Raw genomic sequence first — 140,330 nt, forward strand, 5'->3', positions numbered from 1 at the left:
GCATAAAACACTACTGGCTTTTGTGTGTTTCTTTTGTAACCTGCCAACTCACAGAATTCTAAATTGTGTTATTCAATTGCCTTTTCAAGTTCAACTTCTTAGGTTTTGCAAGGGAATCATTTTACCTATAAAGAACGATAGCTTTGTCTTTCTTTGTTGTTTTTACCTCTTCTGTTTTCTTTCCCCCTTTTTGTTTTTGTTTTGGAATTTTCTAGAAATTCCAAATTAATATGAAATGCCATGCTTGGTGGAGCTCCTTGTATGGTCGGAACAGGAATGGGACCAATCCTGGTGTCTTCTCGTGGAGAGTCATGCTGGTCAAGGGCCTGGCATGGGGGTTCCTGCACTGCCGCCCTCCCCTCACTGGCCCTGGTGGTCACCATTAGCCAGCAGCCACCCTTCATTCCCCGAGGCAGCTGGAGGCAGACTTGACCTGGGAGGCATGGGACGGAGATGCTGAGGGCTGTTCCCACACTCAGCTCTTTCTCAAGCCTTCTCTTCCCTCTGGTTGGTGCCTGCCAGAGGACACCCTGGCAGCCCACCTTTCCCTTTAAAATGCCCAAACCTAGTTGGTTCAACCACACCCTCATGCAACAGGCTGTCTGCCCACCCCATCCCTCAGCACATGGCTGCTCCAGAAATCTGTAGAAGTTGGAGCCACGAAGAAACCCTTGGCCATTTAATCTCAGCCTGGATGCACGTCCCCATGTGGGCTGAGGTTGCATCACCTAACCTGAGAGGTCCTTGGCGAATGCCCCTGGGTGCCTCAGAACCCTCTGCCTGTCCTGGTAGGAATGGGCAGGACCTCGCCCTGGAGGACCTAAGTGGCTTCTGATCATTGCTATCCGTTTGCAATTGAGAACGACGTAAAATATCTAGTTACTTCTTTAAAATGTCCAAACCAGAAAAATGGTGCATGGTTCATGCCAGCTCTCAATATGCTGGGTAGAGGGAGACGAGGGGGTGAGGGGCTGTGAATACAATATAACACAGCCTGCCCCTGAGGAGCAGCTCAGGGGTGCCAGGAAAGTTCGCAAAGGGGCACCAGACAGCCGTGAGGTGGGGAGGGCGCAGATGCAGGGATGAGCTGGCCCTCAGTCCTGCCTTCCCTTTTTCTCCCATTCATTAAGTTCTGTTTTTGTCTTCACTGCTTCTCCTCTTTCAATCTTTCTTTCTACCATCTTGGTCTGAACGCTCAGTTTAAAAAACATTCTATTATGTCTCAGCAAGTGAAAACACTGAAGATTACGGATTTTCTTCTGAAAATAGCTTTGGCCTCCTCTCTCAGGCTGATTTTCTCGGAGTATTCTCTCAAAATCATCATTTCCCACATAATCTGTTATTATAGTTTTACTCTCTCCCCTGAAATCCTTTTTCCAGCCTCCACTTTTTAAACTGTATATGCACGCGTCATTTGCTTGGTGACAGCTGTTAACTGCAGTCTCGTGTGTGAACAGGAGGAGTCACTGTCTCTCTGTGGAGTTCCACGGGCTCTGGCAAATTCGAGCAACAGAACACAGAGCACCATCACCACCCTGTTCCCCACCCCTGGAAGCAGTGGTCAGTTTCTCTCCTGACCTTCTTTGCAGCATGTCCCCTAAGTGACATCCATCGTACAACATCTAGCCTTCTGAGTCTCAGCCTGGGAAAAGTTAAAGCCCACGAGAAAAGTGCCCGCCCTGGTGATATAAACGTCCTAGGAAGGCACTCACACAAAGTCTAACTTTCAGGGGTGACACTGGCCAGGCCTCCAGGCTGCAGTGATGGCAAAGTTCAGGCTCTTCAGATGAACCCCAAAAGTCACAGTCTCAGAGTCATTTAGACTATAGAAGAGGGCCAACAGAGGACACGTGTGAGTTTGTGTACATGTGTGTGCATGCATTGGGGCGGAGGCTCTGGGTGTCCATGGGGGTCAGCCCGCAATCAGCACACCTATGAATGGGTACGAGCAGGCAAGAACGGGCAGCCTCTGTGTTATGTGACCAGATGTGTACAGGAGCCCCTGTTGTCCCGGATGCTGACCTGACCACCCAGCACTCACTCCAGGGGCTTGAGTGCTCCCTGGGCTTATCCCATTTGACTATGCTGAGCCATCTACAGGGTTAAGACCAAAGAGGGGCCCTGTGTGCTGAAGTCCATGTGGCCCAGAGGACCCTCTACCTGCCCAAAGCCGCCCCCTTCCTCAGTAAGTGCCCCAAGACATACCAGGAGGGGAACTGGGATACATGTTAGTAGAACACACAGCCGGCTGTTGAGTCTGAGTGGACAGTTGGATGGTAGGGAGACTTTAGAGCACTCTGTGTCTCAGTAGATAATGCTGTGCCCTGGGAGCAAGGACACTAACACTAGAGCCTGGAGCCCTCACGTCAGAACCATTTTTAATAAAGATTTTGTATATCTATTTTTAGAGAGAGGTGAAAGGAAGAAGAAAGAGGGGAGAGAAACATCAGTGTGTGGCTACCTCTCATGCACCCCCTACTGGAGATCTGGCCTACCACCCGTCGTGTGCCCCGACTGGGAATCCTAACCCTTTGGTTCGCAGTAACCCTTTGGTTCGCAGGCCAGCATTCCATCCACTGAGCTATATCAGCCAAGGCTGGAGCCATTTTTGATGACTCCCCAGGCAGGACAATCTGCATGCCTGTGTGTACATACTCACACACACACACACACACACAAGTCTGGGGTGGGGTGAAGCCTTGCACCAGCTCTCTGAACCTAACCCCTGGCCCCACAGGCAGCTTGAGGACAGATGGGGTTACAGGTGTGGTCCAGGGTCTGAGCCACATAGGCCGACCTAGCCCAGGCCTGGCAGCTTCAACCCTAGTCAGGTTGGGCTGTATGTTGCATGCCATGGGCCCATGGGCCCCATGGGGGATGGTGAGGAGGCCCATTCGCTGGGGGTCCATGCCATGGACCTCTGACCTAATGCCCGTCCTGCCTGTGGCTCAGCCCTGCTAGTCTTCCCCATCTACCCCCTCCACCTGTGTTACTGTGAACACAACCCCAGCCATCAGAGGGTTTCGCCTGTACATTTTCAGGTTCCCTCTTCTTTAATAAAACCCATCCACCCCTTCACCCACGAACAACAAACCCTTGACCTTCCCCCGACCTTGGGGGGGGGGGCTCAGATCCCACTTGGGTTTCACATGTCACCTCTGTGAGAAATTCAAGGTCCTGTTGTGAGAGCCAAGAGGCCACACCTCATTCACACCTCATTCTAGTGGAGGACCAGGGCAGTTCTAGAGCGGTCTCAGACTGGAGTCCCTTCAAAATGAAAGTCCCCTCACCCTGACTAGTGTGCCTCAGTGGGCTGGGCATCGTCTCATAGACTAAAAGGTTGCCAGTTCAATTCCCAGTCAGGCCAGGTCTGCAGTTGGGAACACATGAGAGGCAACCAACTGATTGATGTTTTTCTCCCTCCCTTTCTCCCTGGATTCCCCTCTCTCTAAAAATAAATAAATAAAATCTTTAAGAAAAAAAGTCCTCTCTGTTCTTAACTGTATTTTTAATGCTGCCAGTGGCTGTATCCTGGGGACAGTGACAATGGTGCTGAACGTGGGGTCCTGGCTGGGGTGTCACTCCCTCTGAGCCAGGGAGCTCTCATACCCTTCGCAGTTTCATTTAGGAAGGAGACAGGCTTGGAGGGGTGATGCCCACCTTGTCTGCAAAAGCTGCTTCACCTGGCCTCTCACTGCTCCATGACCTGGCGGAATACCTGCCCTCCCACCCCCCAGAAGGACAGGCTCAGGGTTGTGTGTATCAAGGTAATATGCTTTCCTTAGGAAGAGGGGGGGCCTCTCCTGGCTCTGGACACAAAGGCCCTGCTGAGGGACTTGGTGCCCCTAACCCAGGGCAGGGGTATCTGATAATCCGTCCCCTCCCACCTCAGCACTTTCCTTTCCTCAACCAGTGGCGTGGGGGGACCTGCAGCAAATCTTAGAGGCCACCTCATCCCCAGCCCTGGGGTTCTGGATGCTCTCCTGGGCCCTGGAGAACAGGGGTTGTTTTCTAGCCAAGCTGGCCTGCTCAGCCCTCTGTTGCTGGCCATCAGGAGTCCAGGGGGAGGGCTGGGGATAGGGATGTGATGGAAGGTGCTAGAAATGTGCTGTGCTATTGGACATTGTGCAGGTGAGACAGAATAGTGAGAAACTTGGAAAATTCCTTGGCAAGTGGAATAGGGAGATAGACAGCTGAACACAATGACCAAGCAGTTTACAGCCAGGTACCGATGGTCACCAGGGTGGAAAGCCCTGGCAGGGCACAACTGGGAAAACAAGGACCTCCCCTCATGGTAACCTGTTCCCCCCTGCCTCTCCTCCCTGGAGATAACATCTAGGCCTCAGTTGTGTTTCAGTTCCAGGCCCAGAAAACCAGGTGTGGATGGCCAGAGCTGATTGCAGTAACTAAAGACCCGCTGTCCTGTCCACTCAGTGGGGACTACGACCCTAAAAGAGCACACATGGAGAACTGATGACTATTCTGCCGAAACCTTCCCCTGAGACCTCCCCCTAAGATTCTCACCTGCAAGAGAGAGACAAATGCCTCAAGACAAAGAACACTCTCCCTCTGGGGAGCAGGCCAGTGCTGGTCCCTTTCCCTGCTTCTCCTTCCACTTCTTCCCCCGCAGGCAGGTGTGGGTCTGCTAAACTCTAAGGCAATGGGCAGCTGGTCCTGGCTAACCCTCTGAACCTGTTCCCAAAGATCCCCTTTCTCTGACTTCCCAGTGAGCTAAGGCAGCCCAGCCTAGGCTCTCCTGTTTCTTCTATGCTAAGCCTTCTTTGTTTCATTGTCCCAGCTTTAATAAATATACCCTCACAGTCACCTGGCCTTGTACTGTGAAGTCCCTCCTACAGGAAGACAGGAAGCCAAGAGCCCAGACGCTACAGCTGGCCCTAGGCAGACAAGCGCTGGGCCAGGCCCCTGTGTGTGACACGGGGTGAGATTCACACTGAAGACTGACAGTGATTGCCCTCGTTCACACGTTGTTGGGTCATCTGGGAGTGCCAGGGCTTCCCGGGGAGGGCCAGGAGTGCTCAGAAACCCCTGCTGCCTCTGAAAGATTCTTCTAGGATGGAGGGTCCTCACTGTGTCCACGAAGGGGCTCCCAGCCTTTCTGGGGATGAATGGTAGATGAGAGAATGCTGGGTGGGTGGTGGGTGGGTGGGGGATGGGCAGTGGCGAGGTGATGAATAAATGAATAATGGGTGGCTGGATAAATGCTTGGCACTCCTTAGAGTGTGGTTGGTGCTCAGGAAATGGTAATTCTTCTTTTCTTCTAGAAAATGTTCCACCAGCTACTGTTTTCCCTGGACCCTGAAGGGAACCAAAGTTTTGTCACCCAATTGGCCTTTTTAGGGTATTGATTTTAAGCTTTTTACTTAGAAACCAAAAACTCAGAAAGCACATTTGGCCTTCCCCCCCTTCCCTGCCCAAGTGATTTAGGCAGAGAAACCTGCCTTGGGAAGGCATCTCAGCTTGTCTGTCACCTTAGTCCAATTTGAATTCAGCCCGGTCAACTGAGGGCCTCACACAGGTTCTGCTGCATAGACACAACCGTGGTCCCACCGTTTGAGTTGCTGAGCAAGAACTTTCCTGCTGTGTAGGTTGCTCTTCCTCAACCTGCTGCAAATGTCCCATTCTCCCTTCTGAAATACATTGGGTTGGCCAAAATTGGGGGTATTTTTTCCCTGTAAAATGGTCCTAGTAGCACTTAGTTGTCTTTCATTTCATTCAAAATTATTTTATTAGATTGTATTGCCATAGCTGTCCTAGCAACATGCACTTAGAAACACTTAACGAAATTGGTGAATTTTTGTGCAGCCATTATAATATTGAAGATGGAAGAAAATAAGCAACATTTTTGGCATATTTTGCTTTATTATTTCAAAAGGTAAAAAGGCAACCAAAATGCAAAAAAAGATTTGTGCAGTGTACGGAGAAGGTGCTGTGACCAACTGAACGTGTTGAGAGTGGTTTGTGAAGTTTTGTGCTGGAGATTTCTCACTGGATGGCTCCACAGGCGGGTAGACATTAATTGAGCACAATCAATATTAGCCGACATACTCAAAATACCCAAATCAATAAAGTTATTGGGGAAAATGAAAAATGTCTCTTGTTCTACTGAAAAACCTAAACGGGCTTTTTGGATCTCCTTTGTCCAAAATGTGTTATTTACCCAGGGCTGCTTCATCTTTGGACTTTTCGTGCTCACGTGAATCCCCCCACACACACATATTAAAACTTTGATTTCCCCTTGTTCATCTGTCTCTGTTAACCTGATTATTAGCCCAGCCAGAAGAACTTAGAAGGTGGGAGGAAAAGTATTAACATTTTTAAAAGCCCCCTCATGGCTGTCAGCCTTCAGTTCTGCATGTCTACCTTCAGTTGTGATCTGAGGTAAAATAGAGTAACTACCCTAGGGAGTTCAGTCTAGAGCCGGATGGCGGGGGGGGGGGGGGGGGGGGCCAGGAGCCAGCACAGGGGAGGGTGGAATGTGACAGGCTTGTTGGGGAAGGTGCCACTGGCCCCAGTGGTGGGCTGACTGGGATCTCGGGGGCTGGATGGAAACCAAAGCAAGGGGCTAGGGGTGACCACAAGGAGCACAAGGAGGCAGGGTGTGGCCTGGTGGAGGGTGGCCCCTTAGCCTTTATCTCCATGGCCATCCCCTCCTGTCATTCTGTTCTGCTGGTGGAGCATGGGTTTGTCCACATGCCCACCACCCTCAGCAAGGACTCCAGCAGGTGTGGACACTTGACACTCATCTCTGTAGCCCCTCCCCTTTCTTTTGCTGGGTTCAGGTGTGGGCAGGGGATAAGGGCCTGGCCAAGGAGCTGTGGGGGTAGGTGTGTGGGAAGAGGGCTGGGGGAAGGGCAAGCATTACTGAGAATAATTTCTGCGGAGCCAGGTGAGGAGGTTCCAGTCACAGAGGCAGTTGTTTCCTCGGACCTGTGGCAGAGGTGTAGGGACCCCTGTGCCTGGGTGTGGGGTCCCTGTGGCCAGTGCAGTGGGAGGTGGCCCTGGTCCTTATCTGAGCTGGTGTCTGGTGCTGTGGGGGTCTAGTTAGCCTCAGACAAGACTGTCCTGGTTCTGAGGTCAGTCTCAGGGGATCACAGGGTCAGGATGCTCAGAACCCTCCGCAGCAGACTCATCTGGCCTCCCCTGACTGGAAGCCTCCATCCCAATCCTACAAGGTTGCTTCCATGTCACTGGGTCAGCCCTTGGCCGTGGACCCCTCCCTGCGGCGAGACCTGCTCCACTTTGAACGTGTAAACACGGAAACTTGGGCCACCCGACCCGCTGCTTCACTCATCACAGTGACACGATCCCTTGGGTTCCTCAGGCCCCTTGCTCCCCTGGGAGGTCGGGTTTCCAGGGCTGGGCATCTCAGCCTGCTCTAGTAAGGGGTGCCTGAGGTGATCCTGGCCCTGAGCCTCCTCAAGATGCCTCCCATGGCTTGGGGAGCACATAGTGTATCAAATCCTATGTCCCTCAAGCCTCTGGGAGCTGCAAACCCCAGCAGCTCTGCCTCTGGTACTGGGTGGCTTAGGCACTGCCCACAGGTGCACAGTCTGAATGTCAAAGACTTCTCACATAGCGGTCAGTCTGCTCTTCGAGAAGGCCTAAGATGGAATACCTTCAGCACATGTAATCTGCTTCCCATCACTCATCCATCCACCCATCCACCACCATCTCCACCCATCTGTCATCCATCCATCCATCTGTCCACACATCACCCATCACCACCCATTCACCATCCATCTGGCATCTCTACAACATCCATCCCCCAATCCATCCATCCATCTGTCTATCCATCTGTCCATCATCTCTTCATGGTATAGTGACACGCAGAAGATGAGATGCTGCACACGGGTGGGGCTGCAAAAGGGGAGCACTCTGAGGTGGCTCTCCTGAGGTGCCTGTTACCAGGTGGGAGGAGCCCAGAGAAGGGCAAAGTCATGTGGTGGGCAGTACAGGGGCGACAGGGAGGGAGCATAGGGCCCACAGGGGGGCCCACCCTGCTACCAGGCCAAATATGAGCATTCAGAGCAGTCAAGAAGAAGAGGCAGGAGTGTTGGTGCAGAGAGGCGCAGGCTGCAGGCGGCGGCGGGGGATAAACGACACGGCGCGTGCAGCCACAGTCAGCCCTGCTTCCGTCCTCCCAGCCACACCCTGCCCGTCAGGCTCCTAAGCCAAAGAGCCTCTTTGTCAACAGAGAATATTTTTTCATTGCTTTCAGAAAGAGAAAGAAAGAAACATCAATCGGTTACCTTCTTGTATGTGCCCCGACCATAGGTGGAACCCCCAACCTGGGTATGTGCCCTGACCGGTAATTGAACCTGTGACCTTTCTGGAGTGTCTATGGGATGACACTCCAACAAACTGAGCCACAAATATGCTGTTAAGACATTTTTAACTTGTGTATCTGTCACTTACAGTCCAGATGCTGATGGTGAAAATAACTGAAATGATTTCTTTAATGTAGGTGCCTCTTGTGTTTTCCACCAAGGCTGCCTTCCACCTAAAATCTTCGGTAGCTCCCTATTACCAACTCAACCTGTGTGGCTTTAAGGGCTCCTGCTCACTTGGCACATGCACCCTCAGTCTCATCCTCCCTCACTGAATACCTTGTTGGAGCTTCCCGGTCTTGCCCCCAAGGTGGCCTCTTTCATTCCATGAGCCAATAATCCCTCAGGGTTGGAATTCCCAGCCCCATGTCCCACCTCCTCCCCTCCTCTGGGCCATTTCCTGTTGCTCCCACAGCCCTGCACTGTCTCTGGGTTCTCCTGTCCCACTGGGCATCTCTCCACCTGTTTCTCCAACCAACCTTCTGTCCCTACTGCCTACTCTAACTCTGATATGCCAGGAGATTTCTTCACTTGTACACGCCCTGCTCAGAGCCAAACAAATGCTCCCAGCTGAGGGCAGACACCTGGACACTCTGAGGAAGGGCAGGTATAGCCAGGATGTAATTTAAAACAAGAACAGAGCTTTCTGTGAGAAATATCTGCCCTTGCCCCCACTGCTGTGGCTCAGTGGGTTGGACGTTGTCCTGCAAACAACAATTCCATTCCCGGTCAGGGCACATGCCTGGGTTTCCAGCCAGGTCCCCAGAGAGGGAGATGTTTCTCTCCCTCTCTCCCTCCCTTCCCCTGTCTCTAAAAATAAATAAATAAAATCTGTTTTATCTTTTTAAAGAAATGTCTGTCCTGCTTGGCTTCCCAAGCAAACCCCAGCAACACAAGTTGTATTTGCCTTCCCCCAGGGGGGATGCTCTCCAAGTGGGTGCTGGGAGAGGCCACAGCCAGGCTCAGAAGCTGGAGGTCTAGGAGGCCTTGAACTCTTTTTTACATAGACTTTACATGGGATAAAGTACACAGATCTTAACTGTTCAGTTCAGAGTTTGGAGAACTGTATGTACCTGTGCGACCACCACCCAGACAAGACCCAGGCGAGCCAAGTGCCCACAAAGTTCTCTCCTGGACCTGCCTGTTGGCCTCTCCCCACAGGAAGCCACTGCCTGCTCTATCGAGCCTGTTCTGGAAAGCAGAGTAGATAAGATCTCACAGTCTGTGCTCTTGGCTATCACTTGTCGGTTCGTTCCTTTCCGTGGCTGAGCGATGTTGCTTTACAGACAAACTACACCTGGCTAGTCCCTCTCTCCTGCTGACAGACACTGGTTGTTTCTGGTGGGGTCGCTAGGAATAAAGCCGCTGTGGAAACTTGTGTACAAGTGTCCATGTGGACATGTGTTCACTTCTCTTGAGTACCTAGGGGCAGACCAGCCCAAGGGGTAGAATTGTATTTAATATATTTTCTAGGAAGGGCCAACAATTTCACAAAGCGGCGGCACCATTTCACACGGCGGGCAGGGCTGGGCTGCTGGGGGGCGGTGGCGCTGAAACAACGTGGGGAGAGGGCTCTCAGCAGTGCTGCTGGTGGCTCCACCTGTAGCCCCCTGAGTGGGGCAGGTAAGCTCACTTCCTTTATTATTGTTTTCTTCATTCATTTTTTATTATTTTTATTTTTTAAACATTTCATTTATTTATTTTTAAAGAGAGGAGAAAGGAGAGAGAAGAGGAGAGAAACATCAATGTATGGGTGCCTTTCACGTGGCCCCCGCAGGGGACCTGGCCTACAACTTAGGCATGTGCCCTGACTGGGAATTGAACCAGTGACCCTTTGGTTTGCAGGTGGGCACTCAATCCACTGAGCTACACCAGCCAGAGCTTCACCTCCTTTAATAGGTCATTTGATGCCCATCTCTTGGATGTGTCCCCATCCCAGGCAGGAGGAGACTTGGCGAACACCCTGCTGCAGCCCCGATGCCAGACCCTGCCCTGTTCCGTGGCAGGTGTCTTGGCCAACCTTACCCATCCTAGCCCCCTGCCCACAGGTGGGCTTCTCACTCAGCCTGCACACCCCCATCTTCTTACCTTTGAAGAAGGGTCTCCCACCGCTCCCCCTCTGTGCGTTTCTGACTTCGTCTCTCTCTCGATCTCTGCTCCTCTGTCTGTCTCTGTCTTCTGTTGATTGAAGAATGAACCTTATGCTCAGGTGCTAACTGAACACACACAGGCTTCTGTCTGTGGGGATGGTGGGGTCATCCCCACTATGTTCCTGCAAGAAAACCCCAACCCCTCCACACCCTACCTGGTGACAGCTCATCCTGTTTCTGGAGATAGGCAGCCAGGAGCCTCCTGCAGGCCACAGTGAGTCTCTCAGAGCTGGGAGTGGGGCTGCAGAGGGAGTTCTGCCACCCCAAACCCCACAATGACCACCCCCACCTTCACCACGAGGGGATCAGGGATACCAGGACTCAGAGTCCCAGAACCCTGAGGGAAAAGGCACCCGTTGTCCCCTGATGCGGGCAGATGGAGTGCAGCTCAGGACCCTCCGCCCCCTGCTGACCACCTCGCCAGGGTGTCCTCACTCTTCCAGGAGTGTGGAAGGGAGGACATGGGCCTTGGTGCAGGAGGCCCACCTGGTGAGATCCCACGGGTTCTGGGTCAGAGGGACCTGTGCAGTTGCTGGCTGGCGACCCCGGTAGTGAATGGTCAACACTCACAGCCCTCCCCTCAGCATTGTTCACACCTTGTGTACACCCCTCCTCTGCTCTGGGGTCCCCAGGTACAGCGGGTGCAAGTCCTTTTTGGGCTCAGTGTTCTGCTCATCCCTAAAAACCTGGGCTCCTGGAGCAGCTGCACCCCAACTCGCAGCTACGCATCCTGCCCATCTTGCTGACATCCCTGAGCCAGGGCCTGGTTCACGCTCAGCTGTCCCCATGAGGAAACTGAGGCACAGATAGAGGGAGGGACCTGCCCGGGGTTCTCTGGAGAGGGTTAACTGCCCCAGGATGAAGCCAGATGAACGAGCAGAGGTGCGCCAGGATGCTGAGCGGCCCTGCTTCCGCACTGTCTTTGGGAAGCGCTGCTGGCCAGTGCGGGAGATGACCTCGGCGACAGGAAGCCAGGGGCCAGAGCAGTCCTTAGCAGCGCCTGAGCGTACTCCTGGTCCGAGGGCGCCCCCTGCTGACCGCCTCTCACACAGCCAGACTAGGCCGGGACCGTGGAAAAAGCGGGGAGGAATGATGGACTCTCGCTGGTCCCCTGCAAGGAGAGGAGCGTAGGTCTCCACCGCCACTTCAGCACCCAGCGAGGTCCTCCTGTGCTATGGCACCATCCCCCACAGCGGTGGTGGCAGGTTGGCGTCAGGGTGCACTCCTGCTGCATTGCACAGGCACCGAGGTGTGCACCTACTCAGGTAAGTTGCACATCTGTAGGTCCTGACACCCCCCCACACACCTCCATCCATGGGGAGTGGGGGGTAGGGACTATGTTTGGCAGTATTTTTTCCCCACTGCATATGAAACGGGCGTGGGCCTGCGGTCCATGCGATCTTTGGCGCATGGATGGAGCGGGCAGGCCTGAGTGAGTACTGTGATTATCCCCTTTAATCAAGAGAACCTGTTGAGGAGGAACACAGGGTCTGCAGGCTCTCCCACTGTCCTAACCACTCCCGGGAATGGGCAAGGAGGACTGTGGGAGGTTGACCTTCCAGACCCAGACCCCAGGTCGGAAAAGGAGCCTCTGGTCTGCTTTCAGGGCAGGCTTGATCCAGCACTTGAGTCCTTGGATCCTGCCTTGAGTCCCTTCTACCCTAGTGTCCACACAGCATGGATGAGTTAATGCTCTGGGTCTTGACCATTAGGGGAAGGGACCACCCCTGTACTGACAGAGAGGGCTGCTATCTGTGCACAATGCCCCCTCTACTCACCCACCCTCATCCCTACCTCGCAGAGGGGAAAGCTGAACCCCAGGGCTGGAGAGACAAGATAAGTACACAAGGATGTGGCTACCTTCCTCCTCCCCCCCCCCGCCCCCAAGGGCAGTCCAGCTCCTGCGTCCCTGCCTGAGAGGGTCAGTGCCTGGTGAGTGGAGGTCAGGAGCGTCTGTCCCAGATACAGTGTGGAAGAGGTGGCGACAGCAGAGCCCCAGGCAGGGAGCCCCAGCTCAGAACCTTGCTTGCCTGGCTGTTGGCTGCAGCAGGGGCAGTGGGTTCTTGCACCACAAGTATCAGGAGCCTTAAAAAAAGCCCACGCTGGCCATCCACCAGAGGAACGTGAACTATGAGTACTCACAGTTCTATTTATAGAACAAAAACTGGCACCAACCATGTGTCCATGGGAGAGGAAGGATCAGGTAAGTGAAGGAACATCGGACACCGGGTGCACGTGACCTTGAAACCCCAGATACGTGAGGAGTGTTCACTAGCATGGGAAAGTGTTCCTTATAGGAGGTCAAGTGGGGGGGAAGCAGGATGTTAAGATCGTGTCCAGCGCAAAACAAAGCACTTCACCTGGCACAGGGCAGGTGACAGAAACGCAGGCTGCCACCTGGCTGTCCCGGGTCCCAGGACTGAGCCGGCCCACCCTCCCCACAGGTCCTGCAGGGCATGGGGAAGCAGGGGAGGCAGAGCACGTGCTGATGGCCTAAAGGAGACCCTCTGCCAAAACTGTAGGGTTGAAGCAATGGCCCCCAGCTGGGGTCCTAAGATGCCAACTGCAGTCAGAAGCTCACAGGAACCAGACTGATTCAACCCACCATGACCCACTCACACTGGCATGTGCAGCCTCTGTCTGTCCACGCTGCCGAGGCCTGCTTAGGTCCTGTGTGCCTGCCAGGTGAACCGCAAGGTGATTTCCCCATGTGACTTGCATGTGATCCCCTTCCCTCCCACGTGAGGACTCAGAACAGCCCTGTTATTCGGGGGATGGTGCTCAGGATTAAAGGGAAACCAGCTGTGTATTATCAGCTGTTCAAAAGCAGGTGGCCCTTGGCACTTGGCAGAGGCTGCCCAGAGCATGTGTTCGCTGGTGACGTTGGCTTACGGAAATGCACCGCTGGGAAGCAAACTTCTCGGTCTTTGTCTGGGAACTGACCCCTCTTTTGGGGCTCCCTTCTTTTCTCTAGTCACACGTCCAAAGCACCCCCCTGTTCTTGTCCTCCCAACTCTCAGCCAGGTGACTAGCTAAGGAAGAGGGAAAGGGGGATGCTCGTGGCCACGCTGAGGCAGCAACATTCTCCTGGGATCTCCAGCTGGCAGAGGCCCTGCCCTTCTTGGGGTCTGCATTGGGGGGCTTCCTCCCCCAGCATCTCCTCTGTGTCTCCCTCCAACCCAGCCCCCTGAGTGACCCCCTCCACTCTACCCCCACTGTGGAGGTGGCAGCCCCTCTCTGTCCCTCTGCTCTGTAGCTGCCTCTTGGTGGGTGCTGCCCAGGAGCCAGTGGCAGATTCTCTAAAAATGAGGTCCCTGAATCCCTGAGTAAAGGGGCTGGAAGAGGGAAAGTGCTAGCTGACCAACCTACATGCTCCATCACTTGGACCTCTGTGAACTGTGAACTCCCTCCCAAAATTTAACCATCAGAGCCGATGCTTCAGGAACGTGGTACACCCCGTCCCCACACATCATGCAAACAAGAATGCCCTCCTATTCCCAAGTGGGTGTCGAAAGTCCTGTCAGCTGTTGATCACCTCCGGATGACGTCTCCTCACCTGTTCCAGGCACCCGCCTAGGATTAAAGACTCTGCTATAAGCTTAGCAACACCAACACACTTATGTGCAATAGGAAGGAAATGGAGATGGGAGGAAGTGATTATTGAACAGAGAGATCCCCAGCATGGCAACTTGGAAATCTGCCCTTCGGCGGGCATCCTGCCTGGTGTTTGTTTAGTCTGTCCTTCCTCCACCCTGGTCGCTGCACATGGTGCTGACCTGGCAGGTGACTCTTACCTCATGTCTGAATGGTCATAGTGATTTGGGGCCCTGCCTGCGTTGGCTGCTGAAACTCTCTCCTATGGAAGCACTACACCTCGGAGAATGCCTGCGTTGTAGACATACTCCTTGCTGGACCATGTCTCCCTAAATTCATGTTGAGGCCCTGACCCAAGGGTGGCTATATTTGGAGATAGGGTCTGTAAGGTGGTAATTGTGGTTAAATGAGGTCACAAGAAGAGGGAGGGCGCTGATCTGATAGCTTTGGTCTCCTTTTAGGAAGAGACATCAGAAAGCTGCCTGTCTCTGCCCTATGGGGACAGGAGGCAATGTCTGCAGGCCAGGAAGAGACTTCCCCAGGAGCCCATCGAATGCACCCTGACCTGGGACCTTTCAGTCTCCAGAACTGTGAGAACAAATGTTGGTTAAGTCGCCCATGTGCGTGGTATTTCGCTATGGCAGCTGAGCAGCCTGACAGTCCCCTCACCACTTATGTCCTTGGGAGGATGGCTTCAGCCAGCTGCTTTGTGGTTCGGTGGCAGAGCAGCCGAGTGCCAGGGACCCGCTGGTGCCTCTGCAGGGAGCCCTCTCTCCCAGGGCTGCGGGGATGGGGACGTTTGCAGTGGGGCGCTAGGACCAGGGGTCAGAGCCTTGGCTCTCCTTGCTCCCTGGTGTCACTGGGATGGAGATGCATCCCCACGCCTTCACTGGACCTTCCTTTCCATCACCGGACTCATCATTTTATTCCAGAGCTCCTTTTCCGTCCACGTCCAGCTGCCTCTTTTGAAGACTTCTTAGGACCCCATGGGGCTCAGAGCAGAGTCTCCTTTGAGAACCCTCCTTTCCCAGGAGGGAATTTCTTGGCCTTCTTACCCTCCTGCCTCAACTGATCTCTTTGCCGGAACAAACCTTAGGGCTCCTCGTCTGGGCACACACTCCTTGCTGACTCCGGGACCGTCTTTGCAAAGGGAGCTGGTATCTTCTCAGCACTCACAGGAGTGCGGGTAGGGACAGGGGAACTACTGGAGGCCCCTTCCTGGCCCGTCTAATCTGCTCTTTGGGTGGCAGGGGCCCAGGGTCCCCTGCCTCGGGGTTTGCACTTTGCAGAGCTGCACACAGTGGCGGAGAGCCAGGCTCTGAGTTATGGTGGCGTCTGGGTGAGGTCAGGCCACATCCTGGGGCCAAATGTGGGCGAAAAATTGGGATTTTATGGAAAATAACCTCACAGGGTGATTTGGTCATAAGTCTGTAACTGGGCAGGTCACAGTGAGTAGTCATATAACATATAACATTTCAATAAAAGGTTTATCTTTGCCTTAAGCCAGTTCTGTGCATCTAGGTGAACACACCCCTGAAATAGACCATAACCACCCCAAGAAAACACGTGGTCTTGTTAACTGTCCTGTAACCCAATCCCTGCCTTGCTTTCTCCCACCTCCACAAAATCTTCCTTAAGTCACCTCCCTAATTTCAAGTGCATAAAAGAAGCCGCAAGATTGTTATTCTCTGGTGCGTTGGAGATCTTGTTCCCACGCCTATGTCATCAATTTAGCTCAAATAAACTCATAAAAATTCTGTAGAGGTGTGGATATTTCTTACGTTGACTCAAGTGAACTGGAAGGGATGTGGTTTTACAGGCCGACCCCAGGCAGAGCGACAGGCCCAAGGGGACCAGACTGCGCCTGTTCCTGGATCATGGAGGGGAGGGGGGTGTGGATGACAAGGGGGCTCTATGGAAAGTAACCTCACGGGACGATGTGATCATAAATTCCTAACTGAGCAGGTCATGGCAGCTAGTCACCTCCCAGGCATTTAGTGGGGATGCCTTAAGCCATCCCTGTTTATGGCTGTGAATCTAGGTTAGCACACCTTTAAAACACCGACAATAATACTCTGCCAAGGGGGCATTAACCCTCAAGAGAGCACAGGCTCGTTAACTATCAACTATCGTATAACCCAGAGGTGTCTAACCTTCTGGCGTCTCTGGGCCACACTGGAAGAAGAGAGGCGTCTTGGGCCACACAGTAAATACACAAACACCAATGAAAACTGATGAGCACACAAAAGGTTTTATGTAAATTTACGATTTTGCGGGCTGTGTGTGGGTTGGACACGCCTGCTGGGTCTAATTCAATCTCTGCCTTGCTTTCTTCAGTTCCCTCCTTACTTTCAAATGCATAAAAGAAGTTGCAAAACTGTCGTTCTCTGGAGCAACGGAGTTCTTGCTCCCTGCACGTGTCCTCAGTCTGGGTCTATTATACTCTTATAAAGATTCTCTACAAGTTTAGATGTTCCTTACATTGACGTGGGGGATACTGGAGGGGAAGTGAGGCGGGGAGGGGGGAGAAGGGAAGGGAGGGGAGGCGAGGGAGGGGAGGGGAGGGGAGGGGGAGGGGAGGAGGACCGCAGGGCTCTGGCTTTTCTTCTCCTGTGTGGAGTCCCCGCGGAGCCCCACTTCACTGTACAGGGGGAGCAGGGACAGGCTCTGGACCAGGAGAAAGGTGGGGCCCGTACCACTTGCTCAGAGCCTCAGCTGAGGCCTGGAGGGTGGGCTCCCCATGCTGTTCCTCTCCAGCTCCTTCCCCCAGGACTTTGGGCTGGGGGTTCTGCTCTGCTCCCCCAGCAGACCGCTGACGTGCCTTTCCCAAATCACAGCCCTGCTGCCCCTCCTCCTTTCTCTGACCTCAGACCTCTGACCAGGGTCCCTCCTCTGAAGACTCTGGTCAGGTATCCGCCCTGCTTCTCCCTTGTTCCTAGAGCTGACTCTGTCCTCCTGACAGTGATCTTGCCCTCTGAGCCTTGCCCCCATCTAAGACCACCCCCATGCCTGGCACTCTCCAGGCCCACCCTTTGCCCAGCATTCAGTCTGACCCCCAGCCCCAAGTCTGACTGCCCAGAATCCGGGGATGCACTGCAGCCAGGCCTGATCAGGGCCCTCGGCCCCTCTCCTCCAGCCTGGTCTGCTTGCTCTGGGGACGAGGTCAGCCTCCCTGACAGCCTCCCTGGTGGTCTCCCACCACAGGGCCCTCCACCTGCACTGGGCTCACCATGACCCTTGACCTTGACGTACTGCCCGAAGCATTCCTAAAGCTCTAGAACCTTCTGAGCTTCACCTTTAGACAGGGGAGGGAATAGGGCAGGGGCCTTTATATCCCCTTCCTCCAAACTTCCTCCCCAGGCCAGCCCCACACCTTCTCCAACCCCTTTGTTATCTGACCCAGAGTCCCTCACAAGGGTCCCCAGGAGCTTGGTGGTCCTGCTTTTCTTCTTTTCCCTCCCTTATCTCAGCCTTTCAATGGGGTCCACACTCCAGACCTTTAACCTCACTGATCCTGACTGCCTGTAGGGGGTCTAGATCCTCAAGCTTCTCTCTGGGTGTGCCCTTCCCCTCCAGGCACTCCTCTCCAAGGCCATCCCCTCCATAGCCCCTCCCCTTTCTCTTCATCAGCTCTTCTCCCCTCCCCCATCCCTACCTCCAACTGAAGAGTCCCTACCTCTGGTGGGAGAGCTGACCCTATACCAGTACCGGCGGGCTTGTGGCACCTTCTTCCCTGTCCGAGGAACTCTTTAGAAGGAATCAACTTTGTTTACATGAGTTCTTGGGAAATGTGTGTGGTTTAATTTAGGAAGTAATGTTCTGCTCAGAACTTCTCTTTCTTATGCTTTTCACTCAATTATCTTTGTAAGACCCACTCTTGGCTTCTGACCTCAGGCATCCCAGAGGTCTCTCATCTCCCCACCCAGGTGCCTTCAGCCCTGGGTCCCCCAGCAGCTGCAGAGGACACACAACAGGATACCCCACACCTGTGCAGGGCAACTGTATCTTAGGTGGGGCTGGTAAGGGGGACTCCTAGTGGCCCACTGTCCTGGTTCCCTGGGCATCAATTTCAGTCTTCTCAGCACACTTACCTGTGGCCATCCTGGTGCGCCCCGCACAGGAGGGGCCCCAGTGCCCTCCCTAGGCCACAGCTTCTCTGTCCCTTCTGCCCTTTCCATTCACATTCCTGCCACAGCCAGCACCTCCATCCACAGACTGAGGGGACCCCAACCTGCCACCCCAGTGCTTGGAATAACTCACCTCTGGTTGGTGAGGCTCTCCTCCCCGCTGGTCTAACTATGGCCGGCTCCTCTCCAGCTCTCCAACCCAGACTCCCACAGCCATCTTTGAACATGGGGCTGAGGCTCCTCCCCACCCCTGCCCATAGTAGGTGCTCAGGAAATGCTTTGTCAGCACCTGATGGGTCAGGGGCTATGGTGTGGAAGGCTGCAAGGGACCACTCTACAAGGCGTCAGACCAGTCTATGAGCACGTTGGTACAAATGCAAGTCCCCCGGGGTTTGTTATACCCGTTTATTAAAGAAGGGCAGAGAAACTTAGACCATGGGAATCCTGGCATAATCTGCAGCCATTCCAAGACCATGCTGGAGAGCTCAGTACCTGGGCTGCTTGCCACGGTCACCATGGCTTCCAGTGGAGTCTGTCGTACGACCCCTCTAGCACAGGGAGCTTGTGGGCGTGAAGAAATGCTTCAAAAATGGTGGTCGTGAATGAATGGTGAATTTTGCTCTTGCAATAAAAGGGTCCCCCCAAACATATTCCCTTTAAGTACCTCTATCAAGGTGCAACAGTGTAGTCATCCCACTTTCCCTGTCAGAGTCCCACTCGGAGCCTGGAACCAAATGCCTTTAAAAAAAAAAAGTTTATTTTTAGAGAGAAGGGAAGGGAGGGGAAAAAGAGAAGAGAAACGTCGATGTGAGAAACATTGATTAGTTGCCTCTGGTATGTCCAGACTGGGGACCAAATCCTCAGTCATGCTTGTGCCCTGACCAGGAATCAAACTGGCAACCTTCAGCTTTGTGGAATAATATCCAACCAACTGAGCCACACTGGTCAGGGGAAGCCAAATACCCTTTTAGGACAGTTTCCGCTCACCTGCAGCTGCATGTCTACATGAGAATGTCCAAACCGTTAGAGAATTTTTATACATTTGAGCCAAACTGACCTTATATGCTGGAGAACAACACCACCCCAAGTTCTCCCGAAAATAACAGTTTTGCAGCTTCTTTCCTGCGTTTGGATTTCAGGAGGGAACTAAGGAAGATTGCAGGAGGGTGGAAGGAACAAAGACAGGGATCAGATTACAGGAGAGGTTGCAGTTTCTGTTACCTTATTTAGTTTTTTCAATAACAGACATTTATTGTCTCACAGTTCTGGAGGCTGGAAATCCAAGACCGAGGGGTCGGCAGGTGTGGTTTTTCCGAGGCCCCTCCCCTTGGTGTGTACACACACCGACTCATGACGGCAGGTGTGCAGATGGCTGCGTCCTCTGAGTCCACACGTGGTCTTTCCTCTGCGCATGCATACGTGCCTCTGCCTCAGTGGTGGCTTCTTTTAAAGGTGTGTTAACCTAGATGCACAGAAACAATGCACAGGACTTGAGATAAACCTTTTACTAAAAAGTTATATGCCTGGGGTGTACCCACTGTGAACTGCCCAGTCAGGGTTTATAATTTATTACAGCACCCCTTTTTCATCCACACACAGCTTCTGCCTCGGGGCTCTGCTCCCAAGAGGGCACAGCTGGGGCCTCCTGGCCAGGTCTGCTCAGTACATATGCCGGGGACTAGGCCCTCCCTGATGGGTGAGCTCCCTCTGACCTACTCTGTGTAATCTGTGTGCACCTGAGATCTCCTCTGAAACTTAGCCTGCATGCTGTTCACTGGGGAGACCCACCCCCATGGGGTGACCCAGGGCCCCCAGGAAGAAGTGAATGTGGGGGAGGGCAGCCCCTGAGCTAGACGCAATGAGCTCATTCTGTTCAGCCTGAGGAAAGATTTTGAGTATCAAGGAGGAGCTGGGATGCAGGAAGGCACTGACCTTCAGGGCTGGGAGGATCCTGGCACTGGTCTGGGCTGAGCCTGGCAGGGAACCAGGAGGTTTGGGGAGGAGGGGTTTGGATTGGTAGGAGCCGGGTTCTGTGTGGGGAGCTGCCTGGTACTCCCTGAAGGGCAGCAGGTACAAAGACTGGGTTCCTCTTGGTGGTGGGGTTGGACCTTGGTCCTTGCATTCTAGATAAGAAAGTTCAGAGTCAGACTCAAACTGTAAGAGAATGTTCATTTAGAAAGTCACAGAGGTGAAAGAAGGGCCCTTGGAGCTTAGAAGAGAGCAAGGTAAAGATCATGTGCCTGGGGGGAAGGAGTGGGGAGGGGAAAGGCACAGGGTGCACCTGGGTTGGGGGTGGAAAGTGAGTACTGGATCCTTTCTCTCCAGGGCTTTAAAGACTCAGGGTTTAGGGGAGGTCTTAGGGGAGGATCTCAATAGAATATTCGTCATCTTTTTGCTGGTGCACCTGTGTGAAATGTATTCCCCTGACTTCATCCTTCCTTGGGCGTGGTTGGCTCACAGCACTGATTGGCTTTCTGCTATTTATCTCCCTGAGCTGGGTGATCTGCGCTATTGCCCTCACGTTGGGGAGGGGAAGTGTAAACCATTTACTCTTTAAGTGTCCTTGTTTTGGGGGGATTTACTAGATGATCGTAAACTGTGTGACAATTTACCTACCTGTCTCCGTTTTCCAATTTCCTTCATCCTGGTTACTGGTCCGTCTCACCCTGTCTGCCCAGCCCTCCTTCCCTCCTGAGAGGCACTGGACCGGGTGGGGCTCCCAGTTTCCTGGAAAAGTACTGCCTGGAGTCTGCTGAGGAGTCACTTCCTTAGGTTGATGGTTAATCGAGTTTAGTCAGTTTGAAAACAATTTGGCTCCCCTGGAAATTCTCTGAGCAGGGAGGAGCCAGAGACAGGGTAGCAGGGGTTGGTGGCCTGGGGACTGCCCTCTGTAAACTGCTGCTCTCTGGGAGGGTGGGCCTGGGCTTCTCTACGCCCTCAGGCCGGGGTGTAGTGGGCCCGTGTGAGCACCCACATGACCACATGTGCCAGGGACCCCAGCCCTGGGCTTGCCCTGTCTCTGGGTTTGGGGGACACGGGGTGGGCTCAGAGACCCCCTCTGCCTCTGAGGTTCTTTCACTGACCATCCCCTCTGTGGCCAGGTCCTCAGGGGCCCTGGAGCCCCCAAGTAGAAGGTGGCACAGCCCTGGGGCAAAGCCAATGATGTCCTTGTGCCTGTTGGAGGACAGAAAGTGGGGAGCCACCAGAGGGCCCCTTCCTGCTGGAGTCTGCTGAGGAAGCACGGGAAGGTCCAGCTCAGTCCCCAGTCCCCACCCCCCCATCAGAGAATCCCTGTGTGGGGCCATGAGTGCTGGGCTGGGGGCCCTACTGCCTCCCCTCCCTGACCTCTCACACATTTTAGACTGAGCTTCCTCTCCAAGCTTTACTCATAAAAAAAAAAAAGAGTTTCAGAAACTGATTTAACACAAGGTTGGAACCCCAGAGATACTGGGGAAGTCTTCCTTGATACTTGGGTCAGTGGTCTGTGCCCTCTCTGTCCTCTGCAGGGTTGGGTCACGGGCAGGGAAAACATCGAAGGGGACACTGCCTTATTGGGTGTGCTGGGTGTCTTGAGTCCAGTTTCATTCTTTCAATTTAATAAGCCACTTTAAGAAAAATCTATCCCAGAACTTCAAAGATGGGGAAAAAGATTTTTGAGCAAAGATGTTTATTGCCACACCATTTATGAGGGGAGACCCCCAAAACTTCAGAATTACCTTCTGGAAGGTGGGAGTACAGGCTTCCCCCACTAGGTGAGTGTTCTAGGAACCCATCTGTACCAGTGTACCAGCTGGTGTTATTGTAAGAGGCTGCGTTTGGCTTCGGTGAAAAAAAATTTTTTTTGTAAGACTCAACACGTTTGACCATTCCATGATGGGTGATTTATGAGCACACCTGCCCACATGGTGCTGAGTGTTCAGCAGTGTTTGACCAAAGATGGCATGACCCCCATGCCCCACCCTCCCTATTCACCCAACCTCACCCTGACTTTTATTCTTTTCTGGATGGAAAAAGTCCTCAAAAGCAAAACTTTTGCAGATGTGGAAGAAGTGAAATAAGAAACGGCACTAAAAGACATCAAAATCAACGAGTTCAAAAACTGTGTTGAGCAGTGGGAAAACGTCTCGATGGATGTATTGCATCCAGTGGAGAGCACCTTGAAGGTGACCCAAGTTTAAACACGTGAGAAGAAACACACAATTTTTATAAATAAGTTCCGCTTGTTTTTGTGCACCCCCCCTTCCCACACAATAACTGGAAGCTAGAATGACACAGCTGCCCAACAACAGAAAATGAGCGAAAGCTGGACGGCTCCCTGCATGGAGGCGAGTGCGCAGTGCGAGACTTATGGCGTGGGAGAGCACGACGTGTTATGTGGGAAAGTGCAAATGGTCCCATCGTGAACATATCTCAGAATGTACATGTGATATGCAAATGTGTGTGCACAGGTACACGTATGAGAAGAAGCTGCTAAGCTGTTTACACCATCTGTGAGTGCTGAAATTATAAATGCTTTTTACTCATCTCTTTGTTCTGAATTTTCAACTATACTACAAAAATGTATTACTTTCATAATTGCAAAAGTTATAAAAATGTAAATGTTCACATATTACTATTTATCTGACAAAACCACCTTAGGCCCTTAACCCAGTGCTCTGTCTGCTTTCTCCAACCTTGTAAAACAGAGAGAGCGCTCTGTGTGCCACCCGGGCTCCCAGATGGACGCTCCATCCGCCCCCCCCCACACCCTGGGGACCTAGGCAACCCCTGTGCTCCACCCACTGCCACCAGCTGGACTCCAAGGACAGCTGGCATCATAACACAGGCAGAATCACATTGCAACCTGTCCCAGCTTATACCTGGGTCATTTCCTCAAAGTTCCAGGTTGTTAACAATAGGTAAACAAACAGGTAGGAATGAGACTCAGGTGACTTCCCCCCGCCCCCCAGGCCAGGGTGAGTGAGGACAGTCTTGTCTGAGGCTAACTAGACCCCCACAGCACCAGACACCAGCTCAGATAAGGACCAGGGCCACCTCCCACTGCACTGGCCACAGGGACCCCACACCCAGGCACAGGGGTCCCTACACCTCTGCCACAGGTCCGAGGAAACAACTGCCTCTGTGACTGGAACCTCCTCACCTGGCTCCGCAGAAATTATTCTCAGTAATGCTTGCCCTTCCCCCAGCCCTCTTCCCACACACCTACCCCCACAGCTCCTTGGCCAGGCCCTTATCCCCTGCCCACACCTGAACCCAGCAAAAGAAAGGGGAGGGGCTACAGAGATGAGTGTCAAGTGTCCACACCTGCTGGAGTCCTTGCTCTCTCCCCCTTTCTTCCTCTCTCTCTCTCTGATTCCTGCCCCAGCGCAGTCAGCACTCTGCTCCCTCTTGCTGTGAAAGGCAGAGGGCGAGGGAATACTAACTGCAGGCCAAGCGGACTGTCCTATGGGGTGACGGTGGCCTCCACTCCCGCCTGCAGTCAGTGAATGCAGACTCAGGATTTGGGGTAGAAAAGCATCGACATCCCGTGACTTCTGAGGCTTCTGCTCAGTAACTTGGGCCTTATAAACACTACTCCTTCATGAAAACAAACCACCGTCTTGGAGACAAAGGTTAATGACTGGAAGTTACCAGAGCCCGTGGCCCTCCCTCACCTGCCCTGGCGCTGCACTGCAGACTTGTGTTGGTGGGGGTGTGGCCTAGCTGACAGCAGTCACTAATGATCAACTCTGGTCCTGTGCCTTGCTGTCTGTCCTATGGCTTAGGATGTCTTCCTGTTCTTTAAGACTTTTTAAAATTCATTCTGTAGAGAGAAAGGAAGAAAGAGAGAGAAAAACATCGATTTGTTGTTATACTTACACATTCATTAGTTGCTTCTTATATGTGCCCTGACCAGGGATTGAACCCACAACCTTAGTGCATCAGGATGATGCTCTAACCAACTGGCCTATGCAGCCAGGGTATGTTGTCCTGTCCTTTAGCAGGTCCTGCCCAGGGGATGTTCCCCAGAGCAGGGCCCTCTCACTTGGCTTCAGAGTGTGCAAGAGTGTGAAGCTGCACGTGGGCCCATTGAAATAAAATGTGAGACAAACACAAAGTGGATTAAGGACCACATCCTCTTCCCAAGGGCTTTGACGAGCTCTCCAGTTCAAGCTACATGTTTTAGAACTTATGAGATGGCCAGGATTTTAAAATAATAGTAATATCCCTTGTTTCAGGAAGTGCAGGGAATGGACTATCCTTGCTTTCTGTTGGTGGGGGTGTAACTCAGCGCTCCCAGAGAGCAGTGTGTGGCCGCGCAGCCCCTCAGAGCGAACCACCTGTGCCGGTCCTGGGGCATGTGGGCTGGCTCTTGGGGTCCGGGAACACAGGCCTGAAAACTCTGACTGCCGGTGGCAAACTGAACCCAACACTGCATAAAGTATGCATCGTGGCCAATTTGGGATTATTCCAGGAACGTAAGGTTGTTTCATACTAAAAAATCTAGCTTTTTAGGTATAAAAAGTGTAAGCACCACATTGAGAGAATAAAGGAGTACATGCTATTAATAATCATTTCAAAAATGTAGAAAACCATTTCATGACATTCGTCGCCCATTCATAACAAAAGAAGACCCTCCGGGTTGGGGTAGGTGGTGGCTGAAGGGTGCAGGTGTCTCCTGTAGGTGACAAGACACTGTAGGGTAGATTGTAGTGACGTCATACACTGCTGTGAACACACTGGAAAGGGAGCAATTTGTATATTATGATAATTCGACCTCAACAAATCCGCAACAAAAAAATAAGGGAATCTCTTAGTACGAGGAGACTAGAAGGGGCTTTTTTTATTCTGATGAGAGTCATACTGAAACCACCACCGTGTCAATAGTTCCATGGGGAAACAGCCGAGGCTCCTGACAAGGTGGAAAGGGGCCCAGAACCCTTCCCGGGGACCGTTTTGTCCACTGTTGTTCTGGGCACAATGTAATGAGGTAAAAAAAAACCCCAAACAAACAGAAAAAGAAGTCAAAGGATGGGGGTGAATGAAATAAAACTGTCATTTTTCAGTTGGCATAATTTTGTATTGAACATTATTTAAAAGTCAATGTTTTAAAAAGTTTAAAAAGATTTTTAATGTAAAGTCTATATACAAAAAATTACATTTTTATCAATACCAGCAATACACAATTAGAAAATAGATACTTTTTAAAAAATACCATTCATGATCACATAAAAAATAACCAAATACCTAACAATAAATCTAATGGAAGATCTTCAAGACCTCCATGCAAAAAATCTACAGCCCACCATTGAGGAAAGAAGGTGTATGTTAATGGAGGAACACATTAGTTTGTGGTTTGAAGAACAATATTGTTAAGATTCCATTTCAATTAATCTCTAAACCTATAGATTTATTGCACTTCAATCAAAATCCCAGCAAATTTCTGTCAAACTTACAAGCTTGTTCTGAGCTGTTTACATTCTTTTTATTTAAGAAAGATTGTATTTATTTATTTTTAGAGAGGAGGGAAAGGAAGGAGAAAGAGAGAGAGAGAGAGAAACATCAATGTGTGGTTGCCTCTCATGTGCCCCCCACTGGGGACCTGGCCCACAACCCAGGCATGTGCCCCGATTGGGCATTGAACCAGCAACCCTTTGGTTTGTAGGCCTGCGCTCAATACACTGAGCCACACCAGCCAGGGCTGAAACCTTCACATTATTGAAGAAGAACATGGTTGGAAGAACATCAGCTGTAAAGATGTGGCCTAAAGCTGCAGGGAGGAGGACCCGTGTACCGGAGACAGCAGGTGGGCACCAAGACCGACGGAGCAGAGTGAAAAGGGAAGAAACAGGCCTCACAGACTTGAACAACAGATCCACAACCAGAGTGGTTTTGCCGAAAGAGAGGGAGAGAGGGTGAGGCTGTGAGCAAACAGTGCTGGACCATTTGGATATTGGAAAAGAAAAAAGGAATCTTGACTGCTCCCTCACAAGGCACACACAAACAAATCCCAAAGAATTCCCAGTGGACTGTTGACTGAAATATCTAAGGCCAGCCTGTAAAACTTCTAGAATAAAATCTGCGAGGATATCTTCATGTCTTTGAGGTAGGAAGATTTTTTTAAAGGGGTCAATGATTGGACAACAGTATAATGAGAGCTTGTGTTCATTCAAGACACTGTTGAAGGGTTGGGAAGGCTGGTGGCCGAGTGAGGGAAAGGGTTTCTGAAGCACCGTATCCCAGAATGTTAGTAAAGTGTCCTCAAAAATAATAGAAAGGGTCAGCATCCCAACAGAAAAGGACATGTAAACAGGAGGATCACGATGACTGGTCAGTTCATGGGTGAAGTTCCACAGCACAGGCCATTGGGGAAATGCAAGTTAAAAACACAAGATGGCCCTGGCTGGTGTGGCTCAGGAGACTGAGCACCAGGCAGCCTGCAAAATGAAAGGTCGCTTGCTGGTTTGATTTCTGGTCAGGGTACATGCCTGGCTTGTGGGCCAAGTCCCCAGTTGGGGGCGCGCGAGAGGCAACTGATTGATGTATATCTCTCACACATCGATGTTTCTCTCCCTGTTTTTCTTCCTCTCTTCCTCTTTTTCTAAAAGTAATAAATAAAATCTTAAAAACAATAACAACAGAGCCCTGGCTGGTGTAGCTCAGTGGATTGAGCGTGGGTCTGCAAACCACACGATCACGGTTCGATTCCTAGTCAGGGCACATGCCTGGGTTGCAGGCCAGTTCCCGGCAGGGGACTCATGAGAGGCAACCATACATTGATATTTCTCTCCTTCTCTCCTTCCCTTCCCCTCTAAAGATAAATAAATAAAATTTATAAAAAAAAACAATAACAACAACAAACCCCCCTCGAGGTGGTTATTTAGCAGTGGCACAATGGCCACAATGTAAATCAGGCAAGGACACTGAGCTGGCGAAGGTACAGGCCCCCCCCAGGGATGCTGGGTAACTGGCTCACCCCCTCTTGCAGGCCATGGCAGCATCCTTTCAAGTTGGGCATGTGCACACAGAGGGCAAAATAGTGCCACTGGGGATACGGACAGGAGTGTGCCCGAGACAAGAACAGGCTTCACAGTGGTTTTCAGGATAATGGCACACACTGGATGCTGTCCCAAAGCAATGCAAAAAGTGAGCTGTGACAGGTCACCCTGGGGCCCTGCACACACATGCATACATATTTATAAAACTGCAGAACAACAGGACAGCTGTGTTTACCCACAGGTGGTAGTTGAAAGACTCTTCTTTATCAAGCATGTTTTTCTTTTGCAGCAACATGTCGTGGCAGACATGGCTGAAGAGACAGGGTATGAGGGTGCAGGTGAGAGGAGATGGCCTCAGGCTTGTGGGACGAGGAGGAGGTGAATGTCCTTAGAAGAATGCGCCCTTCTGAGAAGATCCTCAGCATCAGACCTCCTCTCTGTCTTTATCGTGGATAAACATAACTTTTCACAATTTGCCCTACTTACCTCTTCAGCTTGGCAACTAACGCGGAGCGTATTAAGGGGAACTTACACAGAAGGCATATCAGGTGGGCATCCTCTACGCCACTTAGCACGAGCCACAGAATTGTAAAGAACAGGGCAGGGTGGACAGGATAGGGGTATGTGATATCCCAGATACAGGACGACTCCTCGCATGCATGACAGAATCAGGACCAAGCCTGTGCGGAACAGCATCTGGAGTGTTTCAGTGCAGAAGGAGAGCCTCGATTGCTATCGGTTTCTGATGGGGTTTTGGGAAGCAGTCTCTACTGCGGCCCACATCTGGCTGGTGGGCGGGCCCGGTCACATCATGGCCCCGTCTCTCCTCTTCAGGACAGAGGGGTCTGTTCCCTGCTGGCCTGGACTGGTCATCCAGGGAGGTCACAGCCAGGCTCCGCCTGCAGGAACCGTCACTGAATCCATATCAACTGGGTTTTTCTGAGGCATCCATCAGATGCTGTCTGAGGGGCGTCGCCAGTGAACAAACGGGAGGCGGAGACTCCCCTGTGGCTCTTACATCTCAGTGAGAAAGAGAAACCATAAGCAATCAGCCAGGCAACTGAGTCACCTGCAGGCTGTTGGGAGGGCAGGCAGAGATCAGTGGTGTCTCTGGCATGACTGCAAAGTACGAGGAGGGCTGGTGGACACTGTGGGAAGATGGCTCCAGGCAGGGGGAACAGGTGTGGGCCTGGGGCGCAAGGAGGGGCCTCCAAAGGGGGCTATTGATCCTAGCAGGCCAGCTGGAACACCGTGGGCCCTCGGGCCTTTCCCCTTTGGAGAAGCAGGTTGGAGAACTCTGAGCAGGAGCAACCCAGGGTGCCTCGCCCTCACCAGTCTGTGAGAACCCCCTGCTCTGCCTCCTGCTCACCATCGCCCTCTCCCCACACCCCTCACTTGTGCCCCGCACCCGGAATCTGGACCTGCATCTCAGAATGCTCAGACCACAGAGGCCGCTGGCAGCCCCATGAGCCCCTGACACCATCCTGGAGTCGTCCGCCTCTTTAGCACTCTACCCAGACCCCGATCCAGGGCTGTGTGAAAGGACCCAAGTGACTCTGGACCTTGACCGAGTTGGATCCTTGGCGGCAGCCCCCTTCATCCTTGTCACAAAGATTCTGAGGCCCTGCCAGCCCAGGGCACCTGGCCTTCATTCTGCTAAGCACCATATCTGAATTTTCCCCAGGAAATCCACCACAGAGTTGGATGTACAACATGTTTTACAGCCCAGGAAGGGGCCTCGGGGTTCTAAGGGCTATGAGGCTGGGGCTCAGGGAGGCCAGAGCTCTAGGAATGTGGGTCCCAGTCGGGTACCTGCCACTCCAGGCTTCCTCTGGGAGGAAGTGAGGCTTCCAGAGGGAGTGTCCAGAAGAGCCCCCTGGGAGTCGGGCTGTCTGAGCACATTGGGTGCAGGGGCGGCTCATCTGTGCCCCTAACTTCTGTGTTTGCACAGGGGGAGGGGCTGGCTGGTGCCAGCTGAGAGCCTCAAAGGGTCGGCCAGCACCTCCGGCCTCTGAAGATAAGGCATTAACAGTCCTGTGGACTCGCCCTTCAGATCTGCTGACGCTTCCTTTCGGTCTAGGTGCTTGAGTTGCCGTGCCAAAGGTTCCCTATAAAGTACTGGGGCTCTGGCTTTGTCCAACCGCCCTCCAGCTTCTGTACTGTTCTGCCCAGAGGGAGCTGCCTGTGACCACCATGGTGAGGCTTGTGCTGCCCAACCCGGGCCTGGAGGACCGAATCCCCTCCCTGGGGCAGCTGGAGGTCATGGAGAAGGAGGAGGCCAGCTCTCGGCCCAAGTGGGACAACAAGGCCCAGTACATGCTCACCTGCGTGGGCTTCTGCGTGGGCCTGGGCAACGTGTGGCGCTTCCCGTACTTGTGCCAGAGCCACGGCGGAGGTAGGCTGGGCAGGAGGGCGGGCTGGGGGTCCAGGGCAAACAATGGTGATATCCCCCAGGACCCCAACCGCCCATTCACAGAGGGGAGAAGTTTGGAGGGCAAGGGGCTGTGAACAGGTCTAATCTGGGAGTGGGGACAGACAGGGGCCAGCTGCTCCTGTGGATGGAGCCCCTTGTCTGAGCAGGGAAGGTGCTGGCCCGAGGGGCAGCAAGGCCAGCCCTCCTTTCTAACACCGTATGGGCAGTGGGCTAAGTTCTAAACCCACGGGTGGGCTCCACATTCCCTGAGGGACAGATGAGGGAGGTGGGCCTGCAGTGGGTGACCCACAGAGGGACAGGCAGGCGGGCTCTTGGCAAGAGGTGGAAGATCTGTATTCCCCATGTAACGCTGGCCTCAGCCTGTCCTGCGGCCTCCAGAGGCCTCCAGGGATCTTGCCTGTAGCCCAGGGGGTCTCCTTCCCCCGGGTTGAAGCCACTCCCTCTCCCCCAGCTGCAGATACTCCCCTGGGGTTGCTGGGTCTCAGTCCCCATGGTCTCGTCCTTCCACCTACTCTCCTGGTGCCTGCAGGCTGCAGGGATGGAGGTCATACTCGTAGTCCCATCTGCCTCTATGCGTCTGTGGCTTCTGTCTCCCCTGGGCACCCAGCCCTGGCAGGGACAGCAGCCAGGAGCTGCGCCTCGGGAAGGGGCATAGAGCCGTGCTGTCACCTGGGAGGAGGTCTGGGTAGGTGCTGCACTCACTGAAATGACAGGCTGTGCAGAGCAGCTGGGTGCTCAGGATGCTTCTGGTTCTGTGGGCGTCGGAACGCCTCCTCTGAAAGTGCAAGGGCTCTCAGTGATGTGTGTCTCTTCATGCTCTGAAGAAACTGCAGGCTCTCACCAGGCTTTGTGGCAGAAAAGAAATCAGATGGGTTTGTTTCCAGGTTACCCGTGTGACCTGCCCCCCACTTCCGTGGCCAAGGACTGAAGCTTCTGAGTGTCTGGAGGGTCTGTTTTTTTGCCTCAGGTCAGGTCATTATCTGTGCTTTCCAGATAATCCTGTCCCGGTCACCGCTGTGCCAGTGGAGGGGTGAAGGGACCCCCTTGGGAGCCTGTGAGGTCACCCAGCAGGAGGGTCACTGACTCTCTCTGGAAGGTCCTGGTCACCTCCTGGACTCCTACCAGGGCTGCCCTAGGGCCAAGGTTCTGGCAACACCGGCAGCGTTTACTAAGTTCCAAAGGGAAGGGACTAAAGCCAGGTGGGGGCAGGGGTTTCTGGGGTTGAGAAGGGTTCACCCCCAGGAAATGGGGGTTTGGGGGGGTGAACCACACTCCCTGTGAGTCCAAGGGTCAGTGTGGGGACATTGCCTCCAGGCACAGCAGGTGAATGGAAGATGTCCCCGTCACCCGTGGGTCCTAAAAAGTGGACAGCGGAGCCAGGGGTCCCAGGTCTGTCAGCTCAGAGAAGTGAGGAAGGAGGTTCAATGGCAGGTCTCCCACCTCCTGGAAGCTACCTTCTGGTGGCTCACCTGCTGCCCACTCCAGGCCACACCCTGCCCCTGCTGTGTGTTCCGCCCACCTGGAGGGCCTCTCACTGCTCCCCGGCTCTGGTCTGGAGCCGAGTGCCTGGTCCTCCAAACCCAGGAGACATTCACTGACAACAGTGATAATCCGCAAGCCCAGGAAACAATTGTTGAGGACAGTGATAAGGGTCCCACCCCAGGAGAAAATTGCTGAGGACAATGACAAGGCGTGGCAGGTGACTCCTTCAGGCTGGCATTTCCCATCGCTGTGGCCCCAGCTCTAGGGGAGGGCGTGGTTTTGTAACTGGGAGAGACAATGACAGATCTGAGGACTCTGGTGAGCGGTCCTGGTTTGGTGAAAACTTAGCTTGCCTTCAGTTATTTCCAGGAGTTTTGGGTAAATGGAAAAGTAAAACAAACCATCATTTACTTTGTATTTAACTTTATATTATAAAAAAAATAGAATGCAGAAAAGTAGAGAAAACTACGGAGGAGACCCCTTCCCCACAACGTAGATCGGCATCCAAAACTCTTTGCCGTGTTTGGTGGGATGGTGGCGTGGTGGGAGTGCACAGCACATACAACGGCCCCTTGTGCTGCGTGATGTGGAAGCACGTTTCCATGAGGAGGCCTGCTTTCTAGATCTCTGATGGGGGCACGTCTGTGACCAGAGTGGCGGGTGACTGGAGCACCAGGTGGGCTGCGTCCTCTGCCTGCAGCACCTCAGCTGCCGCTCCCCCACCCCCGCCTTTGTTAGGTCCCTTTTCTTGGTCTTGTGGGTCTGCCACAGGCAAGCAGCAAGATGTAGTCGCCTCTGCCAGCGTCTGTCTTGCCACCCTACTGAGACACACGGCCAGCCTGGACCGTGTCTGGACTACGGGTGGCAGGGGTGGGTCCGGGCGAGGGCCAGCAGCTCTCTTCATTCAGTCTTTGGGGAGCCGCAAGAGGGGTTTGGGGACCCACGACCCCTGTGTGGACGCTGGGGCAGGGGGCTTGTGGGCCCTTTTCCTGAAGAGAGGTATTTCAAAAGTTTGGAGAGTTTCAAAATCCTCCCCGAGTTCAGTTGACAGCAGAGTCTGTGTCCTGGCCCCACCTTACTCTCCCTCACACCTTCTGGGCCTTCAGTTCCCGCCTGTGACAAGGACAGTAACAGGGAGTCTGATCCCTGGGCCACACCACAAAGCTGGCTGTTTGTCCAGCTTTGAAAACTGAGAAGTGGGGGCATGCGGGAGGAGGCCAAGAGTTGTGGTTGGAGTTAGGACTCGCCCACTCCCTGGGCCGTGATGAACGGCTGCGTTCCATTGTCCACGGGAGTGCACCACCCACTCTGTCCGCAGTGCTACCACCTCGACTCACCCCACACCCTTTCTTAGCGACAGCACTCATAGGAAAGATGGGGGGCCCTGCCTTCCTCCACTGGTCCTGGCCCGGCACCCATCGAGTCAGCAAATACTCCTCTAGTTTCTACCCTGTGCCACACACGTTGCCTGCAGGAGAGAGACATGTGGGGAAGTCTCAGGCCTTGCCCTTGAACACAGCAGCCGCTCCTCCCCATCCCACGCCTCCCCACCCCTCCCCTACATCTTTCTTGTGCAAAACCTTTACACCTGGCCAGGTCCCACTGCATCTCTGCCTCGTATGTGTGTCCATCGGTGTGCAAGGGTACCTGACCCCGGGCACCTACAGACAGGACGCCTGCCAGGTGCCACGTTACACCTGGGGGAGCTTGCAGGAGGGAGGGCTGCCAGGAGCACAGGCGGCAGAGACTTCCTGGGGGAGTGGCTACCAAGTGGGGTTTTGGGGGTGAATAGGAGTTCCCTGGTGGAGACAGAGGGGCAGCAAGACCTGCGGGTAAAAGCGATGTCCTGAGGTTGGGATGGGGTCAAAGGACATTTGGGGACCACAGACTTGTTTTTTTCCTGCTAGTTTTGCCCAGAAGATTTTCACATCACGCTCCTGAGACAACATGAGAGAGGCGACTCTTTTCGTATTTTAACTTTGTCCTCACCAGCAGCGTGACCCAGTGAGTCATCCCTGACCATGAGCGTGCAGCCCCAGCGGTGCCCCAGACCTGAGGTAGCCCCCCACTCCCTTCCCATGGGAGATCCAGTTAGGGGTCGTCACTGCCATCTGCTTTTTGTCTCATTGTCACATTGAACTGACTGTCACCTTTGAGTGAAGTTTCTGTGTGCCGTCTGTGCCTACCTGGTTGGATTTTGAGCCCCAGACGGGCCTCATCTTGGTCCGTGGCCTCCCTGTGTTCTATCCGGCATGCGGACACCTTCGTCAATTCCCCAGGAGCTGCCGTGAGCTCACCCTCTTGGACAAGCACAGTCCTGGGGGAGCAGCAGGCAAGTTGGCCGCTCTTGTGAGGTGGCATGAAGTGTCCCCCATAAAGCAGTCCCAATGGCCATCCCGAGTGGTGTGTTGTTGATGATGGTGTCCTAAGTTTGTATTTGTGAGCAAGTTCCGCAGGAACTTTCTACCAGAGCCTGTGTCTCCAGAGGGGGCCTTTTGCAGTCTGGCGTGCACTACCTGACACACTGCTGCCTGTTTCTGACCAGGAGCATTCATGATCCCGTTCCTCATCTTGCTGATTGTGGAGGGCATCCCTTTGCTGTACCTGGAGTTCGCCATTGGGCAGCGACTGCGCAAGGGCAACGTGGGCATCTGGAGCTCCATCCACCCAGCCCTGAAAGGTGTAGGTGCGTGTCGGCGCCGTGTCTGTGGCACCCCTGCTTGAGTCCTGTGTGGGCAGCAAGCACGCTCCTTCCTTCTCTCGTTTTGACTCTGTTTTCGGAGGGCTCGCTGCCCCCAGCCTTCTGCAAGCCCTCTCTTGGCATCTCACAGAAGTCAGTGGCAAGGTCCAGGCTGGGGCCACTCCTGGTCGACAGAGACCGGCAGGGTAGCAGAGGCCATTCTGAGTCCCTGGGTGCCCAGGGCCTGGGAGTGCGTAGATGCAGAGGCAGCTGAGTCCCCCATTGCCTTCCACAGCAGAGCTCAACAAGTGCCTCAGGGACCGCCCTCCTGTTCTCCGGAACGCTGAGTCTACTCACACTCAGTCCTCTAGGGGGCTCCCCCAGCACTGCCCCCTCCTGCTCACAGTGTCCCATTCTCCCCGGGGTGCCCCCCAGCAGTGTCAATTGCTCCCCAGGGATTGCGGCCATGCTCGTGTCCTTCATGGTGGGCCTCTACTACAACACCATCATCGCCTGGGTCATGTGGTACTTCTTCAACTCCTTCCAGGAGCCCCTGCCTTGGAGCTCATGCCCGCTCAACGACAATCGGACAGGTGAGCCTGGGCAGGGCAGGGCAGAGGTCAGGGGCCAGGACGGCTGGCCTCTCGAGAGCTGTGGGCACCTTTGAGCATGCAGAATCCATGAGTAGTCAGTCACCTTCTGATTTCCCCAAGTTCAACGGGCTGTGGGCCAGGTTTGACAAAAATCAGAGCATATCTACTGTACAGAATTTTAAAAGATCACTCTGCCAGAGAAAAGCCCTTTAGACAGGTGCTTCCACCTTAAGAGGAATGGTGAGTGGTGCCAGCCAAGGTTGGAATGAAGGAAAGGTGGGAGGATGCCACTGGGTGTCATAGAGACCCATTGCTCCCTGACATTGCACCAAGTGGTGGCCTGATCCTCCACCGTCCCTTCCCAGTGCATTCCCGAGAGCCTTCCTCTCTGCAGTCTCATGCCCCTCACTCACCACTGGGTCTTTCCGAGGCCCCTTCCAGAGAGGGAGAGTGGGGAACTGACCCTCTACCTTGGGCCTGCGGGGTCACGGGCCATGTGCTCAGCTTGGCAGCTTGCACACATCCGCATCAGGATGCAAACATGGATCCAATAGGCAGTGAGTGGCCAATGTACAGCTGTGTGTGTGCAGGCATGTCCGATGTGCTCATACTTCTGTGTGCACAAATATATGCACAAGTGTACCTGTTTGCATCCAGGGATGCCCACGTGTGCATATGTGTCTTGTGAGTGTGCACGTGCAAACACATGTGGGTATGCTTGTGTGTGCACACACATGTCTGTGTGGGAGTGCACTTGCCTCCCTATGCACGCTAGGTCACTGGCATCAATCAGTCGGGAGCACAGCCTGGTTTCTGGTGGCATTGCCCTGCTCCTCACCGCGCCCCCCACCACCCCACATACTTCCCTTTCTATGACCCATGCTGACGGGTGTGAGTGCCCCCTGCAGACTATGTGGAGGAGTGCACCCGCAGCTCAGCTGTGGACTACTACTGGTACCGGGAGACGCTCAACATCTCCACCTCCATCAGCGACTCTGGCTCTGTGCAGTGGTGGATCCTGCTTTGCCTGACCTGTGCCTGGAGTGTCCTCTACGTGTGCACCATCCGTGGCATCGAGACCACCGGCAAGGTGTGGGCTGGGCTTCAGGAGCTCACTCACGGGGGCAAGCAGGAGGGGGCTGCCCCTTCACCAGCTCTGAGGGTCACTGCCCTATGTCTGTCTTTTTGGGAGGAGATATGGTACTGGCCGGGACGGTTCTCAAACCTGTGCTTAAAAAGCAGCAGCAAGAGTGACCCATAGTACCTCTCTGACCGGGAGGGAGCTGAATAGTCCTCGGTACAAACAGAATAGGCAATGTCTCCTCTCCCTGCCCTGGGAGCGGGGGGCAGCGGGGCACCCAGGGGAGTGGAGCTGGGGTCCTGCATGACCTTCTTTTTCTCCTTGTGAGCCCTGTCTCCCCCTTCATCCCATTTCTGCCCTGTCCCCAGGCTGTGTACATTACCTCGACGCTGCCCTATGTTGTCCTGACCATCTTCCTCATCCGGGGCCTCACACTGAAGGGAGCCACCAACGGTATCATCTTCCTCTTCACGCCCAATGTGAGTGTCCTCCTGTGCACCCCAGGCCTCCAGCTCCTGTGGCAGAGGCCACCCTGGGGGACAGGCCTCCCCACCTGATACCAGCCCTGGCCAGTCGCAAGCCCCTTCGATACGTGCGGGCTGGACCTGTGTGGTGGGGGGCTGCCTGAGAGCTCGAGTGGGCTCCGTGTGGGTTGAGGGCAGCCATCTCCAAGTCATCAGCTACCACCTGCCCAGCGGCCTCAGCTGTTGCCAGTCTCCAGGCTCACACCTCTCCCTCGGGCCACTACCCCCTTGGTTTCCTGTGCTTTTTCACCCTTGGGGTGCCTGGCTGAGGGTCTCTGCTTGGCTACAGATCACGGAGTTGGCCAACCCAGTGACTTGGCTGGATGCAGGGGCCCAGGTGTTCTACTCCTTCTCGTTGGCCTTCGGGGGCCTCATCTCCTTCTCCAGCTACAACTCTGTCCAGTGAGTGACCAGTGGGCTGGGCTGGGCTTGCCTCCGTGCTCCAGCAGATCATGAGATCCATGGGACTCCATGTTGGGGAGGCAGGCTGAGGGTCTGGGAGATTTTCACATACTAGGTGCCTCAAGTGGGGCTTGTTTATGACCGTCCTCCCCATGTGCCTTGGTCCTGAGAATGAGGAACCCCAGTGTGCTCCCGTCCGTCCCCCACACCCACTCTCTGGTGGCCCCTCAGCATCCAGGACCCCAGATGCCTGGCCACCACAGCCCTCCCCAGACCAACATTAATGCAGAAAGGGCCCCTAGGGGTCTTCAGAGGACTGCGGTTGTTATCAGTTTGTCTCCACAAGCACCAATGGAGGACCTACTGTGTGCCCTGCCTGGTGCATGAATTTCTGTCCTGCTAGGACCTATCACTGTGCTATGGCAGAGAGACAACTGGAATGAGCAGGAAGAGGGGTCCCTGGAGGGTCACGGGGCCAGGCTGGGGTCCTTGATCGGGGTGGGCTTGCAGGCAAAAGGTGAGATGTGAACAAAGACTCGGAGTGGGTGAGTGGGATGCCTGCTGGCTGGTGGCCATGGGGGGATGCTCTGAGAGTGGGGGGGCAGGCAGGGCAGTGGTGGAGCCTGATTTCTCTACCTCCACGCTGACCCTTGTTATTATCTGAATTTTTAATTCTGGCCGTCTTGGTGGGTGGGATGTGGTGTCTCATGGTTTTGCTTTGTGTTTCCCTGAGAGCTGTTGGAAGCATCTGGAAGGATGGTGTTAGCATCAGCAGTGGAGCCAGTGGGAGAGCTGCTGGGTCAGGTTGGGGAGGTCAGGAGTTGTGGTCTGGACACACTGAGCTGATGATGGGGAACTCTCAGCTGGGTGGAGACAGGACCTGGAGAACTAGGGGAGGGCAGACGAGGGTTCGGTGGGGTAGGGGTAGGGGACACGGGAGGGAGTAAGGGAGGGGTGTGGCAGGGTAGGTGTAGAGGGCTACCTTTGCAGGGCCTGTGGGGCGTGGGTGGTGAGGCTGAGTGCTTATTGAGTGCTTGCCTCCTGGGCCCAAAGCCACAGCTGGCTAAGCTGGAATTGTCACACAAGGTTCTCCTGTCCCAGGTATGGGGGTTGAAGGCTGCTCTAGAGGTCCCCACAGCTTTCAGGGGTCTCCAGGCCACCAACTTGCAGTGCAGGTGGCATTGTGAGGTGGTAGGAAGAGCAGGAGTGACAGACCACTGGCTGCAGGTGCAGGGCTTGGGCACGGCCTTCTGGTCACCTCTCCCTGGGTATAGTTGGGGAAGAACAGGTGGGTGGGCTGTGTTCCCTCTTCCACTGTATCCCAGCAGTTGAGGCTCAGGCCCGGCTCCTTGTCTGTGTTGATGTGGCCAGATAGGTGGATATGACATCCCCAGCCTGCAGTGACCACTGCTCTCTTCTGCAGCAACAACTGTGAGATGGACTCAGTGATCGTGTCCATCATCAACGGCTTCACATCTGTGTACGCAGCCACCGTGGTCTACTCCATCATCGGCTTTCGCGCCACAGAGCGTTTTGATGACTGTTTCAGCAAGTGAGTACTGCTCCTGGCCCGTGCCCACCTCCAGGGAGCCCGCCAGGCCTGTACCGCCCAGGGCTGGTATCAACCTCACTCTCTTTCCAGGAACATCCTGACGCTCATCAACAGGTTCGACCTGCCTGAAGGCAATGTCACCCAGAAGAACTTCGAGAAAATGCAGCAGTGGTGCAATGCCACTGACCCCGTGGCCTTTGCCCAGCTGAAGTTCCAGACCTGTGACATGAACTCTTTCCTGTCAGAGGTGAGACTCTTTGGAGTGACTCAGGGGAAGGGAGGGGAAGACACACTTGGGGACACTGAACTCCAAGAAGCCCAGTTCCCATGGGCCTGTCTCCATCCTCACATGCCTGCCTGCCTCTGACCCTCCTGCCCTGCCCTGCCCTGGGGCTTGCACCCCGAAAGTCCATCTGTCACACGCTGCCTTGCAGCCTGCTCTAACTGGCTTTAATGAACCAATGGGCCACATGACCGGGGCAGCTGTGTAGGAGACTCACACAGACCCTGTCGATGTTCTTCAGGACTCTGAACCTGGCCATGAGGGTGCATCTCATGAATCACCGGCAGGTGGGGGAGGTGCCTGGTCCTCGAATAGATGATAGTCCACACGGCTGCCACATGTCTGTCCAGGCAGCTCAGGGCCCTGACTGCTGCTGGACATTATGATCCCTGTCCTGTTCATAAAACATAGTTCAGCTTTGGAAAACAATTGGGCCAAAGAGATAAAAACTGACTATTTCACAGGATAGCTTAAATGAACCCAATATGGTCACAATGTGGGCGTGGCATCTGGTGAGCTGACCAGGGGTTGACAGGGAAGAAGAGGGATGTGACTGAGGCCAGGAGGACACAGGGAGTATGTGCCGTGCGTGTGTGACCCGTCTGCTTGTCCATGCAGGACGTGGAGGGCACGGGGCTGGCGTTCATTGTCTTCACAGAAGCCATCACCAAGATGCCGGTGTCCCCACTGTGGTCTGTGCTCTTCTTCACCATGCTCTTCTGCCTGGGCCTGTCCTCCATGTTTGGGAACATGGAAGGTGTGGTTGTGCCCTTGCGGGACCTCAAAGTCATCCCTGAAAAGTGGCCCAAGGAGCTGCTTACAGGTACACAGGCCAGGGCTGGGCGGGCAGGTGGCAAGGACAGGCCTCAGGAATCACAGCCGAGGGGCAGATCGGGAGGGCTGTCTGAAGTGGCCATTCTCTGTCCCCAGGCCTCATCTGCTTGGGGTGGTATTTGATCTCCATCATCTTCACACTGAACTCCGGCCAGTACTGGCTCTCCCTGATGGATAGCTACGCCGGCTCCATCCCCCTGCTCATCATCGCCTTCTGCGAGATGTTTTCTGTGGTCTACGTGTACGGCGTGGACAGGTAGGAGGGAGGCTGAGGCATGTGGCTGTCTCCAACAATCTTAGGAAACTCCCACCCTGGGGTAAGTTGTCCCTGTCCAGCCCCAGGTAGAAGACAAGTGCACAGAACACAGGCCTGAGGGACCACGTGGTGTGGGCACCAGTCTGGCACCTGGGTGGATGAGGGCAGAAAAGAGAGGGATCCCAGATGGATGTCCATCCAGAGCAGTTGAAGCTGCATCCCCTCCTGCTTCCAGATGCTCCAGACCCAGCATTGAAAGCTAAGCACAGACTGCAGGGACCACATAGTCACAAATGAGAGTACAGGCGCCTCTGATCTGACCAGGTGGTTTAAAAACATCTGTAACCAAAGTGTCATAAGCAAATCCAGAAGACACATAATTAGCTAGAGAAACAGCTGCATGGCATGGAGGCGAGGCGCTGGTACACCGGAAGCCCTTGGCAGACGAGATGTGACCAGAGGGACCAGAAAACCCAGAAGGGTGGCCTGTGTCCTGTGGGGCCCAGCAGCAGCCTCCAGGGGCTGGGGAGCAGGCAGGGGACTTGCGAGTGGGGAAGTGACAGGACAGGGACATTAGCTGTGGGTAAGGGGGCCTCCCTGTGGGACCAGGGGGAAGGAGCTGGGTGTTTTATGTTCACTGGGGGTCCACGGCCAGGGAAGTCACTCTGGTGGGCATGCTCTGGGCCTCTTTATGGGGAGAGAGAGCTATGCAGCTAGATAGAGACTCGGACAAAGAAGGGGGCGGAACAGCCCTTTTAGCCATCCTCTGGGTCAAATACTCAGGGCATCACCCCATCATCATGGAGGGGGAAATCCAGAAAATGACACCAGGTGTCTGCCAGGAGCTGGTCTCACCACAACTTCAGAAGTAACCGTTGGCGTCTCCTCATGTGACATGCATGAGCCACTGGTCTGGGGGTGGGGAGGGACAAATCTCACTGTGAGAGTCCTGTTCTGGATCACCAAGACACACATGTGTAAGGGCACACGAACAGGAGGCCTATCTGAGCCACAATGCACACAGCTGAGGTGGCCGCCTCGGAGCGACTGGGGAGTATGTGGGTGGACTCACTCACTTCTCCCCCAGCACGTGCTGGGGAAGAAGGTTTAAGTGGAAATGCCTGCTGCTGGGTGTGAGAAAGGTGTTAAGGTCCTAATGAGTGTGCGTCCACCTGTGGACGGCCCAAAGACAGTTTGAAGCCAGACACTTGCTGCTGGAGGTCCCATGCAGCACGGCCTCAAGGAGGCCACTGAGCAGGAGGTGGAGAGCCAGGAGTGGCCCCAAGCAGAAGAGACTTGCCACCATGTTCCCAGGCCCTGCTGAATACAAGGCTCAGGCATCTCTATTTTTCTGGAAGTGTCCTAAATATCATTGGTGGGCCTGGACAGTTCACATTTACATCCTGACCACTCTGTTCTAATTTCTACAATAATAAACTCATTTATGTAGAAGAGAGTTCAGCATAGGATGGGCAGGAGAGAGTGGGGCCTCCAAGGTCAGGGCCATTGCCCTGTTAAGGAGACTGAGGCTTCCTTTCTCCATTCCCCCAGAGGCATCCATTCCTATTTGCATAAATAATTGCCCAAGGGATGTTCACAGGTTGGAGCACCAGGCTGTGGTTTGCTCCATCTCCAGAGGCCTTCAGAGAGGCCCCCACTGTGCACGGAGGCTTCCCGGGGGAAGCGAGTCTTTGTCTGGAAGGAAGGCCACCACTGTGATGGGCGCAAGGCTGGATGCAGCACTTCAGGGTGGCAGCCGTGGGTCTGGGGTGGAAAGGCTAGCCCGTCCTGCATTTTGCTGGGATTAAAAGCCCCTGATGTCCACCAGCTAATGGCTTCCTATTGGCTTCTGCTCCAGGTTCAACAAGGACATTGAGTTTATGATCGGCCACAAGCCCAACATCTTCTGGCAAATCACATGGAGAGTGGTCAGCCCACTGCTCATGCTGATCATCTTCTTGTTCTTCTTCGTGGTCAAGGTCAATGAGGATCTGATGTACAGCATCTGGAACCCTTCCTATGTGAGCATAAAGGGGCCACTGGGTGGGGGTTGGGGGTCATATTCCCTGTTAGAAGGCATATGGGGATGGCCGAGGTGGGGACTGCCTGAGGGGCCGGAGGAGGTGGGAAAGGTGGGGGGGGTCAGAAGAAGTAGAAATGCATGGAGGGCAGAGGAGGTAGGGGAATGGAGGGGATCGTATTTCTCGTGAGGAAGTATGTAGGGGTGGAGGAGCCTTGGGTCTTCCTCTCCTCCTCCACGGGGGCAAGGATGTGAAAATCTTGGGGAGAAGCAGGCACCGTGCCCCCAAAAGAGGCCCCACTGGTTGTCTTTGTGTCTGCTGATCCTGTGGTTGCTCTCTCCCTAGGAGGAATTCCCCAAATCCCAGCAGGTCTCATACCCGGACTGGGTGTACGCCGTGGTGGTCCTCATCATTGGCGTGCCCTGCCTCACTATCCCCTGCTTTGCCATCTACAAGCTCATCAGGAACTACTGCCAGAGGGGAGAAAACCAGCAGCTGATCAGCACCCAGTCCACAGCCTCTATGAATGGAGACCTGAAGTACTGAACACCATGTCCATGGCTGCACATGTGCATGTTCACACGCATGTGTGAGCATGTAAGCACGCACACGGGTGAGAGAGGGTGTACACACGGGTGCGCATGTATGTAGACACACATGCATGCATATGCATACGTTACCTGCACACACATGAGCATGTATATGGGTACCTCTATGCACTGATCTATATAATTTGCATGTGCACACGTGTTAGCATGTGTGCACACAAATACACACCGATGTTGCTGCACACACATGGTTGTATATGATGTGGGCAGGCATACACAAGCATCTGTGTGCTTACACCATGCGAGCTTATACACACGTGTGCATAAGAACATGTGAGCTGTGTGTTTATAAACGTGTGTGTATGGCATGTGTGTGGCACACTGCGTGCACATGTGTATGCATGCACGCACGTTCATGTCTAAGTGTGGGTGTATATTTGTGTGTAATTATATGGACATGTGTATACAGGTATGTGTATACATGTACACACATGTTCACATACAGGTTGCTCCACAGCATGCACATCCCCCACGTGGGGCCTGGCTGCCCTCTTAGTTCCCTGTGTCACAGATGTGGTGGTGCCTATGTTCACGTGCTGCCCTGCCTTCCAAAGGAAAGTAAAAAGTGAGGCCATACCTGCTGTGCTCATCCTGTGGGAGACAGCAGCACCCCTTGGAACAGTCTCCTTGACCCCTGTTTCCCTCGCTGTTGACCCCTTGACCTAGGAGATCTTGCAGTAATGTAATTTTGCGCCACGGTGAGGAGCCCTATCTGGAAGAGGCCATGGGCACTTAGGCCAGTGAGACCTGCCTGTCTACCAGTGGGTGAAGAGTTCCTGAGTCTTGGCAGTGTTCCAGCTTAATGAATGCTAACCCATTTAATCATTGCTCTGGCTGCCACAAATAGATGACAGTTAAATAAAACTCAACTTGGCATAATTTAAGGCAGAAACACCCTTTGAGTGTGTGTGTTTTTAAGAGAACATTAACTGTGTGAATTTTTAGCCTGGTGTTGGAAGGATGGGTTGTAGGGTAACTTGGCCTTGGTCACTGACATTGAGAACAGTCCATAGGTCCTGAGCAATGTCAGGACTGCGAAGACCCTGCAAGACCATCCCCTTGGTGCCACTCAGTGAAGACTGGTGTTGTCTCTTCCCCCATCAGGGAAAGGCCTATTTCCTAGGATGCAACATCCAACCTTGGCCAAAGTTACTTGGCAATTGGGGTGTTTATTTCAATGAACTGGCCACTTCCACTATCCACGGAAACATCTGGAAGTTTAAATTAAACTGGACTTTCTGAGAATTCTCTAGGCAGGAGCGGGAGAGCGGAGTGGAGGGTAGGTTCCAGCACCATGTTCAGTCTGCCCACTTGGAGACACCCCGAAGTACCCTCCCCTCCCCTCCCAGCACCTCCTGTCCAACAGGGACCACACATTTCAGCCCTGAAGCCTAGCTGAACACCTCCAAACACATCCAAGTGTCTGCATTCCTCCTACATGGCCAGTCACCTGAATGTTGTGATCTGTGGAAACCTCTGGAGGTAGAGTGGGAGGCCAGCCCACGCCCTCCACCCCAGGCCATGACGCCATGTCCCTGCCCAGGAAGCCCACGGACCTCACACCATTGTGGTCTCTGCCCCCAGGTGCCAATGACTTCCATGGGACCTCACCTCCTTCTATACACAGAGCCTTCTGACCCTAGATTGGGAAAATGCTCATCAGTGTCCTGCGGATGCACTGCCCCACCCAGAGCTACAGGACAGGAGAGATGGGGTGGGGCTGATCCCGTCGGTTCCTGGCACCTGAGGAGTGCCTCATTTTGCAGACTTACTATCTTCGCAAATTTTTAGACATGCAGTTTTTATGAGCAGAAAGTGTACCTGTCTAAATAAATCACTGTATTTCCTATTCTCAGCCTAAATGTTGTCCAAAGGCAGAGGAATGAGCAGAGGGAACAGCTGAGCCCTCCAGAAGGGATGCTGCAGGGCTGTGGTCCTGGGTTCCAGGATTTCCTCTGAAGAAGCCACAATGTGGCGTCCGCAGAGCCTAAGGCATGGTGGGAGGAGCTGGCCACTGCCTGAGGGGCCTTGTGTTGCTGGGGGTCAACTTTAGCCTTGGCTGTGGGAGCCGCTGGCCAGGTCTCTGCGTTGGGGGCCAGGGAGAGGAAGTGAAGAGAAAGGTGGGAAAGGTGCAGGCAGATGCCTCAGGCTGGCCGTCACCACCCCAACCTCCTTCCCCTCCTCTGCCCTCCCTCCTCCTCCTTTTCATCTTCTTTGACTCTCCTCTTTGTCTGTTTTCCCTCTCACCCCCAAAAGAATCTTTTAAAACTGTGTCCACAGAGCCCACACTTGCAGGGCCCACATATTTGGGAACATAGCCACATGTTTGAGCCACACTACATCCTGGGCAAGTGAGGATTGTGAACCTGGGGCCCTGGCCTGTCCCAGTGGGAGAATCTGCAGTGTGGGGGTCACCCTGTCCAGGAGCCCCCAGTGAGAGCGCCTGGGCTGAACTACCCCATGTGAGCACATCGCCTCTCCCTCAAGGGGTGGAGTGACTTGTCCCCCAACTTCTCAGGCCCCCACCATGTACAGTGGGGGTCCCCTGTCTTGCCTGCTGCCTAAGAGCAGCCGTGGGTGCTGAGGGTGTGGGGGAAGCTGCAGCATCGAGTGGAGGAAACCCCTCCTACCCCACTCCCATACAACCTCAAAGTTCACCACTGTGTGATTCCATTTCCATAATGTTCTTGAACTAACCACTGTAGTTAGAGGTTGCCAGGGGTTAGGAAGGGGGCGGAAGTGGAAGGAAGATAAGTGTGGCCAGCAAAGGGGATTCAGGAAGGACCCTCTGGTGATGGACGGGTCCTGAATTGACAGAAAAACATCAACATCCGGTTGTGATGTTGACCGATTACTTGCAAGATGTTGCCACTGGGGGAACTGGGCGCACGGGCTCTCCGTAGTATTTCTTAGACTATTGTCCCACAATCGAGATAATCTAATCATCAGTCTTGGGCCCCCTGAGTGTCCCCACTGGGAACTCGAGGCCCCTGTTGAGAATGATTCATTGGTGGGGCACCTGCAGGCTGTCAGCACTGGTCATACAAGGCGGGCTGGTGCCGGAGCGGGGGCGCCGAGGAGGGAATGCATGCCAGAGCCAGGGCCTGGCCTGAGTTACCAATTAACTGGCTCCACAGCTTTCCTTTAAATAACAACAACAACAAAAAATACCTGAAAGGGAGACTGCACCTGGCTGCAAGCCCCAGCAGCAGTTCGACAGTTGAGGCACCAGGGTGAGGGAGACGAGGCATGGCGTGCACCCCGGGACCAGACCCACTGGGGGACAGCAGCGGGGATGAGAGGCCCAAATGGGACAACAAGCTCCAGTATGTCCTGAGCTGCGTGGGGCTTGCCGTGGGCCTGGGCAACATCTGGAGGTTCCCGTACCTGTGCCAGAGCCACGGTGGAGGTAAGCCTGTGCCCAGGCCGCATCCTGGACCAGAAGAATAGGAGAGCGGTGGCGTCTCAGACTGCTTTGTCACTGCCTCCTGCCCCTGGGTGGGAGGTGTTCCTCCTGGGAATCAGTGATGGGCCATGACCCAGGGAGAGATGTGTCCCTTGGGAGTCCCGTCTGAGGACAGCATAGCTCTTGGGACCCAGGCAAACCATCTAAATACTGTTTCTGCTAAGCCTCGCTGTGGGGCTGCCCATGTCTAGGGATTCCCCCAGCCTTACTGTCGGAGTCTGCACTGCAGGCTCCTTGCTCCCTTCGAGAGCTCTGGCTTCGAGCATCCCTAAGACAGCAAGCAGGTCTCCACAGGGGGCCACGGGCCCTATTGGGGAATGTAGCCATATTAGAGTTTATTTTATTTTATTTTATTTATTTTAAAAGATTTTATTTTATTAATTAATTTACCTTTAGAGGGGAAGGGAAGGAGAGAGGGAGAGAAACATCAATGTACGGTTGCCTCTCATGCGTCCCCTGCTGGGAACTGGCCTGCAACCCAGGCATGTGCCCTGACTGGGAATCGAACCGATCTCCTTTGGTTCACAGGCCCACACTCAATCCATTGAGCTATACCAGTCAGAGCTTATTTTATTTTATTTTATTTTATTTTACTTTACTTTATTTTATTCTGTTCTATTTTTAGTCCTCGCCTGAGGACATGCTTATTGATTTTAGGGAGAGGGGAAGGGAGCGACTTAGAGAGGCAGAGAAACATCGATGTGAGGGAGAAACATCGGTTGGTTACCTCTCACAAGCACCCCAACCGGGGAATGAACCGGTAACCTACATATGTGCCCTGACTAGGAATTAAACCTAAGATCTTTCAGTTCACGGGAGGACACGCCAACCAACTGAGTCACATGGGCGAGGCTGAGTCATTTTATTGATGGTCAGAAGGACATGAACTAAAGCAGTGAACCTGCTTCTTACTCCATGCACTTGTCTCACTTGGTGCAGTGCGAACATGCATGTTCCTTTCCACTCTCAGTGCTGGGGACTGACTGAGGGCACACAAAGGCACAAACCTCCCTTGACAGCTGTTACGGATCGTTGTCAGATTTTGTCTCCTGACACGACAGGCGGGGGACTCCCCATGCTGGGCTGGCTCTTCCCTGGGGTCCCACCCTTGAGGGGCTGTCCTGCCTCAGTGCCTGGTCAACTTGACTTCAAGGCACCCTCTGCTCCTGTGAGACTTGGGGTCTACCAGAGAGTCCCTCACGGTGATCACCTGGCTCCATGGGATCTCTGGCTGGAAATGTGCGGAGCGTTTTGGGGGCAATTACTCTGGCCTCTCCTGCCTAGGAAATGAGGGATGAAAGGAAGTCTGCAGGTGGGTGAGCTCTCATGCTTCATTTTTCTGGACAAGAGTCACCTTTTCCCTTTTCAAGGCAGATGGGCAGCTGCCTTGATGGCGATAGGTAAACAGGACAGGGCCGAGTCCTGTCAGGGAGACAGGGAGAAAGGGCTCTCAGGAGCTCCATGGCCCCAGCTCTGCAGAGCAGAGCGGACAAAGGCACTGTTTCTCACAGTTCTCCTGGTTATAAGGACAACGCCTCTTTAAACGCCATTTTTTTTCCTGATTATAAGAGAATTCATGGCGTGCAGAGAGTTTTGAAAAGGCAGAGAGAGAGAAGGAGGAAACTGACTTGTCACGTCTGCCCACAGAGGTGTAGAACATTCGTGGGGGTTTGGAGCAAGACAGCACCTTGGGCCTTGGGTGTCCTGATAATGAGCTCACAACTCTCCGACACAGAGGCTGCAGGCAGCAGTTGCTCCCACGGCCTCTCGGCTGCCATTTGCATCAGGAAAGAGGGCAGCGGGGAGCAGGCTTGACGCAAAGCTGGACATGCTGGTGGTTACTAGTGTCTGTAAAAGTTTCACCACCCACAACTGGTCGCCATGGTCGGTGCTGCTACAGGCCTGGCCAGTCCGGGAGTCAAACTTCCTGAGTCCTTGTCACCACAGGCTGTGAGCTGAGGCACCCTCCCCGGCCACCTGGGGCCTGGGGTGGGTGAGGCTTGGACCCCAGGCTCCACAAGGGCTGAGAGCTGTCCCCGGCCACCTGAGCCCATGGGCCTTTGTCCCCATTTTTGAAATACTTGTTTAGGATCTAGTTGCAAATGTAAAGGCACTTGGTGAAAATGTCATGAAATATTTAAGTTTCTTTAACTCATGCTTCTCCTAAAAAATGTCCCCCCATGTGTGTGAAGGCCCTTTTGTCTCTCTTGTACCACTACTGATTATTTTGAAATTGAGGTGTGATAAGCAGATAAAGTGTCACATTTTTAATTTGCCCACTGAGGGTGACTATTATTTTCTCTCCCATTAGTGATTATTCAGCTTTGTAAGCTTTTTCTTTAAATATAAGACTTAGGCAACATTGTCATAAAATTGAGCAGAGCCTGTAGAGACTGATGGTGATCCCATCACGTAAACACCATCTCATGCTCTGTGGGGAAGGTTACCACGCAGCTGCTGGGGACCCTGTTCTCCTCCCAGTAGCCTGGGGAGGAGCCACAGGGTCTGGAGACACAAATGGCCTCACCCGTAGGCTTTGCAGGTGGGGGCTGCAAGTCCAGATCATGCTTGGTACCCAGGTTTGTGGACTCTGGGAGAGGTCAGGGCCCTGTGCACACCGGGACCAAACAACTTTTTGTTCCGCCCCTTCCACTGCACGGTGAGCGAGGGACAGAGACGGGTCCCAGTTCAACTCAGGGCGCGGCTGACAGACGATCTGAAGCATTGGCCTCCATAGAATTGTGTGAATGAGACAGCTCTGTGTGCTGAGAAAGCTGGTAGTCAAGGGCCATGGGGTCTCAGTAGGAACAGAGTGGCCCGTGTGTTGGTTAAAACTACCTCCAAAGCACTGAGTCGGATGTGGCCATGATTTAAACCAGGTCCTGGGTGTAGTCCATCCCCTCTCATGGAGGCCATGGTGCTTCACCTGCCCATGGGGCTTCCTCTGCTGACCATCATGTCTTTGTAGGGGCCTTCCTCATTCCCTACTTCATCGCCCTGGCCTTTGAAGGAATCCCGCTCTTCCACATGGAGCTTGCCATCGGCCAGCGTCTGCGCCAAGGCAGCGTTGGGGTGTGGACGACCATCTCCCCCTACCTAGGTGGAGTCGGTACGCTGTCCTTCTGGACCCCCGCCCATAGTTCCTGGGGAGGGTGGGAGGCAGGGCGCAGTTCCATGGGCATGGTGGGTTTGCTCATCACACATTTGTGGTTTGGAACTCGCAGACAAAGGAGAGATTTTGGTATAAATGTACAGGAAGACCCAGGCAGCAGTGTCCCTGTGGGAGGCAGTCACATCCTTAGGAGGCCTCATTCGTTCCCCTGAGGAAGGACTTGGGTGTGGGATGTTGTGTGGGGTGACCTCGGGGTGCAAGAGGAGGAGGTAATGGGTGAACGCCTTGGAGCAGCAGCAGCAGCAGGCTGTCCCATGTCCTGAGTCCTATGGGCCTGTGCACACGCTGAGGCAGCATGTCCTGAGAGCTCACAGGCATGGGGGCAGGCAGGCTGAACAGGGGGCCATAAGACGACAGGTGACCAGTGAGGAGATGTGGCCAGATGCAGCCCGCAGAAGGGCGGCGAAAATGGAGGAGGCTGAGTCTGGGTAGTGTGTGACAGGAGAGATGGTGACTACTGCTGCATCCACAGGCCTGGGCAGCCTCACCTTGTCCTTCCTGATCAGCCTCTACTACAACACCGTCCTGTCCTGGGTGCTGTGGTACCTCTTCAACTCCTTCCAACAACCACTGCCCTGGGGCTCCTGCCCGCTGGACGTCAACCAGACAGGTAATGCTAAGGACCAGGGAAGGTTGCACTCTGCCTGAGCCCCGAGCCCCACACTGTTGCCCTCAAATAGCATGCTTGAAATCTGATTCTCTTTGCCTGGTGTCTGTTCACTGCTGGACCAAGGGGCCCACAGACACAGTGCAGCTCCTCAAAGCCATGCCAGTGCTTGGCAATGAGAGGGGGTTGCTGCTTTGGCTGAATTAGGTTCTTTAGGTCCAGACCTCAGCCTAGCCCTGGGTCTGGCTAGGTCTTGGCGACAAGGAAAACAGCATCGTTTTCAGCAGTTTCCTCATGAAGCTGTGTTCAACCTCTGTCCCTCCCCACCTCTGGCTGGTATAAACTTGTGTTTCACTCATTCTGAATGAGGCCAGCCCTGGGCACCTGATAGTGATTCTGGGCCTGGAGGTTCCTCACATTGGCCTTACTGACCACCCTGGACCTCCTGGACAGTGGAGGGCCCTGGACGGTGGAGGGCCCTGTTCCTGCCCAGTGTGCCCAGCTCTCCAGCGCAGCCCCAGGATGGGTTATGTGTAGAGTCACTCCTGGGCAAAGGTTTGCAAAGTCTGACTCCCACCCGAGCTCCTCGGCCAGCCTGTGACCTCCTGGTTTCAGGGTTCGTGAAGGAGTGCGAGGGCAGCAGCCCTGTGAGCTACTTCTGGTATCGGCGGACGCTGAACATCACGGCCGACATCAACTACAGTGGTTCTGTCCAGTGGTGGCTGCTGGTCTGCTTGGCTGCCTGCTGGGCAGTCGTATACCTGTGTGTCATCAGAGGCATCGAATCCACGGGGAAGGTGAGAGCTCGTGGGGCAGACCCCACTCCCTCCAGCCTCAGAGGACCCCCCACCCCTGCCTTGCCACACGTCGCCAGCAGTGTTTGAAGCTGATGTAGACACTCTGCTAGGAGGGGCATGGGTGTCAGGACTGTCATATCTCCTTGGAGAGTTGACACTTTTGTCATTATTGAGTGACCATCCTTCTTCAAGTCATAGTCTTTGCTCTGAAGTAGATTAAGATATTATCATAGTCATCCAGGTGTCTCAACCATGCTTTTTCCATTCTCCTTCTTTTAACCTACTGAGCCCTCTGTTTAAAGCGTGTTTCTTGTCGACAGCATGCGTTGGGTCTTGCTTTTTAAAATCCAATTTGACAATCCCTACCTTTTACGTAGGGTGCTCAGGCCATTTACATTTAATGCAATTATTGATCTTGTTGATAGAAGTCTCTCACTCATGTTTATTTTCTACTTGTCAGATCTGTTCTTTGTTCCTGTCTCCCTCTTTTCTGAGAATTTTTATGATCCCACTTTATGTCCTTGTTTGGGTAATTAGCTATAACGCGTTGTTTTATCTCAGGGTTGAATTAGGGCTTGTAGCTCACCATCGTCTACCCGGAGCAGTGTGTATGTGGCGGGGGGCCTCCCAGCAGCACATCTCCCATCCGTCCTCCTGGCTTGTGTGCTGCGGTCATACAGAGCGGGGCAAAAGTAGGTTTATAGTTGTTCGTATGGAAAGTAATATAGTAACTAATAAATGATAATACGAGAATAAAATCTGTGTTTCAGGTACTCGCAACTGGAAACCAACTTTTGCCCCACCCTATGCATTTTACTTATAATATGTTGTAAACACCAAGTACATTGTTAGCATTTTTGTTTTAAACAACTGATCATTTCTTAAGGAGATTTACATAATGAGAAAAAGTATACTTACAGTTTCCACGCGGAAAGGTCTGGGGAGCCTGCCCCTCTAGCTCACAAGCATGGCTTCTGAAGGGCACCCAGCTCGGTAGCTTCCCCCCACCTCCTCTCTGTGCAGAAAGTCCAGCATCATACATATTCATCTTTTTAAATCACCACGTGCAGTTTCAGACACCCATAGACCCTGGCTCCCAGTTGTGGTTGTGTGGCTCTTGCACAGACCAAAGTGTGCGTGTGCACCTGGGTGTTCCTCAGTGGGTGTGTGGATGTTAGTTACTCTCACATGAGGATCTTCACACTTGAGAGGGCTGGAACTACTGGGGGACATCAGGGCAGCCATGAGGTCAAGTGATCCAGCCAGAGTTTCCAGACAACCCTGTTATGAAAGTCCCTAAATATGCATCCTTGTGACCCCCAAAGTCAGTCCGTGTTTGGGGACAATGAGAAAAGACTGTCCATTTAATTGATTTATTATTTTTTTAAATTATATTTTATTGATATTGCTCTTACAGTCGTCTTAATTTTTGCCGCCTTCCACCCAGCATCCCTCACTCCCTCAGGTACTCCTAACACCATTGTTCATGACCATGGGTCATGCATACAAGTTCTTTGGCTACTCCATTTCCTGTACTGTACTTGACATCCCCATGGCTACTCTGTAACTACCTATTTGTACTTCTTAATCCACTCACCTCTTCATCCATTCCCCCACAATCCCCTTCCATCTGGCAACCATCAAAACGTTCTCTGTATCCATGATTCTGTTTCTTTTCTTCTTGTTTGCTTCTTTTTTCTAGTTTGTTTTTTTAAGAATTATTTGTTGATAGATATGTATTTATTGCCATTTTATTGTTCATAGTCTTAATCTTTTTATTTATTTTAGAGAGAGGGGAAAGGAAGGAGAAAGAGAGAGAGAAGCGTCAATGTGAGAAATATCGATTGGTTGCTTCTTGCATGTCCCCAGTTAGGGACCTGGCCTGCAACCCAGTATGTGCCCTGACTGGGAATTGAACCAGCACCCTTCCTGTCTGCAGGCTGGCACTCAATTCACTGGGCCACATCAGTCAGGGCTCCTTCCTTTTCTTAAATAAGTCTGTTTTACATTTCATATAATAATGTTTTGGTGATGATGAACTCCTTTAGTTTTTTCTTGTCTGGGAAGCTCTTTATCTGTCCTTTGATTCTAAATGATAGCTTTGCTGAGTAGAGCAATCTTGGCTATAGGTCCCTGCTTTTCATGACTTTGAATATTTCTTGCCAGTCTCTTCTAGCCTGAAAAGTTTCTTTTGAGAAATCAGCTGACAATCTTATGGGAACTCCCCCGTAGGTAACTAACTTCTTTTCTCTTGCTGCTTTTAAGATTCTCTCTTTAGCTTTAACCTTTGACATTTTAATAATGTTGTGTCTTGGAGTGGGCTTCTTTGCATCTGTCTTGTTTGGGATTCTCTGTGCTTCCTGGACTTACAGGTCTATTTCTGTCCCCAAATTAGAGAGATTTCTTTCGTTATTTTTTTCAAATAGATTTCCAGCTTCTTGATCTTTCTCTTCTCCTTCTGGCACCCCTATGATCTGAATGTTGGAATGTTTGGAGTTGTCCCAGAGGCTGCTTACACTATTCTAATTTTTTTTATCCTTTTTTCTTCTTGTTGATCTGCATGGTTGGGTTTTTTTTTTTTTTGCTTTCTTATGTTCCAGTTCATTGATTTGATTCTAAGCTTCACCCACTCTACTATTATTTCCCTGTAAATGTTCTTTATTTCAATTAGTGTCTCATTCATTTGTAACTGGATCTTTTTCATGGTGTTGAGGTCCTCACTAATTTTCTTCAGCATCCATGTAACCAGTGTTTTGAACTCTGCATCTGATAGATTGCTTATCTCCATTTTGTTTAGTTCTTTTTCTGGAGTTTTGATTTGTTCTTTCATTTGGGCCATGATTCTTTGTCTCCCCATTTTGACAGCCTCCCTGTGTTTGTTTCTATTTGTTAGGTACAGCTGCTTTGACTCCCTGCCTTGGTAGTGTGGTCTAATGTAGTAGGTGTCCTGTAGGGTCTAGTGGCACAGCCTCCCTTTTTACCTAAGTTGGGTGCATGAGGTGCACCTTTTGTGTGGGCTGACTATATAGCCTTCTATTGGAGTTGAGCCTTGATTGCTGTTGGCAGGTCAATGGGAGGGATTTATCCAGGCTATCAGTTGCAAGGACTGGCTGTAACCACTGATCACCAACATCCACCGTTTGTGGAGGATCAGCTGTGTGGGGGCAGGATGGCGGTGCTCTGATGTGGTTTGTAGTTGTCCACTGGGTGTGCTAGCCCTGGGATTTCCCAAGTGGTGCAGGCCAAGTTCAGCACCAACCTGTGTTCTGCCTGGGGCCACCCTGCATGGCCTATAATGCAATTTGAGATGGCTACTACTTATGCTGGGCTTGGAGATTCCCAGATGAAGCCAAGCTATGAATCTAGGCTGGAGCCACTAAGCAAGGGGTATGAGGGCTGGGGGGCGCTCACCGAGACCAGATGTTGCTTGTTTCAGAGGATTTAGGAAGTTGTGAAGCATGAGCCAAGACCAGTCATTCAATGACTTTATGCAAAAGTCAATGTTAACAGCTCAGATGGGCCCATAAATTGGGATAGAGTGTCAGGGGATCTCCAGGTTTGGCAAATTGTGTTAGCCAGGTTGATGGAGTCTCAGATATGGCACCTGCCTGCCGGCTCTGTGGCTCTGTGAGCAGAGGGTTCAGAAAAAGGACAGTGGCCTCTGCCCACCTTTTAGTCTGGAAAAAAGCTGTTTCCTGGCTCCTGCCTGGATACCAGACACTTCAGTTCTTCCCTATATGGTACTGGTGCCTTTCAAGCTGCTACCCCAGTGCTGGAGCTCTGAGGGAATGAGTTTGAGTAAGTCTGTGTGTGGGTTATTTAAGGGGAACTGCTGGGGACTCCAGAAGTTTCTTCCACTGACTCAATCCCTGCTGGTTTTTGCAACTAGAAGTTACGAACACTTATCTTCCTGGCACTGGAACCCTGGGCTTATTGTGGTGTGGGGCTGGGACTCCTCACTCCTGAGATATCTCTCCTGAATTTTTATCCACCACATGTGGATGTGGGACCAGCCCATTCCACGTCTCTGCCCCTCCTACTGGTCTGGATGGAGATGGTTTCTATAATCCCATAGTCATGAGAGTTCCATTTAACTTGATTTCATATGGTTCTGAGGGTGGTTGTTCTATAGTTTATTCTAATTTTGATGTGGCTGTGCAAAGAGGCAAGCCTTGTATGTCCATGCCACCATCCTGACTGGGAGTCTATTTATTTTTTCAAAGATTTTATTTATTTATTTTTACAGAAAGGGGAATGGAGGGAGAAAGAGAAAGATACATCAATATGTGAGAGAAACATTGATCAGTTGCCTCTCACATGCCCCAACGGGTGACCTGGCCCAAAACTGAGGCATGTGCCCTGACTGGGAATTGAACCAGTGACCTTTCAGTCTCCAGGATGATGCTCAACCCACTTAGCCACATTGGTCAGGACAAGAGCATCCATTTTAGGTTTACTTTGCATAGATGCTGTGGTGCAGATTCCTGCCCACACATGACTGAGAACGGGTGCCACGTAGGATGTGGGAGAGGTTGTGGGCGGTTACAGGGCCCTAAGACCCCTGAAAGAGGCGAGGCGATTGGGGTGGGAAGAGGGTGTTGGAGAAGCGAGAGCCAAATGCCTGGAGTGCAACCAAGGGGGAGGCACTGCCTGAGAAGTCAGTGCCCAACTCAGATGACCCATGGGCACAAACGCATATGTGAATCCATGTGTGACCACCAGAGTGAGCTCCAAACCCTCCAAGCTTGACCAGAGCCCACCCCCGCTACCTTTACCATGCCCTCCACCCTGACTCGAACAGAATTCCAGATGAATGATGTGACACTGGCCACTGAGGCGTGTCCAGCATACCTGCCTCTCTGAAGATTTTTATGTGGGGAAGATACCACCCAAAAACCTCACAATCTGGTCTTTTTTTTTTTTTTCAAGGCAATTTATTTCATAGCCTTGTTCCCGTACCTGGTCCTGACAATCTTCCTTGTTAGAGGACTCACCCTGCCTGGGGCGACCGAAGGGTTAACCTTCCTGTTCACTCCCAATGTAAGTGGGTCTAAAATGGAAGTTTAGGCACCAGAAAACATTCAAGTCGGGGCCATAGCCCAGCCCAGCCCAGCCCAGCTATCCCACTCCCTCGCCGTGTGGGATAAGGATGAGGAGAAGGGGAGTATGGGCCTCAGGGAGGTCAGGGTCAGAACAAAAGGAACAAGAGGGGGACACGGTTTGGGACATTCAGACTTTGGTTCTAGTGGGACATCGGGGACTACAGTTCAGGGGAGAGGCTGTTTGGGGACCTGATCTCCCATCCCCAGTGCCCTGGACCCCACACCTCTGAGAGCCTTGTCCAGCTGCGTGGCCCCACAAGGTGAGGAGCCACAGGACCTAGGGGTCTGCCTGCCAGAGGCCACGACCCTTAGAGACCACTCCATGCTCTCAGGATCCCAGCAGCCCCTGGAATGTCCTGGGGCTTCATGGCATGTCCCAGGCTCCCCAGGCAGTGCTCTGCCTCAGGGGAAGGGGAGGGGACACCTGTGTGTGGAAGGAGGTTTGCTCAGGGTCCGCCGGCAGCAGAAACACCAAGCATCGTGTGCAGGTGAACCCTACCCTGGGCAACTATAAGCCACCCAAACTCCCCAGGTCTGAGAGGAACGGATAAACACAGCAAGGTTCCAGTTGCTCAGATCCATTTCCCAGTCCCGAGAGGCTTACAGTCAAGTTCTCAGCACCCACATGTCCCACGTGGATGGGAGCTTTGACTTGACACATCACAGGATGGGAGGCCGAGGTTGCTGTATTAACGGCCCTCCAGGCATGTTCCCTCGGCTGTCCTTGGGGCCTGAGAGATGACACCACTCGTGAACTGCCCCAGAGGAAGCCCTGGCAGCATTCTGGGGCAGTAGGCGCTGGGCCCGTGTGGTGTGTCTGTGGCAGCAGGTGCTCCTATGTCTCCCCAGATCCAGACTCTCCAGAGCCCCCGGGTGTGGCTGGATGCAGCCACCCAGATATTCTTCTCTCTGTCTTTGGCCTCTGGAGGACACATTGCTTTTGCAAGTTACAACCCATCCAGGTAGGGCCGAACCTGTCCTGATGCTCACTCAGCATGTCTTTATGGGACTTCCTGCCTGGGACAGAAGGTGACCTAATGTGAACTTGAGATGAGATCAGATTCTGGAGATTCCAGCCATTACTGAGTCATCCCCTGAGGGCTGGAGGTCAGGTCCTGCATGGTAGCACATTCCGGAGCCACGGCTGGAAGCGAGCCCAAGTAACCAAACCCAGGAACAAGACCACATGGGGTGGACACCGCCCAGCATGGACCATGTGCATGGTGCATGAGGTTGGAGAGCAGAACTGCCACTGCAGTGACTAACACAGACTCAGGCCCCGCTCCGCAGGGAGCCATAGCCACCATTCATGAGACCTGTTACCCCCACAGTGACTGCGGCATTGGAAACTATGCAGTGAGAGGCCCCGTGACACCAGTAAACCCAATGCTGTGTGGTGTCCGTACTTTTATCCCTCAGAGAGTGCAGGGACAGGAGGTGGGGGACAAAGTGCCAGCTGGGCTGTGGGCTGTGTCCACAAGTTACTATCTCAACTCTCACCCTCAGTAGCTTGTGTGTGCTTAGCTCACTTCTGCAGCCTGGAGCTGGGATTGGCGGGAGGGGCTGGGGAGGAGTGGGGTGGGCAGGGAGGAGGCCAAAGCTGTCCTGAGACCACCAGGAACAGCGCAGTGTTTCTGGGTCACACACAAGAGGCCCCAGGTGCAGCGTGGGGAGCATCAGGGTTGGGGTGCTGCTGAGGCAGCAGCTGCCCCCTCCAAGTTTCCTCTCTGAGGGGCCCTAACCACAGCACTCACTATGTCTGCTCAGGAATGACTGTGAGAAGGATGCAGTGATCATCGCCCTGGTCAACAGCATGACCTCCCTCTACGCCTCCATTGTGGTCTTCTCTGTCCTGGGGTTCAAGGCGGCCAATGACTACGGGCGCTGCTTGGACAGGTATGCACAGTGTCCTGGGCCAGCAGCTGGGGCCTGCTGCAATGGGGGTCCCAGTCTATGACTTTTCATTTCCATAGGGGAGGAGGACAGAGTGTCCCCCAAAGGGTGTGTCTACCTGGAACCTAGAATGTGGCCTCACTGGGTCTTTACAGATTTTGTTGGTTAAGATGAGATCATACTGGAAAGGGTGCCCCCAACCATGAGAGTGTCCTTATATGAGACAGAAAGGGACACATGGACACATAGGCAGAGGCCACTTGATGACAGAGGCAGAGGTGGGAGTGATACACCACAAGCCCGGGAAGGCCTCGGGCACACAGCTGGGAGATGCATGAAGGAACCCCCTGCGAGTCCCTGGAAGGTGTTCCAGCCACGTCCATGGTGCCGCTGTGACTCCCGTTCTAACGCACTAGGCTGGGCCTGCAGAGGGAAGAAGGGGACATCGGCGCTCCCAGGATGGGGTGGGATGCTCTGGGGGGGTCATGGGGTGAGCAGCATAGCTGCCACTTAGTTATTCTAGCTGCTGCCACCAAGACACCTGGTAAACACAAGTCGCTGACCCATTAGCTGCACTAGAAATCACCCCAACAATTTTCCTGGGTGGTGTGCCTTGATCTCGCTGCATTTAGGGACAGCACATCTGTACCACACTTGGGGGACATTGTAAACAGCAAAATCACCACCAAAAAACACAAAATATGTGAAAACCATGGGCCCCAACTGTCCACAGTGGAGATGAAACAGAAAGGCAACGCGTGGCCTGGCTGACCTCAGCAAGCTTGCAGAGGGCCCCTGGGTGTTGATTTTGAGGTTACAGGAACACTTGCGATATTATTTAGAGCTAGGAGTCCTGGAGACGATGGAGTAAAGCTCTCTGTGAGGCTGGAGGGGCAGAGAACTTGGGCCCACCCTTCATGGAGCCCACGGGGAGCGTTGCACCCCTGGGGACCCACAGGTCAGGCCCAGTTGAACCCTGTGGGGGAGCGCCCTCTCCAGGTCTGAGGCCCCTCAGAGGCTGAGAACAGCCTTCCTCCCCACGGTGTAGGTGAAGAAATAAGCACTCCCGCCACATGTATCTTTGAGACCCTGCCACACCCGGAGGGGCTGACCTTCACAGGATTGTCAGGGTCCTTTCTGGACATTTCTAGCCGTGTTCACTTGTGGGTGCCAGGTGACCTCATTGAGTGCTCACTCAGCCTCTCTGTCCCTACAGGAACATTCTCACCCTCACCAATGAGTTTGACTTCCCTGACCAGAGCATCTCCAGGGACAACTATGCTGCCACCCTCACACACCTGAATGCCACCCAGACCGAGACAGTGGTCAGGCTGCACCTGGAGTCCTGCTGTCTGCAAGACTTTCTGGATAAGGTACTGAGGGGCCTGGCCTTGCTGCCGACAGCTAGCCAGGGGAGTGGGCATTGATGGCTATGGGGGGAAGTTGAGCAGCTGTATGCAGGGCCAGCTGACCATCAGGGACCAGGGCAGTGGGCTGGGCTGGGCAGGCAGCAGGCAGGTCCTCAGGGCAGTGATCTGATGGGAGCCTGAGTCCAAGCTCCAGGGGTCCCATGTCACATGTTGGCTGCAGGCCATGAATGGGGAAAAAGCTCCTGTCACTCAGGAGCACCTGCATTGTGCCAGTGCAGCCCACACAGAGCAGGACCACCCCCTTGGCCCTGACCCTGGCAGGAGCATTGGCGCCCCCATGCCTCACGGTGTAGGATAGGTGGTGCACGCATCCCAGCGAGGGCCCCGTTTGTGTTGCAGAGCGCCTCAGGCACAGGCCTGGCCTTCATTGTCTTCACGGAAGCCATCCTGCACATGCCAGGGGCGCCCGTGTGGGCTGTGCTCTTCTTCGTCACGCTGTTCACCCTGGGGCTGTCATCCATGTTTGGGAACATGGAGGGTATCATCACGCCACTCTTGGATATGGGGGTCCTGCCAAGATGGGTCCCCAAGGAGGCCATGACAGGTGAGTGTTGTTACTGTCACTGGCTTCACAGCTCTTGTTCTACTCCCACACACTGTCTAGACACCCTCCTCCATGAGGACTTGACGGCCATGTCATTCGCCCCATGGAGAGCTGGGCCAGCCTTATCGCCTCTCAGGACTGGACTCAGTGGCCCTGGACATGATGCCCCTAAGGGTCATTATGGGAGGGCAGAGGGTCAGCAGAGTGGGGCAGGGAGCAGGGGTCTCCTCCCGCATTGCTCAGTGAGTGCAATCCCAGCATCCTCTCACCCTCTGGGCACAGCTTGGGAGGTGGCGGGGAAGGGCAGATGGGAGAGAAGGTGCAAGGAGCTGGGAGGGCGCAGCCAAGGTGACATGCTCAGATGCATGTCCGTGTGCAGGGGCCGTCTGCCTGGTCTGCTTCCTCTTGTCCACCTGCTTCACGCTGCAGTCTGGGAACTACTGGCTTGAGATTTTCGACAACTACACCGCTTCCCTGAACCTAATCATGTTCGCCCTCATGGAGGTGGTCGGTGTCATCTATGTTTATGGGATGGAAAAGTGAGTTCTACTTCCCTCGGCATCAGCTGGGGCTGAAGCCCCTCTGCTCCCCACATCCCTGTGTCCAGTGTCTGGGCATTGTGGCAGCCAGTCTCCAGGGCACCTAAGAGGAGGAGACAGAATCATCTGAGGCCCCTCCCAAAACATACCCAGGGGTGGCTCCCAGTGGTCTACAGAAGCCCTTGCAGGACTGGCCCACCTGGCTGTGCTGGCCTCCCAGCCTGTGGGGAGGCAAGCAACAAAATGACCAGTCTTTAGCCACATACGGCAGATTCCTCAAGTTCAAGGGCAGGTGGACACTAGGGCACTAGAAGGCCCTCCCTGCCCAGATGCCATCCTGGAGGCCTCTGAGAAGGCTTGGCACTTGTCTTGCCCATCCCCACCTGTCTTGGGCCTACTACACACTCATGCCTTCACTCACACCTGTAACTTGTACCTGTCACATCCACACTTAGACCTGCACTCACCTGCCACCCCTAGCCCCAGTTTTGCCCCTGTGGTCCTCGAGGTTGTGCTCTCTGTTCATGGTTCCAAGAGGTCCTGGGAGTCACCAAATCCAGGGCCTTCACCCCTGCTCTGAGGGCACAGGGGCCAGCATGCTTGTTCTGAGGCTACACTGCTCACCTGGAGAAATGGAAGTGAGAGGCAGCTGACTTGGTGATGTGGGACAAACAGCGAGCCCTGAATTCCAACCAGCCACGGGCTCTTGGAAGACACTCAGGACGCACCTGGAGTGGCGCTGGGGTGGACGGAGCAAGCAGAGGACGGGCTGCAAGGGAATTCCTGCCTCTCCACTGGCTCTCGATGCAACTGTGGATCAGCCTGAGTCACTCTGTCCCCATCTCCGGGGCAGGGCAGCTCACAGGCAGTTTCGCCATCCTGGGCACAAAGGGCACCAGGTCAGGCTTCCGTCCTACAGCTGGGCCGGCAAAGGCTTTGCTGCTTCTCACCCAGTGGCTGAGCCTCCCAGGGATGAACCCTGCGGTTCCTGTCCAGAGGCACCTCCCCCAGGAGCTGGACTGGGGGCCAGGCTGAGCTCCCCCTTGGTGTCTGGAAAGGGCCAGGGGATGCTGGGGCACCCCCTGCCCATCCCTCTCCCTCATCCGGACTAACCTGCTTGCCCAGGCCTTTGCCACGTAGCGACGGGAGATTGAGTCCTCATCAGGATCTGAGAGGGCTGCCCATTTGGTGGCTGCTCAGGAAGGCGCATGAGCAAAAGGCAGATGGAGGTGGCGGAACAGCCCCCACAGGTCACATTGTTGTGCCTCTGGATGAAGCTGCTGGCCGAGTGTGTGGGCTTGCCGGCACGGGGCCGGGTGAGAGGCCTAAACCCGCTGTCTCTGGCAGGTTCTGTGACGACATAGCATGGATGACAGGGAGGCGGCCTGGCTTCTACTGGCGGGCGACCTGGAAGGTCGTGAGTCCCCTCCTGCTGCTGATGATCCTCACAGCTTACTTGGTCGTCATGATCCCGACAACGATGAGCTATCGGGCCTGGGACCCCCAATATGTAGGTCCTGCAGATGGGGATCCCCGGGGCCCTGAAGTCCCTCAGACTGGGCCTGAATTGGCCCTGGTGCCATCTGGAGCCCAGATGACCCTCCTGGTGGACATCTGCACCTTCAGTGGCAGTGTGGGCTACCTTTTCTTTCTTTCTTTTTTAAAAAAATGTTTTGTTTATCTTTTGGAGAGAAGGGAGAGAGGGAGAAAGAGGAGAGACTTTCGATGTGTGAGAGAAACATCGATCAGTTGCCTCTCGTATGCCCCCATCTGGGGATCTGGCCCACAACCCAGGCCTGTGCCCTGACTGAGAATGGTTTGTAAGGGGGTGCACAACTAACTCAGCCACACCAGCCAGGGCTCGGCTGCCTTTTCTATGGGACCTGAGGCCACGGGACCTCTAGAGTCCTTTGGGACATTGGAGGTGACTCCAGCAGTCTGGACAACCTCATCCAGTGGCAGAAGGACTGGAGCAGTTACCAGACTCTGGTGACCTCACAGGTTCCTGTAGCCCTGAATACAGAGGTGTGGCTGGAGGCCACACTTCCTAAGTGCAGTGGGGACAGGCATTGCATGCTGCTCACCCCAGGTTTGAGATGGGAGAAGGTGCATGTGGTTTACGTCACTGAACTGCCACCAAGCCCTGTCAGAGGGCCAAACCATGTGGTGTAGCTGACCTGCCACCCCCTTTAACTGCTCTGAACCTCGATGTGCCCCCTGTGGGGAGCATGGAAGTAATTCTCTTCCAAATTCCTCTTCTAAAGTGGAGCTGCCCAAGCCACCAAGGGCAGAAGGGAGAAATGGTGCAATGCTTCTCAAAAAATTTTCATGAATATTATACTATTATATTCACACAGTTGTGCCTTGTGAACCTCAAAAGAAGGGCGTGAAGTCAGTGTTGTCTTGCCCTCCAAGAGAGGGGAGACGGGGAGGGCACAAGGCCTGATGATGCCTAGTGGGCCAGGCAGAGGCAACCTCGAGCCTGTAGGTTCCCTCGGGGTGGTCAGGGTGGCTCTTTCCAGCACACAGTCCCTAAGTTCCAGGCCTGTGGCTCAGAGTCCAGTCCCCAGAAGAGGCTCAGCCCATGTCCTGAAACTTCAGCCCCTGTGCCCTCCCTGCCGAGGGTGCAGCCCCTGGTTGTGCGCCCTTTCCGTTCACCCACCTGGAATGAACCAACCTGTTGCTTCATTTCAGGAAGATTTGGGGTGGAGCTGCCCACACAATCCATGGCCACTTGGCGGAGGGTCAGTTTTGCCCTGACCAGGGTGGCAGAGCAGGGTGACGCTGTTCCCTTCCCCAGATGCTCACCCTGTGGCCTTGTGTCTCCGCAGAAGCAGTTCCCCTTGCGGCAGGAGAAGCCCTACCCGGGCTGGGTGCAGGCCGTCTGTGTGCTTCTGTCCTTGCTGCCCGCACTGTGGGTCCCGGCAATCGCACTGGCCCAGTGGTTTGCCCAGCGCAGACAGAAGCAAGAGAGCATGCAGCAGGACACACGCCCGAAGCTGCAGGACAGCGCAGCCTGCTGAGGGTGGGGATGGCCTAACCTGTATGTCCCTCACCCACAGATCACCCAACCCCATTATATTTACCCCCAAACCAAGACCCGTGGTTGTTGCTTCCAGACACCCTCACGCCTGCCGACCCTGCTCAGTGGTCAGACCAGCTTCAACATCACAGTCCATGCTGTTCTCCAAACAGGAGACGGCCCGGCATCTGGCGGGGGCCCTGTAGTCTGGGGCACATGTCTGGGTGGCCATAGGTTGCGCCTAGCAAACCCATGGGCAAAGGGTAGGGGGGTCCCACTGCCAAGCAGGTTGGCAGAGGGGGCTCTAAGAAGGCCACATCCACACCCTGTGCAGTGGGGTCTCGCAGCACACAAGTTGTGGGAATCGTTAGGGCTGATCTCCAATGAGAAGCAAACAGGCCCTGGGCCCACAGCAGCCCCTGCACCTATACAGCACTTGGGTCACGAGGAGGGTCTGTCGTGACCACATTGGTGAAGGGGAACCATGTAGGCAGCAGAAGCACAGGCTTTTCTCAGGCGAGGTGGGCAGCTTCATGTGGGGATTGTTACAGGAAACCCATGGGCATCCCAGGACCCCCAAACAGAAACGAACCCTCCTCAAGAGAGCAGTTAGCCTGGCCAGGGAGCTAGGCACTGGCTGGTTTCTCCCAAGGTTGTACCAGAAACACAGTCTTCCACTCTTCTAGACCTTTCTCAAAGGAGCCCTGGCTGGTGTGGCTCAGTGGATGGAGTGCCGGCCTGCAAACTGAAAACTTTCTCAAAGGCTTAAATGTGTGTCAGGAAGGTACTGAAAGGCTGATTATCATTCAGGTTCCTACTGTCTCAGAGGAGCGACATCACTCATTCCCAGTTGCTCCCAGACACTCCTTGGTGCCATCCATGCACCCAGCCCTCATGCAGGCCACAGCTAGGACCTGCCGGTTCTAGAGCCCTCGGAACAGGGCCTCTTCCCCAGCTGCTCCAGTGCTCACTCCTCCACTTACCCACCCTCCCTCTGCCCACCTCCACCAGCGCCGAGCCAGGGGACAGGTCTAAGGTGCTGAGCCCTGACACACCTGCCTGCTTCTGACTAGCCACCCTGAGACCGCTGTCTTCAGCTACATGTTGCTGGGAACAGCCTCTGTAAAGACCCAGCACAGGCCTTTCTAAGCAACTTTTAAAACAGTCCCTAGTCAGGCTAATGCTGTCCAGGGTGCTGAAAATCCCCAGACAACAAGTGTTATGACAGGTCATGCACAACCCATGCCAGGTCTGCTGTGCCCATCACCCGCCCAGACCCAGGCAAACAGGGCATGCTTTACTGCTGCCTAGGAGCAGCTGGGTGTTCAGATGGACTGAATTCAAGGGTACCCCAAAGTGTGTGTTAGGCCCCATGGTTGGGCGAGTCCTGCCCTTTGCCCCCATGCTGCCATTGATCCCTTCCTCTTGCAAAGTCAGTGATGGCCAGTGAGCCTCACATGGCATCTCTCTTGACATACGGTCTCCTCAGCCTTGCGGGGACCCTGCGATCACACTGGTCCTCCCAGGTAATTTATAAGCATCTCCCTTTCAGTTGGCTGATGAGTTACTTCATTTCACTTGCAGGTTTTGAGATTAGGGCATAACTTTGGGGGTCATTATTCTGCCTCTTACAGCACCTGGGGGTTCTGAGGTCACCCAGGTTTGGGATCCCTTTGCTCTACAGAGTCCCTTACAGTGAGGTATGAGCACATACATGGGCAAGAGAGGGGGCAGCATCCTGGGACTGGGGGGCATAACCACTCAGCACTCCACGGCGCCCGGAGGCACCCTCTGCTTTCACTCCGGATTCCCGGCTGCTCTTTCCGCATTCTGACTGCACTCGCTCCACACAGTGGTGGGATGCAGGGGCCAGTGGGCTCCTGCTTCTGCAGTTCAGACCTAGGGAAGACCAAATATCTACATTTTTTCCTTTCACTTAAAATTTTTACATCATTTTCACATTTTGCCCTGAGCTCTTGGCAGACTGCACAGTGGTTTTGAAAGAGATGAATCAGAAATTCTTAGTGAGTGAAGCCTAACCAAAGTACATGTGTTTCTCAAGGGTTTAACACTTGCATGAAGATGCACGTGGCCCTGAGTAAAACTGCTCCCCAATGCATTTCCTAGCGAATAGGATTCTGGAGCTTCTAGAAGACAGATAGGGAGCAATGACTGATTTCCTGGGCCGTCTGCTATGGAAATGCCAGAAACGCACAGGGCACCGTGAGCCCATGAAGGTCAGGGGGCGTCATTTCTGGTCAGCTCAAGCGCTTGCAGGGGCCTCCTGGTCATGTCCTGTCCTACCTCCCCTGGGTGGCAGGCCAGTTCTCTCCCATTTACAAGAGCGAGGGCGCCGCAGGGAGATGCTCAGGATGGGGCTCATCTCTCCTGCACATTTATGATGTACTTGGACTTGGGCCTGTCATAAAACAGAGAGCCCTGTCTCACGAGCACTCTCCGCAGCAACAGTAAATAAGGCAATGCCCATGAACTCCAACAGCGTGTGCACTCAACCCCCTCCAAGGTACACTCCATAGCACCTGTCACGTTTTGTGGTCCCATCAGGAACATCTGGAAGGAAGCTTCTAAATTGCTTACCACTCCCCTGCAGGGGACAGGGCAGAGCGCCAACCCCCACCCCCAACCCTGCCGTGAGGACAATTGCTTCCGATGACACCTCTTTTGAGCTGCCCCCTCTCACACTTTGTGCAATCAACCCTTCCAGCTCTGCCTGCTTGATGTTGTCTAGCAACCCTGCAGGGCCCACCAGTGCACAGCATGCCTCCCAGGGTGGATGGACCAGAAGAGTGTGCTGTGGGCCCCCATTGGAGGGGCCATTCTCACAGAGGTGGAGGACATAACTCCGGCTCCTTGCTTGACACCTGCAGCTCCATGGACAAGCCTTTCTTTCACTTAGGCTCCCACAGACACTGGAGGCTGGGATGGACCCAGAAGGTGGGGATCTGAGAAGGGCCTTGACGAGGTGTGGGATGGGGGCTCTGGTGAAGTTACGGAGAGAATGGCCCCTCCTCCCCATCAGCCAGGCCCCAGCCTGTATGTATACTGTCATAGAAGCCCCTCCACAACTCCCAGCCACTTCTCCTGGGTGGTCTCACCTGTGTCCCCCATAACCTCATCCTCCACACCCCTCCAAACTCCTGACATTGACTGTGGACTGGGAGAGCTGCTTTCTGCTCCCCAGGCTATCATGTAGGAGAGGCCCAAGTCCAGCCCCCGAACCTCCAGGTCCCCTCAGCAATGGTTCTGTGGGGGATCCCAATGCTGCCAACCAGCAGCATCAGGAACTTGCTTAACTCCCCGGCCCTGCTCCAAACCTGCTGAACTGGAAACCTGGGGCCACAGCACCCCATGTATGTGTGGCTCAAGCCCCAGGGAACCCAGAACTCAGGTTGCGACCTGCTGCCTCATGGGCTCCAGGTCACCTGAGCTGAGCCGGTGCAGTTAGCTGTAGGCACGGGCAGGGCTGGGCTGGGCTAAGGCTTTCCCACCCACAGTCCTGCTGCACCCACCTGGTGGGACCACCCCTTCCCAACCACCCACCTCCTCCCTCCCTCCCCCCAACCCCCCAATCCCATGAAACCCCCTCCAGTCCCCACAAAACCAAACACCTATACACATCAACACTCACGTTTTTATAATTATGGATAACAGTACTTGTGTAGTGTGCATGTTAATACAAACCTAAGATATTTAAAAACTAAGGCAATAAATAAAGGCTTCTAGATGCCAATGATCCAGCCTGTTCTCCTACCTGCCTCCTCCTGACAGCAGGTAACTGAAGGATGAACCTGTGGCTAGGAAGTGGCAGCAGGGGTGTGCGGGTATTTGGAGGCAGGGCAGGCTCTGCTTCCCTGAGGACCTGGAGGCAGACCTCTCCAGGGAGCAGCCCAGCAAGCAGCATGTCTTGGGGTCTTAGGGCACAGGGGCCAGACCCTTTGGGTGGATCTAGCTGGGATGGGGCTCCAGAGCCTGGCACCCACCCTGGGCTGTGAGAAGGCTGGCTATCAGTCCAAGATGGCCTCGAAGTCTGTGGTCAGGGCCGGATCAGCTGCTGCTTGCAGTGTGGCCAGCGTGGCTCTTGGGAGCTGTCGGCACAGCTGCGCTTGGGCTGCAAGGAGATGCCCGAGATCAGACTTCCTCTCAGAAGAAACCCGAGAACATGCTTCATGTCAGTAGCTTTGTGGGCCCACTGAGGGGCCAGGAAGGGATGGCTGTGTGCTGAGCACCTACCATGTGCTGGCCAGGTTCCAGGCATGGGGCACACACCCTTGTGGCTGAGGAACAGACGGGGCCAGTAAGGATGTCAGAGCACAGTGAGGGGGCGGGCTGTGTAGCTAGGATGCAGGCCAGGGGTGGGAGAAGGGCACATAGACCAGAGGGGGTTGGAGGAGAGAGGGAGAGGGAGGCACAGTTCCTGAAGAAAATGTCAGCCTTGGAGGTGAGGAGTGAAGAGTTAGAGAGTCTGAGTGGGCAGGCCAGGAGCCCAGGTAAGGGAGCCCATGACCCTCAAGTCACCTGCACCCCATCACCTGGGGACTCCTGTCCCCAGTGCTCCTGCAACTCACAACACGGAGGGACTGACATTCATTCACTCAAGGACAAAGACAGTTCCTGCTCCTGCATGAGGGGTGCCTTGGGGCTGGACACACTTGCCCAAGCTTACCAGCCTGGAGCGTTCCCAGAAGACACTTGTAGGTGGCACTGTGATGAGACAGCTTCAGCAGGAAGGCATGCAGGCATAGCCACCTAGTGGCTTCAGAAGGAAATGGGCCGGCAGCACCCTTGGTCCCCAGGGACAGCCCTGGGGGACAACACAAGAAGAGTCTGAGGCTCCCACTGCCACCCCCCAGCGCTTGGGCTCCAGTTGACACCTGGGGTCCCCATCAGGCTGTGTGCCAGAGCAGGGGCTCGAGGGGCAGGGCCCCAACAGGTGCCTTCATTTCAGGGGCCACCCCACCCTAAGAACCAGAGAATTCCGACAACTGAAATGCTTTCAACTTCTCCAAAAGAAGCTTCCCCAAAAGGGAACTAACAGTAAGTAAAGGCCGTTGCCCTGAGGACCACAAAGCATGGCCTGACTCAAGCTGATTGTGACTGTGCATGCTGAGGGTGTAGGGGGCGGAGGCAGGATGAGGGGCTCTCGTGGTGTCCCTCACTTCCCTGAGACAGGCAGGGGGCTTGGGCCCAGCCTCCCCTCTTTCTGACTACCGGCCCGGATTCGTATGAGCACCCCTGAGCACTAGAGAGAGGAGGCCCTGCTCGGGAGAAGGCCCCTCAGCCAGTCCCCCAATGTCCCATCATGTTCCAGTCATGAAGAATGTCTGACCACAGGGCAAGGGGTGGGTGAGATGAGGTAAGCATATGGTCGGCACGTTAGGGAGAAGCGGCAAGAGCCCGCTCCCTGTCTCCCGTCTCAGGTACACTGGCGCCAGAGCTGCTCCAGCCCCGGGCACTCTGTGCGCTGAGCATCCAGTCTGCCAGCACCACAGGCCACCCCAGCCCTGGGTCACCTGCACGCACCTGCGTTCTTGGCTTTCAGAAGGGTATAGCAGCGGGACGCAGTGTCAGAGATGATGCGGAGGAAAAATGAGGGGTTCTTCCGAATGTGCTGATTAAACGGGAGCTGGAGCACACAGGCGTGAAACCTGAGGGCAGATCAGGCTTATCAGAGGGCAGTCCCTGGCTGAACACGTGCACGGGGGGACATGTGTCTACAGGCACATGGTGTGCATGTGCGCTCAGCCTGTACGTGTACATGTGCACAAGTACCCCCCTGTGCACACGACAAGCCCATGGCCAGGTGCCCTGTGCCCCCTAATCTTGCCGACAACCTAAGCCCCTTCTGTAAGAAATGTGCATGTGTCCACCCAGCCAGTAGGCAGGTGGAGGCATCTTTCTCGCTTACGGGAGCGATGAGACAGACCTGGAAACAGGGTCGGAGCAACACTACTGGTGTGGAAGGGTACGTACCACGTTCTGGGCGGACCCTCTACCAAGGGAGGGACGGTGCTTAGTGCAGAGTGGGGGAGGCCTCCACTAGTGGACACTGCACCTTCCAACAACTCCAGCCTGGAGTCCCTGATTACTCAAGAAGAGCTGAGCCCGGCAGGTCCCAGTCAGATGGTGTTTGGTGAGTGTCCAGGTCTGTGGGCCAGGCAGACTGCCCTGGCCTCACCTACCTCAGCCCTGGCTGCTGTGACCACTATGGTTTAGCTTTGCGTGTCCCCTCCTGCTGTAAAGGGCATGGGGCTCCCTGACCTTCTATGTGCCTAACCTGCTATATTGGGAAGCAGCTGTCATTCACGCCCGTGGTGGAGAAGCCAACAGTTCTGCACCCCGTCACTTTGGAACTGCACTCCCTGACCAAGCGAGGAGCGTGGAGCTGCCTAAGGGTGCCCGCCATGCACTCGGGTTCCCAAAATGTTCCCTGACAGGCAGGTGTGTGGGGCCAGAGCCCCACAGAGCAAGGCCTTAACAGGAGAAGTGATGTGGCCTCCAGGGACCTGGGGCTGGTCAGGGGCTGGTTCTCCACTCACTTGGAAGCATCACCTGACTGCTCCTTACACCTTAGGACCCTGAGAAGTGAGCAGGTATCACAGCCACCTTGCTGTTAGCTGGGAATGGCCTGTGGGCACATTCTTGTTTACACTGAACACATTTGTAAAGGTGTCACGGCAGCTTGCACATGAGAGCATGTGTGCATGGGGAGAAGATGCAGGCGAAGGAAGAAATACAACCTGAAAGGCAGCAGGTGGTGATCTGAGCACTGGGGCCCCATACTTCCCAGAAGTGTACACAGGGCCCTCTGGCCCTCACGGCCAAAGCACAGGGCGTGGGCCCTCTGGGGCTGATGGAGTTTCTTGGTGACATTTAATGGGCATTTCCTCCGACAGCCCCATCCAGTTCCTACCAGCTAACTGGGTCTCAGCATGGGCACAGCCCCGGGTACCACAAACTCAGAGGCTCAAAACAGATGCCCAGCTCCCCAGCACCCGGGGGATGGCTGTGCACCCCTCATCCACCCCATGCGTACAGCCACTGGCCCCAACTGTGGGCAGAAGGCTTTCCCTGTGACAGAGGGGCAGGAGCTGCTCCCTGAGCTGCCTGGCAATAGGTCTCCCTGGAAACCACTGAGCAAAGACTGGCATTTGTCCTGAGGCTGGACAGGCAGGCAGCCAGGCTAGTGTCCATCTTCCTAAGGGGTGAGCACAGCTTGACAGCGGGACCATTAACATTTTCCCAGAAAACAGTAGTTTAGCTTTGTGTGTCCCACAGTGGGACACTGCAGGGTTGGTGGCCAAGGATGGTCACCTGTACCCGCCTGGACCCTCTGTTCTCTGGGATCCTCCCCAGGAGGGCATCTGCCTTCCTCCCACGGTGGCTCGTTTCCTACAAGCCCGTCCCCGCAGCAGGATGCAGGGACACCTCGGGCCATGCTGGCTTCCTAGTACTGCCTGGTGACTGCACAGGACCTCCAACAAAGCAGAACTGCACGAAGAGGCAGCCTCCACTGCTGAAACTGCTTTCTCATAAACCAAAGGCTTAGACACGAAGGCCTGGGGAACCAAGGACAGGGCGCTGCCCTCAGGCCACAGGAAAGCAGGGCCCAGGTGTGCGTGGCCCTGTCGCCCCGCTCTCTGTGCCGGCGCAGCCAACGAGCCCACCTGTAGGCCTGCAGCAAGAATATCTTGTAAACGTTTGTGCAAACTGTCTGGAGGCTGTTCACCTGGAGCCACAAGGAAAGGAAATGTTGGAAATACAATTGAAATGTACATTTCTGTCTTTTGCGTTATCATCAGCACGAGTGGAGTAAAAAAGAGGACCCTGATCTCTCCATTGACATCCTACCACCTCTTCACTGGTGGCCCCTTGCTGCCTGGGGTGGAGTCAGGACTCTGTTGGGGCCACCTAAGGGAAACAGGCAGGAAGGGATGAGAAGGCCAGTGCTTAGGGTGGCTGTGACGACATCTTGTGGCCCTGAGGTTCTGAAGCTTGAGGCCATCAAGGCCTTGGACCCCCACACCCTTCGAAGAGGAGCCCCAGGGTGGAGGAAGATAAGCCTTAGGGGGGTAGGGGCAGGGGTCCTGGATAAGCATGGGCACACATGCACACTCACATACATCTATGCATACTCCCACATGTACACACACAGGCACATATGCAAAAACAAACCCATATGCATGCACAGCTACGCATCCCCAGGCAGTTACACACACCCATGCTCAAACGCACATCCACCCACATCCACATGCTTATGCGCACATGGCCACACGTACACAGTGGGACCTATAAACCAACTTCCACTGGTTGGCTGAGCAGCAGGCTTTCTGAGCTCTGAGGTCTGCTGGCCGCGTGCTCACCTGCAGATCCAGAAACAGACTGTGGCATTTTAGCCTCAACACTGAAAAGAGCTTCCGACGCATGCTCCTCCCGGCCTTGAAGCCCTGGCTGAAGGTGAGACTTGCTCTGATCGAGGTTTGGGCATAACTGCAACACAAAGGGCATCATTTGTGGCCACCTTCCACCCTCAAACACAGCCTGTACCCCCACCCAGAAGAGGATGCTCACTCGGCACCCTCTTGGTCCGACCCAGCTTGGTCATTCTATGGAAACACGGTCACTCCAGGGAAATGCGGGACAGTGCAGGAAGAGGGCCCTGCGCACTGCCACTGGCACCTGGGGCACTCCTGCCATGTACCCCCCCCATGTACCTCTGCAAAGGTGGACAGAGGTGGCACATGCCCGTACCCTGGATGCCGTATTTTGAAATTTGTTTTCCCTTCACTAAATATACTTTGAAAACAATTTCAATGGCAGAACAGGTTTCTTCTGGATGTTGTGTTATATCGCAGCCACTTACGTAGGTTGTTCCAGTGCTGTGGCAACAAGTCGTGCCACCCAAGCGTTTAAAAATGATCAAAATCTTTGATGATGTTTCTGATTTTTTCCTTAGGATAGACTTCTAGAGTTGAAATTATGGGAAAAATGTTTTAACACTTTAAGAACTTTGATACAAAGTTACTGCTTTCCAGAACAGTGGTTCTTGTCTGCCCACCCTAAGGAATGCACAAACATGCCCACGGCCAGCTCCAGTGCTTGGCGAACTGCAGGGCAGCTGCCAGAGTGAGGGACTGGGGCCTTGGTGCCATGTTGGCAGAACTGGGCAAAGAGGGTGGGGGAGCCTGGGAAGTCAAAGTTCCTGGGAAGTCAAAGCCTGGGAAGCAGAGTTCCCCTGATGAGGAGAAATCAATCAGACAAAGCTGAGGGGCCAGGGCAGGGCAGGGAGCAGGCTGAGGACAGGATGCACGTGGGCCAGCTTGCCGAGGCAGCAGACACGTGACCAACCCATCTGGATCCAGCATAGAAAGTAACTGCACTTGCCTCTCCCCTTTCTAAGCAAATTCCCGCAGAGCCTCTTGGAAGGCAGGAGCGAGTGCCAGAGCGCTCCAGCAGAAGAGCTGCATTCCCAACACAAGGAAAGGGAACGCGCACTTCCACCGGTTTCATAATCTGTACATTTTACGTATAAAATGGCAGATTCCTGTATCTGCATTCGCCCGAGTCAGTTCACGTCTGTGCTGGGCCTCAGGCTGGGCTGCATTCGAGCTCTCAGGTTTGGGTGACAGGCTATTAGGGCCAAACTGTGTCCCCCACACTCACACGTTAAAGCCCTCTCTCTGTGTGACTGTGTGGGGGACAGGGCTTTTAAGAAGGTAACTTAGTTAAATGAGAGCATTACAGTGGGACCCAATCCAAGGTGACCGGTGTCCTTCTCAGAAGAGAGATACCACAGATGCTTGGATGCAGGACGGCCAAGTGAGGACACGGAGAAGACTGTCTACACGTCAAGGAGAGGTCTCAGGACGAACTGGCCTGTCTAGACCTGCACCTCAGACTTCTGGCCTCTAGGACTGGGAGAGAAGGTCTGGGGTTTAAGCTGTCCTGTCTGTGTTTTTTACGGTGGCCTGAGCTAACCACACAGGGACCCACAGTATCGTGTACAGAGCAGGCCCTGCATGCCACAGCCCAGCGTCCCTGGTAAATCAAAGGTGGCCATGAACTCATGATGTCCAGTCCAGCTGCTGATGGGCAATGAAGTGTGTGCCCTCACTGTGAAAAGACCATATCCAGCAGGACCTGAAACCTCGGGGTTCAGATCTATACCGCTTCCCTACATGCTTGGGTCTGAGCCAGCCATACAATTTCCTTTTATCAAAAACACCCCAGACTGCTGCTTACCTGGTGAGTCCCCTCAACCCGTAGGACACACTCTGGCCCCATCTTGAGGGGGAGAAGGCACCTCAGACCTTTAGGGACCATAGCCACCTGTTGCACATAGAAGCAGGATCAGGACCAGACCAGCCTGGTACACCTGGCTGGGCACACTTACCTGGAGTAGTCGCAGAACACCTCCAGGGTCCGTGTGTCTAGCAGCAAGCCGCACCAGGGGAACAGGCAGTGGGCCGGCAGCTGCAGGGGGGCTGGGCCGCCTAGGACGCTGTCTTCCACAGGGAAGTTCACTACTGTCTTCCGCAAGTTCGCCATGCAGCCATACTCGGGCACGCCCTTGACCAGGGTCCTAAAGCAGAGGGGCCACATTGGCCACCAGGAAGAGAGAGAGGCCACTCAAGATCTCGAAGCGCTGGCTCGGTGCCATGTAAAACCCTGAGAGGCAGAGGGAGCAAGGGCTGACACTGAAGGTCAGCTGTACCAACCCTACTGGCCTGCAGGTGCTCCCAAAGCTCTGGGTGACCACTGTTAACGATCAGAGAACAGAGCAGCCCCCAGGAAGGGCAGAGGCTGGTAGTAGGGGAGGGGAACATGGGGCTGAATCCTGAAGGCCAAGTGGACTCTGCACGACCCTGTTCGTAGCTAAGACAGGTGAGCAATGGGCTTAGGTTCCCAGGTGAGAACTGAGAAAGGCCAGGTGAGAGGGCATGCAGGGCCCATGGATGACATACTTCCTCTCTGCAATGGCCAATTGGGCCCACTCAGAGACCACAGTCCCTAGGTGTGCTGGGGTATTTGTAGATGAGGCCAACACCTGCATTCAGCCAGTTTTAAAGATTACCTTCTATAGTGAGGGGCACACCCATCAGTGGCAGGACCCGAGAGCAGGACCGGAGGGTTCTGAGAAGGTGGAGTCCTCTCGTGGACGGCAGCCTGAGCTCCTGCCCTTCCTGTGCAGCCCGTGGATTTCAGACTTACCTTGCCAGACCCCACTGTCACATGGGCTGACTCCTTGCAATAACTCTCTATGTCCCCAGCTGTCCAGTTCCCAATGGGAACCCAATGTATACACTCTGAGCCACCTTCCCGCCCAACACCCTCGGTGCAGTGGCGTCCCACAGACACTCCACGAAAAAGGCCCCACTCTGTCTGCACCGTCCCCTCTGGCAGCCACTGGCCACGTGTGCTCACTGATGTCTTTGAACTTGGCCAGTGCCCGAGGACTTGGATCTGTCATGACTTAACTTTGACTAATTTACATTTGCACATTATCCTATGTGGGGCTGCTGTGTGGCAGGGGACCCAGCACATGCCCAGCAGGGTTTTATGCAGCACTGCACGCTCTCTGACTCCTGAGGATCTCCTGGGCCAGACACGGGGTACGGGGACACCAGAGGGGTTCTCTAAAGACAACTCTACACCCAAAGCAAATTTGCCTTCAAATTTGCCTTCAGGCACAGGCACTTCTGGGAGTTTGGCTTTGTCACTCTCCTCCCTTGGAAAGGCACACTGCAAAACAGGCCCCAGATTCCTGGGATCCAAGAAGGGACGGCACTCTGCAGGCCAACCTTCCTATAAGGCAAGGACCCTGTCTGTGAGATGTAGGTTTGAACAAAATGAACTTTAACACCAACGTCCCAGGTGATCTCGTGCATTTAGCAAGCCCCCACTCTTCGCTCTCTCCCCCAATGTCTGCCACAAAGAAGAGTGATTCCATGTTAGAAGCTGCAGACAGGCAGGCAGGGCTGGCTCCTGCTCCCCGCCTTCCCGGTCACAGCCCCCGGAGAAGGTGTCACTGCTCCCTGCACTGTCCAGCGCGCCGTGTGTGCATAAGTTCCAAGGAGCCTCTGAGAGCTCAGCCCAGCCCAGATGCCTGACCCACTCCCGCTCTTTCCCTCTGGGGACACCTGTGTCCTGGTGCCACATTGTCAGCTCCAGGCTCCTGCTCTGCACGCCCAGGTTCTCAGAACAGCATGACTATGCCACTTGCCCTCAGCAGAGATGCTGGGACACAAGGCATGAGATGAAAATTAATTCTTAGGTGAGCAAGGTGGGCTGCAGGAGGCCACAGAAGAACCTGTTGAGGCACACATGTGTGCAGACCCTTACCTGAGAAAGGCTTTCGCTTGTGTCAGGTGAGGAGTGACCAGCAAGAAGTCATCCACCAAACGCAGGAGCACCCTGACAGGCAAAGATGTCCGAGAAAGGGTGTTAGGTAGACCTGAGTTCACATGCTCAAGAACAAATAACCCATGGGACTCAGTACTGGCTGGGAAGGGAGGATGGGGCCCCACAGTCAGGCCAGCAAGGCCACCCGGCTGGGTGCCCTGGAAATGCCTCAGTCCCCGGTGCACTGCGAACCATTCACAGCCTGCATGTGAGGCCAGCTCATTATCTCTGGGAAAACTTCCCATGAGGAAGAGGCAGCCCTTTCTGCACCAGAGAACGAGAGGGGGCAAAGGTGATCAAGGGGACAAATGGCATGGACCCCGTTACCCGTCCTGCTGCAGCCCGGGGAACACCCTGCTCTCCATGTCTCCGTAGCACAAGCTGCACAGCAGGGTGGACAGGATGGAGCCCTGGGGGATCCCCTGACACTGGACGTAAAACCTGGGGGAAGATGTGGGCAGAAGGGTGGAGCACGTGTTCAGACATGCAGAGTGCACACACAACGCTCAGACCACATACACATGCGCATACCACACAGTGAACACAGAGCACACACCACCCTGCTCAGGGAGGGAGGTGAATCTCGATCTGCCACACCTGCCCACGAAGCCCCGCCACAGACTGTCCAAATGGGGCACGACCCCTTTCCACCAAGTGGCAGCAGGCAGCCCTGACTCACTTGCCCCCAATCCTTATGACGTGGTTGTGCACCAGATGCAGGAAGAAGTCAAACAGGCTGCTGCTGGCCTCGTTCAGAGAGCAGCTCTGGAAAAGTAAGTGGGAGAAGTGTGTGAGCGAGTGGACATGCAAGCAAGAGATGTGCAGGGGCAAAAGGGGTGGGCGGCAGATGAGTGGGGACAGCGTGGGTCATCTGTGGCTGTGGCTGGGCTCAGACCCACGGCCACTGGCCCAGACGGCTTATGCCACTCACTGTTACTGCGGCACGTGGTGGGGCTCTGGTGGCCAAAAGACATCTGGAGGTCTTAGAGTCATATTTGGAGGATCGGCTTGACCCTAAAACTGGTTCTGCACAAAGCACAAACTCAGCAATAGCCTCTGCTCACACACAAGAAAACCGTGCTTCCCACCCGATGGGTCAACTCCAGGTAGATCTATGGGTCGAATCCAACCTGTCTTCCTAAAGGAAAGGACATGTTTTCTTTTGGCCTCAAGATCAAAACTGAAGGAGAAGATGCCTCTAGCAAATCTTAACAAAGCAGCTGGACAGCAGAAGAGAATCCAGCGAGAGGGCTGAAGGCAGAACAAGGCTCCACTGGCTAAGAGGGGTGGTTTCCGCCCGCCCACGGCCCCATCCCCAGCAGTGCGCCAGACGTCTGGCCATGCAGACCTGCTCGATGACCACGGCGTCCCTCAGGGAGCTTGTCTTCTGCAGTTGCTGCACAAACTGTTTCATGTAAGGCTGGAGGTCCGTGAAGGTGGACACCTGGTGTCAAAGAGAGCCTGGTGTGGGGTGCTGTGTGCACCCTCAGGAAGTTCAGGCTACACCTAAGTGTTGGCACCTGCAAGTGTGTGAGCATGAGCACGTCCAGCTCTCCTGCGCTGCGCCACTTTGGTGTCCCATGCTGTTCCCCAGGAGCCCAGGCCTGGCCTGAGGCTGTGCAGCAGGGTCCAGCGTTTCATGGCCACTCTGACAGAGCCACTTGGAACATTCCTCTGGCGATGTCTGAGACTACACAAAGCACGCCTGTGACCTGGCAACTCCACCTGAACCCACGAGATGACACCTGACAGTGACGCTCCCAGTGCCAGCTGCTTCTCAGACTCATTGGGGAGCAATGGAAACCAGGTGGGAAGGGTATTGGGAGTGAGTCGTGTTCAGGGAATTTGAGAACAGGTTAGTGAGTCCACAAGACAGAGGTCAGAGTGGCGGGCACCTGAGGCAAAGGGGGAGCCTCTGGGTGGGGGTGACTCTCTACACCTGGACACAGGTGGCAGCACCATCTGTCCACAGATGCACAATTTCACTGAGCTGTCCACTCGGAATTTGCAATCTACACTCATCTGACTTGCCCAGGGGTTTTCAGGTGTGCCTTTCCCAAAAATTTTTGAAAGAACTCCTGCATCTTTCTGCCTTCCCTACGGCGCAGCTATTGGGGGCTGGTGCCCTCACTCTCCAACAGGCTCCTGACAACTGCGCATGACAGGCCTGGACTCCAGGGGCAGCCATGGGGACCCCAAAGAAACACACGTGTGGCTCTGCTGCCACCTCCTCACACAAAGCCAGAGGACTTGTGAAGGGACAACAGGCAGGAGAGGCTTGGAGATAGGACTGAATGTGACATGAACCAGAGTGTGAGGAGGACAAGGACAGAAGCGCCTCCCAGCACCGGGAGCACAGGAAGCACCACTCAGCACCCAAAGGGGATGGACAGACTGCAGGGGGGACACAACCACGTCACAGACACACCTCCTCATGGCACATACCCGTGGGACTTACGTGTCTTTTGAAGGACTTCCGGATGTGCCCATGTGTGGTTCTCTGGACCACGGCATACTGGCGGAGGCAGTAGGTGTGTTCTTGGGGCTTGATCACGTTGGCAATCACCTCCACCAGCCTGCTCTGAGGAAGGGCATCGTAGGCACCCATCACGTCCACCTACATGGATGGAGGTGTGTTCACACGCTACTCACACACCTACCTTGGCCCCCCGCATCCTGGGTCCCACCTGCTGTCTTGCCAAGTCTATGCCCCAGGCTGTCCTTAGAAAATCCTGGGGGTGATCAGACATGGTGGGGCCAGGAAGCCCCTGAATACCCTTCCCAGAGCCCACCCCCCTGTCATACATACTCACCCCACTGTGGGGCTCTTGTTGAGATGCCCCCATATTCCCGACTCTGAGCACTGCAGGGTGGCTCTGGGTCCCTTTCTCCACCCCCCAGACTGGGACATTACAGGGGGCCCACATCTCTCTGAGTGCAGGTTGATGAGGAGGAGGTCCCTGGTGGATGGCCGGGGCTCTAGGGCCCCTGGCTTTATAGACTGAGCCGGGTGCATTCCTTCTCAGGGAGATCCCCCACACTCCAAGCTGATGGCAGTGTCATGTTCTCCCCAAGGGCAGGGGCCCCTGTGGAGTTGGGACACGGAGCAGCGGAGTCCATGCCACCAGGGAAGGCTCAGAGCTTCTGCCCCCGGGAGCCAGGTGCTCCCAAACGAAGATGAGGTCGCCTGTCCTCCCTGCTCCCAAAAGTCTGCAGCTCCACCACGGGTACCTCATCCTGGCAGACACAGGCCCTGAGGAGGGGGCCATGTCCAACGACCTGGCCAGAGCCCAAAGTATGGAGCCACCGGGTGGGTGAGCCTGAGGGTGCTGAGTGACCTCACTGGGGGTGAGGGGCACCCACCTTGACGAAGTACAGCTGGGGCGCTGGGTCCTGGGCCCGCACACGCAGCACGAAGGAACGCCAGGCCCTATAGATGTCATCCATGCCCAGCAGTGAGGCACCCAGGAGGCCAGGGCGCTGCATGCGCTCGTAGTTGAGCACGCTGAACAGCGTCTTGACTTTCGAGGAGAGATGCTGCACCTGCAGGGCCAGTCAGGATGGCAGTGTCATCAAAGGGTGCCCCTGCCAAGGGGACCTGGGGCCCAAATGCCCTCATCCCACCTGTGGGGCCCAGGGACATGGGGAAGCTCCGCTTCAGCACCCCTACCCCCCAGCTTCCTTCAGATGTTGGAAGGGCGAAACGATCATCACCCATGCCCACCCCAAGGCCCTGGGGCATCCCCAGAGACCCATCCTGCAATCCAGAAGCACAGCATGAAATACTACTGAGTAGCTGCCTGCAGGACTGTGTCTCCCACCCCACCCCCACCTCACCACAGATGGAAAGGTATGCTTCCTCCTGGGGACTCCCCCCTACAGACGGGGAATTCATCTTCACTCACAGACCAAATCAGACCCCTAATCCACACAGACAGCCTTCCTTTCTTTTGGGGGGCACAATCACTCCCAAATGCTCCAGGGAAGTATTAGAGCTGCTGGTGATACAGTTATACCGCAGGAGGACCCAGGAAGCCGGAGGGGAGGCTGACTGGCCTAGTTCTTTCTGTCCCTGCATCTTGGGGAGCACACATCCCTGGTGCTACAGCAGGACCATGGGCACCACGTCAGTCCTTTGTGCCATGGGTCCATTTCATGAGAACCATGTGGGTTCTTGGAGCCTGTTCAGCAGCTTCTAGGGCTGGCCTTCCTACGAGGTCGTCCTCTGGACCCAACAGCACGGCCTGGGGTTTAAATATAGTTTGTTTAAAAAACGAGACAAAGGTGGTCACCTTCTTGTCCCTGCGGAACGCTCTGGCCCCCACAACGTAGTCCATGTTCACAATCGGCCGCAGTCCCCCAGGCTTGGGGAGGAAGCGGAGTCTGGACATCAGCAGAGCGGGCCTGGCGTCCTGATGTCGCCTGACCTCGGCTGCTGACAGCTGGCGAAGCTGCACCCTATCGAAGTGCTGTCTGAAACAGAGACCCTCGTGGGACACTGCTTGGTGGCCAAAGGAGAGCCCAGGCGGGTCAACCTGTGGAGGTGCCTGTGCCAATGTGGCTGTCCCACCATGCTGACCGGGCGCTGCTGGAGCACCCTCTGGGGCAGGGGCCCAAGACACTGGTTCCCTCTGGTACCAAGCCCAGGTACTGCCGGCCAGGACTAGACAGAACCACTGGGAGGACCACACGTTCTGCCACATGGAAGGTACAGGGGAGTTACTTCATGCAACCCCACACTCGTCAGCAGTTATCTCCCGGGGCACCTCCCAGCTCCCTGCCAGTCTTTCCCCAGAGACCACCCACAGGAAGGGTCCAAGGCTGAGAATGCTCCCTGGGCTGTGGACCCAGCAGTGAAAGAAGGTTGGCAAGTGCAGCCCATCCTGAGACTTGAACACCCAACCAGCAGGGCGATGGTCCCGATGGTCCCCACAGTGAGGGTCTAAATGACCACTTTGGATCACAGATCATGGATCTTTTAAATTATTAAACAGGACATACTGTGCCTCAACTCAGACCCATGATTAACAGCTTTCAGACCCTCTCTTGGGTGGTGGAGGACTGGGACTGGGCCCCTGGTTCAGGAGTCACTGCCTCCCTTCAGAGATGTGTGGCTTAGGGTAGGGTTTAACCCAAATGTGCATAAAGCATGGGAACCCTGATCGGGCCACTTCAGGGTCCTTCCTAAGCTCTCTGAGGACACAAGGCACCTTGGCCAGGCCCACCCATGGAGAGGAGGGCTTGGGTATCAGGCCGTCATGCCCTTAGCCCTAATGCATCCCCACCCAGCTAATGTCTGCCACCGTCCTGCATCATGTACCCAAAACAGCTGCCGAGCAGCTGAGGCAAATCCACTCAAAGGCAAGCCAATCTCCTAGAAGTTTCCACCGCAGGGTCCTGCCTCATAGCAAGACATCTCTGTCCCCAGAGAGCTGTTAAAAAGGTGGGCTTCATTATCTTTTGACACAAGACCCAATCATTCTGTGCAAATTAAAACAGAATCTGACCACACACCAGGGGTAAGTGGCTTTCTTGCACCATGGTTCGCAGGTCTGCGAACCTAGAGATCACCCTAGCTCAAGCCCCCGATGCCACAGGTAAGAACTCTGGGAGTCCCTGCCAGCACAGAAACCCTAGGGGCCAGGACAGCCCCTAGAGTAGGTGGGTGAGGGGCCCGGGGTAAAGGGAAGGGGGCCCGGGGGACTCAGAGGAAGGAAGCAGCACTGCGTCTGCAGATGGGTGAAATAGGCCACTCCACGCTCTGTGATACCTGATCCCAATGCTCTGCAGTTGGCTCCAGACACTCTTCCGGAAGAAGAAGAGCTGGTTCTTCTGAAATGTGGTCTCCGTGACATAAAAAAAAGACTTCAGCAGCTCAACTACATATGTGCCCATCAACCAGCACAGAAACTTGGCCAGGACCGCTTCTCTCAGACGGTGTTCCGCGGCCGGGACACAGCGACCCCCTGGAACGAGAGGCACGTGCTCAGCCCACCTGCGTGGCCCATCATGGCAGCCACGGGCTGCATGAGATGGCAAGTCTGAGCTGGATGTGCGGCACTCGTGCCCCACCCGCTGGATCCCACGGACTCGGGCAGAGAACGAACGTGGAGCGCCTCAGCAGTGATGCATCTACTGACTGACTATGTTGAAGTGGCAATGTTTTGGACATTCTGGGCTTCAATAAAATGCACTGTTAAATTGGTTTTACTCTTGCTTTTCACTTTTTTTAAACATGGCTATGGGGACATTTTAACTTATACATGTGGCGCACGTTCCATTTCTGCTGGGCAGTGATGATGTGAAGCACCACCATTTGTCCTGGTGAACAAGCAGAACGGAGAATACAGGGACATGATTTCAGGCGCCCTCATTGCGCAGCAAAACCCAGAAACACCTGGGGTTCTTCAGGCTGGACAGCCTGGTGCGTGGTGGCAGTCACATGTCAGCTCAGGGATGCCACATGCTGCGGGACACTGAACATACACCAAGACCGCCATCCTCCTCTGTGGGCATTTCATTCTGTGAAATATCATGGGAAGAGAGCCGTGGGTGTCACCCAACTGCCGCAAGAGCCATGGCACAAACAGAAATAAGTAAAGGAGAGAAAAGGGACCCAGAGGCAGGTCTGGGACAGCAGACAGGTTGGAGGACAAAGGGGAGACGGTAAAGCTAAATACAGATTAACTGTGGAAAATAGTAACAGTGTCTAATTTGAAACATAACCAGGGGATCAACATGCAGGCTGGGGTAGTCACCAGATTAAAATATGCTAAGGCCCTTATGTTGCTCAGGAGAAGGGAAACCACTAAGGAAAGAGAACAGAGAATGTAAGAAGAATTAAAACAAATCAGATTCTCCAGGAAAGTGGCAAAGCATCACACTGGATCAAAAATAAACTTAAAATGTCAATGATGTGCTATTAAAACAATACATTTAACTATGAAAATATGAAAAGGTTGAACATAAAAATCAAAGAATGACAAATGACACGAGAGGCAAACACTAACCAAAAGAAAGCCAGTGCAGCTGTTCTCCAATCTGTTAAAACAGACTTTAAAGTAGCGAGGGTTAGCGGACCTCTCAAACCAGCACGTACCTAATAACACCACGCACACACTGTCAGAATAGGGGGAGCTGGACACACGGCCTGAGTGAGACACACAAGCCCCGCTCGGCACTCGGAAGGATGCACACGTTTCTTGTAGCATGTAACAAGTCTGATACAGCACACACAGCCACCAACCTGGGCCCCTCTAGGACACCAGGGACACTGGTGAAGACGGTCTGTGCACCTGATCACAAAGCAAGTTCCCCTCAACCGGGGACACTCAGACCACTACACCCTGAGCTGGAAATCAGTAACAAAAACACAACTTAAAATAATCATTCATTTGGGAAACCTAAAAAACTCACTGATCAAAGAAATGACAGAAGAAACTACAAAATACTTGGATGTAGTTGATATGCAAATGCGGGCAGCCCATCAGAACAAGGTGCAGTGGAGCAGGACCACAGGAAACGCACAGCCAGACACCACCTGAGAGGTCGGAGGTGGACAGAACAAGCCTGAGAGCAGAAGGGCACGACCATCAGTGTTCTGATGGAGTTCAGAACAAAGCCCCAGGAAAAGCTCCACCCAGGCTCCACTCTGAAGGTAAAAAACTTGGCAGGAGGGATACACTCGGAGGGCAGTTCAGGAAAAGCGATCCTGTGGTCGGATGTGAGTCCAAGGCAGAGCACAACGGAAGCCGCAGCAGTGTACACCCAGGTTAGGGGATGGGTTGCCGCCAGCCCAAAGACAGCCCAGGGAGGGGTAGCGAGTGAGTGAGCAAGGAGCCACAGCAGCTCCCGCGCTTCTATCAGGAATCTGTCTGGAGATGTCTCTGTAGCAGATGTGGTAGCCCAGCAGTCTGGCCTCTGGGGCAGGTGAGCAGGTTGCTGATGGGAGTCAACAGGCAGCATGGCAGGTGGGACAATGGTCAAGGCTGGTTAGACAGAAGGGCCATGCCAGGAGGAGAGGATAGAAGAGGTAACCATAGACCGCTGTGATCAGAAGAGGTGGCTCAGCAGCCAAGGCTGTCCCATGCATCAATGATTCAGCCAGGGGGCAACTGGCGTGGCCCAGCCACAGAAAGAAGCTAATGCATGGGGAGTGAGCAAGGACACCATGGAAGTCCCAGTAGCCTGGGGAAACACTACCTTGGGGTTGGGCCTTGTTGGAAATTGGGGAACAGCCACAGAAGTCAAACTCCCACAAGGCAAGCTGGAGCCCCAAGCAAAATGAGTTGTGTGACAGCTAACTTAACTGAGCCTGGCTTGTTTCAGGGTCACCCGCCCTGCCCACGTGGTCTGTGGGCGTGAGTCACGCAGTATAGTTCTAGAGGTCTGCTGTGCAGCCCTGCCTACACTCAGCAATGTTGTCCTCTTCATGCAAATAGTGGGTAAGAGGTAGATCTCATGGTATGTTTTCCACAACGAAAATGAAATAAAACAAAAAACAAGTTGCTGGAAGGTCACCTTGCTGTCCAATCACCTGACCCTGGGGTCGCTTGGGAGACTGAGAAGGCATGCCCCATTGTCCGATACTGTTACAATTGGGATCTTTGGGGATGGGGATGGGAGTTAAGGCCCCCACCTCAGGAGGCTGCACCATGCATCTGGGTGGGCAAGCCTGGCTGCAACAGAGGGCTCTGAACCATTTTTCTTCTAAAGTCCTAAATGTCTTGGGAGTTGGGGGAGGTCAAGAGCAAAACTTGGGTCTATTCTCACTGCTGCTCCTCCATCATGGGAGGCAGGGAGGGTGGCTGGTCCTGTGCACTCCTGGTGCTGGTGTGCAGATGAGGAGCCTGGGGGCTGGACCAGAGGAAGCTCATCATCAAGCCCAGGAAACCAAAGTACCTAGAGGGTGAGACACCACAGGCCAGCTTGGCAGAAGACGCCCTATAAGCACGCACAGCATCCGGCCATTTCCCTGGCACAGGAGACTGTCCTGCTGCCCCCTCTGCTCTCTGGTGACCCTTTCCTTCCTAAAGATGGGGCTAGGGGTCCTGGGGCAGGAGACAGTCATCTCCCTCGTTCAGCTGCCCTATTAAGCCTTAACCTTAGATCTTCCTGGGAAACTGGAGCCTTATCTCTCATCCCCCAGCAAAGTGGGTTCTATTTCCCAACCTCTGTTTCTATCAGTGGGGCACTATTTCATGGTGATAACCATGGATGCCAAAAAAGGGATTTTGAATCAGGTACGAGAACACTCATGAGAGCTTCCAGATGCTTCCATCCTGTTGCCACAGCCCTACCTACACCACGTGACTGATTTGTTCACTGCCGGGCCTGGGCCTGCAGGGCATGACACCCACTTGCTCACCTGGGCTTCTGCACAGCCAGGTGCAGTCCTGCACTTTCATCTTCCAAGTCAGCTCCTGACGTGAGAGCTTGGCGTACTTCCCCAGAAAGGTGAACTTCTTCACGGTTTTCAAGAAGCGGCATTCATTGTGCCTGGAACCCCAGAGCCTGGGTGGCACCAGCCGGCGAAGGCAGGCCCGCAGGAACTCATACACGTGCCCGGGGCTGCTGTGCTGGTGAAGCAGCTGGCCCAGGCACTGTGGGCCAGCGTCCTTCGGGGCACAGATGCCCGCACCCCCGCACCCCTTGTCGCTGGACCCCACTGCCTCTGCTGTGGCCGCGTCCTGCAGTGGACAGTGCTTCCTTAGCAGTGTGCCATAGGGGCACCGCGAGTGGTTCCTAAGCAGATCCCGGAAAAGAGGCCTCATCCGCCAGTAACGTGCGGGCAGGCGACGCATCCTGCGGAAAGCCCCAGGCTGCAGGGGCTTCAAGTCCAGAAAGATGGTTTCCACGAGTCTCCGGGCCCCAGTCAGACTGGGCTGCAGGGAGTTGAGCAGGAAGGAGGAGCGCAGCCGTTCCTTGCTACCGGAGCGGTAAAGAAACTGCTTGGTTTCAACGACCACTCCGGGACTGGAAGAGGCCTGGGGACTTGACGGCAGAGAAGAGGGGCAGCAAGCCTCACGTTCACGGCCCAGCAGTGGTAAGGGACGCCGGGTCCTGAGTGGCTCGCCCTTCCCAGAAAAGGTTTCCACGGCGGCTCTGGTAGGTGTCCCTGCGTGGAAGTCGCTGGCACTCGGCCCCCAGACGAGCTCCGGGATCTGGTCGCGCCTGGGCCTCTTGGCTTGTGGTGGAATTTTCCCTGCATGGCTCCGCCGCCGCCTGGTGCGGCAGCTTGGGGATACACCGGCCTCCCCGCCGCCGCCATTCCAGGCCTGGAGCGTGGGTCCGAGGCCCATCAGGCTCCCATTTTTGTGTCTTGTAGTGCAGAGGTCATAGAGCGGTGGCCCACAAACCTGGTAGGCGCAGCTCGGGGCCACCAGCAAGTAGAGTGCGCAGCGTGCCAGCAGGTAGGTGAGCACGTCATCGCCCACACGGTGCAGCAGCAGCCCCCATGCGCCACTGCCTCGCAGCGTCTCGGTCACTGTATTGGGCAGGTAGCTGCACACATTGGTCGTGAAGACCATGGGGGGACCGCTGTGGGCCCCGTCCAGTAGCGCAAAGCCGAAGGCCAGCACGTTCCTTGCACCGCGCTCGCAGAGTCTCTGCACGACCCTGGCCACCAGTTCCTTCAGGCGGGACACCTGCAAGGGAGAGGTTCTGAGTTGCTGGGAGCCCAAACGCAGCGGCGTCTGGCCTTATTCCGAACTATGGCCCTCACCCCACCCAGCAGGCCTGAACAGGGCCACCCCGGGAAGCTCACCTGGCGGAAGTCCGGGGTGGCGGGGGGCGGCTGTGCGTCCCAGGGCACACACACCAGGCACTGGGCCACCAGCACGCGAAAGGCCGTCGGGTCCCCACGCTGCACGAGGCGCCGACCCTGAGGACCCAGTCGCCGCACAAAGGTATCCAGAGGCAGCACCTCGCGGTAGCAGCTGCGCAGCAGAGCGCGCACTGCGCGGCACCGGGGAGCACGCGGCATCGCTGGGGATGGGCTGGGTTCCTACGTGCGTTGACCGGATGCTACCGCACGTACAGCGAGGAGGGGTCCCAGGGGAGGGCGGCCTATGAGAAGGAAGGGGTGGGGCCTGCAGGGTCCCAGCGGAGGAGGCGTGGCCGCGGGAAGGAGGGGTGGAACCCGGTCAGGTCGAAGGGGCGGGGTCGCGGGCGATAGGTGCTTGTGCCTTTACCTTCCCTCCCTCCCAGGGTGGGGAGTCCGGGCGTTGGCCTCACGTGCCAAAGAGAGCAGCCGTACCTCCACTGCGCAGCTGCACCTGGCAGCTTCCCCACTCACGCAGTGCGAGCCCCGCAGGGAGGGTTGGAGCGAAGAAACTCTGGGAGTACAGTTCCCCCCAGATCTGGTGCACTATGCACCTCGTGGGGAAAGGGTCCTTCTGGTTTGTCATTTTCTTACGAAAGACGTGACGTGACTCTGGTACAGAGGGCTGTGTTGGGGTCCAGTAGAGGGGTTTGGAAGGAACAGGACGATACATAGTATACAAAGGAGAGAACGGACCCCATCGCTCCTGTGAGGCAGGCCTGGGAGGCATCGAAGGCCCAGGTACATCCTCAATGGACACCCAGTGATACTCCTGGAGCTTTCTTTGATGCGGGCAGTGGGCAGCAACAGTACTCACACGCTGACTTGGTTTCCTTGACCCAGAACTGTAGTTTTTGTTTGGTTTCTTAGGCTTCTCTTGTCCTGACCATAAACAAAAAAACCCTAAAATCAATTCCCTATTAATCATGCACCTGGTGGGTCTGCCAGGGAAGGGAAGAAAAGTGGAGCCACAGTTTTCCTGCGTGGCACAATCTGTGGGTTCCTCACACCAGCCTGGTCCCTTAATGTCTGAGCTCTGAGACCCCTGTGCCATCCAAGCCAGAGGGCATATGGTGAGCCTGGACAGGCCGGAGGACCAGCCTACAGCCTTGTAGCCCCAGAAAGAACCAGAAGTCCTGCCTTCCCACCCAGTGACAGAGACCCTCCCCAACCCTTCACCCATCCCCAGAGACAGGATAGTTTTGACAAGGGTTGGCTGGTTGTCCGAACCAGACAGTTCAGAGTCACCCTAATGAGATCCCTCCCAACCCAGACACTACGGGATGTTCACATTTGCATCACTAAGACATGGGGAATCTTCCAGGTCTGGGGAGGCCTGTAGAGGTGACAGATCTGAGTTTGGCAAACACTGAATGGCTGAACAAATGTTAACCTTTCACAGCCATAAGAAATTTGATCAGGAAATTGCCTTTATTCACAGCCTTAGCATTTAAATAAGCCTCTGTTCTGCTCTCTCTCCTGAAAGACAGAAGGTGTTTCCCATTTATCATGCCCTCAGGGTACCTGTGCCTGGTAATCCTGGGGATGAAGGACTGCTGTTCTAAAGGTCCTGGGACTGAGCACTTGTTCCTTTGTGTGCTAGAGACTCTGTGGCTGCTTTAGGAAATTTGTTCTTTTCCAATAATGAAGTTACTCTGGTAGAAACACAATCAAAAAGAAAGAAAGAAAGAAAACAGGAGCTGAAAATGACAGGTGTGTGACTAATACTATGTCCAGGGTGAGGTAACCTCCCAGCTCTAATGGAATTACTCACATCCAGAGTCATCCAGGAACTCAGCTTTGTTTGTTCTGTCTGAGGTGTGTGATGGTCTTAAATCATTGCGCCGTAAGACATGATAAATGCTCCAAGAAAAAAAAGTGGCACTGTTGACCTAACATACAACAAAACCACAAAATCCCATTCCAGGTCTTCTGGGAAGGGTTGGACGGGCTTCACCTTACACTTGGAAGTTTCTGGACAGAGCAGATTCTGTGCCAGGAGCCAAAGGATGCTGATGCACCATTCATTCGTTCACTGGAAGATGATGAATAAGAAACTGGCACCAGGAGATCCGCAACAATGCACACAGTAAGGGGACACTGGGTTCCTCCCAGGGGGTGGGCAGGAGTCCTGGCTGGACCATGGCCCGGAGCTGCCCTGCAGTGCTGCCCACTGCAGCTCCTAGTCCATGAGTGATTACAGAAAACACTGAAGAGGAGACATCTGAGCAAAAGGGGGACATGGAATTCCGCAAACTCCAGACCAGTGAGTGTGACTTGAACCCAGGGATATGCCTAAATAAATGATTAGGTTGATGGCTCCTGTGAAGGACTCAGCTCTCGGTGGCAAGGGGAAGATTGCATGTGGGGATGGGTCTTAGTAGTCTCGGCTCTGATACTGCCTGTGCCCACTGTACGGCATGCCTGGTGCCCCATCCACACCCTACCTCGGCACCCTCTCATTGGTGTCCTGGATAAACAGACACAGCTCGTGTCTCAGACCTATAGCCAGGAGGAGGAGGGAAGACCAGATCGCAGAATCAGGATACAAACAGGGCTCAGCAGGGCAGGACGGATGCCAGATGAATGTGGTGTGATGTGGTGAAATGCACACCGATGGTCTTTACAAACTGGACCACAAAGCAGTGTGAAACCAAAACCCAGGCCACAGCATGCCTGTGGAAATGCCAGTGTGATCCCAAACCCAGTGCCAGGCACAAGGACAAGATGCTGGAAGAGCCTCCAAGCTCACTGACTGCAGCCTCCTCCCCGGCTCTTCCACCTCTCTCTCCCAAGGACCCTGGATTGCCTGATTTAGGGCCAACTGGATAATCTAGGACCACCTCCCCTTAAAATCCTTAACATAATCCCATCTGCAAAGTCCCTTGTACTAGGTGAGGTCACACTGACAGGTTCCAGGACCAGGCTGTGACATCTTGGGGGCATTATTCTGCCCAGGACACTCAGCATGGCAGTGAGTTCAACTGTTAGAGGAACCAGTTCAGCCTCAGGCTCATCTCCCAGCACCCCCAGTGTCTAACCCCCCGTAACTCAGTCAACACTAAACCAGAGCCAGGACGCTGACCCCAGTATATGTGTGCGTAGTTTGATGCCACTTCATCATCTGTGTGGAGTTGTGTGTCCAGTACTGCCATTTCTGTGTCCTCGCCTGCATCTGGTGGTGCCACTCGTTTTTGCCTTAGCCACTCTGATAGGTGTGTAGATAAGCTTCTCTCATAGGCCTGAGAGGCTGTGACAACCTCATGGCTGGTGGAGGCCTCTAGGAGGGGGTCTGGATTGGAAGCTGGCAGAACCCGAGTTCAGGGCTGTGATACCAGGACCCACATTTGGGCCGCAAGGCAGGTTCTGGCTCAGAGAATGTTGGTGAAGTAGAAAGATGATGTCAGGAGAGCTGTCATTCAAACTAGACATGAACTGAAAAGAGGGGACAGCCTTAAGCCAAGTTCTAAAAGTGCTTTCTAGAGAAGCAGAGAGGGGCAGGAGAGCCAAGGGCCCCACTGGGAAGGGGGTGGAGTGGAGGACAGCTGTGTGGACCTGTGTGCTGGAGTCCTGGGTGGGTGGGAGGAGGGCTGTCCTACAGAACCCCTGAGTCCATCTGTCCTGTCTCCCAGGTTGTCTGAATCGAGGAACCCATTGTTCCAGCTCCTATTGTTACCCCAACCTGGGGGCGGGTCAGGGCAACCCCCAGTTCATTCTGTCCTGGGCTTATTGGGTTAATTGGTCAGGAGTCTGAGGAGGTATTCTTAGTGGTGAAGATAAAGAACAATACGAACAGTGGTCTTTGTCTACAAAGCACTTTACAGTGCACACTCAAGTGTGTGCACACTAGCAAGTTTGTTATCACCAAACAGTCCTGGGAAGTAGGTAGGTAAGTGCTGTTGTGCTTTCTCACAGGTTCAGAGGTGGTGGCTTACTGAAAATTGGGGCAGGGCCTGGACACAAGCCCAGGCTCTCCAAGTCCAAGGGCATTGTTCCCCCAGTGCCCCAGGTCTGTGTTGGGAATGTGGTACAGCCAGGAGAGGCACCCTGAGGTCATGGCTCCACTGGGTCATGGGTGTTCATGGGAGCTGAAACGCTGTGGCCTCGCCCAGTTTGGCAGCTCCTAGGGAAAAGTGTCATGTTTTCCCACTTTCTTAGCCGGACGAGACCTTTGATCTCCCCCTTGGCAGCTTCACTGCAGTAATCCTTCCTGACCTGTTTCCATCTCCTGTGTACTTTCCCTTGCACCTTAAACCCCCTTATGAAAGCCAATAAAAAATGCTCGGCTCAAAACCCCTGCGGCTGGCCATGTTGACTCCTTGCACCTTGGCAAACAGTCAGTTCCTGCCACCTACGCTTGCATTTCTGCACTCTGAAAAGGTATTTAATGAAATTTAAGAAAGTGGTAAGTCAAAATGATCCACTGGGGTGCCAAAAGGTGGAATTTATTTACTGAATTAAGTCTTTTAATCGCTCCCTCTGTAAACACCATGCCTCTGGACTGGCCACCTGCTGGTTCCCTGCAAGCGAGGCACAGGGGTGGGGAGCCTCTGGGAGGCCCTTCAGAAGCCCCACCAGGGGCTCGGAGTAACTCGGGGCTGGACAACTCAGTGACCTGGGGGCAGTCTGTTCCCCTCAGCAAGAATGAGGGGAAGACAGCGATGGAGAGGTTGTACTGTAATGACTGCACAGCCCCGGCTGCCGGGTTTGGCCTGAGAAGAGTATCAGTGGTTTTGCAAAAAGAGAAGCTAAACTCAACCTCTCTTACAGATCAACTCAGTCACCACTTCAGAGGAAAGCAAGACTGAAGCCACATGCCAGGGAACGTCCTTGATTCCTCTTTGTGGCATGTGCCACATTAACCACTGTCACCTCTTCCATTCCTGCTAGCCAGCCATTCTCCAGAAAGCAACTAGAAGGATCTTTGAAAAACATGAGTAAGAGCACTTCACCCCCTGCTAACACCTCCTAAGGCCTGTCACTGATCCTACATCAAACCCGGGCTTTTTACTCTGGCCTTCAGAACGGCACAGTCTGGTCTTCCCACCCTTGCCCCACAGGCTTGTCTTAAGCCAGGACCCTCGAAAAAGCTCCAGTCATTTTGTGTCCACAGACCCCCAGTCAGATCTGACACACATAACCGTTCTGGAAGGACTCATCTACATTTTAGGTCTGGGGATTCCCACGGATGAAGTTTAACCTATGAACACAGCATCAAAGCCCTCCAACACACAAGAAACCCAAGTGCCACGAGTGAGAGTGGGCAGAAACAAACAAAACCCAGAGACCTCCGAATTCCACAGCAGTGGAAAAGATTTATAGTACAGTGCGACTTTATTTTATGCACAGAGGCTGGCACATTAATGCCCCTTTTTTATTACAAAATATCTTATTACAAAATGCTAAGCATATGATTCTGTAACATAACACTATCACACTTAAGCACACCATATGACATTTTAGGTGGAATATTCAAATTAAAACTATAAAGTATTACACCCATATTATTACCCCACCAACCACACTCAAGCAGGCCTGACTTCTGCTGGACCCTGTATTTAAAAACAAAAGCGGGAGAGTAAGGTATGACTAAAGGGCACAGCTATTAAAATAGAAAGATTTGAAGAGAGTCAAACAGATTGCCTAGAATTATATGTAGGTACCAGTGAGTAAAATTCAGTAAGATGAACCTTAGTTCATCTTTGATTCTACTTGAACCAAAGTACAGAAAATTAGCAACATGGAAAATGATGTAACAGAAACTGCACAGACTTCAAGCAGAGACATGGAGGCTGAAACAGGAAGAGAGAGAGATGAGAACAAAATTGCAGGAGAGAGCAGAGAAGTGTGGAAGGGGCACTGTTTGAAAGAAAATGGCTGAAATCTTCTGGTGTTGATGGAAGACACGACTGCACCATTAAAATAAGTATATTACATACCAAAGGAATAGAGAAGGGGCCTAGGAAAAGGTCAGAAAGAATGTCTTACGTTCAGATGGGAGAAGACAGATCACCCACCCAGGCGACAGTGACTCTAGGAAAATTCCTCTAGGTTTCCAGGGAAACCATCGGTCTGTGACTAGGCCCCATCAAAACGTCTCTCTCCAGAGGAGGGTGAAACAAAGACACTTTATCTGAATAGATCTTGAAGCATGTAGCAGGAGCCAAACTTCTAAAGGAAAGAAATATGAACAAAGAACCATGCACATGTATAAAAGGAAGATCTGACTGGTGAGGCTCAGAAAAACAAAACAAAGATGAAGCACTGAAGTCTGAGGGCCAAGCTGAGCTGAACAGCCACAGGGGACCAGTGAGCAGGGTGGCCTGCGGTGGCCTGTGGTGTGTGGCACTGGCGTTGCTTCCCCGGTGTGTCAGCCGACTCCACTGTGACTCCTCTGGCCCTGGAGTTTTCTTTGTGGGAGGGTCTTAACAATGAAGTCAGGTTTTTAAACAGAGGGTGACTCAACGTTCCTGTTTCTGAACTGTGGCAGTTTGTATCTCTCAAGGGATCTGTCCATTTTGTCTTGTTGACTATAATGACATAAAATTACCCATAATGTACTCTCATGAATCTTTAAATATGTGTGGAACCTGTAATGATGTCACTTCCCTCATACCTGGTACTATACAGTTTATGTTTTATCTCTTTCTCTAATTATCCTGGCTGGAAGTTTACCAGTTTTATTAATCATCTCCAAGAACAACCTTTTGAGTTCATTAATTTTCTTTTTTCTATTACACTGATTTATTTGCTCTAATATTATATTCTACTTACTTTGGGTTTAATTTGCTTTTTTAGTTTCTCAAAGCAGCTGCTGATGACACAAACATTTTTTCTGCTCTAGGCTTTCAGTACAGTGAATTTCTACATTCTACTTTAGCTGTCCGTTCATCTATCCAAATATCACAAATTGTGATACTTTGTTTTCATTTTCATTTTGTTCAAGGTATTTTCCAATTTCCCTTTTGATTTCTTCTTTGATCCAGGGGTTATTTTAAAATGTGATATTTAATTTCCAAATAGAGATTTTCCCAGAGAGCTTTAATTATTCCATTGGGGCTAGAAAACATCATTTGTATGACAAGTAATTTTAAATTTATTTAGGCTTGTTTTACGGCCCAGAATGTTGTCTTTCTTGGCAAATGCTCTAGAAGCTTTTGAAAAGAACATGCATCCTTCTGAAGCAGTGAGTGTCGACACATAGGTGACGTGGCTGACAGTGCTCGAGTCTTGTTCGTTCTCACGGACGATTCTGTGCACTCGTGTCAGTTACTGAGATGCCTGTGGAGACCTCCTGTCACTGTGGTTTCCCCTGTTTCTCTGTGCGCTTGTAACAATTCCTGCTTAATATATTTTGAAGCTGTTAGTGGGCACATGTTTAGAATTGTTAGGCTTTCTTGATGAAGATACCTTTATTTTTATGAAAGGACTTTGTTTCTGGTAGTGTTTCTACTCTAAAATCTACTTTTTTCTGATATTAATATAGTCAGTCCAGCTTTCATTTTTTGGTGAATGTTTTCTTAATGTTTTATTGTGAATCTATTTGTGCCCTTGTATTTTAAGTGGGTTTCTTATAAGCAGCATTTAATTGGGTTTTGCCTTTACATTCAGTCTGGCAATTTTGCCTTTTAATTGGCTTGTTTAAACCACTTTCATTTAATATGATTATTGATAAGGTTGGGTAGGTTTCAATCTACTACATTTTAAAAAATTACATTTTATTGATTGTGCTATTGCAGTTGTCCTGATCCCCCCCTCTTCTGCCCAGCACCCTCCACGCCCTCAGGCAACCCCCCCATCATTGTTCATGTCTGTGGATCCTGCATGTAAGTTCTCCAGCTTCTCCACTTCCCATACTGCTGTACTTCACATCCCCATGGTTATTCTGTAACTATTTGTACTTCTTAAATCCCTCACCTCTCCCCCATTCCCCCAAACCCCCTCCCACCTGGTAACCATCAGAATGCTCTCGGTATCCATGATTCTGTGTCTGTTCTTCTTGCTTGCTTACTTTGTTTTTTTAGATTCGATTGTTGATAGGCATGTATTTATTGCCATTTTATTGTTCATGGTTTTAATGTTCTTTTTCTTTAAAAAAAGTCCCTTTAACAATTCATATAATAATGGTTTGGTGATGATGGACTTCTTTAGTTTTTTCTTGTCTGGGAAGCCCTTTATCTGCCTTTCAATTCTAAATGATTGCTTTGCTGGGCAGAGCAATCTTGGCTGTAAGTCAATCCACCACATTTCTATTGGTTTTCTATTTGTCCCATCTGTTTTCTGTTCCTCCTGTTGTCTTTTTCTGCCTTTTTGCCTCAATTTAACTTCCTTAGTGGCTTAACAGCTGTAACTTGTATTTTAGAGACTGCTCTATAGCTCACAGTGTACATCTCTACCTGACCTCAGGCTACCTTTGGGCCACATCGCATCTCTGTGTTGAGTAGGAGAGCATTACAGTCGTTACCGCTGTGGCCTCTGCTCGGGTGTGTGCTGCTGCTGTCGCATAGCTCAATTCCATGTGTCACGAACCCCACAAAACACCCGTGCTATTCTCGCTTTAAGTGGTCTGTTAACTTTGAAAATAACCTCAGGAACAGGAAAACAATCTCTACATTTACCCACATAGTTACTTTTTCTGACCGGTGGTCAGACTTCCGCCAGCTGCTGCTGGAAGGATCCCTGGCAGTTCCCACAGAGCAGGCTGGTGAATGCTTCTGACTTCTACATGTCTGTTCAAGTCCTCAATTTTAAAATGTATTTTGAAATGTATTTCACTGCATGGAGAATTCTAAGTTAACAGATATTATTTTTTTCTTTTCAGTATTTGAAGAGCATCTTCCAGCTGCTATCGCTTCTTCCAAGAAACCCCCTCGCCCTCCCTTTGTCCTCTGTGCGTCACGGCTTCTCTCGGGCCCCCGTGAAGACTTTCCTCTGGTACCGGTTTCCAGCAGTTTGACGATGATGCACCTTTCAGTTTTCTTCCTGTTTCTTGTGCTTGGTTTTTGGTACGCTTCTTGAATCTGTGGTTTATATTTTTAAAATGAAATTTGACACATCTTCAGACATTTCTTTGTGTCTCCTCTGACTCTTCGCCCCCTCGGGGACTCCCTTACACAGCTGGCCGCTCAGAGTGCCCCTCAGCTCCAACGCTCTGTTCCACTTTCCTCAATTTTGTGTCTTTTCATATAGGTGCTGTTGTTATGTCTTAAGATCCATTCATCCTTGTTTTTGCAATGTCTAATACTCCATGGATCCCATCCAATGTAGTTTTCATCTCACAGTTCTCGCCTGCGGAAATTCAATATGGATCTTTTCACGTCTTCCATACTTCCATTTAACACCATTAACCTTTCTTTCCACTAGCTTCTTGAACATGTAAACTGAGTTTAAGAACCGTCTAACTATCCCTGTCTGCTAATTCTGTCACATTTGTCATTTCTCGTTCAGCTCCAGGTGACTGATTCTCCTCCTCATTGTGGGCTGTAATTTCCTCCTTCTTTGCATATCTGGTCATTCGGATGCAGACAGACATTGTGAATTTCATCTGTTGGGTGAAGGACATTTCTGTACTCCTATGAATATTTTTTAGCTTTTTACTGGGAAACAGTCTTCAGAAATAACTTGAACCATTTAGACTTTGCATTTAAGCTTTGTTGGTGGGACCAGGGCAGTGCCTAGTCTATTGTTCAGATTTCTCCCTACTACTGAGGCCTCTAACTGGGACTCCTGAAGTACAAGGTTTCCACTTCAGCTGCTGTTGAGCACCAGGGATCATTCCTTCCAGTCCTTCCGGGCAGTTCTCTCCTTAGACATGTAGCCTCCTGACACTCACACCCTGATCAGTAACCAGCTGAACACTCAGGGCCCCCCCCCAAACTCCTCCCTGTGCGGCTCCCTCCACTCCAGCACCATCTCCCGGTGCCATCTCCTCACCTCGGGGAGACTGCTGGGTTGCCCAGTACGCACTCCGGAGCCTGGACCTGGTGGGCAGCTGTGGATAGGCCTCTTCTGTCCCTGCCTCTCCGAGATCACTGCCTCTTCCTGTCAGATAGATGCTCAGGGTCTTTGGGACTGTGACATGGTGTATTTGTCTAGCTGTTGTCACTTCACATGGGACATAAACCCAGCCCCTGTTGCTCTTCCTTGTCCAGAAGAAGTAGTTCCCAAAACAGAACTTTAATGCTTTGTTTGGAAAAAAAAGACTGAAAACTAATGAGCTAATTAGCTATCTCCAAAAGTAGATCCAATACATGTAAAAAGAAACAATAAAAATCTGAGCAGAAATTGAGAGAAAATAAAATATAAAGAATCAAACCCTGGCTGGTATAGCTCAGTGGATTGAGCGCGGGCCTGTGAACCAGAGGATCGCGGTTGGATTCCCAGTCAGGGCACATACCAGGGTTGCAGGCCGGTTCCCTGCAGGCCAACTCCCAGCAGGGGACGCACAAAAGGCAACCATACGTTAATGTTTCTCTCCCTCTCTCCTTCCCCTCTAAAGATAAATAAATAAATTAAAAAATATATATATAAATTTATAAAGAATCAACACAGGCCCTGGCTGGTGTGGCTCAGTGGACTGAGCAACGGCCTGCAAACCAGAGTCGCTGGTTTGATTCCCAGTCAGGGCACATGCCTGGGTTGTGGGCCAGGTCCCCAGTTGGGGGCACGCCAGAAGCAGCCCATCCAGGTTTCTCTTATAAGCTGATGTTTCTCTCTCTCTCTCTCTCTCTCTTTCTCCCTCCCTTCCCCTGTCTCTGTGAATAAATAAAATATAAAAAAAAAAAATCAACACAGTTAACCCTTTACTCCTTTTGAAAAGACCAATACTAGTAAAATCGACAAAATCAGGTTCATCAGGAAAAAAGAAGATACAAATAACTATGCAAAGAGTTGTTATGGGTTTGTATCTCCCCCAAATTCATATGCTGAGGCCCTAACCTCTAGGACCTGTGAATGTGACCTTGTTTGGATATAGGAACTTTGCATATGATCCAGTTAAGTTGAGCTCGTTAGGGTGGGCCTGAATGCACTGTGACCGTGTCCTTATAAAAAATGGGAACTTTGGAGACAGACACACAGACAGGAAGAGCGCCAGTGAAGATGAAGCCAAGGAGAGGGCAAAGAGGTCCTCCTCAGCCCTCAGAAGGGACCAGCCTGCCCACACCTTGGCCTTGGAGGGGCAGCCTCTGAGACTGGGAGACAAAGAAGGTCTGTCGTTTGAGCCAATAGTTTTGTAGAAGGATTCCTGTCAGCACAGTGAAGTCTGAGAGTTGCACCACGCCTGCACCTGCACTTGGTACCCCATCTTTTTAACTAACTGCTTGCCCCCTGGCCTGTGGCACCTTGTTACGGTAGACCTGGGAAACTAGCACAGAAATACAACCAGACACCACTGCAGACATTATAGAAGACAAGCCCTGGCCAGTGTGGCTTAGCTGGACTGTCACCCTGTAAAGTAAAAGGTCACAGGCCTAAGTTGTGGGTTCAGTCTCCAGTCGGGGCACAGAAAAGAGGTGACACACTGGTGTATCTCTTCCTCTCTCTCCCCCTCCCTTCCCCTCTCTAAAAATCTGTAAGCATGTCCTCAGGTGACAATAAACACCACCACCAACAGGAAATTATGAACAACTTCATGTCAATTTAGATCAAATGGATGAGTTCTCTAAATAAACAACACAACACAACTTCAGGGGCAAACAGAACCCTGCACAGCACTCTGACCACAACTGCACCAGGTATGCGTCAAGTCGGCAGGAACAACGTGCCCACCAGGGAAGCCTGAGGGCCACATGCTTTCACTGGCCACCTCACAAACCACACAGGAATGGCTATCAGGAATGGGAAAAGGAAAATGCTCTCCGTCTCTTTTATGTAGCTAAGGCAGCTTTAAACAGACCCAGTAATGATAAGCAATGTATGATGATAGGGGAAAAATAGAAAACAGAGAAAAAACAGGCACTTTCCTAAAAAAGGGGAGATCCAAGCGGTGAGAGCATGAAAAGGTTCTCCACACCATTAGTCTCCAGAGCCCTGAGAAGATCACACAGGCATGCACGCACACCCGAACAGTAAAACAACCAAACAGAAGTGTCAGGGGCAGGGAGGGTGTGAGACGGGTGGGGTTCAGCTCTGCTAATTGAAGCACATTCCCCATGACGCTCCTTCCACGCCCAATATATCCTCAAAAGAAATGACTGTGGCTCTGGCTGGTGTAGCTCAGTGGATTGAGCTACATGCCTGCTCAGTCCTGAGCAGGAAAGGACTTCAAGGACTCCTATCAAGCTCGTTTGATTTAAACTTATCTTAAAAAATGTAGGCAGGCCCTGGGCAAGTGGCTCAGTTGGACGAAGCGTCCTCCCTTACACCAAAGGTTGAGGGTTCAGTTCCCGGTCAGAGCACATACCTGGGTTGTGTGTTCGATCTCCTGTTGGCATGCGTGTTGGAGGCAACCGACTGATGTTTCTCTTTCACATGGATGTTTTCTCTCTTACTCTAAAATCAATAAACATATCCTCAGGTAAGGATTTTATATATGTGTGTATATATATATGTGTGTGTGTGTATAGGTATATAAATATATAAAAGGATTTTTATATATATAAATAAAAGGAGGCAGGCACTGAAGTGGCCCATGTAAGTAACTTATTAACACATAAGACTACAACTTTTTATAAGGAACTATTGATCAAACACTTCCTTTAAAAGAATGTGACTTCAACAGCCACAAGACTGGCCCAAGTGTAATGGGATTTGCAACCTAGGGGAAAAGTCACGAAAGGGCCACTGGAAGCTATGAGGCTCTTCGGAAACAAACCAGCCAGACTGTGGCATCACTGTCTCCTCAAGGATTTCCAGATGACCATCTAGAATCCTGTGTCCCCACACTCTGCTGCCAGGCTCATTAAGGTTCCTGAACTACGAGAACTGCTCAACAGCCTGTTAGCAAAAGCAGTAGTCCTCCTACAGCAATTTTATAAGGAAACTGAACATGAGACAGTGGCAAAGATCTGTGGAGAGCTAAGTCTGCCAAGTTTTACACTCTGAATGCAAGCAAGGCAGTTCCATGTGATGGCACTGTTGAGGGGGCTGGGCCCAGTGCTAAGAGCCCCTTGGGGCCTGCCCTGATTGGCACCAGGGTCAGTAGAGCCCCTCAGGCCCAACCAGCACCTTTACTCAGAGCTGTGTCCACACTGGTGTGAGGAACCCTCACAGAGAGGCCTCCACTCCCCCAGAGAAAACACATTATGTAAAACTTGTGGGTGTGGACAGGGCCAAACTACTGGGGTGGTCTGGCCTTTCTAAGTGCTTTCTGTGCAGGTGATGAGTCTCAGAGACTGACTGTGGGACCCTGGACCCGCCTCAGTGTTCTGATGATAAAACTAAAGGGGTAACTAAAAAAACAGTGTTCTTTCAAATCACTGAATGAGGGAGGCTCACAGGCCTGAACTAAAACTTGCTAATTCTCAACAACCTCAACAGCAAGCAGGGATGCATGGGAAGAACATGTGCTCACCTGCAGGCAGGCCTCCTGCTCAGCTCCACCTTCTCCCCAGAAGGGGCCCCTTCCATGGACTTCTGCAGAGGCCAGAGCATCCAGACGACACTCAGTGGTGAGGAGGCTTTAGTCCAAGCCTGGCCCATGTACCGCTGGGGCCGAAACACTGACATCTGTGCTGTGAGCACAGACAGCTACCTGCTGTGCTCACACAGCTGGACACACACTCCCCGAAAACATCCTCCAGAACGGTTTCACCGAACACGTGATTAACCACATTACCCCCAAATCTGTGGCTACTCTCTGGCCTGCCTCTGCTATTTCTTCCCTACGTTACCCTAGGGTGCTTCCCTAATGAAACACCATCAATCTGGCCAGTCACAACCATGTAATAGCTTAGTTGTTGGTCTTCATTATCTGACATGACTACTCAAGAATATTCGTGACTCCAAAGCTAGGGAGAAAGTCTTTAAATATGTCCTTTTAACAAACACGTAAATAAAACCACGTTGCATGATGTATCCGAAAGGCTCTCCACATTGCAGCAGGCCAAGAAAGTGTTACAGCCAGAGAAATTTATTTTATTTTAAAATAGAAACATACATACATTAAGCTTTAAAATAGTCAAGTTTTAAACAAAAAGGAAAAAAGCCATTTGTTCCCAGAGTCTACACAGCACGGATTTAGAGGCATTTGAAATTTCACGTAAGGAGCACTTACAGACGACTGGAGATGGAGACCCGCACCTCCCAGCCTCCGGAGGCTGCTGGGTGGGGGACCCTGGTGACGGCGCAGCTGCTGCTGACACTGGACGCTCCTGTGCAAAGAGCCACCAACGGCACAGGGTGACCACAAGCACATAACATCTCAGTGACTGAGACAGATGTCTTCATGCTGGGGGCATCAGAAGTGAAGCCAGTTCCTCTCAAACACCACTCGAAGGGACTCAGGAGACGTAGGAGAAAGGTTCAGAGGTTTTGGCAACGTAGAAGGTGTAACATCCAGGGATCTCCAAAAACACTCCGGCAGCTGACCATCCGAGACGTGCTGTGTGCTGGCTCACTGATGGCCCAGTCAGTGCTCAATGTGTGTGGGGTTTCTGCTGGGGCCGCTCCTCGTAGGATTCCCCGAATTCGTTCACTCTGCTCCTATCCACAGGGTACAGCCTGCAACGACACAACAGATGCTCTTCTGCGTTTGAAGGGAGGACACACCTGTCCTCAAGTCCCAACAATTAATAATCAAATCGTCAGACGTTTACCGCATGAGAGGAATTTTGGGGTTCACCTCGTGTTCTCCTGTTGATGTTTTTAAATGATTAGGCCAGAGCTCCGTGCTGCAGGCTGATCAGAGGACAGGGACAACTGTGCCACAGCCTAAGCCCGGGCCAGAACACTGCCCCCGAGGGAAGGCCTGCCCTAGGGGACCAACCCCAGCTCCTAGGAGGGGAGCATGGGGGCTGGGGCAGTGACTTCCTTTATGCTACCCCAAATTCGACTACAGAGGCATGAGCCCACAGTGGTTGATTCCATCATTCAGACAGAACAAGCACTTCTACAACAGGAAACGGAGTAATTTCTTCCACGGCTTACCATCAGCAACTGGCATGTTAGCTTGGGGAACACACAAAGACCACTGCAAATGGCTATCTTTCCCCACAGGATGGCCAGGTGCACATCAGCAGGAACTGCGCAATTCCACCTGGGCAGTGCACCTTAGAGGCACCGCACTCACCATCGCTGGTACAGGTAGACAAGGAACACCACGTCGTCCCTGAAACAGGCCAGGCGATGGGAGGTGGGCATGGTGATGATGAAGGCGAAGACATCATCAATGAAGGTGTTGAACGCCTGTGGGTTGGGTGGGAAAGGGGCAGGGTGAGGATGTGCCAGGGCTCATCTGGAGATCCCCTACCAGAGATGCCTGCCTGGGCCCTGTTCACTCATAACCTGAGTCAGCAAATCACCTCACAGCAGACACACCATGGGTAACAGAGGCTCCTGCTGTGACGATAAAGGCAGAAAATAAGCAGGTGGAGGATCTGGGCTGGCCACAGTACACCCAAACAGCTCTCAGGACAGACCAACCAGTGAAACAACAGGCTCCACCCTGATGCCAGCCACTGGGTCAGAAGTATCTGATTTTGATCCACGTTGTCAAGTTGCTTTTAGCTCAAGAAAACCTCCTGTCGCTATGAGAGCCAGAGCCACTGTCTTTTAAAGTCACTGCTGTGATTCTTGTGTTTAAAGCAGACACCCCCACACTGTGACAAGAATGTGGCCCTGAAATGTGTGAAGCTCTGACCTTGTATGTGAAGGCCTTCCAGGGCAGGTGCGCCACCGATTTCATCTGGGGACAAGGAGACATGTGAAGGTCAGGGGCAGACCACACAGAGTGCACGCGTGACTATTCAGCTGGGGCTGTGTCTTACCTTGTAGTTCACAAAGAGCTGGGGCAGCATGAAGAGGAAGCCGAAGGCATACACCCCTGGGAAGACAGGACATGGCTGGAGAGTGTACGTGAGCTCTGACACCCTGACAGCCCCGGAGCTAGGCTTTGCACCCCGTAGCTTGCTGGCTAGCAGAATGGCTTCAGGAAGAAACATCTTCTTCCTCAATCACCACAAAACTCACACAGGGGGCTGAGTGCTGGGGCTGTGAGGACAGGATCCCCACTCCACACTGTCCCCTTTGGTGGTTGTAGCCAGATTCAAGAACCATACCAGTGAACACGGCATTCCGGGAGCCCACCCTGCTTGTCTGCTTGTGCCCTTAGCTGCCCACAGAGACCCGGTGCTGTGGTCAGGGCCAGCCCAGGGCTGGCAGGCCCCGTGTGGAGCTCCATGCTCATGGGCTGCTCCTTTAGTTTGCCCGAAGGAATTGGATGTAAGCACAGTGCTGTTCACTGATGGCACAGAATGTTTTCATGCAAAGAAAACAGACTGCTCAGGGCTCTAGTCCCAGGAAGCCTGTTTCGGACCCCCACAGGCAAACCAGGTGTCCTGGGGCCCAGCCCAGTGCACAGGGTAGGGCAGAGGGCCCACCAGGGTAATCTCATGTCACTGGAGCACTGAGAAGGTACTTGCTGTAAATGCTGTTACTAGAAGAGAAAAACACACGACTCACCATTGACGAAACTGTTGATTAACCAGGAATACCAGCTGAAAAGGAAGAGAGCTGTCACTGTGGAAGGCCTGACTCTGTCATCAGTGTCTGTTAAACCACGACTCTTGTGGGAGCCCTCTGTCAACATCAAACTCTCCCAGAAGCCCCAGAGGTCTGGCGTCTGCACATGTAGGCCTGGGGCCCCGGTCAGATCTTAGATGCTGCGGCACCTGGTGAGGGTGGACCAGCATGCCAAATGCTTCCTGGGAGCCAGGGCTTGCCGCAGGGTGGGAGACTCTGTACTGACTGACACCTTCCTTCAGAACCGCCAGTCAGATGGAAAAACTAACTCTCAGCGCTGCCTTCTCGCCCCAGCCCTTCCCCAGACCCCTGCCGCCCCTAATGCAGCAGCCACACTCTGTACCAGAATTTCTCTTGTCAAATGCATCCGACCTCACCCCAGACACCACTTCTGTGGGCGCTGACCTCACTATGCATCTGCTTATCCAAAAAAAGGGGCAATGGGACACCCCCACTCCAGCTATGTCTCCAATTCTGAGGCTACTCCCACAAGCATTCCTGACTCCCTGCTTTCCACACTGAGGAGGAGACAGAGCCACAGACCGACCCGGTGGTGGCAGTGCAATGGTGGGCAGATGCAGACAGAGGCTGAAGGGGCACGGTCTGCATGGCTGTCAGTAATGAACCAGGCCCTCCAGGTGACAGCATGGCAGGGGGAGTCCTGGTGACGCCCGCACCTCTTATACTTGATGTTCAGCAGTGAGTAGACAGCGCCCCCGATGCACAGAGGGTACAGCAGGTAGGACAGGTACTTCATGGCCTGCAGGGAGCAGAGTACTTCCTGTTAGAGCCCAATCCTCAAACCTCGGTTAATGCCCTTTGTGCAACTAATTCACAAAGATGGAAAATAAATAAACAGGGCAAGAAACTGCCAACATGGGGAGCTGTGTGACGTGTGTGATGTTGCAATGGAGAACACGTCAGCGTGCGTTTATCAAACCCAGAGAACTCACAGCACCCACAGTCCAGCTGATGTGGACGGTGATGTCGATAATAACGTTGGCTCACCCAAAACAAACTATCCTACAACAGATCAGTGAACAAATGTGAACAAAAATCTGAAGTCTCTTAGGACTGCATCAAGGCTATTGCCCAAGTCAACACAGCTGTATCCTTGCATTTATTTGCTTTGGACTTTATCGTAGCCCCAATAAAATCGAAATGCAGGCTGATGCTCATCAGCCATTAAATACACCCACCCCTGCACAGGACACGCTGTGTGGCCACCCTGCAAACTCCTGCTCTACAGCAGCCTCAGCACACAGGCCTCCCAACACAGTCGCCCAGGTCTGAGTGACAGTGAGCTTGCAGCAACCACAGCAAACCCCTAGGGGACAAATGTGCTTATGCAAAATAGAAATGTCCTGGGAGACGTGGGCATGGGGACACCTTCAGGGACCCAGAAACAGGGAGAAGCCTCCTGGCCTCACTTTTCCAACTTGGAAAACCACTTGGGATCACAGTCATCCCTCCAAGGAGATGGCCTTCCCATGGTAAACGGCAGGGTAAGATGCTCAGTTACTTGTTTGCCAGACATGCACACTCCCCCAGCTCCCCTGCTCCTCACCTGAGTGTCATACTCCTCAGTTTTCCGCTCAGACTCACTGTAGGTGCCAAACTGTTGTAAAATCCAACACAGTCATGTTAGCTAAGTGACCTCAGGCAGTGTCTTAGCATGGCTTTGCTAGGAATGAAGAAGTGACAGGGCTGTGTGCTGACTGGCAGACACCCAGCCTGGCCACACTCAGTGTGAAGCACGACCCCTGTCAAGGCCATGGACACCATGACCACAAATCTCCCTCCACCTGGAGGACCAGCGGGCAGCATTTCAGCTCCACTCCAGCGTGGACCCTGCGTGTGGCAAAAACAACCCTGCCCACTGAGTCTCACTCACTGGGCTGCTTCCTGTTCTTACCCTTGGTGGGTTTGTTCAATGAGGACACTTGCTTTGTACAGATACACTGTAACACTGTTCTTAGATCAGTAAATGTGGGTCCACCTGTCCCATTTAGAAAACAAAGGGCATTCTATCTGCCGAGTTTCTCATACTTAGGATCTGGACATGGGAGGGTCATATAGCCCTCAAACAAGGTCCATCACAGAGGACAGTGACCTTCTTACCTGTAAAATTCAAATGCCACTCAACCCCCAGCTCTGACCGGGAAGCTCCTGAACACCCAGTAGCTGGGACAAGCCCCAGGTCGTGGCTATTTGGGAAGTGATCCTGAACTGCCCACGGGAGCACAAGAGCTGTCAGACCAGCGTCCCATCTCGGTGTGGAGGCAGCCTGCCCTTCAGTGCCAACACTGCTAGGTCTGTGATGGGGCGTCCCTGTGGACCCAGAACTAGCGGTGATAAAGGAGCCAATGTTAGCCCTGCCAGGGGGGTTGTTCCATGTGCCCTGAGCACAATCACGTCAACAGAGGACAGCTGCCTGCTCGTGGGCCTGCACCTCATTGGTGCAGCTATGACATGCACTGGCACATGGACTGCAGAGGCGCACGAGAATGATGGGTGGTATAAAGGGAGGTAGATGGGATCAACCAAGAGAGAGGAACACAGAACCCACAGAGAGAAGAGCAGAAACACTCACCTGAAACTTGGGCCTGAGGCCTCTCCAAACAACAGTCATTTTCAGAGCCTTTTTTACTTTCCACAGCTGAGGAGAAATAAGAAACCAACAATTCTAAGAGTAAGGAGATGCCAAAGCTTACCCCTCAAACTACAGATCTAACAAGCTGGGGCCTTTTCCTGTGCACCAGGCTCCTGCCTGCTTAGCCCCACTACCTCCAGCCCCATTCTGCCTGCTGGGTTAGCTCACTGCTACAGGCTGGGAAACCTGTACCAGTGGCCTGCATGCCAGCCCAGGAGCTATAATCCACGTGAATGCTGTATGTGCCTCTTGGCATCAATAAACTGGCCCTCATCTGGCTGTCCTCCTCTGGGCTGAGTCCTGTACCCAGCACACATGCACTCAGCTGGCTCACCCTACCTTGCCTGCCTCTAAATTCACCCTGGCACCAGAAGGCCCAGCTCTGTCCAAGCCCTGCTATTTCCGGGTCTCTAGGACCCACGCCCCATTGCTGCCTTGAGACAAGGAGGACATCACTGCCTTAGAAAGCAGTCTCCACACTGTGGCTGTGGCTCCAGAAAGGTCTTTGGGTGGTGATCTTCCTCCATGAAGATGGAGAGCACAGTCCCTGACCTGACAACCACGTGCAAGGAGGGCTGGGACTTTCAGAGCAAGGACATGCAGGCTACCGCCTCCCTCCATTGTTCCTGCACGCCAATCCCACAGGGCTCCCTTTCCTGAGCCACACATAGCAGGGCCACCACAGGGCACCAAGCTTCTGGAGGCTATGCTGTATACTTCTGCTTCCAGTGGACCCAGCACAGCAGGAGCCACATGGCACTGTAAACACGTCAGAACACACTCTGCAACAGACGTGATGAGCTGGGGCCTTTCAGCAGTGAGAACTGTAGGGCCACCACCCAAAGGCACCTCTGAGCTCTCCCTTTCGTCAACAACCCACAGCAGTTGTGCCCTTGCCTGACTGGGGATGGCCACACGTCAACCTTTGGCAGTTATGCAGGTTCTGACTGCACTGAGCACTTGTCCCCAAGGACCATGGCACGTGGCAACTCAGACGACAGCTCACCTCAATGGCAGCTCCAACACCCGCTGGGACCAGCACAAGCAGGCTTGTCTGCTCATCCAGCAGGAACAGGAAGATGACCACAGTGCTGAAGCAGCGCCAGAGCACTGGGGACAAGAGAGGAGTGCTGAGGGGGGCCACCACCCCACTCATTTGTACTTGCGAAGCCCACCCCACTCCCCTGTCTGGCTCACACACACCTGCATTTGTGTAAGCCCACACACGCACCACCTCTACCTGGTTCACATACCCCTGCCCAGCTCATTCACACTTGCACATGTAAAACCCACACACTCAACCCTGCTCCGCTCACACATACTTGCATATGTACAGCCCTCACACTCACCCAGCCTTACTTATACATGCCTGTATGTACACAGCCCACACATGCCACCTCCATGTACAGCCTGTGCATGTCAACTCCTGCCTCTGCTCCTGACACATACACATACATGGATGGGCCTACAATATTTCCCCCTTTGTCTGTTAACAATGAACATCAAACTACACACACTAAGGAAAGTGGTTTAAAATGATCAGAAAAAGTTCCAAAACCCAGCAGAAGGCAACCTCAGCTCTGTAAGCATGTTTAAGTTACACTTGCAAACACACACACACAGCAAACACACTGAGAAAATGGGTTCTTGACCGAAATTGCAATGACTTGCTAGTCAAGTCACTTTCCTGTTTTTGTAACAGTTCCGTGATAAACATATCTTTTAGACACTGTACCCCTCCCCACCTCTTAAGTTGTAGTTTAGAAACACTTAAGCCAACCAAAAATGTCCTATTCCCTCAAGTGCTTCTTCAGGCAGCAGCACAGCCAGCTCTGCATAGTGCTCACCAGTAGCACAGGCCTGGGGGGAAGACCCCAACTGCCTTCCATAGGCACAGCCTCAGGGACCCCCTCCCCTCCCCTGGAAAGGCTGGGAGGAGGCAGGAGGGGTCAGCAGTGGAGGAGCATCCTCTCTTAGGAAACCAGAGGGCAGGAAAGAACCCAAGACACGAACGACATGGGCAGCGGGCCGGGGGGGCGGGGCAGTGGGGTACCCAAGCATCCCAGACCATCCATGGGGGTGTGTCATTCCCACGGCAGGAGACACTGTCTGGCTGGCTGACACAGGTAGGCACTGAGAACCAGCATCATGTCATTGCTGAAGTGGGCCCTAGCCACATGGCCTCTGTCCTCTGTGGACACATGCTTACACAATACTCACCAAGACCATACAGACAATCATAGCTTTAGGTTTCAAAATGAACTTTTAACCCATTTTTATCTACCACAGAACACACTTTGGGAATGGGTTACAAATCCTGAGGGCATCTACCTGCTTTGGTGGACATCCCAATCATGCTCTTCTTTTTCTTCCAGAAACTGATGTCGTTTTTAAATGCCAGGAAATCAAACAGAAGCTGAAAAGGGGAGGGGACAGCAGTGTGCATCTGTCTCCCGTGTGAGTCTGCAGGTGGGCACAGGATGCAGAAGGTGGATCCCATGTGTCTCATCGGGTCACTACAACCAGCATCTCTGCCTGTAGTGGCAGGGAGGCCACAGGACACCTGGATGACCCCCTCCCCTCTCATGGCAATGGCACATAGCATGTCTACCTGAGAAGCTCCCAGACTCACTCTGACATGACTTTAGATAAAACGTGCTATTTTCCAGCCCACTTTTAGAAGGTTTTAGCTGGACTGGTGGCCGAGCCCCAGGTACTCAGAGCTGGCTGCGGCTTGGCTCCCTGAACCTGTCTTTTCACCTCCCACCGAACCCGAGTCCGGCACAGCCACCGCGTGGTGACGGCTTCCCTCCACCAGCCTGGAGGACCCATGCTCAAACAAATGGGAGCCCCACCCAGAGGACCAGTGCTTCTTGCTTTGATCACCACACTAGGATTTATACAATGAAATACTTATTCCACAGTCACAATTCATCTCAGTGATTTTGGAATTCTTTTCAAAACAGTCTCCAAAACCAGCCAAGTCCCAAGTCCTTAAGATGGCCAGCACCCCGAGGTCGAGACACCCTCTTCTGAACAGGGAGAAAGGCCCTAGCATGTTGGCCTGCAGAGTCTCAGGTGTGTTTGGCACCAAAGGGCTGCCAGGTGGGCCACCACCACACCAAACGCCCCAACTAAGGAGGGCTGTCACCCCCTCAGAGCTGCCCATGCCTGCCATTGTCATCACTGATGAGGACCCACTCACGTGAAATGCTGCGACAAAGAAGGTCAATGCTAAGATGTACAAGTTGGTGTCAACAAAAATTCCTTTCACTTCATCAGCATCTTTCTCTGAAAATCCTGGGGGAAAAAAAGCAACGTAGGCAATGCCAACCTTACTTAACATTACAAAAGGTTCTGAAAGTTGTTGGCAGTGAGAGTTCACCTGAGCAAAACTGTGGCATTTTAAATACTGTGTTCTGAATAAAGAAAACTTACAGGAAATCAGCAAGGACTTTTTAAAGACAGGAACTAGAAACATGATACTAGCGATCCTCTGATTAAAATTACAAGAAAGAACCTGAACCACAAGGTTCAAAGGCTCAGGAGTTTGTGTAAACTGTCTGGACTTGCACCTGTAGGACACTGCCACCTACAGGTATGGAATGGCATAGGTGGCCTCACCGAACTGCTGCAGGGAGTACACCGCGTCCTGCATGTGGATCCAGAAGCGGAGCTTTCCCAGCGAGATCTTGTCGTAGGACACAGTGAGGGGCAGCTCAGTGGTGGAGCGGTTGATGACCTAACAGAGGGACAACATGGTCAGAACCTGCAGCCAGGGCAAAGCCAGCTGTTGGCCTGCATCCAGCATCCTGCCTTGGTCAGACCACTGTGCACCCTGGGCTGCACCCCACACCTGGGACACTGCACCTCTTTCTCTGAGTTCCACACCCACTATAGCCTGGCATAGCAGAGGCCGAGGCTTCAGACCCAGGGCCATGTGGCTGGTGGCTAGACACTCCTACATCCTGGGCATTATGGTCATGCCCAAGGCTGAGCTTCCCCTCCTGCCTCCTCTGGGGCTCCAGCACCCACATGCTATCCTCTCAGAACTGGGCAGGGGTCCTCCTCCACACAACATACACAGCTCTTTCTGAGGAAACCCTGAACATCTCTGGTGACCACATCCCCTCTGCTCATCCTTCCCAGCATGAATGGCACCCCCACCACATGCTAGGGTCTAAGGACATGTGTGCCACTGAGCCAAACACAGGCCCCTCTCCTGGAAGGCTGTAGACCAAGCAGCTCTGCCAACACCCACAGGCCGAGTGTCCTGGAGTGCAGAACAGTGGCAGTCATTCCGTCTGGGGCAGGTGGGAAGCTCCAGGAAGAGGCAGTACTCAGGCTGGGCTCATGAGGATGCACACAACTGGGGGTGAAGACCGCCTTGGGAAGGAAAGCACAGACCCACAGTTCGGCAGTACATGTGATTGACGTGGTCAGGTCCTAGGAAAGAAGCACCCCTGAGCACATGGGGCAGTGACACCTTCCATATGACTGAGGGTCCTGGGCGTACCTACCCGTGTCACATTTCATGTCGACCCCTCACGGTGAGCACTACTGACACTGTGAGCCCAGCAACCAGACACTGGGCCCAGGTGTTGGGCCACCCCATGCAGTGTACCATCCTCTGGCCAGGCAGGCAGCAGGACAGGCCCACCCCACAAGGGAACCTCTGTCTAGGCTCCCATGGTGGGGAGCACCCCATCAGTCCAGTGGGCTTGGTTGTTCTCCAAATACAGCACTGAAAAGTGACTCCAAGTGACAAACCACCAGTGACAGTAGGTGATGTGGGAAAAAGCTTGCTGCCTATACATACATCTGTTTCTGGAAATGACACTCTTGAACACTAGGCCTTTTACCAATCCACGTGGCAACCAGAGTAACACGGGTGCTCTGTGGATGCTGCCCAGATGTTCCAGTGGCCCAGCCACAGACTTGTCTTTCTGCATTGCTTCCCAAATGTTTACCCAGGGTGACCATGGCAGCCCCCAGGGCTACAAAGCACCATCTGGGGCAGCTCTGCCAATCCTAGTGCAGCTGAGGTCTGCATACAGAACCACCACACACTCCAACAAATGCCAGGAAGGGACCATGAGTACACACCCCAGTGTGCAGGCCACATAGGACTACACTCGTTCTCTGGAGCAGCAGCAAAGCATGGTTCATCCAGCTCTGCTCAGGGATGACCTCAAGGTGAGGTCACCTTTGACCTGAAAAAAGCCCCCTGTCAAACACAGACCATAATGATTTGCCTCCACAGTACTGGGACCTTTAAATGTCTGCAAAGTGTTCAGCATAGCACCTGGCATGCAGTCAATTAAATGGTAACCATTGTTATTGTTACGCCCAAAGGCTGACCACAGTTCCTTCATCCTCCAATCCACCCTGGGAGAGCAGGTGCTGTAGCTGTCTCATGACGTCAGAGGCACCAGAGCTCGTGTTCAATCACACAACTCTGCCCTGGCCCTTGGGCTGCCTGGGGAGCACAGGCTCCAGGGTGGTGGTGACATGTAGGGCCAGCCCTAGAGGAAGAGTTTGCTCAGGACATTTTCTGAATTAGTGTGCACCAGCATGGCAGAAACTCAGGGTTCAGTGGAACAACATTCCTACGCTGCTTTAGGAAACAGACGGTCCTTCCACAAGCTCTGTGTCTCTATTTAATGAAGGATCTTTCAAGCCCTTCCCAGCAAAGGTGCAGGAGCCTGAGGCCGAAGGGGTTTGGAAGGACCCAACTGCTGGCCAGCAGCAAACCCAGAGCACACCCATGCCAAGCGAGAAACACATGAGCCATCACTGCAGACCTGAGGAGGCAGCCACACTCCAGGCTGCTCAAGTCCAGAGGGGAGAGATGCTTACCATGAGGTCCTTCACCCGATTGCTGAGCTGGTCGATGAACAGGATGGGGAGGTAGTGCACGGTCTTCCCGAGTTGGATCCTGGGGGTGAGGCACAGTTTTCAAAGTCACTCTTGAGTTTTGTCACCTTAGACAAACTGAATGCAGCCCCAGACAGCTGAGAAATCCCACCCAGCACTTCAGTTGCTCTGGTCAAGACAGTCCCAGGATACACCTACCCAACAGAAGCAGAGGAGTCTTACAAGCTGTGCTCGTCCTTGCCACAGGAGACACTAGGAAGAGGTGGGCAAACAAACAGGGACCCAGCCACACCATGGAACATCACGCAGAGTGTAAAAAAGAGCAAGGCACCCACCCATCTGTGCACTCACATGAGAGGTCCAACAAGGCAATAGGACAATATAAAAGCCCATCTGCTTTTTATACCTGGTGGGAGGAATGGGGGGCCGACAGGAGTGGAGGGGGCTTTTTACTGAGTAACACTTTCTATACTTTTCACATTTTTAACTATAAATGTATCATGTATTCAAAAATAAGATTTAAATTTATAGAAGGAAAACCCTTCCTGACAATACCACAGGAACCACTGAGAGCAAAGAAGAACAATTATTGTTGCCACTCATTATTACTATCTGATAATAGGTCTTAAGCTAACAATGGGCTCCCCAAAGCCTGGAGACACAGACTAATCTAAGCTGGTCAATCCATATTAATAGTTATGCTTAGCTAACAATGGTGACAGCAACATGATATAAAGTTAACTGTAAATACATGCAATTTAGTCATGTGAAAACCGGCCGTGGCATTCCCTAACAAAGGTAGTCAGGATGCAAAAAGGACCAAACTCAAGTGACATGGTCTCATCAATGCTCCTACTGTGCCTGCAAGGGAAGCCTTTGCCAAGAACAAATGGCAAGATGACTCCCTTCTAAGTTTCATTCATTCTGGTGCTCTGGTGGCAATCTTGGTCAGCAAGACCGCCCAGAGAAAAGGGACATGGTTTGAGGGAGCACCTCAGGCCCATATGGACCTCTAGTTCCAGGGATGCTCAAAGATGTGACCAATCCACTTTTGGATGCTGGTGGGCCACCATCCCAAGGGGCTTGCTCCACTCCCACAACACTGGGGTCACACCCTCTGCTGTCAGATCAGGGCAAATGGGGGATGCTTAAAGCTAGACAAGTGAGTACATACATCCTGGCCAGACAAGGGCACTTACATCTTCATGTATCGATGCACATCGGCAGGTAGGGAGGACCCGTCAAAGACGAAGTCGTCCACCATCACGTTTAGCGTCAGTCTGGATCTCCAGTGAGAAATAGGCTCATCCAGGGCACTCACTGGCTTCTTCTCAGCTTCGATCTTCTGCTAAATGAAAAGGAATGACTTAGCAGGAAAAGGGGCCAATGCTGGGTGGGAAACTGGACTGAAAATGGGTGAGGCAGCAGGGCAGGTGGCACCTCCACCTGGGAACAACCCACATGCCAAGAATGCACAACTGGGAAGCAGAGGCTGGCACAGCTTTGGGGGCCACGACTGCCAGTTTCCTGGACTCCCACATCCCTCACTCCCCTCTCTCCACAGAAACAACATGTGGTCTTGGATCTCTCTGACTCCTGTTTCGGGTCTTCCACCTAAGCAGCCTTGCTTTTCAGGGATCCTGAGGGGGAGTCCCCAAGATAATTCCAAGTGTGGGTGAGCTGGAGCTAATGGCCCCATGTGTGCAATGGGACAGGAAAGAAGACTGCTTCTCACCAGGGAAATCAGGTTGTCTGGAAGGGGCTGTGTCAATGACTAGACACCCATCCCAATTAACCAGATTCAGAAGGAAAACTGATTGGCAGGAAAATCTTTATTTCAGATATAACTAATAAATTCCAGAAAACAGTGTCATTTCATTTCTCTCCCAAATAATAGTAACAGCTAACATTTGGCACTTGTATGTTCTAAAGACCCTTCCATACTCCTTATACCTACGGCCTCCTTAATTCCCCAAGAAGGCCCCATGAAGCAGGGTCGTACTATCCCCAAGGAAAGGGAGGTGAGGGGATCTTCTCAAGGACACAGAGCAGGGAGTGCAAACTGGAAGCACTCAGAGCAGGCTGGCAGGGTTTCCGAAACCTGCCCCGAACCACGGATAGCCCTGTCCCTGTGATGGAGGCAGCATCACGGAAACTTCCTGAAAAGCTGCTGTCCTTCTTGTTTGTAAACAATCTCATCTTCCATTCAACCCAGCCTCAAGCACCAGAATTCCTTCATCCAAGGGTTTGCTAATGGAATCATTAACAAAGTGTTTCCTGGTACATCTAGTTTTCTACAGATATATACAACAATCTGTACATATGCCTTTTTAATAATTTTGAATTATACTGAGAATAAACATTGATGAGCTGTGTCCTACACAGTGCGGCGAGTCTCCCAACTCTAAGCAATGACTGCAGCTGAGCTTCACAGAACAGGCCACCCCACACCCACACTCCCTGAAGAAAAAATCAGGATAAAAAAATGTCACTGGATTAAAGTGCATGTCACTGATTAGACATAAAATATATCTCAAACCACGGGAAATCATCCAGCTGGAAGACAGACATGTTTGCCAAAAAGATCACATGGCTGCACTTTGCTGTGCAGGGACACAGAGGTGTGAATTCCACGTGGGAGAATGTAGGCTCTGTTTGGCCAGTAGTCTGATGAAGACTCACCTGAGCATCAGATTCACCAGTGAGCAGGTTGATCTCTTCTGGCTTAGGGACCATGTAGGTGGTCAGAGGGCTCACCAGATGCACCTCCTTCCCATCATGCCACGGGAGAATGCCAGCATGATGAAGGAAGATATAGGCATACAGTGTCCCATTATTTCTTGTTTTCTTTGGTACAGAAACATTAACTGTCCTAAAACAAGACAAGTTACAATTTCAGACATGTACATTTATATTCTGTATATATACACACAACAGAGATTACTCAAGTATCTTCTTATATTACACTGTTTCACACCAACTAATTTTAGTTTATAAGTACGAAAAATGAAACCCACCTGTCTGTGTGAGAGTCTAGGTACAGAGGTTTACAGAGGTACAGAGGTTTAGAAGCTTGGGCAGCTATGCCTGAAAGCTGAAAAGCCTCCATTTCCTGGCGCTCAGAAAGGCCAGCCACTCACCTATGTCACAGGCAGGCAGTGGCTAACCCCATGAGTGCATGTCCCCGGCACGCTGCACTGCCCCTGCAGCTCTCTGCTGGGGCAGGCTGGCTAGAGGACGTTCATTCCAGCACACATTCCCATCACTCTTATCTGATACCTCCCAAACAGTGTAAAGGAAAAGATAGACTCTTGACAAACACATTATTTTTCAAGTTACACTTGTTGAAATCTTAGTCACTAGAGCCAGAGTTAATGTTAACCCTATCACTGGCACTTTGTCCTATAACCACACCTTTCAAATTTGGACTCCACGTCAAAGTCTTCCACGTTCAATACAAGATCCACGTTGTTCTCAGCACCGAGGTTGGACCGTGTGGTGGTATACACACTCAGCTGAAAACGATGTCAAGAAAATTAGCTTGGCAATGCTCCTGCCACAAAACATACATGAGACAGCTACACTGAAGACGAGCATATCTGGTGCTACTGGATGGGGAAAGGTTTCATTTTAACTCGCAAAGGGACAGAACTGTGGAAAAAAAAAAGGCTGTATCTGAAGTGCTTGCAAAAACAACCCAACTTGCAAAAACAAAAAACCCAACTTGCTAAAATGTGTAGCTGGCTGGGTCAACAGAGCAGGAGTACAACTGACTCTGGGTACTTTGTAATGGGGTGACAAGGAGCCGGCTCAATGTCTTGAGCCTGTCTGCAGGCACCACGCAGGCGGGTCTCCAAGATATGGGCGTTCGGAGGTCAGGGATCAGGCTACAGGAGCCCCCAGCCCAGCCACCGCCTGGCTCAGGTGAGAAGAGCCCAAACCCCTACCAGGAGCCCAAACTCCTGTTTTTTTCTGATGAAGTGAGCTCCCGACCTCACCGGAATTTGGCTATCTCAGGTGAGAATAGCCCCTGGCCCCGTTCCGTCAAGGAGACCCTCCCACCCCCAGCCCGGGAGCTCACCTGCAGCTTGGGCCTCCGCGCCAAGTAGGGCTGGATGCAGTTACCGTCGCCGGGGCACGGGCGGGTGTAGACTATGCCGTACATGACCCAGCAGGTGTGCACCACGTACACCACAAACACGCCCACCACCAGGCTGGTGAACGAGCTGCGGCCGCTCCACATTGCGCCACCGCCCCCAGGGCAGAGCGAGGCGCCCACCAGCTCCGGTCCGTCTCGCTGCCGCAGGCCCCGCGGGCCTCCTGCCCGACGCCCTGCCGGACACTCCGGCCGCCGCCGCTCACCGGAGAGCCGCCGCGCGCCGCCGCCGCCACCGGGGAACTAACGCGCCGAGCGCCGCTAGCGGCCGGCCGCCCTGCATACTCTTGCCGCTGCCTCCGTCGCTGCCTACCTGTCGCCGCAGGATTCGCCGGCCCACCGGGAGCTTCCGGGTCTTCCACCACCCGCCGGAACTGGACATGCCGCGCGGCCACTTGGGAAGCGTAGTCTAGCCGCCGCGCGGGCACACGCGCACATACGCGCTTAGCGTCTGGGGCGAGGTGATGACGTCATGTTTCCTGCGCCATTTTTCTGATGTGTCCACGTGATCAGGAGGTCCCGGGTAGCGACCGAGACTGGGATGCGCAGGTTTGGGGAGGCAGCTCCGAGCGAAGACCCTCTCCAGGCCACCTCCGCGGAGATCGCTGGCGGGCCCTTCCTGGGAGCCCCAGGCCTGTCTGGACCCACAAATGTGTGAAATAATAACTTTTGGGGTACCTGGATGGAGGCAATACAGAGATTCTGTATTATTTTTAAGCCCTAAGGCTAGAAACGTCAAAATAAAAGTTAAGGAGAAAGAAATAGTAAACAGATTTACAAAAATTAAATACCCGATTGCCTGTTTGTTTTGTTAGATAGAAAGGGTTGCAAGAACTTCGGGGTGTCCAACCTGGGGCCTGCAGGCTGTATGCGGCGGCCCAGGGTGGCTATAAATGTATTCTAACACAAAATCATAAAGTCACAGCATGAGATTTTTTTGTGAGTACCTGTCGCGACGCATTTAATGTATGGCCCAAGACAACTCTTCCAGTTGGACGAAAGGTTGGACACCCCTCTGTGGTTTTAAATGCCGAGGTAAGAGGCGTTTAAACTTGCAGAGTTTTTACGAGCTTCCTTGAGCCAAACTGATGTCAATTTTCGGTAAGTTCCACAGCTTATTTTATAGATTAGACTGAAAGAAGAAGTTGTAAGGGCCGGTTACATGAAATCCAGGCGTGGTAGATGAGGGCAGCAGTAGAAAGGAAAGGAGGGGAATCTCAGGGATTGTTTAGGAAGGAAAACGGAGAGACACACACTTGTTTTTCATTGGTGGGTACGGGATAATTGACACCTAGAGATGGTGTGGGGCAACAAGACGACAATGAAGGGCTCTGTGTTCTGCTGTGGTGTGAGATTGTGCGCTGAAGGGTCTGGAAAAGATGGCCCTGACATTTCAAAGGTATGTGATCTTAGAGATAGAAAGACTGTAACAGGGTGTAGTCAAGATGGGGCCCCAAAAAGGGATTTGGAATGGGGTCCAGAACTCAAGGTGTCCAGGAAATACTAAGATGTCCTCACTCCTTTCCCCCCACAGGTGTGAGTTGGGGAAGGGACAAATGGAGCTGGGGCATTGAGAGCTGTTTTGTACAACTGCAGCTTTGCAGCTAACCTCTGGCTTGGTCATTTAACATATCTATAACCTTTAACTGGCTGCATAGATATGTTAAATAGCTATGGCCATGCTCTAAGCCAGGTGGATGGAAGTGACTTTCACCCAAAACATAACTGGGGGCAGGTCCCCGGAGTTACAGTGCCTGCGTGAGAGCTTGGAGATGATTGGTTCCATGACATGGGGCCACACACCTGCCTAGATTCACGGTGGCAGCCCAGTAAACTTGGAATAATACGGGAATGCTGGCAAGTGTAGCCTATTATAGGAGTCGGAAATGGGTCTGCAAAGGAGTCCTGGTGCGGGGATTTAAACCCAGACATGGCAGGCATTTAAAGAGAGTGAACCACGCGTGTGTGGCTGTGGCAGTGCAAGTGAAGAAAGCCACACGCTTCTGGCAGAGTAGGGACCCCTGCAGCTGTGTGAAGGAGATAGAGCCACAAGGCTTTGCCAGAGTGGGAACCTCCACAGTTTTAGTAGGGGAAACCACCATGCGGCTTTAGCAAAGAGTCGCCACCTGGCTTTGCCAGAGTGACAATCTTACCCTCTCCACAGCTCTGGTGGAGGAAAGAACCATACGATTTTGACCAGAGTGCAGACCCCTGCAGCTCTGGTAGAAGAGAACCATGCAGCTTTGGGGTGCTCCCTTTCACTGAGTGGTCTGGGAAGCAAGAGAGACTTTGCCTGAAAGAAGGGTGAAAGAACTCTTTGCCAGTAATCCATGAGAAGGTACCACAGGACTTTGGATTAATTGGGGATCCTGCCTGGACGACAACACAGCTGATGGTGCCAGTGGCCTGAAACATGGATGTGTGCTTCTTTTCCTGAGTTATGGTATCCTGAATTAGGGCAGGGGGAGAAAGAAAGACTGTGGGCGTCTGGGTATCCAAAAGGACTTTGATACTTTAATGGAGACCTTGGGTCACTACTTTAAATCTGTGTAGCTTTAAACTTTTCCTTTTCACAAATCTCTGGCATTGAGAGACATCTTTCCTCTGGGGGGGTCATAACGAACCTTGGCCCCTGCTTGTTCTGTAACAGTTTTTGGTGCCCCTGAGTGGGCCAAATATTGCCCCCCGCCCTTGGACCTCTGTTCTGTAACAAGACATAGGTTCTGTTCAAGTACAGATTGACCTTTGTTAAGGAAGCTACCCAATCCCTGCTGTGATTTTTAGTTAGGAATATATATGTTTGGACCGTCCTGTGTGGTTACTTTCTGTCCCACCATGCAGGCCCCTCTGAGCTTGTCAGGTTTAGTATGTGGCCCCTTTTTTATTACTCAATTACTCATATTACTCAATGTTAAAATGTAGCACAGAGTTTTTCAGATCAGCTATAAACAGGATAAGCTTGAGAGAAACAAGCAGATAAGTAGCCTACTGCAAAGAAGAAATCAATATGTAATTGACCCAATAACAGCAGCTTTGGATGGGAAACCCATCTTTACTTGCTGCAAGTAAATAAAATTATCTGGTAATAACCAAGTCTCCTTCCTGAATGGAACACCCTGCCGGGTGAACTCCTTGAGTTAGCTAACAGTTTTTGTTGTTTTTCCAATATAAACTCCATGGAGGGTGCTATTGAAAAAAATAAGGAATTCCTGGAATAAAATGTCTAAGGCCACTCTCAGGGCCTCAAAAGGAGCATATTCATTTAGGATTATGTCCTCTTGTTAAGTTGACCTTTTTGTAATTCTGAACTGTCCTGTATCCCTGATGATACTCTTTTAAAGTCCACTTTCAGCAATAGAACTGTAACAGTGTGCACAGTGAGGGGTCTCCAAAGTCCCCATAGTGCACAACTGGGCAAAGGGGGGTGGTGGTGAATGATACAGTTTTAAGTTACTTTGCATAACAGAATGCAAGATAATAGCTATTCTACGGGACTTGGGCAAAAGGTATATGTGACTTTCAGAATGTATCTGGACTCATGAGGTAGGCAGGGTAACTTATACCATGCCTGCCTGAGAGGCAGGGATGTGGAGGCTCCCCAGTCACAGGGTACTCTTGCCCTGACTAAAGATGGTAGCCAAATGAAGGTAAAGATATGGGGCAACTGGCAAATGTAGCACATTGTGGGAGGAGCCGGAGGTGAGGTCACAGGGGAAGCTCTGGGTCAGCATTTAAAATAAGGGTGGTCTGAAAGAGAAGGGGTGTTGTTGTCTGCCTTGAGGGCTGGGAGAGTAGAAGTAGCAGCAGGTATGTGGTCTGAAAGGGTGTAAGGAGGGAGCTGATGGAGCCTGAAGAAGATTCAACAAACCTGATGAGTTGGGAATTGGGAGAACTGCTGAACCAAGCACAGATTAGGGGGAGGTGCCAGGAATGCTGACTTCCACTTCTCTGGAGGACATACAGAGAAGCCACTCTATCGGGATGTGTGTTTTCCTGGGCTTCACCATGATCCAGTGCAACACAGCACAGGTTTTCCTGGGCTACTACAGGGAGGCCAAGGAAAACGTACCCCAGATCCTGAAGGCGAGAGCTTCTGCGAGAGGACGGCGATTTTAAAATCCATGAATTTACTTTCCAGAGGAGGTGGAGGACCATTTGTGCAGCCGGTTTAAGAACAGATGAGGATATGGAGAACTGCTGGGCATGGTTTTGGCTTACAGTCTGGTGGGGAGCTAGGGAAGTGCTGGATCTCGTGGGAGAACAGGGCTCCCAGCAGAAGTGTTCCCAGCCCCTCTGAGACTGGAATCCTGTAGATAAAAACCTGCTTTCTCCAACACTAGTTGTTGGGTCGTGCATCGAGGCACCACTTGCACGGGCCCTGGGTTGCTCGATTACAGAACTGCTTCAGCCTTCTTTTGGTATTACCCTGGCATATCCTTTTCTGATCTTCTACTTTTAACCTCGGGTGTGTGTGTGTGTGTGTGTGTGTCCACTTGGAATGTGTTTCTTGTAGGCAGTTTAGAGTTCTTCCTTTTAAAAAATTCTGATTGACAGCCTGTGCCATTTAATCTGGTACTACATCATTTAAATTTCATGTAATTATCAGTATGTTTTTCTATTTGTGTCATCAAGTCTTTGTTCTTTTTCCTATTTTTGTCTTTTAATATAGGAGTTAAATGTATCTTCATTATAGGGCTATGAGTTGGGCTTTTTCTGTTTTGTTTAGTGATTTTCCGTTAGTTGTCAATGTGCAGCATAACCCTAAGCAGTCTGCCTTCAAGTCGAATTACATCATGTAAGTTGCAACACCTCAAAACAGTAAGGTCCCATTTCTGCTTTCCTGTTCCTTTTGTATCGCTATACACTGCACTTCTATTATGCCATCAGCAACATGCTAAATTGTTACTTTTTGCTTTAAACAGTCAATTATCTTTTAAATAAGTTAAACATGAGCAAACGTGTCATTTATATTGTGAACCCTGAAGGGGGAAAAAAGAGAAGTGCTCCTGGTGGCTAACTGGGCTCAGTTTATAAAAAACAGCTCAGCTTCCATTTCTATGCAGGGGCCTCTTGTGCAGTCTGCACTTCACAGAGAAGCCTGTGCTGGGCAGCCTGCCTACACTGTGTTTCCTCCATCTGAGCCAGCCCTTATAAAGGAGTTCCTGAAATCATAATTCAACCAATAGGACCGAGGTTTTCTCCATCCAATTAGAGCTGTGCAGCTCTGGCCAATCAGAGTGGCTAGTGCCCTTTGAACCAATCAGGCTGTGGAGATTATGAGTCCTCATCAGCAGGAGGACAGACCAATCAGGAACCAGGGATAGGGACTTCTGTGCATATAAACTAGCTCCTCTCTGGTTTAGAGCACACTTTCTCTTTCCATTCAAGGTTGGAAACCTGTGTTTCACTGGGTGAGTTGAAACACAGAACATGTCTCACCAGAGTAGAGTGGAGCTGACCAGAGCAGCATGAAGCAGACCAGCACAGAGCAGAGCAGACCACAGAGGAGTCTAGGTTCTCTGTGTTGTGTATGTACCACAGTTTATCCAGCTACCTCCATATTGGTAGTCATTAGGGTTGTTTCTAGTATTTGCTTTAAAACTGGACTATAATGAATAAGCTTGAATGTACATGCTACCATATTTTTTGGCAGTGTGTCTTTGAGATATATCCTTTTTAAAGAAAAGATGTTATTTATTTATTTTGAGAGAGGGGAAGGGAGAAAGGGAGGGAAACAACCTACATGTGAGAGGCACATCAGTTGGTTTCCTCTAGTGCACCCTCAGCTGGGGACCTGGCCCACAACCCAGGCATGTGCCCTGACTGGGAATAAAACTGGCAACCCTTTGGTTCACAGGCTGGTGCTCAATCCACTGAGCCACACCAGACAGGGTTGAGATGGTTTGTTAGAAGCGGTGTTGTGACAGGATAGAAAAAAGCTAGGGACATTCTTGGGCCAGTGGAATGGGGAAACAGACAAAAAATCGGACAAGGCCAATTCTGAGCAACTTAGAGCCAGCTGGTGAGTTGTAAAACCTTATTTCCCCTGACTAAGGATACCTGAGAGCAAAGGGTTTATACCTCTCTTCCCTAACCAAAGAATACATAACTTACATCTTCCTGGTTTGGAAAATAAAGAACAGAGACCCAATTAATGTCATTTGTGCCAGCTAAACCCAAGGACAGATGAAGTCAGGGGAACAAATAACAAAAACTTCATTAAAAGCCAGGTGGACCCAAGATAAAAGTAAGATAGTGTAACAGATCAAAGAATATTCCCAAGCCTCTCACGCGCCCAGTTTAACATATCAGCATATTAAAAATGCACCGGGAGAGCGGATGAATAGTCTGCTGAAACCCTCCCCTGAGATTCTCACCCTCAGAAAAAGAGAAAAGCCCCTCAGAACAAAGACTTGGGGTGGGCCTGCTCTAGAACACGCCCAGGCTCCTTCCCCTCCGTGGACCTTTCTGTTTCCTTCTAAACCCTAAGGCCCCCAAGGAGATTTTTAGCTAGGGGAGCAGCAGGCAGTGGCAGCTCGACCTGGGCTTATCCCCTGGGCCTGTTTCCAGGGCCCCCTTTTCCTCTGACTTCCCTGTGAGCTGACAGTAGGGCACAGCCTTGGCTCTCTCCTTTCCTATGACGTTTCTAGGGAGCCAAAGCAGGGCACAGCCTTGGCTCTCTCCTGTTACTTCTCTTACCCTAAGTCCTTCCTGTGTTTCACTGTACCCAGCCTTAAAAAAATGTACTCTCCAAATCACTTGGACTCATGAAACCATTTTTACATGAAGTCAAGAAGCCATACACTGCAGACCAGCCTGAGGCAGACCCACTCTGGGCTGGTTCCTGTCCAGTATTGCTGATTCAAATGAAAAATGAAGTACTTTTATCAGATATTGCTGAATTCCTTCCCTTAGGGGTCATTCTGCCATCTTCCTAGCAGCAAAATGTGAGAATGCAGTTTCCTATAACTTGGCCATAAGAACAAGTATCAAACTTCTGGGGTTTTGCCAATCTGAGAGATGAACTATTGTAACTCAGTGTAGGTCTCATTTATGTTTCTCTCATTATAGAAAATAAGTGGCCTCCTCTGGAGCCAGAACTGTGGTCTGTGGACCCCCCTGCACTCACTGGCCATTTTCTGAGCTCACAGGATAACCACCATAATCCGTTCATGTTAGTATGTTGGACATAAATTCTGCAGGTTCATTCAGCACAATTAAAATTCCACTACGTGAATTTGTGGGTTTGGGAAACTGCGGGGGGGGGGGGGGGGGGGGGGCAATTTAGGCACCACCTAGTCACAAGTGTGAGAATCAGCAAGAGCAGTTACCTGACAGAATTCAGGGTGAGCACAACCTCTGAGCACCTTCTCCTCTGGTGTCGAGTAGGCTTGTTTCCAGAATTCCAGATGAATATATAACCTCTCCTACTGTGTTTTGTGTGTGTGTGTGTGTGAAATCGGTAAGTCACTGACTTGTTAAGGGGTCAGGCAGAGTGAGTAGGACCCACCACCAGTGGCCATCACACAGAGGACCAGCCACATGTTATGAGCTGGCACGTCATCCCTTAGGATGGTGGTGTATAGGAGGTGTTGAGGGCTGGGAGTGAGCGATGAGGAAGGCCCGGCACTGGGCCCCAAGTGAGCTTCCCGTGGCCTCTGGAGTGAAGCCCCACAGACTGGGCGGCCTGCACATCAGAAATTTCTTGTCTCAGTCCCGGAGGCTGGAAGTCCAAGTCAAGGTGCTGGCAGAGCTGATTCCCTCAGAAGGTCTCTTCTCTGTCCCTACATGGTCATCCTGTGTCCAAGTCTGTGTCCTGGTTTCCTCTTACAGGGACACAGTCAGATGGGATGAGGATCCACCCTAGTGATGGCATTTAGCTTGATTACCTCTTCAAGACTGTATGTCCAAATTCATTCTGAGTGACATTCCGAGGTCCTGGTGGTTAGGACTTTACCTATGAATTTGGAGGAACATAATTCATCTCATAACAGCCCCCCCCCCCCATTCTATTGTGAATCCTTCCCAAAGCATTTCCATAATGTATGATGTTTGAAGGGTTGGAGGAGAGGGAGGGAGGTTGGACAGAGCAGGAGCTCCTCAGCCTCTCCACCAGCTGGCTTCACACTGGGCCCAGGAGATGTTCCCCATGTGTTGCGGGGGTGTGGTGGGGGGCAGCTTACTTTGTCCTTTCCTGAACCGGGGGCTGGTATGGGGGTGGCGGGCACCCAGAGAGGTTTGTCATGAAGGGGCTCAGAGGTGGGTGCTCACGACTGCACAGATGGGGCCTCTGTCGGTGTACAGAGGGGCTGTTGATTCCAGTGCCTTCTGTGAGGTGCTGACAGTTCACCAGGCTTCACCCTCATCGACTGCCTATTTCCCAGGGAGAGAATCAATGACATTACAGGTTTCAGCCTTACAACACATGAGCGTGTTATTTTCTTACAAAAGCCCGGGCTGCCCTTCCCACAGAGCTTTCACTATGACTTCGTATCAGTATTGGGGTTTATAATTACCTCAGTAAACCTATTTTTGAATAAGTAATAGATTATATTCTCAGCACACGTGGGGAGTCAAACTACTTTGAAAACCAACAGTGCATAGAAACAGCTCTGTAAGTGGCACGGAGACATCAATTTAAGGTGGTCGTGTTGGATGCTTTATTGAGCGTCCCTCATCCATGCTGATATTTGACCTGAGTTGCAGCCTGGGCTCTAATTGTTACTATAAATGCCCCCTGAGTGAGCACAGTCATGACAGCTCTGATTCAACCATGTAGAAACCCAAGTGCAAGGGCACAGATCCCTCTCAGGATCGAGGAAATGGGCCAGTGGGGCATCTGCGGGCCCCTAAAACATGCTGGAAATTCAGACATCACCCACCCTCACCCCGATGCAGGTAGAGGAGGTCTGAGTCCCAGGGATGCTGCTCCAACTGCCACGCAGCCCCAGGGCCACCGACAAGGTGGTCTCAGGCAATCTGAAGAGAACAAGCTCCCTGTGCTGGTTGTCCTCAGACCATCACCCTCTTTCCTTTCTATCTCAGTGTCACAGGCCAATGCTGGATCTGTAAGTTAGGTTCCTGTAGAAAGTGGCAGTGAACTTCAGCTGAATGGTAGAATGACAGATGTGAAAAAAAATGCTGTGAAATACCAATGCTGTCTTGTGCATTCCACAGAGAGTTCCATGGGCTGGCCAGGTTCCCACAGGTGGACCCAGTGGCCTCATTGAATCCATTGCTCCTTTTGCTCCCTCTTCTCTCTGGTCATCACCTACAGCAGAAGGCCTCCTCTACCGGGTGGGACCAGGAAAGTCTGCTTTAAACATTTGTAGGTCTTTGGCAGGTTGCCTGATGATGGACAGGTCTTTTAGGGTGTGTTAGATGCCAGACGCCTTGAAATTCAAACAAAGAAGGACTCCTTACAGAATGCACATTTGCAAGATCCTGCCATATACACAGTGAAAAACTTGAACCTAGACTCTAACTTATTTACATTTAAACTCGCATAATTTTTGCATGATTCTTTTTTTTAAGATTTTATTTATTTATTTATTTACCTTTAGAGGGGAAGGATAGAGGGAGAGAAACATCAATGTATGGTTGCTTTTTGTGCATCCCCTGCTGGGAGTTGGCCTGCTGGGAACTGGCCTGCAACCTAGGCATGTGCCCTGACTGGGAATTGAACCGTGATCATGTGGTTCACAGGCCTGTGCTCAATCCACTGAGCTACACCAGCCAGGGCCTGCATGATTCTTAACACACTCTGACTTTTCTAGGAATTTGTGACAAGGTATTCAGGGGCGTATGTCACTTAGCTTTGCTGAGAACATCCGGTAGTGGGTCGTTGTTCTGGACGGCAGTTTCGCATGTGCCGCCCAAGCTGGCTGCCACTGCCGCCAAGAGCTTCTGCACACTGGTCCCCATGCCCCGTGTTCCAGTGAAGGTGTGTTGCATGTTGAGATATCAAGGTTTATGGTGTGCACTAGCACAGCCAATCATCCTGCTACATCTCCTTTTATGACAGGGCATTAACTGATTTTTTGAAAAAAATATGTACATTTAGACAATATTGTCCCTGAATTTCATTTCAGCAGAGCAAGCGAACACTATAAAATATGTGCTATACAGAGAAAAACAAATACCATAGGGTTGCACTTTTTTGGGAAATCTAAGAAGTGAAAATGAAGAAATAAACATAACAAAACAGACACAGACACATAAATACTGAAAACGAGCTGATGGTTGCCAAAGAGGAGGGGGTGGGACACAGAGTTTGATGGGCCGAGACTCACTGACATCCAGAGAATAGTTCCCGACAACCAGCTGGAAGAATGGCTGGGATTACTCTACTGAGAACAAGCATATGCCTCACCAAGAAGTGACAGCAGGCCCTGATGCCCCAAAGGCCACCTTGGCTCCTTCTCACCACATACTTTTTAAAAATTCTTTTTTAAAAAGATTTTATTTATCTTTAGAGGGGAAGGGAAGGAGAGAGGGAGAGAAATATCAATGTGTGGTTGCCTCTTGTGTGTCCCCTGCTGGGAACCGGCCTGCAACCCAGACATGTGCCCTGACTGGGAATTGAACCATGATCCTTTGGTTCACAGGCCCATGCTCAATCCACTGAGCTACACCAGCCAGGGCATTTTTAAAAATCCTTAAAAAAATTGATTTTAGAGAGAGAAGAAGGGGGAGAGAGGGGGAAAAGAGAGAGGAAAACATCAATGTGAGAGAGAAACATCGATCAGTTGCCTCCTGTATGCATGGTGACTGGGGATCGAACCCCCAGTCTAAGTGTGTGCCCATCCCACTTGGTGTATGGGATGATGCTCCAACCCACTGAGCCGTGTCAGCCAGGGCACACCACATTCTTTAATTCAGGGAAACCGGAAGGAACAAACATCTGAACACTTGTTAGATGCCGGACACAGGAATTGAAAATAAGACAGTGACATTAGAATTCGTCTCTCTCGCACAGATCTGGCTAAGAAACAGCCCTAGAATTAAAGCTGGGGGGGATGGTTATGTGTTGATTCTAAACTTCGGTTAGATGGTGAATAAATCCTAGTGAAATGGGGTTGGTGGGCTGTATGGGCAATCTGCTTGGAGAAGATAAGTGTTGGCCCTTATCACATATTCCCTAAGTGACAAATCTGAAATAATGACTTAAAAGAGAAGCTGGATTCTGGTTAATGTCAACTCCATGTAAAATAAGTGCCCAGTTGATTCATTGATGAGTTTTGCTGGGTGGGCTTGGGAAGTAATGGATTTCCCATGTTTTAAATGGTTTGCAGGATTTGGGACACATTTCTCACAGCAGGAGGACTTGGCTGCTTGCTTCTGCATTTGCTGTCTGCTGGAGAACGAAGTCTGCCTCACAGGGTTTTTAGCACACAACTGAATGAAAGGAGAAAAAGAATAGATGTGAATGTTTTTTTCAATAATTCTTTTGAAAATTTATCTATTGGTCTAAATATTCACATTTTTATTTGTTAGACAGTTAGACTAATGAGACAGTCCAGAAATAGAATCAAATACATTCTGAGACTTGGCATATGGTAAAGATGGCAAAAATGGACTTCTGATAATAATATTCTTGGGGCGATTGGGTAGCTATTTAAAAAATGATAAAACTAAACCCTTAAGTCCTACTCCACTCCAGGATAACCCCAAAGGACTGGAGATCTGAATGTGAGAAAGGAAACACATAGACTCCAGAGGAAAATGAGCCTTTCTAACTACAATGTACAATTCAGGAAAAAAAAATAGAAGATTAATAAATTCAACCACTCAAAATAAAATGTACGTAGTCAAAATCCTAAAAAGTTATTTTGTGGATACTGACAAACTGATACTGAAATTTATATGGGGGCAAAAGATCCAGAACAGCCCACACAGCAGTGAAGCAGAAGAACAAAGTGGAAGACTGACCCCACCCAACTTCGGGACACCACGAAGCAGCAGTAATTAACGCCGTGCGTGAGTGGAGGAACACACACACAGATCCGCACCACAGGACAGAGCCCGGAAACAGACCCCCTTCCATACGGCCACTCACGGTTGACAGAGGAGCCAAGATGATGTGATGGAGCAAAGGCAGTCTCTTCAACAAGCGGACATGCCCCGTGCAAAACGATGTATCAAGACACACACTTCACATCCTTCACCGAATTGACTCAGAATGGCTCAAAGGCCTGCATGTAAAGTGCAGCACTGTAAAACTCCTGGAGGATGATGCAGGGGAAAATCTAGATGAACTTAGATTTGGTGATGACTTTTTAGAGATGACACCAGATGCATGCTCTATGAAGAAAATAAGCTGTACTTCATTAAAGTTAAAACTTCTGCTCTGTGAAAGTCAATGTCAGGGGACTAAGACAAGCCCCACATTGGGAAAAACACAGTACTCTTCCCCTTAGCCCTGGGGGATATGTTCCAAGACTCCCAGGGGATGCCTGACACTAAGTATAGGGCCAAATCCTGTATAAACTCCTGTACGTACACACCTTTTCACTTTAAGGAAGTACTTTATGGCTTCTCTTGGCTATATCAGAATTGCCAGCATCACTCTTGTGCTTTGGGACAGTTGTGAGACGGCATGAGATTTAATCATGCTGCTTAGAACGGCTCACAATCTATAACTTACAAATGATTTATTTCTGAAAATCTTCATTTAATTTTAGTATTTTCAGCCCTGAAACTGTGAAAAGTGAAACCATAGATAAAGGGGGACTAGTTTATTTGTAAAAGAGTCTTCTGATTAAAGACTATTATAAAAAATAGACAAAGAACTCTTAAAACTCAGTGATTTAAAAAATGGGCCAAAGACCTTGACCGACACCTCCCCAAAGAAGATACACAGACAGCAAACGGGCATATGAAAAAAGCCTGCACACCCTATGTTATCAGGGACATGAAAGTGAAAAACAGTGAGATGCCACTACACACCTCTTAGAATGGCCAAAACTCAGGACACTGATAGCAGATGCCCTCCAGAACGTGGAGCAAGAGGAACATTCGTTCTCTTCCAGGGGAAATGCAGCCACTTTGGAGGACAGTTGGGGGTTCCTTACCAGCTAAGTGTACTGTTATGGTGTGTGATCCAGGAGTCATACTCCTGGGAATTTGCCCAAATGATCTGAAAACTTATGTCCACACAAAACCCTGCACATTAATGTTTATAGCAGCTCTATTTATAATTGCTGAAACCTGGAAGCAAACAAGATAACTTTCAGTAGGTGAATGGATGGACTGTGGTCCATTCAGACTGTGGAATGTTATTCAGCTAAAATGCATGAGCTATGAAGCCATGAAAAGACACAAGGAACTTAAATGCATATTATGAAGTGAGAGAAGCCAGGCTGAAAAGGCGACACACGGCATGATTCCAACTCTGCGACATTCTGGAAAAGACAAAACTATGGAGACGGTAAAAGATCATGGTTATCAGGGCTTGGGGCTGGGAGAAATTAATGAGATCACAGAGGTTTTTTAGGGCAGTGAAACCAATCTGTATGACACTTACAATGATGGATATGTGTCGTTACGCACTTGTCCAGGCCCACAGAATGCACAGCACCAAGAATGACCCTAATGTGAACTGTGGACTCTGGGTGGCAAAACACATCAGCACACACTCATCAGTTGTAACAGATGTCCCACCTGGTGGGGGTGCTGACGAGGGGGGAGGCTGTGCCAGTGTAGGAGCAGAGCGTATATGGGAAACTTCTGTACCTTTGCTCAGTTTTGCTGTGAAACTTCAACTCCTTTAAAAATTAAAGTTTATTAGAAAATAGAATATAAACTTAGCACAAACAAAAGCACCCCAAATAAAACCTAAGATGAGCAGCACACTGGGGGAAGTGTTTGCCTGTGAACTATAATAAATTGTAATGTGCTTCTACACTCAAGTGCGCAGAGAGAGAAGGGCTTCTGCGGCCCACGAGCAAAGGTGCCGGCCTCTCTGACAGCAGTCTGGAGGTTTGACAACGTGCCTGAGGTGTCCAGTGAGAAAGCAGGTTGTCCTGTGTCAAACTGCAGCCTTGGGGAGGGGAGAGTGGCTGCAGCCACAGAACTGTATCCACATGTAGCTGACAATGGTGATGCTGGTGCTCACAGTAGTGCACGACTGGGAACAGCCCAGACACCAAAGTGTAATTCATTCATCAGGTAGACTGAGGGACAGCTGCAAACGCACTTTTAAATGAATAAAGGGCTATCTCTATGCTAACAGCAGCTGTCTCCCTTGATGCACTATTAAGTGAAACAAGAAAGAGGTCTAAGCATCACCATGATCTGTTACAGGACACTGAGATAGCCGGGGATGGGGTGGGGGGTGGGTGGGCTGAGGGAGTAGGGGGAATAGAATGTTAATGGGTGGTTCTGTGGAAGGTGAGAGGGGGTAGGGGGTGGCCTTCCCTATGAATCTGCTGTGTCTTCTCACTTCAGCACTCAGAGTCTTCCCCATGTGCAGAATAATGTAATTATACCAGAAAGAACAGGGGCCACTGAGGTAGGAACAAATAAATGTAACTGCTGGGTCAGTTCCCCGGTGCTGCATAGCAGATATGCAAACTGCGGGCTCAAACAATAGAAACTGACTCTTGCAGTTCTGGAGGCCAGAGGTCAATGGTGATTTCTATCAATCGATAGACATCGATGATTTCAATTAAAGCACTGGCAAGGCTGTACCTTCTGAAGCTTAGATGCAGGACCATCCGGGTCTCTCCAGCTCAGTGGTTCCCAGCAGTGCTTGGACTCTCTGGGCTGTGGCCGCGTCACTCAGTCTGTCCTCATGTGCTTGCTCCTCTGTGTCTGTGTCTGTCCTCGTCCTACACTAGCCCATCCCACTGCAGGACATCATCTTGACTAATCACATCTACAAAGGCCTTCTTTCCAAATAAAGCCACGTTCTGAGGTTCTGGGTGGATGTGCATTTGGGGAGCACTATTCACCCCAGTACAACTGTATGTCCAAGTGGTAGTAGTGTAACCACACAGGTGAAGCAATTACTCCAAATGACTTTGGAACATGGCATACGCGATGGATGTCCTTAGTGGGATGTACGCAAATGACAAAGAGAACCTTTCATTTTAATGTTTTTATGCTCTCATTTTTCATTTTGAAGTGACTGCAGACTTACAAAACAAGGTACACAAGCCCTGTGGAGAATTCCGGCCTATCCCGTAGCAGCTTCCTCCAAAGTTCCCAGCTCACCTGGCCTTGGCTATGGCACACAGCTCTCATTGAGGACTAACACCAGCAGCACTACTGACCAGCCTGCAGCCTGACCTCAACATCCTATCCTGGGCCAGAACCCGAGTTACGTTTAGTTGTCACGTCTCCTGGGTCTCCTTCAAGGGGTCAGTCCCTCTGTCTTGACACAGCACTAGCCATGGCTGTGCACACAGTCTCCCAGCATGCACTCCACTGCTGTTTCCTCAAGGCTGCTGTCAGGACACGACCGTGGGCCAGGAGCCCACAGCTGGTGCTGGGCCTTCTCAGGGCCCCTTACTCAGAGGTGGCACTGTTGGTGTGTGCACTATCAGCTGTGGTATGCTGGGTTGCTTGGTGACAGGTGTCTGCCAGTTCTCTCCACTGTAAAAGTCATCCTGTGGGGAGAGCAAGCAAACGCCGAACTTCTCATCATGATTCTCTCTGGATGTTAACACCCCTTGATGGGCTTGCCCAGGACAGTGACGACTGTGATGTCACCAAATGACCGTTCGGCTTCCATCATTCCTTCTGCATTCCTTTTCACTCCTGCCACAGGATATGAGTTCTATGGATATGAGTTCTCCACATTCTCGCCAGCACTTTGTGATATCAGGACTTCAGATTTTATTATTGTTGATTTTAAACTTCAGCAGCTTTATTTTCTTTTAGTTTTACCGAGATATAATTGATGTGTAACTTTAAGATGTACAGCATGATGACTTGACTTGCAGAAATTGAGAAATGATGACCACAGTAAGTTTAGTTAACATCTACCACCACCTTGTATAGACAGAAAAAGGGAAAAACATTTTTCCCATGATGAGAACTCTCGTGATCTGCTGTTTTAGCGACTTTCTATATTCCACGTGGCACTGTCAGCTGCAGTCACTGTCCCAGACACCGAAGTGTAGATTCATTCAGACACCGAAGTGTACCTGCCACTCCCAGGCTTAGTGACCTTACAGCAGGAAATCTGCACCTCTGACTCCCTTCCTCTGACTCCCTCTGCCTCACCCCACACCCCTGATAAATACAAATCTCTCTTTTTCTTTGAGTTCAGAGTTTTTTTAAAAAGAGATTACACATGTAAGTGACATCACGCAGTGTTTGTCTTTCTCTGTCTGACATTCCTTCTGCATTTGTGACCAGAATTTTGCTGAGGGCCATGAAACTCATTATCCTCAGAGCCTCCCACACAGAAGGGCTTGGCTTAACGCCCTGTTGTCGCTGTCCTGAACTTGTTAATGTGTTCTGAACGAGGGCCCCGTGTTCTCATTTTGTATAGGGCCTGGAAATTATGCAAAATTATGTATCCAGCCTGATTATCCAAAACATGTTTGCTCGCTTGTTCAATTCTAGAAAACAAAATAATTCCCAGATTGCTAGCTCGAAGGTCTGTGCAAAACAAATTTCCTAACTGGGGCACAGTGTCTGTGTGCAGTTGGTTCTATTTGTCTTACCACATCCAGTCAAAATACTGTTGTTTAGAGAGCAAGGCTGGGCTGGGGTCAGGTGTCCCTGTCTCATCCTGGCTGAGCTGACATACTCCTGGGTCCATGGACAGTTGGCCAGCCTGGTGGGGTGGGGGTAGGGGACACAGGTGGCGGGGGGTGAGTGCAGGGGCAGAAGTGTCCGTGTGTGCCAGGGGCCTGAGCCAGGGGTTGGGAGCTCAGGCGTCAGCAGGTGGCAGTGCTGGTACCCAGTGGGGATCTGCCTAGACAGGAGAAACTGCTGGCAGTTGGCTGTGCTTGGTGTGTGTTGTACCTGTCAACTGATGATTGTTGGCACCAATTCAAAACCCCCAGTTTGGGATGCAGTGAATGAAACCATGCAGTGCGAACAGTAAGACAGCATGGCTGCGAAAACAGCACTGCTGGGGAATAGCTCAATGGTGCTGCAGCACAGCTGTGAAAAGAGCATGGCTGTGGACCCGCTCTGGGGCCAGGCCCCTCTGCTCTGGTGAGACACATCTTCCTTGTTGCAGCTCTAGCCAGGAAAACCCAGCCTCCGGTTTTTGGTGGAAAGTATGTTGAGAAAGAGGGGAGTTGGCTTATGTGGCCAGAAATCCCATCCCTGGTTCTTAATTGGTTTGTCCTCATGCAAAAAAGAACACCAAATTTTTATAGTTTGATTGGTCCAAAAGGCTCAGATTGGTCAGAGCTCTGCAGCTCTGACTGGCTGGGGAAAGCCTCAATCCAATTGGTTGAAAGAGGATTCCAGGAAACCTTTATAAGCGCTGGTTCAGCAGGCTGAAGCTCAGTGCGGGGAGACAGTTTGGCACAGAGGCAGGCACTTCAGGGCAGGGGCAGGCAATTCAGCAGGCCGTTTAGCACAGAGGCTTCTCTGTGAAGTGCAGTTTGTGGGAGAGGCCCCTGTGCAGAAATGTCTGTTAGGCTCTTGGCAGTGGGGGTGGGGTGGTGGTGGTGGTGGTGGTGGTGGTGGTGGTGGTAGTGGCTATGTCTGTTTTTGTTTTTGTTTTTTTTTGTTTTGTTTGAGCCCAATTAGCCACCCAGGTTCTCACACCATACCTGTACTTCACCTTGTCACTCCGATGACCCGGCTTTAACTTAACTGTCGCAGAAGGCAGTGGCCTAGCATCTTTGTCAAACTGGCCCCCCTCAGAAAAAAATCCCAAGATGGAAGAAGTGGAACTGCCAGCACCAATGGCAGAGTGGCCCGCCCTCACCCTGGAGCATGTGCACACCCCTCGCATGGTGCACGTGCATGCGCACAAACACCTGCACCACTCACTTGGCCACGTAACGGGGCCTCCCAGCCGTGACACCAGTGACTGTAGTGAATAATTCTACAGTGGCCCCATGCACTCCAGATTGCAAACCCCAGAGGTGGAGGGCTGGGTCTGAGGGTCCCGTGAGGATTAGATGGGACCACCAGCACAGTAAGCACTCCCTCAGTGTAGGGATTTGAGATTTGGTTCTTCCCACCTGCAGTTTGGGTGGGTGACTGCTCAGGAAGAGAATGAGGGGCATTGGCTCCTGAATCCTGCATATGGCTGCTGGTGAAAGGCTGTGAGGCCACCAGGGGGCCCAGGTGCAGCAATGGTCCTAGGCAGCAGGTCATCAACAGTACAGATCAATCACATGGGTCTGGCTCTTGGAGGGGGCACTGGATTACCTACACTTGCCTGGAAGCCACAGACAGGACACTCAGTTTACTTCTCTGGCCAGAGTAAGTACGCCCAGCTAGTACTGAGTGTGTAACTAAACCAAAAACGTCTCTGAAAACAAATCTTACCCTTGAGACATGCAACTCATGGTGGTGGTTTCTAACTTACGTAACCAAAAGAGTCCATCACTACTCACTGTGCTGACTCTCAGTCCATGGCGAGTCACCTGCAGTGTGGAGGTGGCCCTGTGTTTCAGGGGGAGACTGCAGTGTGGGTCAGTGAGGTCTACCTCTCACTCTGGCCTCACCGCCCATCCAGGCCTCTGTTGCGGGGCCCGAGCCTGTGCCAGCCCATTGCCTCTCTTCTCCCACACTCCCCACGAACTGCCCCCGTCGTTGCCACCCCAGGGAAGCAGCTCTTCTGCACCCTGCCTGTTGCACTCAGACACGAGGCTCTGGGGCTCTTTGCACATCTCTACCTGTGCATTTGCTGGGACAGTGACTTGAGTCAAGGGTCTCGCGGGGTGGGCTGTGAAGTTCACAGGACACGGCCAGGTCTGTCAGGGGTCCGTTGTCTCTCCAGCACCACACAGGTGCCTGGCCCCTGGCAGGATGCCATGTGTTCCCTGAGCAGAGAGTGAGGGAGGAGAGTCATAGGAGGGTCCTGAGACTGCTGCAGCCACAGACCTGGGTGGTTCCTTCTGGGGCGGTGAGGACACTACTCTGGGCCTCTCCCAGCTTCTGGTGTTGCTGCCATCGGCCACCATCGGTGTTCTGTGGCTGGTAGAGCATCCTGTCATCTCTGCCTTCGTGTTTATGTGAAGTCTCCTTGTGTGGGTATCTGCACCAGAGCTCCCATTTTTATAAGGACACTAGTCCTTTTAAATTAGGGCCACCAACTCTGGCATGGCCTCCTCTTAACCAATTACCTCTGCTAAGACCCTGTTTCCAAATAAGGTTACAGTCACAGGTACTAGGGGTCAGGACGGCAACATATGAATTTAGGTGGCAAATGCAGCCTCGATAGGTGGTGGGATCATGGGAACCACAAGGGTGCTGCTCAGGCTGCCTGCCCCTTCTCTCCTCTGAGCCTCCTGGCTGTGCTCTTTTTTCAGCTCCAGCTCAATACAGCAACACTGGGTCCCCTGGCCAAAGGGCTCATGGGACTCAGCTGGCTTTTGGACCCAAACATAGGAAGGGCAGTGGTCACTGCAGGGCCCCTTCAGAAGCTTGGCCTCCTGCCATTCTTCTGGGGGACATGGAGCCCTCTGGCCTGTGCTGAACTGTGGGGGCTAGAAGCACAGCACCCACCCTGTGCCCCAGCTTGCTTGGCCATGGGCTCCCAGTCTGTCAACTGCTGTGACGACAGTCACTGGGACCCACGGTGCACTGCAACCCTCTGGGAAGGCTGAGGGTATGAGGGCTGGGGGAGGTCTGGGCTCAGCCTGGAGTCTGAGGAGGAGCCAATCAATTGACCTCCAACCCAGGGAGGGCTGGGCAGCATTTTGACTCCAGTCGGAAGCCGTGGAATCTGGTCTGCATTGGATTTGGGGGTTATGTCTGGGGCTCAGGGCAAATCACTCTCTGGGTGTGGGGCATTGGCACTAATGCATGTGCCCCTTGGCTCAGCCAGTCACCCTGCTGAGACGCCACAACCGCAGCAGGCCCAGCCCCTCCTGGAGCTTTCTCACCCAACCCCCTTGCCCAGCAGGTGAGGGGGGTGCTGATGGTGTGGCAGGCGTGTCCATTCCCATGGAAGGATAACTGCTCACTGCTGTGGACAGTTCCGTGATGGAGGCAACAGCTCTTCCTAGCAAAGCCCCGGCCTGTAGTGTTCCACCTCTCAGTGCAGTAAAACTTGTGGGAACACAGGCACCTCCGAGGAGCCAGCAGGAAGTGCATTGGAGTGGCCGTAGTCCCAGGACCCTGCCCATAAAGCCACCATGGAGCTGGGGCAGAAACTGAAACAAGGGCCAGCTTGTTAGTTCAGATAAACTTGCCTTTCTAGTTAGAAATGAGAGAGGACCCATAAAAAACTGTTACCTGGGTTTGAAACTACTCTTCTCTGTGCTAGCAACACTCAGTAAGTACAATGGAGAACGTGACTCGTTAGCGAGTCACTGGGGAGAGCCAATGAGAGTGAGCGGTGCTGCATCAGCCGTCCCATCCTCTGGGCACTGGCTCGGAGCACATCTCATGCTTAACTCATTTAATAGTTTCAACACCTCCAGCTGGGTCCGGCAAGCACCTGTTTACAGATGAGTAAACTGAGGCACAGGCAGTCGGGAACCTTGCTCATTAACTGGGCAGTGGGCCCTCTGTCTGTCCCTCCTCCCTGCCGCTTTCTCCTCTAACAACTTCGGGGCGGACAGAGTGCAGGGCAGACATGGGGTCTCAGCACCGATACACAGAGACAAAACCCTGTGTCCCAACAGCACAGGGACGTATTCAAAGTGCCAACATTTACTTTGCTGCCATGGAGAATGGAGCTACAGGTGACTTTTCCCCTTTTTCTCCCAAGCTTTTAAATTGATAATTTTGTGGTACAGTAGAATGTTTAAAATTTTAGATTTATTATCTCTGTGAGAAAAAGGCTTAAAGGATATATCAGAATGTTTGATAGCTGATGGTTTGTAATACTACCTTGAAATACATTTATGGAAAAGCTACTCATATATTAACCTTTGGTCCAGACCAAGACTATCTCCCAGTGAGGGCCCGCAGGGCATTGCTCTAGGCTGGTCGCACGGTTTAAAATGGGATAGAGCCTGAATACGTTTACCATTCAAATTTGAACCCAGTAAATGTTCTGCCTGACACAACTCCTCATCCACACAACAAATAATTTTAAAGCAAGAGGAACGTAGCTCCTGGAATAAGTAAAATTATTTAAACTCTAGGTAAATATATTCAGTGCATGAGTGGCTTGACTTTTAAAGTTCAGTTATATAAATGGAAGCCTTTTGCATTAATTTGAAAGAGCGAGTATCCCAAGCAAATAGGGTTTGTGGTATTTTCTCCAATGCCACCCATTTGCTGGGTGTACTCAAAGACCTCTGAGACCAGTGTCCCCAAGGGGCAGCCTCCCGGCACACACCGCCCTGACTGAGAAAGGGAAGGGGGCTGCTGCGCAGGGCAGAATTTCCTAGAGTCTGCACTCATTTCTGCTACTTGTCCACACCTGGCCGGTTGATGCGGACACTGGCCCCCAGTGTCTGCGTCATTATGGATGAAATGAGACATTCACACGGACTACCGAGTCCGGTGGAGGAAAAGGGACAGACAGCACAGCTTTTCTCTCAAGGGGAGCAAAAGCCACGGCCCTTCCCGTGACCGGCCTTTATTGGGTTTCTCAGCACATTACGTGATGGTCCTCATTTACTATGCATAGATTGCTTTAGGTGGTTACCTTTTACAGAAAACAAAGGAGCCAATGCCCCAATCACATCACAGAAGAGGAATATTTGCAAATGAAAGGGCAAAAGTGCGTGGAGTTTAGGAAGTTACTTTGCAGTAAATGTTTGCCACTGGGGGCTGGGCCCATGCCACACAGAATGGTCTCCTACAGCTGGTCTACAGTGGTGTCGGGGACCGAGCCCTGACCCCTGCTGGAGCCCTGGGTCCCCACTGCAGACAGCAGTGCATGTTAGCACAGTAAGGACTGTGTTGTGTCCTAAACAGGAGAATCTTGGTCACTTAGCACCTCCAGTTCCCTGGACACTATTCTCTTCTATTGTGACACACCTTCTGTAGCTGCCCTGGGGACACAGTGGGACAAGCGAGGTCTGCTGCCCTCAAATACCCCTCTGCCACCTTCCTCCTGGGGACCCAGTGGCCCCTTCTCAGGCTTACCTGTCCTGGGTCTCACTCCTCCAGAACTCAGGACTCCACCCACCGGTCTTCACAGAGGGTCAGAGTGGGGAATGCAGGGGTTGTGGACTCTGCTACCAGGCAGATGGGGGTGCCGCTCACCCTACCCAGGGGAGGGCCCCAAATCTTTGACCCTGCCCTCTTCCTCTCTCACACCTGAAACACATGTTTCATGAAACAGAACTTGCCCTTCTCAGGTGCACTAACTTTGATATTTTCTATTTTGTTAAATTTTTCAAAGTATTAAGCTAGACACACAAATCGAAGCAGTCTGACATTTTCCATTTTATGTGATGACACCGAAAACTGCAGGTCCTGGTCCAGCACAGAGGTTCTTCTGCTCGGGAGCACGGGCCACCTGGAAAGCAGTTAGGTGGCCTCTCCCTGTGCACCACCCCCTCTACCAAAGTACCTGGCAGGCAGGGGTCGGGGCTGGAGGGGCGGGAGCTGGTGTGTGGCTGTCTGTTTGGATTTGTCTTCCCAGCTCCGCAGGAGCCTTCCATGCAGCTGGTTAGCCCAGGTGCACTGGGTTGGTCTGAAGGACCCTGGTGCCTGGAGAGGGCACAGTGCCTCAGCCTCCTCCATTGGAATTACGACCATGGAGGTGGTGTTTGTGACCTTGGGGCTCCTTGGAAGGAGGAGGGAAGCAGGTAGATCGGGGTGTGGCAGCATCATCCATGGGAACAACTGAACATAGGACTTGCTAATTAACTGTCTCAAAAAAGATGACCTTTTTCTCTGCTGCCAATAATCAGGATTCTGTGAACTTTGGGCTGGTCAGATGCATCTCTAAAGATTAAAGGAGGATTGGAGAGTGAAAAAGCAAAAAAGCCAAACGCAGAGGAATCTATTTACCCTTTAAATCACGATTTCACTGTTGCCGAAACTTTATTAAAATGCTTCTCTCAAAGGAAAATCACACGGCTTTTCTGGGGTTTAACTCACAGACTTCGTATCTAAAGGTCACTTGGCAAATAGCACAAATGTGATGGTAAAGTGTGGGGTGGACAGAGGGCTGAGACCTCCACCTCAACAGAACCGGGGGGCACAGGCAGGCTCTCCCTCCTCGGGACCTTGATCTCTGCACGTGTTGGCATGAGAAGAAAACACTTCTTCTGGTGTTCTGAAATAGACTGTGTTAAAGAACTTGATATCTTCTTGGAGAGCAAATGGCAAACACAGCATTCCTACGTCTAGCCCCACAGGGATATCTGATATTGGGCCAGAATAATAGGCTTTCAGACGTAACACAAAACTTTCCACCCACCCACCTACTCATCCACCATCTACGCTTCCATCCATCCACTTACCTGTTCATCCATCCAACTGGCCCTCTCTATCCACCCCTCCACCCACCCATACATTATGTGTCCTTCTACCATTTATCCATCCATCCATCCATCCATTTATCATCCATCCGTCAACTCAACCACCTTCCTGCCCATCAACCATCCATCCACATATCCACTCACCCCTCCACCCATCCCTCCATCATCTATCCTTTCATAATCCAACATCCACCCGACATCCATTCTTCTACCCTTCCCTTTCTTCCTCCTTCCTTTCTCTTTCCTCTTTCTATGTATCCACCTACATCCTTTTTTCATCCATTCGCCCACCCACCCACCAAATATTCACTTATTCATTCACTCAGTCATTCTTCTAAATACCCACTCATTAACTCATCCATCTACAAATATATTAGGTGACGTTGTCTACTGTGCACTGGGACTATTAAAGACACTGGTAGAAGTGCATGGGACCAACTCAGGCCCTCTCCGAGGGGAGCTCCCAGGAGAGAGGAGGAACACTCTCCCTTCTGTGGGACACCTGGGGAGACTGGGCACTCAAGGAGCACTGAGCAGGGGCCAGTGTCCAGTAGTGGGGGGTTGGAGTGGCTGATCCAGAGGTGATGTCCAAGAGAAGCTGGAAAGGTGCGAGGAGTCAGTGGTTGGAAAGTGGGGGACAAGAGTGGAAAGGAGACTGTCCTGGGCAGGGACAGGTGGGAGGCCCAGGAATTTGGAGATGCGTCTGATTGGGCTGGGGCCTGGACTGTGGATTAGGGACCCAAATTCCGCTCAGGGTGGACCTGCTCTCTCTTATATCCCCGGCAGGCCGCCTGAGTTAGTGTCCTGAGGCTGCAGCAACAAAGGACCACAACCTGGGTGACATGGGGGGCTTCACACAACAGGAACTTAATTTATTTACTTTTGAAAAATGTGCTGTCTTTACTCCACAGTTCTGGGGGCTGAGTCTGAAATCAAGCTGCTGACAGGTCTGGTTCCTTCCGCAGGGCCCTGGGAGTCTGATCCATGCCTCCCTCTGGACTTCTGGGGGTAACTGGTAATCCTGGGCATTATGGGCATGTAGTTGCCTCACCCTCATCTCTCCCTTGGCCATCACATGGCCTTTTCCCACTGAGTCTCTGTGTCTCTCTCCTCTTTCTTCATATGGATGAGAGAGAGAGAGAGAGAGAGAGAGAGAGAGATTTGTTGTTCACTTATTTTCACTTTCACTGGTCGCTTCTTGTATGTGCTCTGACCAGGGATTGAACCTGCAACCTTGGCAGTTTAGGTCAAGGCTCTAACCAACTGAGCTACCTGGCTGGGGCTCTCCTCTCCTTCTAAGCTCACCAGTCATATTGGATTAAGCCTTCTCCACTGTGGTGTGACCTCATCTTAGCTAATTACTTTCCATGAAATGTATTTCCTGTGTGAGACTGCCAGTGCACACCCACAACGCTGCCATTTCAGATGACAACTTGTGTCAGTGAACTTGGGGAGCAGCTAGAACTCTCACCCCATCTGCCCTCTCACTCTTTCATGTCCCCTGTAGTGCTGTACTCTAATGCTCTCATATACCCTCTGATACAGCACTAACATAATAGTAATGATACATTTACAGCGAGGTGCCAGGGGGTAGGACTTTCCTGTCTCTTTCTGGGGCGCAGAAGTCAATGCCATCTGCTACCAGGTCCTCCCTTACCAGCTG

The 140,330-nt window shown here is 52.4% G+C and overlaps 4 protein-coding genes across 7 annotated transcripts; 2 read left to right on the forward strand and 2 right to left on the reverse strand.

Moving 5' to 3' along the window:
• Window positions 1-29,248: 29,248 nt before the first annotated feature.
• On the forward strand, window positions 29,249-43,796 carry SLC6A19 (solute carrier family 6 member 19). Of its 2 annotated transcripts, XR_005068920.1 has the most exons (13): window positions 29,249-29,592; window positions 33,659-33,799; window positions 34,249-34,386; window positions 35,295-35,476; window positions 35,836-35,946; window positions 36,281-36,393; window positions 37,817-37,945; window positions 38,036-38,192; window positions 38,847-39,051; window positions 39,159-39,318; window positions 41,177-41,339; window positions 41,685-41,936; window positions 43,575-43,796. XR_005068920.1 is itself a non-coding variant. In XM_037062947.1 (12 exons), the coding sequence occupies exons 1-12, from the start codon at window positions 29,391-29,393 to the stop codon at window positions 41,883-41,885; spliced, it is 1,902 nt and encodes a 633-aa protein (XP_036918842.1). In that variant the 5' UTR covers window positions 29,250-29,390; the 3' UTR covers window positions 41,886-41,978. The 2 variants fall into 2 exon arrangements, 1 of the variants encoding a protein (XP_036918842.1); XM_037062947.1 differs by lacking the exon at window positions 43,575-43,796 and having other exon boundaries at window positions 29,250-29,592; window positions 41,685-41,978.
• Window positions 43,797-45,124: 1,328 nt separating this feature from the next.
• SLC6A18 (solute carrier family 6 member 18) lies at window positions 45,125-62,592 on the forward strand. The gene is made up of 12 exons (XM_037062950.1): window positions 45,125-45,356; window positions 48,382-48,522; window positions 49,058-49,195; window positions 49,808-49,989; window positions 54,919-55,029; window positions 55,941-56,053; window positions 56,859-56,987; window positions 58,201-58,357; window positions 58,754-58,958; window positions 59,338-59,497; window positions 60,845-61,007; window positions 62,329-62,592. Exons 1-12 carry the CDS (start codon window positions 45,197-45,199, stop codon window positions 62,518-62,520), a joined length of 1,851 nt encoding a protein of 616 aa, XP_036918845.1. The 5' UTR covers window positions 45,125-45,196; the 3' UTR covers window positions 62,521-62,592.
• A 3,596-nt stretch (window positions 62,593-66,188) lies between these two features.
• Window positions 66,189-86,888, reverse strand: TERT (telomerase reverse transcriptase). Of its 2 annotated transcripts, XM_037062951.1 has the most exons (16): window positions 85,705-86,888; window positions 84,307-85,585; window positions 80,710-80,905; window positions 79,232-79,412; window positions 78,303-78,482; window positions 77,398-77,556; window positions 76,288-76,383; window positions 75,619-75,704; window positions 75,267-75,380; window positions 74,880-74,951; window positions 72,931-73,119; window positions 70,901-71,027; window positions 70,205-70,266; window positions 68,061-68,185; window positions 67,204-67,341; window positions 66,189-66,648 (listed from the first exon to the last, which is right to left on the reverse strand). In XM_037062951.1, exons 1-16 carry the CDS (start codon window positions 85,921-85,923, stop codon window positions 66,545-66,547), a joined length of 3,327 nt encoding a protein of 1,108 aa, XP_036918846.1. In that variant the 5' UTR covers window positions 85,924-86,888; the 3' UTR covers window positions 66,189-66,544. The 2 variants fall into 2 exon arrangements, with proteins under 2 accessions (XP_036918846.1, XP_036918847.1); XM_037062952.1 differs by lacking the exons at window positions 66,189-66,648; window positions 67,204-67,341; window positions 70,205-70,266 and having other exon boundaries at window positions 68,067-68,185.
• Window positions 86,889-99,814: 12,926 nt separating this feature from the next.
• CLPTM1L (CLPTM1 like) lies at window positions 99,815-115,487 on the reverse strand. Of its 2 annotated transcripts, none has more exons than XM_037062954.1 (17): window positions 115,053-115,487; window positions 114,386-114,486; window positions 113,654-113,843; window positions 112,171-112,316; window positions 110,954-111,032; window positions 108,719-108,836; window positions 108,300-108,394; window positions 107,426-107,510; window positions 106,101-106,204; window positions 105,035-105,100; window positions 104,009-104,059; window positions 103,119-103,201; window positions 102,382-102,416; window positions 101,688-101,743; window positions 101,561-101,605; window positions 100,991-101,106; window positions 99,815-100,422 (listed from the first exon to the last, which is right to left on the reverse strand). In XM_037062954.1, exons 1-17 carry the CDS (start codon window positions 115,212-115,214, stop codon window positions 100,338-100,340), a joined length of 1,617 nt encoding a protein of 538 aa, XP_036918849.1. In that variant the 5' UTR covers window positions 115,215-115,487; the 3' UTR covers window positions 99,815-100,337. The 2 variants fall into 2 exon arrangements, with proteins under 2 accessions (XP_036918849.1, XP_036918848.1); XM_037062953.1 differs by having other exon boundaries at window positions 112,171-112,319.
• Window positions 115,488-140,330: the final 24,843 nt, after the last annotated feature.

Source organism: Sturnira hondurensis, unplaced genomic scaffold (assembly GCF_014824575.4).
Source record: "Sturnira hondurensis isolate 20B ecotype Veracruz unplaced genomic scaffold, ASM1482457v3 Scaffold0014384, whole genome shotgun sequence".
Classification (NCBI taxonomy): domain Eukaryota; kingdom Metazoa; phylum Chordata; class Mammalia; order Chiroptera; family Phyllostomidae; genus Sturnira; species Sturnira hondurensis.

What these genes read in the sequence shown, in the direction of transcription:
- SLC6A19 (XM_037062947.1), top strand. Translation starts at nt 29,391, where the DNA reads ATGGTGAGGCTTGTGCTGCCCAACCCGGGCCTGGAGGACCGAATCCCC. An exon ending in GTGCCAGAGCCACGGCGGAG is followed by an intron (nt 29,593 to 33,658) that starts GTAGGCTGGGCA and finishes GTTTCTGACCAG; the next exon opens with GAGCATTCATGATCCCGTTC. An exon ending in GCCCAAGGAGCTGCTTACAG is followed by an intron (nt 39,052 to 39,158) that starts GTACACAGGCCA and finishes CTCTGTCCCCAG; the next exon opens with GCCTCATCTGCTTGGGGTGG.
- SLC6A18 (XM_037062950.1), top strand. Translation starts at nt 45,197, where the DNA reads ATGGCGTGCACCCCGGGACCAGACCCACTGGGGGACAGCAGCGGGGAT. An exon ending in GTGCCAGAGCCACGGTGGAG is followed by an intron (nt 45,357 to 48,381) that starts GTAAGCCTGTGC and finishes ATGTCTTTGTAG; the next exon opens with GGGCCTTCCTCATTCCCTAC. An exon ending in CCCCAAGGAGGCCATGACAG is followed by an intron (nt 58,959 to 59,337) that starts GTGAGTGTTGTT and finishes GTCCGTGTGCAG; the next exon opens with GGGCCGTCTGCCTGGTCTGC.
- TERT (XM_037062951.1), bottom strand. Translation starts at nt 85,923, where the DNA reads ATGCCGCGTGCTCCCCGGTGCCGCGCAGTGCGCGCTCTGCTGCGCAGC. An exon ending in GTGTTCTGCGACTACTCCAG is followed by an intron (nt 71,028 to 72,930) that starts GTAAGTGTGCCC and finishes TTTGTGTTGCAG; the next exon opens with TTATGCCCAAACCTCGATCA. An exon ending in GTCTGTTTCTGGATCTGCAG is followed by an intron (nt 70,267 to 70,900) that starts GTGAGCACGCGG and finishes TTGTGGCTCCAG; the next exon opens with GTGAACAGCCTCCAGACAGT.
- CLPTM1L (XM_037062953.1), bottom strand. Translation starts at nt 115,214, where the DNA reads ATGTGGAGCGGCCGCAGCTCGTTCACCAGCCTGGTGGTGGGCGTGTTT. An exon ending in TCTTTGTCGCAGCATTTCAC is followed by an intron (nt 107,511 to 108,299) that starts GTGAGTGGGTCC and finishes TCCCCTTTTCAG; the next exon opens with CTTCTGTTTGATTTCCTGGC. An exon ending in AGCTCTTTGTGAACTACAAG is followed by an intron (nt 101,606 to 101,687) that starts GTAAGACACAGC and finishes CCTTGTCCCCAG; the next exon opens with ATGAAATCGGTGGCGCACCT.